Source organism: Haliotis cracherodii, unplaced genomic scaffold (genome assembly GCF_022045235.1).
Source record: "Haliotis cracherodii isolate W230 unplaced genomic scaffold, xgHalCrac1.p SCAF_2, whole genome shotgun sequence".
Taxonomy (NCBI): Eukaryota; Metazoa; Mollusca; class Gastropoda; order Lepetellida; family Haliotidae; genus Haliotis; species Haliotis cracherodii.
This window is the reverse complement of record NW_027266275.1, coordinates 67,476,300-67,620,478: the sequence shown is the minus strand read 5'-3', so window position 1 is coordinate 67,620,478 and position 144,179 is coordinate 67,476,300. Positions and strand designations below refer to the sequence as shown.

The 144,179-nt window shown below is 41.2% G+C and overlaps 2 protein-coding genes across 2 annotated transcripts; one reads left to right on the top strand and one right to left on the bottom strand.

Annotated features, from left to right (window-relative positions):
• The first annotated feature begins 31,929 nt into the window (after nucleotides 1-31,929).
• LOC139468402 (vitamin K-dependent gamma-carboxylase-like) lies at nucleotides 31,930-122,315 on the top strand. The gene is made up of 16 exons (XM_071250353.1): nucleotides 31,930-32,037; nucleotides 68,754-68,934; nucleotides 82,252-82,407; nucleotides 83,841-84,006; nucleotides 87,387-87,465; nucleotides 91,723-91,829; nucleotides 109,243-109,406; nucleotides 110,010-110,182; nucleotides 112,025-112,183; nucleotides 112,790-112,921; nucleotides 114,481-114,632; nucleotides 115,130-115,308; nucleotides 115,721-115,851; nucleotides 116,798-116,948; nucleotides 119,100-119,265; nucleotides 119,897-122,315. The coding sequence occupies exons 2-16, from the start codon at nucleotides 68,769-68,771 to the stop codon at nucleotides 120,024-120,026; spliced, it is 2,211 nt and encodes a 736-aa protein (XP_071106454.1). The 5' UTR covers nucleotides 31,930-32,037; nucleotides 68,754-68,768; the 3' UTR covers nucleotides 120,027-122,315.
• A 5,345-nt stretch (nucleotides 122,316-127,660) lies between these two features.
• On the bottom strand, nucleotides 127,661-142,146 carry LOC139469476 (leucine-rich repeat protein lrrA-like). The gene is made up of 7 exons (XM_071251658.1): nucleotides 140,868-142,146; nucleotides 138,427-138,575; nucleotides 137,695-137,826; nucleotides 134,609-134,749; nucleotides 129,142-129,454; nucleotides 128,474-128,629; nucleotides 127,661-127,827 (listed from the first exon to the last, which is right to left on the bottom strand). Exons 1-7 carry the CDS (start codon nucleotides 142,093-142,095, stop codon nucleotides 127,661-127,663), a joined length of 2,286 nt encoding a protein of 761 aa, XP_071107759.1. The 5' UTR covers nucleotides 142,096-142,146.
• Between the last annotated feature and the right edge of the window lie 2,033 nt (nucleotides 142,147-144,179).

The window sequence follows — 144,179 nt, the reverse complement described above, 5'->3', positions numbered from 1 at the left end:
TAGGGAAATCAGGATCGCTGACATGGTTTGATGCATGTCATCGATCCCAACTGATCGATGTTCATGATGTCAATCACTGGATTGTCTGGTCCAGACTCGATTATTCACAGACCGCCGTCATATAGCTGGAATTAGGCTGAGTGTGGCGCTAAACAGTTACTAACAAACAAACACTAAGCGTCCTTTTGCTGATTCGGTAGGCATTTCCCAGGAGAACGTACATTCCATTACCACAGACACCTTAGCAATGAAGGAAGTGCCAGCTGGGTTCCAAAGCTCCTGACATCTGATAAACAATGCACCAACATGACATATCTTGTGATATATCTAGATCTGTTTTGAGATCCAGAAAGGATTCTTGTAACGGTTTGTGACTTCGGGTGAAACCTTGGTTCACAACATCCAGTCCAAACTACAGCGGAAGCATTTGACATCACCACCAGAAGTTAAAGACTGCCCTATCAATTGGAAAGGGTTATGGCCTCCATGTACGGGGATGCCGAAGTTGACATCATGGTGGAGTATATGCTAATAAACGGGACATGTTATGCCGCACTTTTGAGGCAATTCCGGGATGAAATTAAGACCTAAAGACGCGTGATGCTGAGTAAATGTGTGTTCTCCCACCAGGACAAGGAACCAGGGCACAAATCAGTCATTGTCATGGCTACAATCCACAAATGTGGCGTCGAACTCTATCCGTACCAACATTATTCTCCTGATCTGGCTTCGTCAGATTTCCATCCTTTCCCAATCATGAAGGAAATCTATTTGGAACTAATTTCCACTCGAACGATGATGTCAAAACAGCTATGGAGAACATTCTGGACAGCCAAAAGAACCTCTATAAAAAAAACTGGCTTAAAATCCCTTCAACTTCGTTGGCAAGAATGTGTCGATGTGGTTGGGGATTATCTTAAAAAAAAATATTTTAATGGTTTTAGGTCAAATGTTTTTGTGACACAATATCAGTAGCTGTACAAAAAGGAATACTTTTTATCCACGAAGTTACTTTTTGAAATAGGTTTATTTTGGGGAGAGTATACTCCTTACACATAGACGTGTTAAGTGATAGGGGATGGTGTGTGAGTTTACATGCTTATTGCTGACTTCGTACTTGAAGTAACATGCACTCTCTTGATGACGTCAAAAGTCTCTATGGTGACAAAGTAAAATATTTTCTGCTCTTATTTGCGTATTTTTCTGATAAGTTTCCGGACGTTTTTGCTGCAATCTTCATTAGGTATCAAGACTCGTTTGTTCTCATAGCTCTTGTACAGGTTCTGTCGTAAATAAACCTCTACATCCACCTTAGAAAGGTAAGGGAACACACACTGTGAGTAGTGGTATACAACAATCACCTTTCTCTTTGATGTAACGTTGTTTAGAATACAGTTAAAACTAATTGTTCACGCGTGTGTTGTTTTTACTTATCCTTTCTTCTTAATAAACCTATCGCCAGGGAGGGTACACAGACAGACAGACAGACAGACAATTTTCAAGCAGTATAATGACTCAAGTCAACTTACACCAAATCTAGTTAATCAACTCAATACAAATGTCAGATGGTCGTTATGCATTATATATCATATGTTACAGACAGTGCTATCTTTTTAAAGTTATTGTCATCGTCTCAACATTCCCAGATTCGATTTCTATAGACATATACAATAATTCTCATTTACGACTGATGGATCAAAAACAAAAACGCCAATAAAACGTATTTCCGTACATAACAAAATGCAAGGTGGTATCAAGTAATAACAAATTACTTGATACCAATGTCAAATAATATGGAACACAGTTTGTGACATTTAGGATCTGATCAACCTATTTAGTGTCGTCGTTTTTTTCTGTGGGGTAACCACCGAGGAATAAGTCCAAAGTGACCTTTTTGTAGTTTGAGTGAGTGAGAGAGTTGGGTTTAACGCCGTTTTTAACAGTATTCCAGTTGTATCGTGGTGTGTCAGCTTAATGTGGGAGGAAAACCCGAATCGATGTAGGTCTCAGACGTTTACCACCCGTGCATCCGACTCTTTTGTAAAACCTACAAGGATAGGCATGTTGTAAGAGGATGGAGCAACGATTGAACTGTGGACAACTTTACAGGTGCAATTGCAGAGGTTGCATGACAACATTATGAGAAATGTCATTTCTGTATTTTGGGACTCAGGGCGGTAGCCCAGTGGTTAAAGCGTTCGCTCGTCGCGCCGAAGGCCCAGGTTTGATTCCTCACATGGGTGCAATGTGTGAAACCCATTTCTAGTGTCCCCCGCCGCATTATTGCTGGAATAAGCCTAACTCACTCACTCACTATTTGGGACTCGTACATTTGATGTTAAAAAAACATGTGATAGTCATTTGTTTGCATTACTTTTGCGTTGGGGTGCAAACATGTTTTTTTATACACATCTTTTGCAATTTTACTTTTAAAGTGGTAAAGTTTCTTTTGGCCGCCAGTTAATAAAAACGATGACGGCACATACTCACAGTTAAGAACAAATCCGAAAAGATGTTTGGATATACAATCAATTACGTTAACATTTCCTATTTCCTAACATATTTTACAAAATAATAATAAAACATATTTATTCCGATTTCTAATAGGTCCCCAGCAAATCCTGCTTGCACGAGGCCATTCGGTCGTTCGTGTTGTTAGGTTCGGTGACTTGGTCGATTGCATGTTATCACACTCTGGGATGTTGCTCTTAACATCAATCACTAATTTGTTTGGCCCAGCTGTAAATCTCAAATTAAATAAATTGCAAATCCATATTGAAGTAAAACTTTGTATTGCAACAATAAAGGTAAAGGCAAATTCCTGCAGTGTTGAATATAAAACGTCAATTCGTCCATCCCGTCGAGTATAACCCGTCTCGGCCATCCACTAAAACAGATTCCACAAAATAGCGGTGAAAATGGACCACTAAAAATCAGTTATGACACCGGATGTCAACGGTATGTATGATAATGCCTTTTACACAAATTAGGTATAAAAAAAAGATAAAGTTGTCTCACAAGGTCTCAAACAGGAATTTGGGAATAGGACAAGAAGTAGGCATCCCCATTTGCACCAATTCTGCTCCTTTCTCTCCTTATCTGTTTCTGGGTGCACGGTGAGAGGGGGGGGGCGGGGGGGGTCACAGTCGCCTAAGGCGCCGCGTTTCGCTGTGCAGAAACGTATGACTGTGGGTTCGAATCCCGGTTCGCCTCGGTTATGTTTCTACGTTTGTCAGCACCATACCCGTGCTCGTGGGTTTCACCGAAGTGATAAACGTCTAAGACCTGCATCACTTCGGGCTTTCCTCCCACATTACGCTGACACGCCGCGATATAACTGGAATACTGTTAAAAGCGGCGTTAAACCCAACTCATTCACTTATCTGTTTCTTTTTGCATACGAGTCAGAATGTCTGCAAATTCAAGGCAAGGGAATTTAAAGACAAATTCTTTTTAACCCTTTATGTATATCGCTATCTGATATCGTTCAGTAATGGTGAAATAGCCTATTCCCTGCTACTGATTGACCCACCTCAACCTGAAATAAAGGAGACCAGTGAGACCGCCTCATCTACTCACCGTCTAGATCTATCCATAAATATTTAAAGTAACAAAAAACTCTCCACAAGGATGTATGACAAGAGGGATGACTTCAACTTTCCAATAATCAACATTCCCTTCATGTCGAGCAATAATCCAGCAGCTCCAGGCTATGGTGTCTACACTTGCACAGATTTTGAGGGACATTCTAGCATGTTCTTCCGTTTGGAGATTTCGAAGAGTATCATACACCTCTTGCTTCTAAGTTTTTTTTATAGGTATTACAACATTTATGGACTTAGAGCATCAGTGACCAAAATGAGGTCCGAAGCAATTCTCTATCTTAACTTGCTCCATGTGTTCCGTTTTGGTTCAGGTCAACACTTTGCATGTATTTGTGACGTGTGGCTCCGGCGCGGCAGGACACGCCAACCTTTTAGCGAACACCTGGTGTCATCACTATTGATAGTGTTTTATAAACAATAAACTCTGCTTTTGGGAGATATTAATTATGATTACGGGGATGGTTTTGTTGCATATATTTTGGAGTAAAATTATTTTGTTCTCGAACATTTAGAGACGTTATCCAGTCACGTCCGAACATCTCGTGACAGTACTGCAGACAGACGCCATGACGGATAACCTATGTATGACGTTAACTGCCCTGGCTGGAATCCAACATGGTATGAAAGAGTTGCATAATCTGTTTGGATTTTGTAAGGGGACGAGATATATGTTCAGCTACAGCTACAAAACCAAAATTGCTTATTACAACTATTAAATATGGTTGGGTTCTTTATTTTTGTGGCAGACAATTCCTATTTTTTATTAACGATGTGAAGTATTTTTTTTTATTTCATAATATCATTATTACCAAGGCGACTATGCTTGTGAGGGGCGACTAACGGGATCAGGGGTCAGACTCGCTGACTTGGTTTGATGCATGTCATTGTATCCCAATTGCGTGGATCGACGCTCCAGATGTCAATCACTGGATTGTCTGGTCCAGATTCGATTGTTTACAGACCGCCGTCATATAGCTGCAATAATGTTGGGTGCGGCGTTAAAAAAATAAACAAACAAACAAACAAACATAATTACCAATTCCTTCTTGGTTGCATTTGTCAAGCCTAACACTTCCGCCATTTACTAGCCTCCGTAGGCTGCTTGAGTAGACGTAAGGGAGTCTGGATAGGTAACCGGCTATTTTTCATGTAGATATATTTTAGACGATTGAAATTAACATAGATAGAACCCTTTATTGTGAAGTATCTTAAATTCACAAACAATTCATGTAAAAACACAAGTTCAAACTAAATCAATGCAAAACACATCGTCCAAACACAACAAAGCTCAAAGCAGAATGTGAAACACGTTTTTTTGTGCCAAATGCCAAAAAATGAGAAACAGGTGCCGAAACTGTATGTGCAATAATTGTATTTATATTATCAGACACTGACACTGATAAAAAACAAAACAATGAAATGACACGAATGACACCCGAACAACACGAGCGGGCCCTGGGTATGATACATATGGGAGCCACCCATGCCCACATTGCTAGAACTGTTGAACTTTTGTGTTGCTGTAACTAACTTGAATCAATATTACACACAGACCGGGCAGACATCAGACAGGCCACGAACGGGCACACCCAGGGTAACTACGCCCAATGAAGACCGGTAAATGCGTACTTTGCATTTCCGGAATTGCTTCCTGACAGTGACGTCATCTACGACGAATGCTTTAGGGCATATGGTTAGTCGACAGACTTTGTTGCCAGGCGACTCATGGCCAAAGAAATGAGGACTTACAGACCTAACAGACTTTATAGAGGACAGTTATTGACAGGGGAACATCGTCGTCATAGATTGAGATAGGTCCGGAGTGTACGTCGGCAAGGACGTGGCTGGAAGAGGATCGTTTTCACTGATGAAAGCCGGTGTGGTCGGTTCAGAGCTGATGGAAGACAGCGTGTTTACCGCCGAAGGGGAGAACGAACGGCGGCATGTTGTGTCCAGGAGGTCGTGCCGTTTGGTGGAGGGGGTGTTATGGTGTTGGGGGGAATTTGTCGATAGGAGGGAACACCGCTGGTGCTCTATAAAAACTTTGACAGCTCTGCGTTACATGGCTGACATTCTTTGTCCGACTGTCCTACTATTTCGATAACAGCTGTCACGTGGAGTCCTTTATCAGCATGACAACGCCAGACTCCCATATAGCCCGAATCGTACAGAACCTCATTGCAACCGACAACGTCAATGTGTAACTGTGGCCTGCACGCTCCCCAGAACACCTCTGGGATGGCATGGATCGTCGTGTCCGACAGCGACCACATCCTCCCACAAACCGGCAAGAACTAATCCAGGCCAACCAAGAAAGGAAACGTATCCCACGTGACGTCATCAGATGATTCACTTTCTCTGTGGGTGGGAGAGTTTTTCAGTGTCTCGTAGAAGGTCATATACGCTATTAATGTGACGTGTGATTGAACTCGAGCAATTGTAGATGTGTGTGCCCTTTATCCATTACGTCGAAAGCTTGTGTTTGCTATCCCACCTCAATTCGGGAAACTGTCATTCCAATATCCGATGATGTATGACTGTCACTATAAATGTTGATTTGGTTGAGATTTTGATCTTTTCAATACATTTTACTTCATACATTTATCTTTTGTGGTTTTTAATAGCTTCCTATGGCCGTCAATTTAAAATGACATGCGAACTATCTCAAACTTCAAGTTTACTCAATTAATTTTCATCGTAGCAATCGAAGGCTCTCTGTACACATTTGCATTGTACACAGTGCAATTTAGCTAAGTTTCTTGATACTATTCTGCTGATGGAATTCAGCTCACACTGATCAGTATTTGTTGAATTTATCGCTCGGGAACCAGGCATATGCAATTCTCTAGCCATTTTCTTGAAACCTATGACTTCTCCATATTGTTATTTATTGAACTTGACCTAACTTTACATCGGACATATTTGCAAGTCAAATTCATCAATAGAGAACTGTCGTTAAGGTAGTCAGTCGTAAAGTCAAATGTAACTCTGTGTAAAGGCACCTCTCACCTCATACATATTGACTATTCCCACAATCGAGGGTGACCAGTCTTAAATGAAATTTAGTTTTATCACATTGGGTAGAATGTGAATTGTCAGCGGTATCGTTTAGTGAGAGTGACTATATCATTCCAGACATTGATTCTTTTACGTTAAACTCCAGGCCTCATGTTGCATTCGTATATTTTTTAAACTCAAATCTTCCGTAATCAAAATACCGCCCCTCGTTTAAACCAAACAAAGCTCATCGCATCCTCAAAACTTGCATCTATTAAATGTCAATTTGAGTATGAAAGAGGACTGAGAGAAACATCAGTAATAAAGTTCCAGTCGCTGAAGAACTATTTCAGTTATAGTGAAGAGGTTTTTCTAGTTTTTATTTGTATCTTCTTTTCAGACATAGGGGAGTTCCTTGTAACACAGTGGTTGACGCGTTCCCTTGTCGATTGTCAGTTCTCCACATGGGTAGCCGTGATATTGGACTATTGCCAAAAGCATTGGAAAGCCCTAGTCCTTTCAAACAGTAAATGTATTTGTGTAAGTGTTCAGGTTGTATATTTGACCATTTTATAACAACACACATTAGCTTGATTGCCTTGGCTCATCACAAGGCACATGGTTCCATGTGTTTGCTTTGTTCTGTGTCCTTTATATCGTGGCGCAGTGCGTCTGTCTGTCTGTCTGTCTGTCCGTCCGTCTGTCCGTCTGTCTGTCTGTCCGTCCCACAGAGGGTACTAAGCTTGTGAAACCAACTCCTTCTACAGTTTACAGAGAATATCCCTGAAACTCTACACACAAGATGTCGACATGTTGATGATACGCATATCGCAGTCCCGTTTCATTTCGACTAATTTTGACAGAGTTACTGCCCCTGTTTTACAGAGCGTCATTTGCCTAATTGTGAGAGAGGGTACTAAGCTTGTGAAATCAACTCCTCCTACAGTTAAAATGTGCACATGTTTAATATATCCATATCACAGTCACGTTTCGTTTCTTTTCATGTTGAGAGAGTTACTGCCCTTGGTTTATGAAGCTCGATTTGAACAACTGTGAGAGAGGGTACTGTTTGTGTACATTTTTCAGGGAATACCCCTGACGCTCTAAACACATGCCGCTCTACACACAACATGTGTTATTGATACACATATCGCAGTCGTTATAAATTTGATTTATTTTAACAGAGTTACTACCCTGGTTTATGATCCTCATTTTTGTCAACTGAAAGATTCTGTGAAATCCAGATAGTTTTTTCGAAACAATACATTTGATGCATGTATGTTGTTAATAAACATATGACAATGATATTCCATTGCTATCAGTTTCAAAAGAGTCATATTGCATCTGATTGTTTATGTTCCAAAAAACATTGTGCCTGTTATTGCCATTACTGTAGATGCTATATGATATTTTCATTTCAATCTAATTCCTTTCAACATTGTCAAATATTCAAATTGATGTTAGATATTCAATTGTGATCTAATGTAAATATTTTGATATTTGCTAATTGGTAATGCTTGGTTTGATGCCTCCTCTGTGTATAATGGAGGTAATGATTGATGCTGTAATGTGTTGGTGTAACAATGGTGTCCATTGTTACCTACTTCCAAGCAGTGAACACCGGTAACATGGGAGTTCACAACATATCAACAACACAATGCTTATGTGTGGGAGATTTCAACATTGACATTAGTGACAACACACTGAGTTCTGATGCTAAACATTTAGACCAGCATCTGTCACAGTACGGTTTTCAACAGCTCATAAAACTGATTATGTACGTACAATAGACCATGTCTATACTAGAGGAACTCTTCAGGTTGAAGCAGGAACTCTTGAATGTTTCTTCTCAGATCACAAGCCCTTGGTTGCCAGAGTAGTGTAGAACAACTTTGCATCAGGTAACAACCATTATAAAACAATTTCATTTAGTCTCTGTTGTGAAAATGTCACAATATCTAACTATCGTTAGTTTCCTTGTATGGGTGAGCTACATCCTTATGGCATTAGCATTCAGACTGGATTACTCCCCAACAAAATGTTCTGCACAATTTGTTTAAAAAATGCAGTGCCATATACTGTTGTTATTTCATAAAATACAAAGAAAATATAAACTCGTTAAAAAAATTCATGCGGGGTATGTTGTGCTCTCAGAGCACTCTTGTCTTTGAATGGAAGTGTTTTTCTGTACCTTGTAAATCTCTAAGAAGTGACCAAGGGGGTCAAACCCAGGACCCTCTCCTCTGTGGTTTAATATTCTTGCTCATTGAGTGAATTTGGTAAACCAGATGTTTGGTAAACCGACGTAAAGTGATTTGAACGAGAGCTTATTCATAAGGACCAAGCCTCACACAGAAGGAATAGCGTAATACTGAAAACCTGTATTGTGGATGATGTCATGGAGATGTACCCACCACCTCTTGAGTCAACTGAGAAAATTGTTTCTCTGTGACAAGTCAGTAAAAAAAACAGGGATATGTCGCTTTTGGAAAACGTTCGAACTTGAAGAACGAAACACTTTGTGCAATTGACTCAAGTTTTTTGTGGATATATCTCTTTGACCACATCACAAGATTTCAGAATTACGCCATTCCTTCTTTGTGAGGTTTAGGATTTATCAATCAACAAACCCAGCTGGTACTGTCAAATGAGGGCCTCACTCTCCACGGATGTCTCGTGCTGCAGTTAAGGTAGTCGGTGTTGTCTTTTCTTCTCCAAGAGTATGGGTCTTTTAGTAATACGTTCACACCATTATAATAGCCGTGTACTTTGAATACAGCCACTGCTTCTAATCACCTTCCGCTTGAAGGGGAGTTTTTGTCCTGCCTCAACAATGGCGACCGGATGTCGTCTGCTGCATACATAATCCTTCTTTTGCCATAGGGAAGCGCGTTCATCACTTTGTGCATCAACGATGATGCTTGAAAACATGTTCCTGAAATAGAACTCTCCTGATCGATATCAGCGGGATAAATGACAAGGTTTAGATTTGATAGACTGAAACAATGCAAGTAGCCAAAATACACACACACACACACACACACACACACACACACACACACACACACACACACACACACACACACACACACACACACACACACACACCTTTGATTTTGTTAACTTTCGGACTTGGGTATAGTATAACATGATTATATGATTTTATGGACAATATCGTCACTAATGTTCCTCAGTGTCCATAACAAGCCATTTGACAAAACAGACTGTTTTATCTCGATGCCGTTTAAAGATACTGGTGTCAGAAAAAGGTCACTCCCTACATATTCTTTCCATTTTACCTTTGAAACATATATACTGCCGGTCAAAGGAAATTGTATTTGATCAGAAAAATACAAACGTTTGTCAGAACGTTACTAGGCCGAAACACTGCAAATTTAAAGTTCAAAACACAAGCATGATACATCACCAACGAATGACCATTTCTTGTTTGTTTCATTTGTAGCCACCATCAAATATATGTGTACACTTTCTTTTGCCCGGCTGTTTATAGTGAGTAAAGATAATAGCATGTGATGTCAACAGTACTAATAAAATTGAAAGAAAAATATGAATTTGAAATTTTATCATTTTTGGCAGATGGCTATTGAGATATCTTTAGTCTATTGAACAAGTACTCTATAAACTTCAAAGAACGAGAGGTTTGTTCAGTTATTTGGTTCATAAATATCACAATATGATAAATGAGAGCGTTTCTATTGTATATTTATAGGACAAGAATCCCTTTCTGAAACTGTTCTGTCACTTCCGGTGACCGTCTAAGAGGTGTAAACATAGCACACAGAATCCCAAATCAAGTCTGATGTCAGTTCCACTGAGAATACATACTGATTAATTCAACGGTTATCCTGAGTGAGTCTCATGCCCCTCTTGTGGTTTGGTACACTGAGTGTGGAACCTTTGATAATTCCCCACCATATACCTTAATGGAAAGGCATATTCGGCTGTCGAGGCAAACTGCTCAATCTAGATTTTGTTCCTTTGAGATGAAAGCGAAGAAAGCAATATGAATAAAAGATCGACTTGGGTTACCAGTTTAGCATTTTAACGTAGAAATATAGGAGATATCCTATTTAGGAGAGTGTTTCATTGGACGTAGACTGTCAAGATTATAGGATTTTGTTGGGGCAGATGACAAATAAATGCCTTCTTGGGAAGTTACATTAAATGCTAGCATTTGATTACCTTGCAGTGTGTTCCGGGGTCAAGATCCCCCATGTTAAGTAAACGCCTCTGTGAGGTATGAGTACCGGGTCAATATTGGATCTCAAAACACGTTTTATTGCCACTACTGTCGGTATTTACTAGCCATCGTATTCGTGGACACGGCACACACAGATGTGGCTAAATATCTCTTTTGAACTACTTGTTTCAATCTGTTTCGTTGTTTGTTGATTGTTGCATTAATCTAGAGGTTATTGTTTTATCAAATGTATTGTAGGACATTATTTTCAGCTGAGTGGACTGAATACGCGTAAATATAAAACGTCAAGGCCAAAGCATAACCAGTCTCGATTATCTGACGAAACTTATTCCAACTAGAGCAAAAGGTAAACACTGGTGAAAATTAAATGAATGGATCACTGAAAAATCAGTGACAGAGTGAGTTATAATTTAACGTTGCATCGGTATTATTTGTAGCCATATAGCGATGAGAACAGATTTATATATACACGAGTGAGTCATGAATCAAAAAGAATATTTTGATTTATGAGGGTTTTTGTCATATGGGAAATCTTATTCATAATGTGTAACCCTTCACTGTGTAAAGATCGGATGTTGAAGCCAAGGGCTATTAATCCATTAGAATAGAACTCCACACATCGCAAAACTGATCTAGTGGCTAGAGCCTCTGCCCAGTGAGCGGAAGACCTTACAATATGGTACTTGTTGTTAACCTGCCTGGCGCTCGGCATTAAGAGAATAAAACAAGGACTCGTCGGCTCGAAGTCAGTATACTGTGTCTGAGTAGTTGCGGCATGGTATCTCAGTGGGCTGGAAATATAAAGCCGGCATTTTTCCGGACTACAAGTACAAGCATACATGCATGCACGTCGCTATACATACGTGCGATATCTTAAACGCGAAGCCCAACCCCCTTTCCCCTTTCCTCACTCGGTGACTGACATCGAGAAATGACACGTCAACATATTTATCTCCGTCGAGGCTACTGAGTGGCACAACTGGTATGAGATTAGTTCATTTAAGAAGTATTCACCTTCTAAACTGCTTGTACTGGCTACAAGAGCTATAACGGAAATGAAGATTCTAAACAAACATCTATGATACTAGCTTCAGCATGACTGAGCTTTAACTATGAGTTGTTCCACCTGTATGAGTTTACCTACCTGTATGAGCTGAAGCTGAGCCACCTGTATGAGTTGTCCTACCTGTATGAGCTGAAACTGAGCCACCTGTATGAGCTGAAGTTTAGCCACCTGTATGAGCTGACCACCTGTATGAGCTGAAACTGAGCCACTTGTATGAGCTGAAGTTTAGCCACCTGTATGAGCTGAGCCACCTGTATGAGTTTACCTTCCTGTATGAGCTGAAGCCGAGCCACCTGTATGAGCTGAAGTTGAGCCATAGGTATGAGCTTTCCTATCTGTATGAGTTGACCTACCCGTATGAACTGAAGTTGAGCAACCTGTATGAGCTGACACAACTGTATGAGTTTCCTTCATGTATGAGCTGAAGCCTAGCCACCTGTATGAGCTGAAGCTGAGCCACCTGTATGAGCTGCCCCACCTGTATGAGCTGCCCCACCTGTATGAGTTGTCCCACCTGTATGAGCTGCCCCACCTGTATGAGGTGCAGCTGACCACCTGTATGAGCTGAAGCCGAGCCACCTGTATGAGCTGAGCCACCTGTATGAGTTGACCCACCTGTATGAGCTGAAGTTGAGCCACCTGTATGAGCTGAAGCTGACCTCCTGTATGAACTGACCCGCCTGTATGAGCTGAAGCTGACCTCCTGTATGGGTTTGTGAACTACATTTACTACAATGTTAAATATACGAGTATGGAATACTGCAAGGGACATTCTCGCGATCTCGCATTCTCGCGATCTCGACCTTTGGAAACGAGGTAAATATGCCAAAAACACGAGAATGCGAGATCGCGAGAACGCGAGATTTGGCCAAAATCTCGCGTTCTCGCGATCTCGCATTCTCGTGTTTTTGGTACATAGCCATTTTTGTCAAAAGTCGACAACGCGAGAATGCGACATTTCAACATGATGCAAAATCTCGCAATCTCGCAATCTCGACTTGTCAAATTAGGCCACAAAAACACGAAATCGCGAGAACGCGAGAATGCGACATTTCATTTTCTCGCGATCTCGCGTTCTCGTGTTCTCGCGTTTTAGACGCTTTCCGTGCGCATGCGTAATATCATAAGGTCAAACGCATGCGCACGTTAGTAGTCCTATGGTCATGCTTCTTTCATGCTCTTCATTCTCCAAGTAGCATTTCGCAAACTTATGACTTGAGCTTGGAAATGCGGGGTGCGTGTGTGCGTGCGTGTGTGTGTGTGGGGGGGGGGGGGAGGTATAATGTACGTATGGTGTGTGTGTGTGTGCGTGTGTATGGTATAATGTAATTTACATACACAAAGTCTGAGTCATTTCCCGTTGTTACAGTTTCCTTTGTACTTTATAATAAAACCCTCAACATGCTCAATATATTTTACAAAAGAAATTGTGTGCATGAATGTCCAATGATGGTGAAAATATTAATGTGTCTGAAAGCTGGAAAAAAACTATTACCGTCAGTGAGTGAGTAATGTTGCTTAAAGTCGCATCAGCAGTTCTACAGTTACAGAAATAATCACAGGCCAGTGAGTTTCTCCATGAAGCAATTTTATACACGGCTAGCATATTCATGAAAGGCAAAATTCTCATGGACCAATTTGTAATACAAAATTAACTTTCATATTTTCATAGTGTAACCGGGGATTGTGATGGAAAATACAATTTCAAACATAGACTACGGGTGTGAGTGTTTATTGCCCGAGTAGATAATGACATCCTTTAATGTACGAAACAATAACATTATAAAGACAATACTGCATAGGTTTCATTCATTCGTTTCATATAAGCATACGTCTATATTCTGTACATGAACATGAACTTACTAATCAATGATATACAAAATCATTATATTAACCCTATAATAAACAAACAATTCATCAAGGGCGATAACTCGATCCCGACATCACTCATAAGATACAATATAAACCTGGTCCATGTTGTAAAACACACTTAACATTATAAATACAATTACCATTTTCTTGAAACTGCTGTATTTATTCAGTAACTCACATATATTTGGCACGATACACTATTTACAATTCATATTTCGAGACACGACAAACATGTAAATTACCCATACCCAGTGGGTGACACTGGGATGTTTATCGTCTTCACGCAACCGCCTTCCCACGACCATCTGAATCTAAATAGAGCAACCTGTCCATCACTTCCCTCTCATATTTAACCTCAGCAAACACTCTGCGATATTATATTACATGACCCCTATCGAATCATCAGAAATGAGGTCATGATTATTCGTATAATACACCCCGCTTCGTTCTTCAATAACTTTAGCGATTAAACGTGTAGTCATCTATAGAGTAGGTGAGAGAGTTGGGTTTAACACCGCTTTAAACAGTATTCCAGTTACATCACAACGTGTCAGCTTAATATGAGAGGAAAGCCCGAAGTGATGCAGGTCTCAGACGTTTACCTCTTCGATGAAGCCCACGAGAACGGCGAACCGGGATTCGAAACCACAAACATAGGTTCCGGGCGTGCCCAACTGACGCAACTCTGCACAGAGAATCGCGGCGCCTCAGACGACTGGGCCACCCTAACGAGTGTTGATATATTTGATGTCAGACCGCCGTCATATAGCTGGAATATTGCTGAGTGCGGCGTTAACAACAAACAAACAAACAAAATCTTTCTGAAAAATACCTTTAGGCATCCATGTTGGTTATTTGACTGTTAGTTGTTAGACAATATTTGTCAAATTCAGTCAGTTCACAGGCAAGAAACGGAGAGCGTTCTTGACTTTATTATGTTACCAGTCTACATAAAATTTCTGTATAATCAAAAGACTTGGAACATTTGCATTCTGACATTGTCAAAAGTCACGTGATTTTGAGCAGCAATTTTGAAATAAACTTCATTAATTTGCAAAGCAGAAATTTCTATGAACGTTGTGGTTCATCCCGTCGTTTTGATGTTAAAAGACACGAGCGTGAGATTTTATTCATCATCCAACATCATTCTTCCAACTTTTTCAGTTTGCAGACATTAATAAGATGTTGGATACAATGGTTCGTGCGCACCTCAGTTCACGCCGCTGCACGCGAGTTTACCGTGAGTGAGTGAGTTTGGTTTTACGCCGCTTTTAGCAATATTCCACCAATATCACGGCGGGGGACACTAGAAATGGGCTTTAACCACTCGGCTACCCGACCGCCCCGAGTTTACCGTGACGAATTACCTTACAAAATAGTTACATTTAACTGTATAGACAATTAGCACAAAAACACGAGAACGCGAGATCGCGACACTTGACCAATGTCGCAATCTCGCGTTCTCGCGTTCTCGTGTTTTTGTGCTAATTGCCTATACAGTTATATGTAACTTTTTTCAAAAACACGAGAACGCGAGAACGCGAGATCGCGACACTTGACCAATGTCGCAATCTCGTGTTCTCGCGTTCTCGTGTTTTTGTGCTAAATGCCTATAAAGGTATATGTAACTTTTTTCAAAAACACGAGAACGCGAGATCGCGACACTTGACCAATGTCGCAATCTCGCGTTCTCGCGTTCTCGTGTTTTTTTTGTGCTAATTGCCTATACAGTTATATGTAACTATTTTCAAAAACACGAGAACGCGAGAACGCAAGATTGCGACATTGGTCAAGTGTCGCGATCTCGCGTTCTCGTGTTTTTGTTCCTGTTTGCCTGTACAGTCATCTTGTGGCTCAGTCGTCTGAGTTGTCGCAATTCGTTGTGTAGAGTTGCGTCCCTTGGATGTGCCAGAAACCTACAATGGTAGGGGCATTGCCTAAAAGACGGGCCGGGCCGGGCCAAGGCGGGCCAAAGTGTTCCTGGCTAATTACTTCATTATCGGCGATCATACCTACATATAATTGATGCAACATACAGACATGACGTTAATGAACAATCACCAAACAAAAAAGTGCACCATAAATAAGTATTTCGGAGTAAATCACTTGAAAACCAGAAAGTGGAGCTGCGTGTAAGCGTCGCTGATCTTGGTAACATGTAAAAGAGCAATCGTTAAACGAAATAAGATTTGAAACGTATCAAATACTTCTAGCTATCGTGATACAAATTTCCATCTGTGAGCATAGCGTTTATATTTATAAGAACGTACTATATATAAGTAAATACCACTTTATGATGTCACTGATCGTCGTATTTAAAGCAGACACGTTGGTTAAAGTAGACCTCTTCTCCCTATACTCTCAACAGTCACACAAGTGTTCGGTCCGACTTGGCCCGGGCTGTCAAAATCAACTTAAAACTCACAGATGTATCTTCAAATGTGTTTACATCTATAGACTAGTGTTATATCTAAGTGAAGCCCTTTTCCCTCTACATTCTCAACATAGTCTCTATCAGAAGTGTTTTGCTTGTGTTGGGTCCGACTTGGCCCGGATAATAGAAGCATTAAGCAGGGTTGAGGGAGAGGTTTATCCTGAAATCCAAAGTGTCTCACCTTACCTTCTCCAAGCGTTACCCTGTAAGTATGATCCTTGAAAAAAACACGACGGAATAGGTAAAAGCAAGGGATTTTCCGACCAGACACAAACCATAAAAAAGGGCTTCACTTTAACGAGTATACTTCACTCCAACACATTTGGTGATACATCTGTGAGGTTTAAGATGAATTTGACAGCCCGGGCTAAGTCGGGACAAGGACATGTGACAGAGATTTTCTTGAGATGATACAGTGAAAGTGCTCGACTTTAACAGACCAGTTTTCTTTGAGTTATCGTGCGACATTATTAAGTGTTATATAGGTAGATATAATACTAGTCATGTTGAGAATGTAGAGGAAAAAGGGCTTCATTTTGAGCCCCTTGTTTTCTTTAAATGCGAAAAACTGTGACGTTATAATGTGGTATGTAGGTAGATATAACACTAATCTATAGATGTAAACACACTTGAAGATACATCTGTGTGTTTAAAGTTTGATTTTGACCGCCCGGGCCAAGTCGGATCCAACACAAGCCAAACACTTCTGATAGAGATAATGTAGAGGGAAAAGGGCTTCACTTTTGAGCACCTTGTTTGCTAGTGCAATATGAGACACTAAAGTGTAATATAGGTAGATATAATATTAGTCTATAGATGTTAAGTATGTGTTGTAACTTTAGAAGCGCTTTGACGGTTATTAACACGTGTCGTGACAGTCCTATGACATTCGCGAATATCCACTTGCAGAAAACATCCTGTGTTGGTTTAACACGAATTAGTGCCAAACACGTTGATTAATGAAAGAAGAGTAGTCAAAACACTGTCATTTCGAATTCCTGCCCAGGACATCACACCCCTGCACGCTAAGGTCGGTGAGAAACCTTCTCATCAAAGTAAAGACACAGTCAAGACACTGACTTTTCGGTATGTAGCTATAATTATCATTTTATTACATTGCTGAAGATGCATTTTGATACAAACTCAATTAAATGAGCAAAACTATACGTTTCTGGACATTTGAGATCTGCCTAGATATGCACGTTTCGTTTTATTATTCTGCAATCCATTTTTAGTATTACCCGCTGGCTCGGCCCTCCCCGACTATTCTTGGCCCGACTTTTAGGCAATCCCAATGGTAGGTTTCCTCCCATTTTAAAGGGGCACTGATCTACAGCAGTGCCCCGAGACTGGTTGTTGTCTTTGTTATTGTTTTCCCCCGTCAGTATCCGGATGATAAAGCAGATATCAAGACTAATTCGCGACCTGTGCTGCGCCATTCGTAAGCGCATGTATCGCTTTTATTAATAGTATTTCATTGTGGGTATATTGTTTAGACAAAATGTATAAAGTTTCACGAAGGCAATTTTTGCAACGCCTAAATATTCAGTTATTTTACAAATTGACTGAAAATCGGTCAATTTATGTTATTGTTATTACGAATTCCAAACATTTTTATGTTTTAATTTCATCACCCAGTGACTGAAAATGATAGGATTAAATTAAAGAAAACGAAATTCAAAGTATGTTTCTATAGTTTTGGCTTCTAATACTAGCGGGGCGGTCGGGTAGCCTAGTGGTTATTGCTGAAATAGTGCTAAAAGCGGGGTAAAATCAAACACACTCACTCACTCTAATACTAGGATAAATAGTCTATTTTTAAGCCCTTTTGAACATCTTAAAAGTTGTTAGTCAATCTGGACTTGGATTCAGTCAATTTCTATATTACTGATATATTTAGACATTTTATAAATTGCCTGAGTGAATCACATTTTACACACTGAGTGTAACATACATGTATACACACCTACAGGTACAAGAGGAACACAAATGATTTTGTCCAATGCAACAGCAAATGAATGAAAACAAAATGCAAATATCATAATAACGACCCACCGAAGTTTTATGTATACATTTGGACAGCTTCCTTGTTCGAGGAATGTATCCGTGAACATTCACAAATAGGAACAATATCCCATACGTCTGCAGCTGTGCAAATAAATTTATTCGACTTCACATGGCTCTGTTACATTCAGATGTTTTAAAATATATACATATAGCGTTTCTGGATATTATAACCCGTGTTCGTTTCTCAACTGATCACTAAGTTTGTTTCAGATGTTTCACAAAGGTGTCTAGTCTCATCGGTCAGCTGAGATAGCACGTGTGACAATTATGTTCATGATGTCCATGGTGCTTTATAAATATCCATGGAGTTAGAAAGCAATGAACAATCAATAAACGTATTATCGGCTAGTCCTTTGAACCAAGTATGTTGTTTTTACATTGGCACTTCACGCCATGATATGAGTGTATTCCGTCTGCTTTAGTAAACCTACACATGTAAACACTTACAAATCCACTGTGCAAGATAACAGTGATTAATCAATGAACTTATTTTCTGTGGAACTTTTGATGGCGAGGAATGATCCGTTTACAAAAAAGTAAATGAACTGATCACTCCTCTTGCTGGGCTGCGACGTGAATATTACATAACATACATTTCACCTCACTTCAAACCTGGATTCAGATGAAATAATTACCCCAGACACAAGACACAACAGCCAAATGGGAACCGTTGTCAGGTAATCTGAGTAGTGCTACCACTAACTATACCTGTAATAGGTTCATTAACTGAGCAAAGACACAGGTGTAGGGTTATGCCAGAAAACGTGGATAACAACAAGAGGTAGCAATCGTATTATCCGCGCAATCCAAAATCCGAAAATGCTTTCACTGCTGGGATACCATTTTTTAAACTATAAAAATAAACTGACGGCCAAAAGAAACGTTACCAACGATATTTCTATGATAAAATATGACCAACACAAATTGAAGCAGCAATAACAATTAACACGTCCCATTTTAATTCTGGAAACCCTAAAGGCCACAAACTCTACGGTCTTTTCCCAGTGTCGGTCAAAGGTATTTACAAAAATAAGCATGCTGTTTTCATGGGAACATACTAAGGAAGAAAAAATGAAAAAGAAAGAGTTCAAAAAGTCAATATTTACACCATCTCGCCCATGGGCCAATTATTGTATTGTAGAAATTCATCATTCAGAACCGTAAAATTGCTAATTCAACAACAAAGTCCTTGACCTCCAACAGGGACATTTCTTGACAAGGGGTCATTCGTCCAGTATTCGATCAACAACATTGGTTACAACTTTAAGGTGACGACGGTCCAGGAAGTTCAAAACGGGATATGACCTCCATGAGCGGCAATGCATCTTCGAATGCGGCGTCGAACTGAGTAGACAAGCGTCCTCACATCGACAGCAGGTATCCGATTCCATTCCTCACGGAGGGCAACGATCAACGCTTGTCTCGTGAAGGGAGGATGTTGACGTTTCCGAAGACGACGCCCCAGCTGGTCCGAGATGTTCTGTGGGTGACAGATCTGGTGATCGAGCTGGCCACGGTAGGACAGTCACGCTGTTGGCGTTGAGGAAGTCAATAGTAATACGGGCTTTATGGGGTGTGGCGTTATCTTGTTGGAACTCCGTCCGTTGTTGACGCTGGATGAAAGGAAGAACCACTGGCCGTACGATATTGTCAATGTAGCGTTGTGCTGTCAGATTGCCTTCGATGATGAGAAGTTCCGTCTTCTCGTCCCCGCAAACGCCGCCCCAGACCATCACACTTCCGGCCCCGTAAGGTTCAACCTCCTGGACGCAACAAGGAGCCGTACGTTCACCACGTCGTCGATAAACTCGCGTCCGCCCATCAGGTTTGAAGAGTTGGAACCTGCTCTCGTCACTTAACAGCACCCGCCGCCAATCCCTTTGTTGCCATCGCTGAGTTTGCCTGCACCACGTCAATCTGGCACGTCGATGTTGACGGGTCAAGGTCATGCCCTTGAAAGGGCGATAAGCCCGGAGACCATAATGTCGTAGTCGTCTGGTCACTGTTTGTCTGCTGACCGGATGTCCTTAGCTGTTGGCAGCTGATGACGTCACAGTAAGAAATCTGTTCCTCGGATGAAGTACCCGTAAAAAGCGGTCATCCTGCGGGGTCTTGACCTTTGGTCTGCCACTCCGTGGTCTATCTGCGGTTCTGCCAGTCTGTCGGAGACGTGCGACCAGTCTGGAGCAGTTCATGTTAATGGCAACCGCTCTCTGTGTCGCTCCAGCATACATATGGCTCTCACCCTCTGGACAGCGGTGGGGCGGTGGGTAGCCTAGTGGTTGAAGCGTTCGCTCGTCACGCTGAAGACCCGGGTTCGATTCCCGACATGGGTACAATGTGTGAAGCCCATTTCTGGTGTCCCCCGCCGTGATATTGCTGGAATATTGCTAAAAGCGGCGTAAAACCGTACACACTCACTCACTCACTCTGGACAGCGGTCAGTCTTGGCATGTTCGTTGGTGTTAATCATCGCAACCATTGATAGGGAACAGATCCGTGCGTAATTTATACCCGGGATTGCACGATAATTTGGGAAAGAATGTTTTATAAAAATGCTGAAAAACACCAATATTTCCCAAAATCCGTAAAGCACGTGTAAAGAACGACAGAGAACATGAAGGCTGTATTCGTGAAATGTGTTCTTTACTGTTTTTGAACAGGTTGGCATCTTTGTTTCAAAGTGACAAATCAGTTAATGTTGGCAACGTTTCATTTGGCCCTCAGTTTATTACCATCTGGGGTATTTCCAAATAACGACATCCGATGAGCTTCCATCGTTGTTTTTGTCCGTTTGTTTAGGCTGACGAAATTAATTAACATGCGCCCTGTGTCTGAAATTCAGAGATTACAGGTAACCAATCAGTGTTCTTGAACACAGTAGTCCAGTCTCTTGTCACACTCAGTTGCGTCAGCGAGCAAATCGGCAGACAGTGAACCCCAGCTGGCAGTGTTAGACAGCCGAGAAGAAGATTAGTGCCCCTTTAAACCTACAAGCCGGGATATAACTGAAATATAAATACTGTTCAAAGCAGTGTTAAGCCAAACTCACTCACTTATTCAGAGCCATGCCGGTCACCCAGGCTTGATATTGGGGGTACTTTTCCAATATAAGCATGTCTGTCATTTGGATGTTAAGGCCGCAATAAATTAATAGTTACAGTTTGATTGATTTTTTAAAAACATGGGAGACAGGAGACATTTAAATTTAACGTTTTATTTTGTTCTTATCGACCTACTTTAGGCATATGTGTACAATTGCTGTCGACGGATGCGATTCACATGCATCATGTGTGTTCAGTAGGGCTACGTGTACGGAGTATTGTATCAGGTAAAGAAAGTAGAAACACTCATATTAACGATACTTCTATTTCTAGGAATATGAGAGCATTAAAATAATGTAAGGCAGGATGTTTTGTTGTCAGGCGGGAGCGGATGAACATCAATTTATTAAAGTAGCGAATATGGTATCGTATAAAAACAAAACAAAAAAAACATCGGACAATATCATTTTATCCGAATGCTACAAATTGGTCTGTGAGAATTTTCTTATAATGAATATTCTAGCCGTGTATAAAATTGCCTCATTGAGAAACTCACTGGCTTGTGATTATTTCTGTAACTCACAGTGTAGCCGCGAATAGCTGCAATACTGCTGATGCGGCTTTAAGCAATATTACTCACTCACTCACTGACGGTGATAGTTAATGTTTTCACCATCATTGGAGATTCATGCACACAATTTCTTTTGTAAATTATATTGAGCATGTTGAGGGTTTTATTATAAAGTACATAGGAAACGGGAGATGACTCAGACTTTGTGTATGTAAATTACATAGCATTCCCAAGCTCAAGTCATAAGTTTGCTAAATGCTACTTGGAGAATGAAGAGCATGAAAGAAGCATGACCAAAGGATTACTAACGTGCGCATGGGCCTTGACCTTATGATATTACGCATGCGCACGGACAGTGTCTAAAACGCGAGAACACGAGAACGCGAGATCGCGAGAAAATGAAATGTCGCATTCTCGCGTTCTCGCGATTTCGTGTTTTTGTGGCCTAATTTGACAAGTCGAGATTGCGAGATTGCGAGATTTTTCATCATGTCTAAATGTCGCATTCTCGCGTTGTCGACTTTTGACAAAAATGGCTATGTACCAAAAACACGAGAATGCGAGATCGCGAGAACGCGAGATTTTGGCCAAATCTCGCGTTCTCGCGATCTCGCATTCTCGTGTTTTTGGCATATTTACCTCGTTTCCAAAGTTCGAGATCGCGAGAATGCGAGATCGCGAGAATGTCCCTTACAGTATTCCATATACGAGGCAGGTCCATTAAATTGGGCATATTTCTGGCGTTAATGTTGAAAAGGTTGAAGATGCGTTCGTGTTAATATATACATAAATTGAATAGAAATAGTTTTATTATTAAAATGCATTATTGTTTGTCTTAGAAATCCCTATTAAATGGTGGTTCGATTAACAGTGTATACACCATCTAAAGATTGTATGTGCATAATCAATACCCAAACTAGTCTAGAGTCACTCTTTCCAGCACGTAAAAAATGCAAGAGGCTGGTGCTGCTGGTGTCTATATGCAAAACAAAGACAGAAAACCTCTGGCTCCTTTCTTTTAAGGAACTTTTTCATATTGTTTCATTTCACTTCGTTTTGGCTTGTTTTGTTTTTTTCAATAGGTGATTGGATGTTGCGTCAACAGTACGTCAGCCTCTAGTGATTTGGTAATAGACTTTTTTAACGATTCTGTGTTTCACAAATGTTGTTTCCATACTCAAGGCGTGGTTCAGCCTTGTGATTAAAATGTTTGTTCTTCACACCGATGACACGGGGTTGATCCAAAGTCTGTGTTTATGACTACCCATCATAATGTGCCATGTTTAGTAAAACAACGTCCGCCCCAAACCATTTCACTCGTGTTTCGTGGCACTACTGGTAACACTGTCTCAGAGGATATGCATGTGTGTTCAACTGACAGCCTAGGCAAAAAAACATTCAAAATTGTCCTAATTGCGATGTTGCCGCGTTATCAAAAGACAACATTGTGCCGTTACTCCTGTAACGTTTTACTGCTCTGCAGATCGTCATTGTGTCAGCTTCCTGTAACATTGTTACAGCATAGCAAGACGTGATTGTACCAGTTCTTGTAACATTGTAACAGCGTATCGAGACGTCGTTGTATCAGGTTCCTGTAACATTGTTACACCGTAGCAAGACGTCATTGTGTCAGTTCCTGTAACATTGTTACAGCGTAGCAAGACATCATTGTATCAGCTTCCTGTAACATTGTTACACCGTAGCAGGACGTCACTGTATCAGTTTCTGTAACATTGTTACACCGTAGCAAGACGTCATTGTATCAGTTCCTGTAACATTGTTTCGGCATGAGGACGTCATTGTATCAGTTCCTGTAACATTGTTACACCGTAGCAGGACGTCATTGTATCAGTTCCTGTAACATTGTAACAGCGTAGCAAGACGTCATTGTATCAGTTCCTGTAACATTGTAACAGCGTAGCAAGACGTCATTGTATCAGTTCCTGTAACATTGTTACAGTGAAGCAAGACGTCATTGGTCCTGTAACATTGTTATAGTGTAGCAGGACGTCGGTGGCCCTGTCACATTAATACAGTGTAGCAGGACGTCATTGTATCAGTTCCTGTAACATTGTTACAGTGTAGCAGGACGTCATTGTATCAGTTCCTGTAACATTAATACAGTGTAGCAGGACGTCATTGTATCAGTTCCTGTAACATTGTTACAGTGTAGCAGGACGTCATTGTATCAGTTCCTGTAACATTAATACAGTGTAGCAGGACGTCATTGTATCAGTTCCTGTAACATTGTAACAGCGTCGCAGGACGTCGGTGGTCCTGTAACATTAATACAGTGTAGCAGGACGTCGGTGGCCCTGTAACATTGTTATAGTGTAGCATGACGTCTGTGGTCCTGTAACATTGAAACAGTGTAGAAAGACGTCATTTTTACAGTGTTGCTGTAGCATTGTTTCAACATTGCAAGGCGTTACTGTTCAGTGTACAGGGTTCCTGCAAGACAGCATTGTGTCGATGTTCCTATAACGTGTTATACAGCAATGCAAGACGTCATTGTGTCAGTCTCACGCTAATTCTGTTACAGTGTTTCAAGACACTTTTCTAATTGTAACGCTAGCCATCGTTTCATAGTGTTACAAGCCCAAGGGACTGTGTGCACTGCAGCCGTTTCAAGGATAGGTCATATCCCCACACAATCTATAACATAGTTACCTCCGTTCTCCCCGAGCCTGATTGCTTAGATCATATAAATACGTTGGTCCTTGCTTGTCAGATCGTCTTTATTGCCTAATGTGCCGAGATGATTGTATGTAATGCTTAATGTGATGTTATAATGGTATTTTGGTCCTAGAGCGAGAGAGCGCTAACCGATGTCTGACCTGTGACTGTAGCAGGCTTGCAACGTCTACGCAAACAATTTGCTGACCATCTAGGCATCTTAAAAGATTCAGGGCGACAATATGAGGCCGGTATTGGTCTCTAATGTTATTTATTTCCTCGTGGGGTCATGTTCAGTCCTTCTAATTTGGACACATTAGTGGCGGGGCTCAGTGTGAGGGTCTGAAGTCGCAGACAATCACCAATATCTTTATTCCACCACTTTGGTCCTTATGCGTGTTTGTCGTCAGTCGGACGATGGCGAGCGTTGTGATAAAAACGTTCGCGCAACACAGGAAAATTCTATTTTTTAAGACCCGGGTTTTATTACCCACATTTACGAATCTTAAGTTATTTAAGAATTCGATGTGCTATAGATGGAATATAACATGAAACAGACTTAAAATAATACTCACTTACCATTGCATGACCTTTGAGACAGGACCGCCTTCGTGGTCTAGTGTTAGAGCGTCCACCTGGAGAGCGGAAGGTCCTGGGTTCGATCCCCGGCCACGTCATTCCTAAAGACGTTGAAATATGGTACTTAGTATAACCCCGTCTGGCGCTCGGCACTAAGGGTCTAAAACAAGGACTGGTCGGCTCGGAGTCAGTATGCTGTGTCTGAGTGGGGCATTCATGTTAAACTCCGGCATGGTATCTCAGTGTGCTAGCACTATAAATCAGCATTAGTCCGGACTAGTATAAGCAGCCACACACACACGTGCATACACGTCACTATGTAAGTGCAATCATCCTTGACGCGACGTTAAACCCCATTTCACCGCACCTCATCCCTTCTCTGAGACAGAGTGTTCCTTGGCATGGGTTGGTTGGTTTGTTGTTTAACGCCGCACTCATCAATATTCCAGCTATATGACGGCGGTCTGTAAATAATCGAGTCTGGACCAGACAATCCAGTGATTGATATCATGAGCATCGATCCACGCAATTGGGATCGATGACATGTATCAACCAAGTCAGCGAGCCTGACCACCCGATCCTGTTAGTCGCCTTTTACGACAAGCATAGTCGCCTTTTACGACAAGTATGGGTTGCTGAAGACCTATTCTATCTTCACGGGTCCCTTGACATGGGGAATGAATACTGCCACATTTGTTGGTAACTGTACAAATATACTGTGTGTTGTGGTATGGTTCAAATTTCTATGTTGCTTCATTAGTTCATTCAGTTATCGACTCGTGAACAGGTCTTCAGCAACCCATGCTTGCTTTAAAAAGCGACCATGCTTGCCGTAAGAGGCTTGCTGACTCGGTTGATGCATGTCCAGGTATCCCAATTGCGTGGATCGATGATCATGGTGTCAATCACTGGATTGTCTGGTCCAGACACGATTATTTACAGAATATTGCTGAGTGTGGCTTTAAACAACAAACAAAACATTCAGTTATCAGACTGTTACACCAGTTCGAGTGACGTACAATCGTGAGAAGAATCTTAAGATATTTTCTGTACAATCTTGGAATATTCTCAATTTTTTCTCATTCTATATGTGCTTTTGTAACTGTCTGATAGTCCTGGCTAACTCGTTATTGCCTTGTTTATTGTATTTCTTAACCAGAATACTGCTTCATGGCAGGGGATGGACGGGTTTCTAGTGTTGACATGAATTGTTGTTTTCAGTCGGGTATTGCCGGGTGTATGTATACCCATGCCGGGATACTGCTGCAGTGCGGCGTAAAATCGTACACACAAGCAATAGCATGATGCTGGGGTGGTATCACCAATAAAACACTTCTTACCTAAAAAGGGGTGGTCGGGTAGCCTGACCAACTCAGCAGAATAATAATTGGTCAGCTGACGCACTTATATAAGCAGCCTAATTGCTGACATAGCAAATGTCAAGTACTTACATAAACAGTATAATTGCTGACATCGCGACTGTCAAGTTAATTCGAGCTGACTAGCTCAGCAGAATAATGATCGGTCAGCTGCCTTTAGAAGCAGGCAGGTTGTGTTAACAAGGGAGAACCGGCAAACCATTGGAGAAGCGCAGTCACAGTATTAGAGAGGAAAACCAGGGACAAGGAGAGACGAGAACTGACCAGCCAGTCCAGCCCTCAGCTGCCTAAGTGTCAACGGGACTTCGTCGTCTTCCTATGTTCGACTCTGTAACTATTGATCGCCCGGTTCTGTAGTTCTACTGAGTTAATAAAGAAACCATTCTTTGCCACACCACGGCTTGTTGTTGGAAGTTCACAGAGGTGTTACAGTCAGCAGAGAGAGAGAGGGAGAGAGAGAGAGAGAGAGAGAGAGAGAGGGGGAGAGAGAGAGGGAGGGAGAGAGAGAGAGGGGGGGGGGAGAGAGAGAGACACACACACACACAGAGACTTGAGGAATTGAGATTATTAATCGATATCAACACGATCAAGAACAGTTACTATTATGAGGAGTTTCAGCATCACTTTCAGGATACGTCAAGACCGAGCACTCCGCGACATCCACGTCCAACTGAGGAAATTACATTCCAAACAAGTCCCCATTAACCTTCGTTCTACACAAACGTTTTAATGACCAACAGACGACACCTGGGTGTATCTCTCCCTGCCGTCGGTGCAGTACGGTGGATTCACACTATCGTCTGGAGACAAGTGCTTATCTTCGACTCCATCAAGTCCAACTGGGACTTGTACGGAAGTGCCTCCAGGTATACCCGCCGACTTCCTCTCAGCATGTTTATGCTTTAACTCACGTGGCTGATCATCTGGGATATGTAATGGCTGTTTTGATTGATCTATTAGCTGGTTGAACATATCTCATATGAGCCATTTGGCTAATACTTATCTGGTTTGGGAGTGGGTATGTTGCCTAGCAACAAGGTATGAAATCCGATGAGATTTTTAGAGGCGCAACTCAAGAATCGATGGCATGACGTCCGGTGCAGTTGGGTTCTTAAAGGGGCTTGCGACTCAGAAAATACGGCGTGCCTTACACTTCCATGGCTTTTTGTAGCAATCTAGGTATGTCTCCATGGCGCAATAAAAAAATCTATAGGGACCCATCTATACGGTTGTTACAGGAGGCGATTAAAATGGGCATTTGGTGGACAAAATGACTTGACATAAAGATGTGTGTGTGTTCGTTGTTCAACGCCGCGCTCAGCAGTAGATGGATAACATGCGTATGGAAGAACAACTGTCATCTGTTTGATTAATGCCAGTGAAATTATCAATGTTCATATTATCAACCATTGGTTTGGCTGCTTTAGACCCGTATTTCGTGTGTAGGCTTGGTATAGGTATAATGCTGACTGAGCGGGTCGGTAGCCTGCAGGTTTAAACGCCATCTAGACACGTCGAATGCAGGGTTCGATTCCCCACATGGGTACAATGTGCAGAGCCCTTTTATGGTGTCCCTTGCCGTGATATTTTTAATAGACGATTACATAAAGCGACATGAAATATATCTCACTCACTCACCATAATGCTGTTTTGGGGCACGGGTATCCCAGTCATAAAAGGTGCCGTATTTCGCTGTTAAATGTTGCGTTTTTTATTGTACCATAAACCCATCGTGGGTTCGAATCCTACATTCTCCCTGAATTTGTTTGAGGCTTTGTCAGCACCATACCCGTGGGTTTCATCAAAGTGGTAAACTTCAGGCTTTCCTCCCACATAAAGCTGACATATGACATATATGACTGACATAATGTTCAAATCGGCGTTAAACCAAACGGAATCACCCACTGTAATATAGTCTGGCATCAAGACCCTGAAAGAAATATATCATACAGCCCCTAGCACGTCCATTATAGTGGCCAAGTCTAGATTCCTGCAGTTTCAGGCTGAAATGAAGAGAGTCTCTGGGCTCCTTTTTGTTTTATTTATTGAGAAACTTAAGTGTTTTTTTCTGTAAAATATGTTCATTTCACAGACTAGATGTTAGTCTAAATGTGGTACTGACTACTCCATAACGCCAGTCAGCTTCATGAGCATCAGACAGTCCGGTAATAACCCCTTCAGTCGCGTGTTTGTCTGATATGCCTGTGACCACATGCACCATCAACTGCCAACATCACAACAGTGGACGTCAAGTCTAGCGTGTCTTGGCATACTTCATAACGACAGTAATGCATTCCCCATTAGCTTAGATTACGGTGCTGTCAGGCAAGTAATTATTATCAAACATGTGTTCATGAATAATGAATACGTAAATCCACTCGTCGCAATCTCCTAGAAACGCATATGACTGCCGTGATGACAGAGTGGCCCCTGTCAGTACTCACACTAAGTATAAGTGTTGGCCGCCGTGTGACAGATATCACGGACACCAGACAGATAGATTGCAGAGCACGAACCATCCTCTAAATAAAAGCGCGACGCTTGGACAATTCCCGTTTATTGCGATGATAATAGAATGAGATAAATTAACAACTTTTGTGGTAAGGTGAGGTGAAATGGGGTTCAACGTCGCGTCCAAGATTATTGCACTTATACATGTACGTGTGTGTGTGTTTGTGTGGCTGCTTGTACTAGTCCGGACTGATGCTGATTTATAGTGCTAGCTCACTGAGATACCATGCCGCAGTTTAACATGAATACCCCAATCAGACACAGTATACTGACTCCGAGTGATCAGTCCTTGTTTTAGCCCCTTAATGCCGAGCGCCAGACAGGGTAACAACAAGTACCATCTTTTACCGTCTTTGGTATGACGCGGCCGGGGATCGAACCCCGGACCTTCCGCTCTCCGGGCGGACGCTCTACCACTAGACCACAGAGGCGGTCAACAACTTTTGTAGTAAGGTGAGGTGAAATGGGGTTCAACGTCGCGTCCAAGATTATTGCACTTATACAGTGACGTGCATGTACGTGGGTGTGGATGCTTGTACTAGTCCGGATTAATGCCGATTAAAAGCGCTAGCCCACTGAAATACCATGTCGGAATTTAACATGAATACCCCACTCCGACACAGTATACTGACTCCGAGCCGACCAGTCCTTCTTCAAGACCTTTCATAACAAGTACCATATTTCAACGTCTTTGGGTATGACGCGGCCGGGGATCGAACCCCGGACCTTTCGCTCACCGGGCGGACGCTCTACGACAAGACCAAGCGGTCAGCAACTTTTGTAAACTTGATGGGGAAAAGTACTAAACGATCAACTGTGTGGGTTACGGTATTTAGTGGTCGGAACCGCTGTACCTAGAGGGTGTGTCCACGAAGTCATTGTGACCTGAGCTATTCTTTGAAAGATCGGTGAGCCTGTCTTCTAAGTCGTGGCAATTCAGGGTGCAGAGTTGTATCCCTTAGGTGTGCCAGGAACCCATGATCGTCGGTTCGATTGCCTGTTCTCCTTGATTTTATTTCTTGGTTAGTCAGCTACATATCGGTGCTCTTGTTTTTTTATCATAGTGGTAAACGTCTCAGACCTGCATCCCTTTTAGGGGTGTCCTATATTACCTGACACACTGTTCTATAGCTGATTCTAATACTGTTCAAAGCGGCGTTTAACAAAATACACTCACTCATCTGAATTGATACAAAAAGCTTAAGAACAGCTTTGGTAATCCGAACAACGATTCTCAAGTTCTGAATTCTGCTAACTCAAGTTTTATCGTCTTTTGTGACATAACTCAATCCTCTAATCAAATAACAAAGAGGGCTCTCTCGTACAGTCTAGACAAAAGAAGACCCACAGTTGCTGCTCGGATCTGGCTACATCTTCAAGACACTAAGGCGAGCATACAGAGAGATAGACCAGTCCCAAGAGCATACAGGAAGTGGCATCTGTAGGCGCCCCATCCTTCTCCTTAGCTCTTATATGTAGTCCTGTTTCACCCTGTCCATACGTAAGTGGAATACACGAGCATAGACGGCGGTGTGAAGGATTAACCTCGATAGGGACGTGTAATGTAGAATGCTGTTTCCATTGAGAAACATTTATAGTACTGGGTTTGGTTTAACTCCGTTGTGAGCAGTACTTCCAGTTTTAGTGTTGGAGAAATTCCAAAGTGGTGTTGGTCTTAGACGTTTACATCTTTGGTGAGGTGACACAAACGAGAAGAAACCAAAGAATAATTATGGCGCTTCTGAGATTCGAATCATGTGATTGTGACACGACATTGCAGCGACATTTATTTATGGTAAACATGTAAAATAACACCATTATCAGTGGTCACTACTTAAAATACAATATACCCATGCTCTTATATACCCCTATTCTACCCCGGGTCTTCGCGGGTCGACCTGCCTGTGTTTTAAACACATTAAATGGAGGTGATGGTGGAAAGAGTTGTCAACCAGTAACAAATGGTTTTTGTTCGTCATAAGTGGCTGTCCATTTCTCTTGCATAATAATAATAATAATAATAATAATAATAATAATAATAATAATAATAATAATAATTTACAACCTTTTCAGGAATTTTATATACATGACAGATCATGACAATATAATATTATCCAAACAACACATTATTATCAATGGTGGCTAGGTTTCCAAATGTATCATTCATTTGCGATCGTTGATTGTCGAGAAAAGAAGTCTTCAAAAGTTTAGTCTTTATTTGATGTCTGAATCTCTAACTTACCCTGTTGATCTTTTATTTACCTTTTTAATGGTTGTCCGGTGTATCCAGAGATAACAGTCCATGCAATACGGTGGAAAACTGTTGCATAAACAAATTGTCCTTGGTGAGAGATTGAAAAGAAACGGCCAAACTATCACATCAAATAGCCTTTCTCCGTGTTTATTCCGTTACTGCCTCCCCGAGATTTCATGTTCGCGGTGCCATCTAAATATACCTTGAGGCACGAGACCCAAGAACACAACATGACGCCAAAATTCAATAATTCCACAATGAGCCTAAATGCCACGGCAGAATATAATCCAAAGCTCGGGGGTACCATTTCTTCTTTTCATCTGCCCCATGCAACACAATCTGTCTTTGTGTTAATTACTAAGCCACTAGGTGATACCAAACTCTCGTACGCTATCAATCATATCATTTTCCATTCCAGCTAATGGCACCAACATTAAAACCAAACACTGTATCCGAATTACATCAGAGTATGTCCTGGGGGTCACGCAGAAACAATCAATACTCACGTTCTATGTAAATATTTAAACATAGCATGTAAAACAACAATTATCCTCTACAGTAGTGAGCGTGAAAGCACCTCGACGCGTTACCACTCCTTGGTGCCACACGCCAGAAACTACCGCGCATGCGCACTGTTCAACAAAACCAATAACACAGATCGCGTGGTCAGTTTTGAGTAGCAAGTTCTAGAGAAGAGACATCCGAACGCGGGGGATACTCAACTTATTCAGCGTGTCACACAATCACTACAAGTTTTAAGGTGAGTAGATATGTTTCCAACTAAATAGGGATATCGAACGGAGTATGCAGGAATCCTCGTGACTAGACCGTAAGCAGTGTGGTTTTCCAACTAGGCCACTGTGGACGGAGTCGCGCCTTGTCACAGAGTTGCACGTTTGTTTACAACTTTAGTGTCGACAGTGTATTCAATGTGGCGGGGCAGGCTGTTATGGGATTTATCCCACAGCGATGCCAGTTAGGATTTCCGACGGACGTTAGGGTAATGAATTGATGTCATCGATTATCTGTAGCCAGACAGTGTGAGATTGATTACTATTGATACGAACTTGCTTGTCGGTCAGTTGGGAAGTTTTCTTCAGAGGGGTGACTTTATAGCCCGTGGCTAATGGCGATAGTTGAACATAACAGGATTATTTTGATCTTATATGTTTACAGAGTAGAGGCAACAGTCTTCAGCTATCACATAAAATGATATTTAAGATGCAGTGTAAGATAAAATACAATTATCAAATGTGCAGTCAATTATTATTGTTGTGGTAACGATATTGCTGAAGTACTGTCAATCTGACTTTAAACTTCCTCTCATACATTCACATACAGTATTGTATTTGTTTATTCTTTTCAAATTACTTTTTGGCAAGTATAGCACCACACTAGAAATTGGTGTTACAATCTAAATTTCACCTTGTACAACTGTGCTCAAGAAATGCCTAAATATCAGTATTTTAAGTTTTTTAAACAGTAAACATTAGAATCACCCACTTGCAAGTTTCCCCAAATTGTGCCCTGTAATTACATTTTGGTTGAAGGTACTTGACTATGGAGATATATCCAAACTATGTACCAGTTGAAGTTTGTCTAGCATTCTGAATTATGGAGATTGCTGGTGAATGTTATGTCAGTAAGAGGATGTGTAGAAAAGTGTTTCAACTGTGAAAGAAATACATGAGTATTGCCCCATCTGCAAGGGAGGCCACTGGTACCTCAGATGCATTCGTTTCACACAGGACCTATCCACACCCAAGCCATCAGTCAACCCAACTATCTAAGTATGACGAAATCTGATAACAGTATAAGTTAATTCATCAATCAAGAAATATGTTTTCCAAATCCAGCTGCTTGAAATGGGAGTCATTTCAAAAATGACATTATGTTCGTTTACCACCTGGAGAAGGAAGAAAACCTGCTCTTGTCAGCAGGTATCCATGGCAAGGAGCCCAGGTGATCTGTTTATTGGACTGTCAGTCGGCAACCTTGATGAGGTCGCACTTCAGTGATCAGCTGGTGTAACTTGTGCAAGCCTAATTGGTTTATCTATCTGTGACACTATGATCTGATAATTAACTACGGACAGCATGATATGATTTGAGTTGTTGTTAAACATTCAACCAGGTTTGAAACACATTGTTAATTCCGATGTTTTGATAAGTGTGGGTATTTTGGTTCAGCAAGGTTGGACTGCAGATGGTACTTCACCATTAGATGTCTGGTTTAACCAGGTTTAACTGTAAATCATAGCCTTCCATGTAGATGTCTAGTTAAACCAGGTTTGACTGTAGATGGTGTCCTGCCAGGTTGATGTCTGGTTTAACAAGGTTTGACTGTATAAAGTACCGTGCTATGTAGATGTCTGGTTTTGCAAGGTTTAACTGTAGGTAGTACATTACCATTTAGATGTCTGGTTTTGAAAGGTTTGTATATGGTAAATTACCATATAGATATCCAGTTTAACAAGGTTTGATTGTAGATGGTAAATTACCATGTAGATGTCTGGTTAAGCAAGGTTTGACTGTAGATGGTACCCTACCTAGACTAACATATAGTCTCTGAAATGAACATATCATACAGAAAATAAAAATCTAATAAAAAGGGAGCCCAGTGATTCTCTTCATTTTACTGCAGTAATCTAGACTTGCCAAACATTATAGACTTGCATGGGCTGTAGTTGATATAAATGTATCAGGGTCTGTAAGACAGACTAGTACCCTACCATGTAGATATCCAGTTTAACAAGGTTTGACTGTAGATTTTGGTTCAGTAGCAGTTGAATGAATTTTATACTCTGTGTGGAAGATTTAGACATGACCTCATTCAGGATTATTAATGACACATAGTAAAGATGATAATGGACAAACAAGAGTTCATTAGTTCTCCTTTGAACAGCTTTGTCAGTTGAAGTTGTAAAAAGTAGGAAAAATACCTAATAAATTTCAAGATTTATTTCAAGTAAGGCTAACAAGCTCAAGATAATACCTGCTTTTTCCAAGACATGCAGCAGAGAAAAGCTATGGTAATTAATGTATCGTGGCACTATGGCAGATGAAGGTCGAACAAATGATTGAAGAAAGGAGATATCTGATCAGCATATAGAAGATTGGATTAGGACAGAACAACAGCCCTGTGGAGTTGAATCTCATTGTGATGTAATTCAATAGGGCCTGCCACCTGCTGCAAGCATCATAATGGCAATTTGTACCCAAATTATCTTTAATTGTCTCCTCTCCAAATATGCTCATAATTTGCTGTCATTTCTAATTGTGATGTGAGTGTTAACGGCTTTAGGTTATTGACTGGGGGGGGTCTTAATCCTTCGTTTGTAGTGAGTGTTTTCTGCTCTGATTCCTCTGCATGATGAGAAGTGATAACGGTAGTTTACATGGCTGTTTCAAAATGTCTGCGTTACTAGAAGGTAATTCCTGGATTAAGAGTTGATCAGACGTGTGGTATGTCACTGGTTTATTCCCAGTGTGACCCCTGTGTTTTAATTGTTTACGGTGAATACTGTAAAGAGGGAATTTTTTGCGACCATTTTATTTTTGCGAGTTTTGCGAACGAGACTCAATCGCAAAAATTAAAAACGCAAAAATAAGTATAAATAATACATACATACTTTATTCATTGCAACACGTCATCAAATGTTGAAATCATCAACCAGAACCACAAGTTACTCTATAAGTTAAAAACACAAATGAATGCAGAATGGTCACACAATACATCACAAATGACAGTGTAAACAGACCAATTCCTCACAGTAATCCTGCCTTCTTCCAACCTCGCTTGATTGCGTCAGTGTCCTTTGCAATTTTGTCCACACAGGAAACAAGCCATCTTGCGTGAATCGGTTTCATGACACTGGTCAACTTTCCGGCCAACTCAGATTAACTAGCTTCTGAGAGAAGCTGTCTATTGTTTGGTAATCGAGGGGTCATCTCAACACGGCAACTCACAAAAATATCTCGTCGCAGTATTGTCTTTGGTGTGGTATTCGCAATATTTTAACGGCGCAGAAATAAAGCTGTTTACAGTATTCCCACTGTAAGCACTCTTCATTAATTGGGATCTTTAACTAAAAAAAAGAGCAGAGTAGATTAAAAATGCTTTTAAAACATCTCTGGTCAGGACAGAATTTTTCTTTATCAGTACAGACTTAGTTTCTAATCCCTCCTTACCATGCTTACTCAATTACTTAGTTAATTCCGATCAGTTGTCCCAGTGTGGACACTGTGACTTCATCCAATTCCCAGTGTGGACACTGTTGAGTGAGGTGGAGGCAGGTCGGTGGCCACACTGGGAGGTTACTGTGTTGCTACAGGAACCAGAATTAAGTCCTTGTTGAACTTGGTAACAGGATTACCAACAATGTTTTCTGTCATATTTCAATTAAATGGTTATTCAAGAAGCGTGTTTCTCCCATTATATTACGTTTATCTCCGAGTCTGTGTGTAATTAATTTAATGTTATGGAGATTGTGTTTCTTATATCCAATGTTCTCATAATTTTATTATGAAGTATGTTATATCTTTAAGTTAAAATTTCAGATTTACATCTGTCACATTAATATGTGGGTGATCTTAAACCATAGAGGGAAGAAATTAATGAAAGACCTGTCAAATAGGAATATTCACACATATAGCATTTTTACCCGCCAGACCAAATATATTGCCAGTATTTGTTCCATGTTTAAAATTCATGTAACCTCTCTTTCTCCCCCCAACCCAACCCCCAAATAACCAATCCCCATTTTTTAAGTTAGCCCCATCACAATATCCCTCTTTTAGACACTTCACAGTTTCACAAGGTAAAACATATGTGTGTGGAAGTTCCTGTATGATCGGAACAAATTTCAGTAAACGTTCTGCCTAAGTTGCTTGTAATCGTTACTTTAAATTATCAAAATGCGTCATTGCAATAAACCGTCCATATTTGCCAATGTTTCAGAATGTACATACCTCTATATCACAGTGAAATGTTAACTTTTACAAAAGCTCTGTTCTTGGGGGAATGGTGAAGCCCAGTGTTTAAAGGCACCACATTTTAATGTGCAGAGTTGCATCCCTCAGTCATGCCAGGATCGGATATTTGTTGGTGTGAATCTGTTGTTCTCAAGAATAACACCTACCTTGACATGATCCATACCCACTCCAAATATTACAGGAAAGCGTAATGGCAAACCTGTCCATCTGCTTGCCTCAACTCCTCAAATTATGGCAAGTAAATGTCAGATCATGAATCGCTGGGGTCGTCCACCAGTGCCATTATAACGAGGTCGTCAAAATAACCCCAGTAAACCATGCTCCCTTCCAGTCGTCAATTTCAAGTCTATTAACATCGTAACTATCAGCCTGGTCACCAGGAATAGAAATAATTACATTGAACTCAGAGCGAGTCGGGATTCCATTTGGAACACACGAAATACTGTTATTTTCTTATCAACAGTAATGACCTTACTGCAAAATTGATCATTGATTGTTGTCCTGACTTTTAGCTTTCACCAGTAACAGGTCATATGATATTGATCCACAGCAATTTTTGTCATATTTAGATATACTACATTGATTTCTTGTAACGGCGGGTCCTGAGGTTGGAGCATGAGGGTCACCAGCAAGTGCCCAGGTACTCCAACGTGTAGATTACTCGCAGCGCAAACTGGTTCGAAGGGATGGAAGTCGTGGTACTCACAGATTATTGTTTTCCGTTTAGAGGGACTACCTTTCCTGTTGCTGGGCAACACAACGATATGTCATTGTTTGTGTAAAATATCTGCATCATTTCTGTTCAGACATCATAAGTCAGGAGAGGCAAGATGTCGGCTACAGTTGGTGGAAGCCAGTAGCTCTTAAAGCGATCTGGTCATGTCATGGTCAGGATATGGGTTTCTATTTCCGGAGATCATAGAAAGATATGTGAAGAATTACTGGTTATTTGTTGTGGGTAAATTGAGTTTATAAGTCCATTGCAGTTGCAAGGGATTAACATTAATTCACAGAACTGGGATTGTACCGCACTGAGTTACAAGTAGGTACCCTTCGAAATTCACTTTCGTTTGCTGGCCTGAGACTACAAAATTGTACTGAGACAAGTAAACATCCAATGATGGTAGTCCTCATTTGACTTGATGCATTTGAGGGCTATTATTCTGAACCATTTCTCAGTGCTTCGATTTTGTTACAAATTGGAACTGAAAAATAACTGAAAATGTAAACACAGGAATTTTTTTTGTCTCATCCAAGCAGAATCCAAATAAGGTTTCCTCTTGTCCTCTCGACTAGTTTTTAAAAAAAGCAATTCTAAGGCTGACTGGTTCAGAGCATTGCTTGTCTTTGACAGAATGGATCGGGTGGTGGGACTTGTCATTTGGTTGATGGTGGGTCAACGTACCCCTTTAACATGGATTGTTGCTCTTATTATCAACCACTGGTTTGGTTCATCCAGACTCAGTTATTTACAGCCCATCATTACATGGCTGCAATATGCTGCATGTGGCATTAACAACAACCAACCATAAAACAAAGGTTCTTTGTGTCCAGTGAAAAGATCATCTTTAAATTTTATCAACAATGCAGTGTGGGGATGTCACTAAGAGTTGCTTAGCAAAGAATAAAAAAGATAGGTAGGTCTGAATGATCATGCCTGTATTTGTGAAGCCAAAATTATTTGTCTCGGTGGAAATAATTGCTAAAATGTAACCAATATATATTTCCCTATTGGAAATATGATCCTGTTCACATTGTTTCTGTTTACCGGTAATTGTTGGTAATTTACCGTTATGATAGGCCTAATTTAAAACCTATTCGTCCAAAATATTGAATGTACCAGTATTTTTAAGTGTTGCCAGTATAGTGAACCGTTCAGGTTATAGCTAAGTGGAAGCACTGGTTAATACGTCCAGGGGCCTATTCCATAAAGCTTTCTTTATAATAAGTGCCATGATTGGTGTAAATATGTGCTTCCGGGTTGGCATTAGTCCCCAGCACCCTATGCTTGTCATAAAAGGCGACTTAATGGATATGGTGTTCAGGCCAGTGGCTTGTTTGGTGACACGTCATCATACCCCGATGGCGTTAATCATTGCTCACAATATCAAACACTGGATTCTCATCAATGTTTGCTGTTGTTTTATTTCTAAAGTTTGCTGTATAAATGGTAATGTTTCATAAATTTTTTTATGAAATCTTGATGCATTTTTTTCAAAAAAGTGCTTCAAAATTAAATTTAATATCTGAAAACCATAAGCAGCAGTGTCTTACTCGTGTTATACTGCCATGTGGGGATTTCATGTGCAGTCCTTGATGTAAGGAGTAGGAAATAGGAGATTGAGAATCGGTGTAAGAATCAACATTGAAAGGTTGCTTAAAAGCAATTAACCATAAAGTTGTAAGTTTTCTTATATACTCACCACCTCCTAGAATGCCAATCAACCAGTTTGGTGTGATTGTTCTGCTTGATTGTGTAGTTGTGATGGATGTATATTTGCCTTGCTGTGCTGGTAACATCATAATAAGTCCTACGGGATACGACACAAGTCCAGTCCAATGTGTGGCCTTGAGTCATGATTCTGCTGATTGGTCTGATTGGTGACTGTTTTTTCTTTCCATCAAACTAATCAGTGATTGAGAATACTCCCATCATTAGTTCTACCAGTTTTTTCCCAAAAACACAGCTGTGTAGAAGAGGGTGCACATCATACACGCAGTAATGAGTTTTGGTGTTTTTTCCCCCCAACGGAAAGACATTGAGCATGTAACACCGGAAATACCATTTCAACAAATCCATACTGAAGTACGCAAATTAATCATGTAATTACACTGTCTGGCTCTAAAAAGTGTTCATTGTATATCTGGACTTATGTTTGTAACTTATTTCATTAATTTTATTCAAAATTCCTTTTAATGATGTTTTAATTAATTTCGTATGTGAAGTGATCTGAAGATCGCATAACTCACCGTTATACACAGCAACCACGGTCAGATTACCGCTATTTACACCTTGAAACGAACAGTGAATGGACACATATATCATAAATGCCATACTTTGACTCGTTAAAAGTCATATTTGTTATAGTTTGATGATTCTATGTCAACGTGTAGTTCTCTCGATCATGTGGGCGAGAGCCTCATCGGTGACTGGTCTAATATGTCCATGTGAAAAAAAATAACCGGCAATAACGATCAGCTGCTACGCTTAGGGTTATTATTATTTTAAATATATTTAGTAAAAGCTGCAACTAATCATGCTAATATAACAAGATATTGGAATATATTATTCCTGATAAGAAAATAGTTTCAGATACAATTTTTGCCGATCCTTGCATTAAAATCCTGTAAAGTTATATCATTGGGCGTGTCTTGACCGAATCATCGGTAGATTCCAATAAAACGTGTACAGCTGATTGCTGTTTTCCGGCTTAGTTTACGAGAAAACACACACGGTAATCTTAATCCCTGGATGTAAAACAATGCCTAGCAGAACAAAAAATACAATTTAAACAGTAAATCAATGTGTCTGGTGATTTTTTATCTTAAATTTGTACTGACCAAGTGTCTTATTACCCGTTGGTTTATCGGAATTCGCTGAACATGCTGAAGGGGTGTGGTGTAATTTTTTTCTGCGCATAATATCCATAAAAAAATTCTTCTCCAAAATACTGAATAGGCTAGAAGGGGGTGCGCATTATACTTGGCTGTGCACTATACTCAAGAAAATACGGTATAACTAATTTGTGTCTCAGTAGTCTGATAACGAGAAGGTTCCATTTCTATAAATGTGCTTATGTCCTGAGCATGGTGAGTGCAGTAAAGCATTTAATTTCTTTTTCTTTATCTGTATGATCAAACAAGACTTTAATGTAAGAGTTTTCTGCTCCCATTAATCATGTTTAGTCACTACCAATAATTATGATCATCAATGTAGAAATAGTAACCAATTTGGATTTTGCAACGCAGCGATCTTACCGCTAAGGCGATCATAACTTAGTCGTAGCGCTAAGATCGCTTTGTGGAATAGGTGTTGAGTCCCGTTCTGGAAACTGATGTTCGCGCTGCGACTATGATGACATAAATCATAGTGTATGGGAAAGTCATAGGTATGAAATCACTTTGGTCTGCTTGCTGACTGTTATTTTGTCCCTCTTGCCATACTTGGAGCACTCCTGCTTGGCCCTTCATGGCTACAGGACTGTGTGTGATGTAAGATCCCAGACATCTGCGTTCACCTCAGTGATCACACAGGGAGTTTTATTGTGTGTGGTTTGGTCTGGCTGGTGATGAAATGATAAAAGAGCAACTGCCATGATCATGTCACAGACTAATGGTAGTGAGTCTAATGTAAGGACAAAATGGGCCGGGACGAGTCCAAATTGACTACCCGGGTACCCACACCGCTATTACCCGACCCCACCCGGGTACCCGCTACAGGGCTCAAGAGTTTGGTACAAAATGTCCGACTGGAAAAAGTTTGAGCATGGCCTTGGTAAAATGTATTTAAATATATGTATAAAACGATCTGGTCATGCATACACTGAAGTTGACTGAAGTGTTATTTTTATTCAAACCTTTATAAAGGTCAGAAGCAATGGTGCTTAGGCTGAAAGAAATGCGAACATTAGTGACTTGTAGTGTAACCATAGAGATCTAGATATTTTTTATGATTAAACAAAATATCACGTAACTAACCACGGGTCTGGATAGTCCTGTGGGTACCTGGGTCCTACTCGTACCCACCCGACCCAAGTACCCGAGTTACCTGTCCCAGCCCTAAATGGCACCAAGTGTTGTCCCCATGCACTAATTCAAGCTTGATATAATAATAAATAAATAAAAAAAATTATCATATTGCTCTGACTTTCGAGTTAAACTGCTCACAGGTGCTTTACATTATTATTACCCCAGTCAGTGGATCAGTGTAAACTTGATTTTCATTCTCACCTCCCTGGGGAGTATACTACCTAAGCTGCCTGTGAGGCATTGGAAGGTTAGCAGTCACATTACCATCACAACCGATTGGGTCCCCAATCATGGCTAGGTGACCAGAGGCATAGTTTGAACAAAGTCCCCAAGGAAACACCACATATGTCACATCACTGCACATGTGCTTCATTGTGGAGCAGGACCGAAGCCCAAGAAGCTCTTAATTTGTTTAACTTCATCTGATTTGTGACCTGTATGCTGTACACAGGACCACATGTCATTACATGTGACGACAAAAACTGTGACTGCTAAGACTGGTCCAGCATCACCATGCTAATTCACTGCATGTACTACCTGAAGACTGGTAGCAGTACACAGAAATCTCTTCAGCAGCCATGTTCTCCCCTCAAGGGGGAAGTAAGTCACAGCCAGCACTGCCTGAATACGTGGATCCGTCCTTGATAACAAGCAGTGACAGTCCCCACCTCCAGAGTCCCGAGAACATGGAACTCCTCTTCAAGAGATGCTTTGGCGAGACATGCTGTCAGCTGTACCAGATGATCCATGGGGCATATAACTTTATTGCATCCATCCCTGTGGGCCATGGGTGATTCATTGCCTTTCTGGAGGGACGCGCTGCATGTTTAATTCAGCATTCCCTTCGGGGTTCTACAGTGCTGAATGTCAGGTACGGAGAGCAAGAATTGAACAGACATGGGGAAACATGCAGGTCCCTCCTTAACCTGAACCGAGCTTGTCCCTAGCGTGTTAATTCTTCAATTACACGAACAAGGTCACTTTAACCTGAAAAAGTCATGCGTCAACAGCGTGAATGGTAAAAACATGGCTGTTAATATACAGGAACTTGCATGTCTAAATAGGATGTCGGCTGTAGAGGATGTGTGGGCTAATACCTGGGGCAACAGATAAAATGTGATTAGCAGTTTAAGTGTAAGTTGGAGATTTGGTGCGTTTGAAGTGTAAATATAAAAAATGGAAAAAAACAAACCAGCTCTCACTGGTCACATTCTTATGTTTGGTTTTGGTGCAACTCACAAGTAAGGTAGACAGAAATTTATTGATTTTAGTTTTAGGGTGAAGGGGGGGGGTGCGCGTAATGACTTTATGTTAGGATCTCAAATCTTGCCTGGTAAGCAGTGAGGCAAAGTTCTAGACAAAATAAGAAAGAGCTTCACTTCAACCTGCCTCATCCAGAGATTCATTGCTTTCATCTTTAAGATTCTCAAATGTCTATATTACAAATACTTAACATGCTTTAATATGCAAGTCGTTACCAAAGTTATCCCAATACTACTTTATGAGGATCAGTTGGGCATAATGGCTGTTGATTATGAATACTTGTTGTAAAGATGACCTCTCCCTATCTTATTGCATGGACCTTTGCTCTCATTATCCACCCCTGATTGGTCTAATCCATGCCACTATTAGATAGCTATAATATTCCTGATGCAAAAGATAAACACTACTGAGGCATTCAGTCAATCCTCTGGAGACATTGGGGACAGAGTCTTAGGTTCCACAATATACTGTGCTGAGTTGTGTTCCTTGGGCACGCCAGAAACCTATGATCATGGGTTCAAAACCTGGTTCACCCTGATTTTGTTTCTAGGTTTGTCAGCGCCATACTCTTGCTCATGGGTTTCACCGAAGTGGTAGATTCCGGGGTAGACTAGGTCTTCAGCAACCCATGCTTGCCGTAAAAGGTGACTATGCTTGTCGTAAAAGGCGACTAACAGGATCGGGTGGTCAGGCTTGCTGACTTGGTTGATGCATGTCATCGATTCCAATTGCATGGATCGATGCTCATGATATTAATCACTGGATTGTCTGGTCCAGACTCGATTATTTACAGACCGCCATCATATAGCTGGAATATTGCTGAGTGCGGCGTTTAACAACAAACCAACCAACCAAAGTGGTAAACGTCTGACACCTGCCACACTTTGGGCACTTCTCATGCATCAAGCTAATATGCTGTGATATGACTGGAATCTGTTCAAAACAGCATTAAGCCGAACTCACTCAGTTTCTGCCATTAGATAGCTGTAATACTGATGCCTACCATGATAAACACCACTTACTCTTTGTCTCTAAATAGCTGAAATACGAAGGTAATAAGCATTTAGCATGTTTAGGGACTCTGTCAGAACTCAAACAGTTTCAACAGTACTGCCAAGCCCAGTGTCAATGTATCTTTATAAATAGTGGTTGAACATGATGACCTGACTATTTTGGGATGTTTGGTTTTTTTCTTGCGCCTGTTGAAATGAAACGTCAAACAATCCCTTCAGCAGTAGACTTTCAAAACAGACCATTGCTCTTTGCCCGTACAATCAACTAAGTAAATTAACTGTGGCCATGCTGTTTTTGTTGATTGCGGAGCATGTTCCTTTGAAATAGAAAGAAATCAATTATTTAAGCTATTTCCCAGACAATATCTGTTTGGCGTAATGCAGAGTGCCGACCCAATGATACCTATCACGCTTGTGTGATGTTTACGTGATAGCTGGGCCAGATGATGTCAAATAATTGATTTTAACTCATTTTTTAGAGCCAGGAGTGACTTGTTTGTGATGCTTTATCTGTTAAGGTTTTTGTCAGAAAAAGGTCGTCTGTGAATTGGCCTCGTCATGGAATATTTGTTTCAAGGAAAATAGTTTACGATTCAGTGGAACAAGTAGAATGTGTGTAATTTGTATTTTGATGTTTTTCTCTTGCTTTACTCATGACAGAACATTTTCAATGTGTTGGAAATGATGTGTAGACATGACATGATTGATGTGTAGCAGGGCGTGGAGATGACACTGTTACCATGTCAACAAGCTGACAGGGTTAACCTCTTTGGTCATGTGGTCAAGGCATCCGACTATGGTTCGAATCAATGGGTCGAATCAGACTGCCTCCGTGGTCTAATGGTAGAGCATCCGCCTGGAGAGCGGAAGGCCCGGGGTTCGATCCCCAGTGGCGTCATACCAAAAGACGTTAAAAGATAGTACTTGGTGTTACCCTGTCTGGCGCAAGGCATAAGGGGCTAAATCAAGGACTGGTCGGCTCGGCTCAGATCACAGGACTCAAGTCATTTTTTGGGCGCTACGGATATACGTATGCTGTGATATTATTCCTGATCAGCCTTAACATTAATTGTTAAGTGACTCAACTGGAGAAGCATCTGTGTCTTCTTGTTCCTTTATTCCTTGTACATATATATGTAGGGTACTGAACTTAGAAATACGTAGAAATAAAAACAGTTCTAGATTCGTCAATTTGGCTTCTGTAAAGGAATCTAATCTGGCATTAGTGTTTGACGTGTCAAGTAAAAAAAACCACTTGTTACGGTAAACGAGATAAAAACATCTCCCAACATGTAAGCCAGATGTAAGAAGTAAAGGCTGTAACTACATTAAACATTAGGCGACTCTCCTGGCATTTTCTGAACTGAATCCTGCCATTTCCCAAGCAGTCTGTTTTTCTACACATGCCAAAACGTACCAGTTTTCAATTTCATTTGTCAAGAAAAAAGTATTACATTGCAGCTCCCTGAATGCTATAACTAAATAACAGTGTCAGTTGTTTTTCTCCGATTGTGAAACGAATAACATCACTGCGATGGTTGTGCTAGTATTAAGTTTATTAGTGTCACCGAGTTCTGTGTTTGGAGATAGTGGAGAGTTGTGACCTTCTGTAGTGCCAGAGAGGTTGTTTCTTAGGCATGCTGTAAGAATGTAGTTATATACATAATACACTCGAATCTATTGATTCTGGGCTCATTGATCCTACTTCTTGAATCAACAGATTCGAGTGACTTAAGTGAGTGAGTTTGGTTTTACCCCACTTTTAGCAATATCACAGCAGGGTCAACCAGAAATGTCTCGGGCACATGACGATCCAGGGTAGAATAGGTCTTAGCAACCCTTGCTTGCTGTAAAAGGAGACTAGCCTTGTTGTAAGAGGCGAGTAACGGGATCGGGTGGTCACACTTGCTGACTTGGTTTATGCATGTTATCATATCCCAATTGCGTGGATCGATGGCCCTGATGTCAATCACTGGATTGTCTGGTCCAGACTTGATTATTTATAGCCTGCCGTCATATAGCTGAAATACTGTTGAGTGTGATGTTAAACAACAAACAAACAAACAGAAATGTTTTGGGCTTAAACCATGTTATGGTTACTCATTTTCTCTATGATTTTGAATTATCACCTATAGTTGCGTCAGTTTTACTAGTTTAAATTTTGTTCAGAATGGCCAGTGAATTCCACGCTCAGCATCAACTGCAATTACAATAGCGTGATGTCATCAAAGTGATTTAAACTACGACTTTGCATCATTCTTCTTGGAACATGAACACAAAAAGATGCACTCACCGCCAGATCAGATAATATTTGATGTTTTATTTGTAGAAAGTGGTTGCTGGAATTATGATGAAGCTTTGACATACTTGCACTAATCATGCTAATATCTTGGGTGAGCTCTCTTATTTTCCAGAATGGTTTGTTGAAATATGACTACCATTGATATTACCTTGATTAGTCTTTTGTCATGTCTACCATAACCTTCCTCTGGTACACGTGGTACATGGCGCTTCATCCGTGTCATCGTGTCCCAATTACCTAGATTGATGCTCATGATGTCGGTCACTGGATTGTCTGGTCCAGACTCGATTATTTTGCTGGAATATTGGTGAGTGCAATGTTAAACAACAAACAAACAAACAAACAAACACATGGCACATGCCCTGTACTCCTGCAGTAGGGATGCTACGAGTTTGCGTGAGGGAATTAAACAAACAACGTTAAACAAATGTGAACATTTAATAATTTGTGTATTGTGGTCTTATGGAGTTTTGTACTTGTTTGTTAAATAGGTGACATACAATGTTACTGTAACTGATTACCTGCTTTTCTGATCTACCTGTAATTCTCTGCTTTCCTGATTTACCTGTAATTCTCTGCTTTCCTGATCTACTTGTAATTCTCTGCTTTCCTGATCTACCTGTAATTCTCTGCTTTTCTGATCTACCTGTAATTTTCTGCTTTTCTGATCTACCTGTAATTCTCTGCTTTCCTGATCTACCTGTAATTCTCTGCTTTTCTGATCTACCTGTAATTATTTGCCCTTCTGATCTACCTGTGTTTCCAGACCAAATACGCTTTGTTGACTGGTATTTCCAGTGTTATGTGATCATGGTGATCAGCTGATAATGTTTTTTTAGATGGGGAAAACATTGTGTCATTGGAAAACATCAGTTTAGTAAAAATGTAAGTGAATTTGGCAGCCATTTTTTACCGCATGCTAAAACCATAATGCATAACCTTTGATTTTCATTCTTTTTGTTCACCAGTCTTCAGCAGTGTGCACAAGGAACACTCAATCTGATTGGCTGTTGTAAAAGAATTGGCCAATGGCAATAAGGCTTTCATATCAATTACAGCAGTGAATTGAACACAGAGTAGCCTCGTGTACCTGAAATAACAAAAACATGGGGTGAAAAAAACATGGGGTGAATGGTATTTGTATGTTTCCAGCGGGTACAAACATTTTGTTTTTTAACAATTTGGAAACAAAACTTGACTGTCAGGTCCGTTAAGTAGTACCAGCAAAGTAAATGTGTAAATGAAACATGTCGTTATTGCAATTATATAACCTATTTTTAGGTGCCCTCAATAACATGAAAATGTCTGTACTATTGGTAAAAGTAATTGTCGTACTGCAGTTACCAGAAAGCCCTAATTTTAAGAGAGATGCAGTCAGAACAGTGACATTTTGTCCTTCTCAGCCTGATTGTGATGTGAATAATTAAATGGACGATGAGACTACCCCAGCCAAACATTAGGAACTGAAATTGTCAAAATCTGTAGCATACTAATGTATTTGCAGCGTGAAATACAAATATAATTTATTGAATCGTTTAAGCAAGATAGATTTCAATTGAAACAAAATTTACACATTCCATCATGTGTGCCGAAAGCCTGGTGATAAAATGTTCAATTTTGTAGCATCATTGGCCATGTTGAAGAAATAGCTTGTAAAAAGTGCAAATGGTCCTGTTTAAAGTCTTCGTTCAAGCTGAACTCGCTATCTGGAAAATACATGCACTAAAACCACTCAAGAAAGAGGATGTAAAAAGTAACGGGGGTTCCTGAAAATTCAAGTGAAAACACTTAAAGGTGTAGGTATTGAACTGCCTGATTTCCTCGAGACTCGATTGTGAAAGGATTCGCTCAGGCCGAAGACTGGCATTCATTTTCACTTCGATCTTCCATTGCTTGGACTGAATTGATTTGACCTGAAGTCATATTGCATACCTTTTGCCGCCGCAATTCCAGGAACATTCCAGATTTGGTCAATAAGGGTCCCATTAATCTATTTTTTAATGTTTTCTTAAATATTCATTTATTCTGATAAAATGATACTTTGCACAAATACATGCAATTTTTTTCTTAATGATTATCAATGACTACTATTGAGCCATAAAGAGTATTTACTTTTTGTTTAATCTTGTTCAATAACAATGGTTTCAACTTAATTGCTGTTTGGGAACCGAATGATATTGGATTTTATTCCAACCATGTAATATAAGAAATCACTTTCCTCAACAATGGTTTCCGGTCAGCTAATACATTCATCGTTGACTAGTGATCAAGGGCATGATTATTGCCGACATTAAGCATGTTTATGCGGCATTGCTTGCAATGATAGAAATTACTCACGGTTTAAACATGAACGATAATATTTTCGAACTGATACATCAAAGAATTCTACTGCAGGTCATTAATTCTTAATCAGATTCCTGTGGCAATGGCTGCGCGAACATTAAGAAGATTAGTGATATGGATGTTATTAATTCTTCAGTATAAATCCCATATTTAGTGTGATGCCCAGACAGTATTTTGGGTACATAGATGCTATCAATATCCATGATTGACTGTGTAAACATGCTTCCAACCTTTTGACATATTACAGACTGAATTGTGACTGAAGAATTGTCACAGCATCAGAGGTACTATATTTGGAGCAGGATTTGGATTCAAAGAACCGGGCGATAAAATGGTGGTAGGCAGGCATGTATAGATCACACAGTGGCAAGATTTTTGATTGAGAATACTTACCCATGTGGCCTGAAGCTGAGTGGGAAATGGCTTTCATTCACAACTTCAAAGAGTTCCATGAGATACAGGGGAAATTGACTGGTAAATCTATATGAGAATGACCTTGTGTGGAATCTGCTTTTTAGGGTCGTTGAATAACATCTATAGGACCCTTTCCTGAAAGCGATCCAGTAATACAAGCCTTGTAGCTCTCTCCCAGATTAACACAGTGCGAAGTATGGCAGTTGTCACAGATTAACAGACCTATGACAGACAGTTGTAGTGTGAAGGATGGCTGTTGTCACAGATTAACAGACCTATGACAGACAGTTGTAGGGGGAAGGATGGCTGTTGTCACAGATTTACAGAACTATGACAGAGAGTTGTAGTGGGAAGGATAGCTGTTGTCACAGATTAACAGATCTATGACAGAGAGTTGTAGTGTGAAGGATGGCTGTTGTCACAGATTAACAGATCTATGACAGAGAGTTGTAGTGTGAAGGATGGCTGTTGTCACAGATTAACAGACCTATGACAGACAGTTGTAGTGGGAAGGATGGCTGTTGTCACAGATTAACAGACCTATGACAGACAGTTGTAGTGGGAAGGATGGCTGTTGTCACAGATTAACAGACCTATGACAGACAGTTGTAGTGTGAAGGATGGCTGTTGTCACAGATTAACAGAACTATGACAGAGAGTTGTAGTGTGAAGGATGGCTGTTGTCACAGATTAACAGACCTATGACAGACAGTTGTAGTGTGAAGGATGGCTGTTGTCACAGATTAACAGATCTATGACAGAGAGTTGTAGTGTGAAGGATGGCTGTTGTCACAGATTAACAGACCTATGACAGACAGTTGTAGTGTGAAGGATGGCTGTTGTCACAGATTAACAGACCTATGACAGACAGTTGTAGTGGGAAGGATGGCTGTTGTCACAGATTAACAGACCTATGACAGAGAGTTGTAGTGGGAAGGATGGCTGTTGTCACAGATTAACAGACCTATGACAGACAGTTGTAGTGGGAAGGATGGCTGTTGTCACAGATTAACAGATCTATGACAGACAGTTGTAGGGGGAAGGATGGCTGTTGTCACAGATTTACAGAACTATTACAGAGAGTTGTAGTGGGAAGGATGGCTGTTGTCACAGATTAACAGAACTATGACAGAGAGTTGTAGTGTGAAGGATGGCTGTTGTCACAGATTAACAGACCTATGACAGAGAGTTGTAGTGTGAAGGATGGCTGTTGTCACAGATTAACAGACCTATGACAGAGAGTTGTAGTGGGAAGGATGGCTGTTGTCACAGATTAACAGACCTATGACAGAGAGTTGTAGTGGGAAGGATGACTGTTGTCACAGATTAACAGACCTATGACAGAGAGTTGTAGTGGGAAGGATGGCTGTTGTCACAGATTAACAGATCTATGGTGAGATCATTCGTAGTGGGGAGGATGGCTGTTGTCACAACAATCACATATTCAAGAAGGACAGAGTTCGTGTAGGATTACTGTTACAAAGTAGGCCCAGAGTCAGGAACAGGTGCAGAATGGTCAATATCACCAGTCACCTGACGAATTTGTGATAATTTCTTTATTTCAAGGGAAAAAAACAGGGCAACATATGAGGCAGTTATCTTCCTCTGTTGGAACTTGGACAATAAAGTGATGAATGATGGGTTATTTGGTATTAAGCAGTTAGGTAAGAAAATCTAAAAACTCAGTTATTATAGCCTTAATAAGCTACTGTTAAGGTATGGGAGTTGTGATGATCTTTGCACTACGACTGTCGTAAGCATATGTTAAGCTATGGGAGTTGTGATCATCTGAGCACTACGACTGTTGTAAGCTTATGTTAAGGTATGGGAGTTGCGATGATCTTTGCACTACGACTGTTGTAAGCTTATGTTAAGGTATGGGAGTTGTGATGATCTTTGCTCTACGACTGTCGTAAGCATATGTTAAGGTATGGGAGTTGTGATGAGCTTTGCTCTACGACTGTTGTAAGCTTATGTTAAGGTATGGGAGTTGTGATGATCTTTGCACTACGACTGTCGTAAGCTTATTTTAAGGTATGGGAGTTGTAATGATCTTTGCGCTACGACTGTCAGACGTTTATGTTAAAGTATGGGGGTTGTGATCATCTTTGCGCTACGACTGTCATAAGCCCATGTGAAAGTATGGGAGCTACATTCATCTTTGCGCTAGCATCACTTTGTGGAAGAGGGCACAGAACTCAACATGGCAGGAGTTGATACCTCGTGTGAGGTCATTGTGATCGGATTATTATTCCCTGACAGCAAATTGTACAAAGGAAGCCAAAAGAGTACAAAAGAAAGTTTACGCCCATTTTTTCTAAAAATTAAAAAAAAAATGGTTATTCAATGGTGGTGTATTTGATAGGATATCATAGTTAGATTTTTCGATGTTTCAACAACTGTTTTCAGCCCAGTATTTGTAATTTTTTTGTCAAATCAAATTTTAAAGTTTAGTATGTTGCATGTTTTGAATTTACTTCCTGCAAACTCATATTGCAGCTATTCCCTTAAAACTTGTTTGATGTGGGAAGTTATTTTGGTTGCCAAGCAACCATTTTCTTCTGAAACAATGACTTGTGATATATTGGTGCAAGAAGACATCATAATGTTCATATTTAGTGCCAATGAATAAGGTGACCGAAGTTTCAGATTTTATCTCCCAGCAGAAATAAGACACTTTCATGTGGGACTGATTTATAAACAAAGTTCTCAAGAAACAAGATTATTTTTTACATAGTGCCAGGCTGAAGTGAGCATTGTACACATGTTGTAAATGGGAGAAATTGAAGTTGAAGCTAGGAGAAAATGGGGGTCTGGTCACTCAGTTCAGTGTTGAAACTCTGTTGTGTCATCGCTTGGTCAAGAACTGGAGAATAGGTCGCCAAGAGATGGCCGTCGGCTGTAACTATTACTGGACGTGCTGTACATGCTACTTAAAATCTAGGGTTTAAGTTTCTACAAACTGGGTGGTAGGGTAGCCGAGTGGCTGTTGTGTTGCCTGTCACAGCAAAGTCCACGGTTCTATTCCCTACATGGGTACAATGTGTGAAGTCCTCTTCTCGTGTCCCGCACCATACCATGATATTGCTAGAATATTGCTAAAAGCTGCGTAAGATCCCACTCACTCACGAACGCATGAACGAATTACACCGCACCCCTCCAGCGAATTCCGGTAAACAAACGGGTGATAAGAAACTTGGTGAGTACAAATTTGAAATTTGAGATAAAAAATCACCAGACATGTTGATTTACCGTTTATTGTATATTTTGTTCTGCCAGGCATTGTTTTACATCCAGGAATTAAGATTACCTTGTGTATTTTCTCGTAAACTTAACTGGAAACAGCAATCAGCATTTTCTTGGAATCTACCGGTAATTTGTTTTCTTGGAATCTACCGGTAATTCGGTTAAAACTTACCCAATGATATAATTTTACAGGATTTTGATGCAAGGATTGGGAAAAAAATTATCTGAAGCTTTTTTTTTTTTCAGGAATAATATATTCCAATATCTTGTTATTTTAGTTGCAGCTTTTACTAAATATATTTAAAAAAATATTAAGCCTAAGCATAGCACTTCGGTGCAGCTGATCACTATTGCCGTTTATTTTTTTTCACAAAAACAATTTGACCAGTCACCAATGTCACTGTCGAGGCTCCTGCGCACGTGATCGCATGAACAACATGTTGACATAGAATCGTCAAACTACAACAAATATGACTTTTAACGAGTCAAAGTATGGCATTTATGATATATGTATCAGTTCTCTGTCAATTAAAGTTCGTTTCAAGGCATCAATAGCGGTAATCTGACCATGGTTGCTGTTAATAACTGTGAGTTGTGCGATCTTCCGATTGCTTCACACTTGATTTCACTGGAATTAATTAAAACAATATCAAACAAAATTTTGAATAAAATTAATGAAATAAGCTACAAACATAAGTCCAGATATACAATGAACACTTTTTATAGCCTGACAGTGAAATTACATATTAATTTCAGTACTTCAGTATGGATTTGTTGACATAGTATTTCCGGTGTTACGTGTTCACGGTAATGTCTTTGCATTGGGGGAATAAACATCAAAACTAATTTTGGCGTTTTTAATGCGCACCCCCTTCTACACAGCTGTGTTTTTTGGGAAAAAAGTGTGCACTATACTCAAGAAAATGTGGTACACCAAGGCTGGTAGGTAAAGGTGTCTCGTCATGTCACGCCAAAGACTGAGGTTCCATCCCTCCGATAGTATCGCGTGAAGACAATGCCTGGTGTACACAGCTGGAATGACAGGAATATTACACAGAAAGATCGACTGCCTCATTACAGCTACTTCAATTACAGTATCATGCAAAATGCCACTGAATATTACGTAACCTATGATCCATGCTGACACTACTCAAGGGGTAATGAACACGATGCATGACTTGGTTTGTGTCTTAATGTAGCTGGTGTTAACGTGCTCTCACGGCGGTGGTGCATCAAGACTGTCGATGACCTCTCTATCACATTGTCTTTGATCACCAGCTGAATGTCAGAATTGACAAACTGGCCCAACATCATTATCACCCGATTCAGTGTCGATGTGTTTGTCAGTCAATACCCAGTGTCATCTGACCCAAGAAAGAGGATATTGAGCCAGGATATGAACCGTTATTGACCAGTCGTTACATCACACAAGATCACAGGACTGGTATTAGAGGCTACTTTGTCGCCAAGTTTGATGAGAATTATTTGTGGTAATGTAGATTTAGCCTTGTAATTAGAGCAGCTTTGTTGTAAAAGCTAATGTAATTTGTATGCGATATGGACAGAATTGCTTGTTGAGAATCTGAATTGCTGGTTTTCTCATGTTGTTTGGAAAGTAGCCCCGAAATCAGGCGACAGCCATCAAGTGAATGTATGGTTAGGATGGATTAACGTCTGCTAGGTCACACATGCTCTGTATTTTCTGTGTGTCTTTGCCAAACAGGAGGGAAAGAGTTGTTGTTACGCTCCGTTTGATTCCATCTGAGACCGATGAATTGCTCACTAACTCAGAATCTAATAATTGCAACAAAACCAAAATGTGCACAGCGACATGAATTGGACAGACCAACTCTGATGGTTTGTCTCATAAATTTGGACATCCGAATAAAAAGATTGTTTAACAAACGATCATCATATTGTTGACATTTTTCGCCATCCCATACCAGGGAGGACTTGTCGCTCATGGAATAGCCAGGTAATGAACAAGCATGTGCACCGTATATGGGGGGCATCTCAAAACCTATTTTGGGTGTTCAATCGGAGTCACTGTTGCAGGTTTCTGAAGCCGTGACAGTGCATTCGGAATTGGTGTCGCTGTTGTCCGAATCGCTATCGCCGCTGTCCGAGTCTACCCTGATGATCACTGGCTTGATTGTGGCATGGTCCAATCCACTATGCTCCCAATAATGTCTCTCTATTTCATTCTCAACTTTCTCAACACACTTTTGCCACGTTTCCTGCGTGATGGTGTCTATTGATTGTTGAACCAGTTTCTGTACATCCCGCAGTTTGAATGTTGTATTTTGCCTGGCAACATCTGATTTAATGATACCCCAAATTAGTTCTATTGGGTTTAAATCGCAATGATATGGGGGCAGTCGCAAAACTGAATGGCCATGTTCTTTAAGATACTCGTCAACTTTAAAGACAGGTGTGGTTTTATTAGACTTTATAATATCATACAGAACAGGTTTCGTTGCTTTTTGTGGATACGGTATTGCTTTGTGTGTCAACCATTCTATCATATCGCCCTTCCTACTGTTAGACATTGGGGCTTTTGTGTTAGATACCTGAACGCCATGATATGGAGCATTGTCCATGACAACCAGACTCTTGGGGGGCAATACCGGTACCAGTTGAGTTTTAACCCATTCTAGGAATACCGCTCCGTTCATTTCGGTATGATAGTCTCGGTTGTCCTTGGATTTTGCCTTGAAGACTAGCGAACAGCCTGGTAGGATCCCTGACTCTTGCAGCCAGCATGGAGCACAATAGGCCGCTCACCCTTGCCAAGTGGCAATTTCCTCGCACAGAAATCAGAAGAGGAGCTAGGGAACCATTGTGTTCCTGTGGTATAGGAAGCGTTTACCCATGTTTCGTCCAAGTATACGGGCTCATAACCCTCGTAAGGTTTTTTTCGTATTGTGTGTAAGAAATGGTTCCAAAGTTGAACAATATTAGACCTCTCGCATAATGCATGTCTTTTTTCGGAGCCTACTTTATTGTAACGGAAACCAAATTGGTGTAGCAATTTCCATAACTGATCTTTTGAAATGGTCAAAGAATGATTTGTCTCCATATATTTTTTTAGAGTACGGAGAGAGACATAGATATTTTGTTTATACAGAGTCTTAATGGCGTTTCTAACCATCTCTTGTTGAAATGAATCAACTTTAAAACATCGCTTGGGTTTTGAGATGGTCCCCTCAGATGTGTCACTGCAGGTTGAATCAGTACACTTTTTTAACATAGTTTTTAACTTCCCTTCTGTTATCCAAACTGCACGTTCAGTTCGTAAACGATACTTTTTTAAAGCATATTGTCGTCTACCTCTTTCACATTCTTTTTAATAAAAATTGAAGACGTTGTTAATAATTGACTTCGCATTGAGTGAAGTTCTCATTGTTTCAGGTATAGCAATCACGCATCTATGGTTTGCTCAGCAAGCCTTACGTCACTTTCGCACATGAAACTCGCCCACCTGGCTGTTCTATGAGCGACTGCTCCTCCCTGGTATGGGATGGCGAAAAATGTCAACAATATGATGATCGTTTGTTAAACAATTTTTTTATTCGGGTGTCCAAAATTATGAAACAAACCATCAGAGTTGGTCTGTCCAATTCATGTCGCTGTGCACATTTTGGTTTTGTTGCAATTATTAGATTTTGAGTTAGTGAGCAATTTATCGGTCTCAAGATGGAATCAAACGGACTGTAGATAATGGGTAAAATTATCTGCTAGACATACATTTTACTGAGCAGATATAAAGGCATAGGATCCAAGTTACATTTTTTTTCTCTGCCCGTCTTTTTTTGTGTGCACATTTTGATATTTCATTTGCATGCTCTGTGTTTTACAGATTTGTTTACATGCACGAAGTATGTTTAATTCAAAACAGAACTACCCTTATTAACACCTACCCCTATTAACTCTAACACAACTTCCATGAATTTTTTACACCTACCTGCTACCCCTATTAAATATAAACACATGTCCCATATTTCGTTCTTAAACTCATCCTCCCACATTAACTCAAAACACATCTCTATCACCATGGGATTCCATGTTTGCTTGACCCTCTTGTCTTGTCTCATGAGGTGAAGTAATAGAGTGAGTGAGTGAGTTGGGTTTAACATCGCTTTTAACAGTATTCCAGTTATATCATGACGTGTCAGCTTAATGTGGGAGGAAAGCCTGAAGTGATACAGGTCTTAGAGGTTTACCACTTTGGTGAAACCCACGACCACGGGTATGGTGCTGACAAACCTAGAAACATTATCAGGGTGAACCCACAATCATAGGTTTCTGGTGTGTTCAAGGGACGCCACTCTGCACAGCGAATTGCGGCGCCTTAGACAACTGGGCCACCTGTGCCCCCGAGGTAATGGATAGTGAGGTCAGGTTCTGTGACTTGGTTGATTCCATGGTCTAGTACCTCAATGCCATGGAATGTTCATAATATCAATCACTTGTTTGTCTGGTCCAGGTCGATTATTTACAAGCCACCATACTCCTACCATGAGATGACACATAGTAGTTCTTTACTTGTTCAGTAAACTATATATTTAAGAATTGACTATAATAATGTTTTTGCATTTATAACTCACATACACAAAAGTAAATGAAATAATTTATTATAAATAGATATGTCAACAGTAACAATAACCTCACAGACTTATAAATTAATTATTAGCACAAACAAACCTGTAGATGAAATATGAAAAAAATCAGAAATTTCATTTTTTTGGTTTATGGAGACATGGACGTTGTAATAATTGCTTGTTTAGCCTATCAAATATGTTCACTTGGGATTTAGACCCGTGAAAATTCCGGGTTAGAATAGGTCTTCAGCAACCCATGCTTGCCATAAAAGGTGACTATGCTTGTCGTAAAAGGCGACTAACGGGATCGGGTGGTCAGGTTCGCTTACTTGGTTGATGGATGTCATCGATCCCAATTGCGTAGATCGATGCTCATGATATTAATCGCTGGATTGTCTGGTCCAGACTCGATTACTTACAGACCGCCGTCATATAGCTGGAATATTGCTGAGTGAGGCGTTAAACAACAAACAAACAAACCAACTTGGGATTTATATAAGATGTAGCATCCTGAAAGTTTTTAGTGGTATGACCGTTTGTGTAAGATGGCTGCCTTGTAGGAAGAACTTATTAGGGGAGTGATACTCATTACAATAAATAATTATGGTTGTGTGTTGATAATAAAACTGATGAAGGACTGCATGACAGCCTCGGAGCACTAAATGCCACACTGCTTTTATGTTGGAAATGTTCCTGTTGACAAGACAAAACAGTCAATCAAAAATAGGACTAATGAATTGGAGAAAACATGATGATCAGTCTGAAAATAATTGCATCTCTTTGTTATCTGTATCGCTATCAAGATTATACTGCATATCAGATTTTTTGGCTTAAGTGAGAAAATGGTGATTGTCACAAGTGTTCCAGAAGATTTTCACTCGTAAAATGTAGTTCTCATTAATCAAGCCTCCAAAATAAACATCCTTGATCGAGCCAATCATGATGATACTAACATTCGAGTGTGTAAATGTTGTGATCATAGAACTAGTTGTCGCAAGGTTTCTTGTCTATCATATGGATCACTGAATGTTTGCCATCCTCTGATGAAAGACGTCTCCTAAATATTTTCGTAAGGGAACCATTTACACAGTAAATATTGCTGTAAGTCTGGAAGGAATGGGAAGACTGAACTTGTTCTAATGTAAGATTGATCCTTGGATCGTTATGACAGGATTATGATGACCTGAACACATAGGTTAATAATTTTCAATTAGGACTCCATAGAAGTCGCCATTCATTCAATGCAAGGATGAACACTATAACGCGGTATCACATTGTGTAAGAAAGTATGAGGGAATACTCATCAACAAGACTCATAAATTAGAAATAGGTTGTGTATCCTTCAGAACTCGGCAAATTGCGATTAGACTCGGCTTGGAGAATCCTTATTATACTGGTCATGTTTTAGACAGGATATTATGAAGCTTTCGAAAAATTTCTCGTTGTTATGATTGAGAGGTTGGGGAAGTCCCAAGATGAAAGGCTTAAAGATTTTTTTCCTGGGGATTACAAGATGGTCTCCTTGTCGGACATTGTTTGCAGAGCGTTAGATATTGTGAAGTAGGTTTCGGCAAGGGGTTCGGAGTAATAGTGTGTGATGGAGAGGCATTAGCCAGACGACTGGAACACTTTCAAGGTACTTGCTCCCATTTTCTTATTTTGGTGAAATGGCATGCCGATCTCTACTCTTAATGGGTTCTTGTTACTTGTCAGTTGTAAGTGGCTGAATTTATGATGTTTAAATGTTACAAATCAGTTAAGGTATATGGATATTTTTCATTGAAATCCGGATTTTTGCCTCATGCTGCTGCTATGATTTGATTGGTCATGAAACTAGAGAATGGGTGGATTAGTACTGTGTAAACTCAATAATCAGGAAGCAATTGCTGTTTCTACATGTACATGGATCATGAAATACCGATTCCAGTGTCTGGTTGTCATAACTACAGTTATGTTTGGAAGGAGGAATAGAAATGAAGACTAAGGATAACTATGTTCTCCAAACATAACTCATTGATTGCCTTCTGTTAATGTGTGACGCTTGGAATATAACATCCTGTCATTAGTATACAGGGGTTATAATGTGAGAGGGTTTGGAATGGTATATATTACCTACAAGGGCCAACATATCGGGGTTCATAAAAAACATATGTGCCTTGGGGTCATATCACGTCAAGAGGCAAGCGTGTAATATTTCCGTCATCCCGACGGCTTTGTCGACATCTTGTTGTGCTGTGAGGTTGGAATGACGTCATACTAGAAACAACGTCATAGCTGAAGATTGTTGACAAATTCGACAAATTGTGGTTCCGCTGCTGTTGCAACTTGCTGGCCTTATAGGTAAACACTAAAATTTGTCTCTGTATATCGACATCTTCTTCAGTAATTAATAGAATATTATATTCGTGTTCATTTCATACTATGTTTGTGACTCACTAAATAAATATCCTCTATATATTCTGTATTAGGCATAAGCTATGTGTTTAGATCATGGTATTGGTAATTTCATTCTTAAATGAAACTGTTTTTCATTGGGAAATGACGATCCCAAGTGGCAGAGGTTGACAAGCATAGATATGGAAACTGATCCCATTAGTTTCCTCGCTAAATTGTTTCGCAATATTTTTATCCTAAACTTGTAACATGCCTTCACTATGTCACTGTTAATCACTGATTTTCAGAATCTTAGACTATTATTTTGACGATAACAATTATCCCAGTAATTTGGTCACATCCCTGATGCTTAGTACTGACTTGATCAGACAAGAAAAACACTGCCCTTTTTTTTTAAACACTGAAAGTTTCACCCAACTGACCTTTTATGTTTGCATATTTATCTGCATATGACCCCAACGGATGCTGGCTTTATCCGCTAGGTTTATCTTGCCGAGAATCTTGACCATAATACGACAAACATTTTTATGTATATTATGTGTAGCATTTTCTTCAAAGATCTGTGTCCTAAGGGTTCTAGTGTCCCCTTTTTTTAAACAGGGCCCCATTTCGCAAAGTGATTGTAAACAATCGTAACTCCCATTTTTTAACAGAGCCTTACAACAATCGTAGAGCTAAAGACAGTCGTAACTCCAATACTTTAACAGAGCTTTACAACAATCGTAGAGCTAAGACAGTCGTAACTCCCAAACTTGAACAGAGCTTTACAACAACAGTAGCACTAAGACAGTCGTAACTCCCATACTTTAACAGAGCCTTAAGACAGTCACAACTCCCATACTTTAACAGACCTTTACAACAACAGTAGCACTAAGACAGTCGTAACTCCCATACTTTAACAGACCTTTACAACAATCGTAGCACTAAGCATGCTAAGACAGTCGTAACTCCAATACTTTAACAGAGCCTTAAAACAATCATGGGACTGAGATTGCTTTGTGGAATGGGGCCAAGGATACAACACAGCAAGAGTGTTTGGTTGACAATCTAGACTTTGGGTTTCTACAAGAGACTTTTCTCTATTTTAACCTACCCATAATATATATGCCTTCTTTCAAACAGAATAACACAGCAAGAATACTGGGTTGTCCATTTTTATTAACAATTTATATGTTCTTACCTCTAGCTTTCATCAAGTGACATTTCTCTGTCAGAATTATCTAGCCTCCTCAAAAACAAAAAATACATAAATAATTGTGAATTAGTTTGGAATAGGCTAATTATTGAAAAAGATGTGGTTGATAAGACTTGCTATTCATCAAGGCCGTAGTTAACTTCTTTTTTTTACGGGGGGGGGGGGGGGGGGAAGGGGGCAAATATTTGTACAAGTACCACTTGTCCCCAACTTGTATTTTCATGATTCAGATAAAACTGTTTTCTATGAAAAAAAATCCGAGTGGGCAACTGACTCCCACCCCCCACCCCACCCCCACCCAACCCCCACCAGGCTGGCTACTGCACTGATCATACATGTTACATGACGGGGTTTGTCCAGTGGACTGCCATGTATCATCTCTGGAGGATTACTGGTTTATATATTGTATATGTGAGCATTAATAGGTTGTAAATTTGTTCTTGTGAAAGTGATATACCTGGAGTTCTGTTCTTGTGGAACAATATAAGAAAAAAATTCCCCGGGAACAAAACTGGTATGATCGATTCCACCAGAACAATTTTTCAGGGACAACATATTTACGCTCACATATATACACTGTTGGACAATACAGGAGTAGAGATACTACAGACCCTATTGCCTTGTTCATGGCTCCAGATAATGTTTTTATTTATTGTGTATTTTACTCATATTTTATCATTCGCATATTGATGGTTTCCTTTGGATACTCAATATGTTCTCATTCTTTGGAGTCCTGGCTGTTGGGCTTGTAAACCGATTAGTGGACTATTTCAAGAATATTTCCGTTTCTTTGCTGTTTCAAGTTACTTTTAATTATTAGCCTATATTTATGTGCTGCCCCAAGCTAGTCATGACCCAAAGCTATAGATAACCTTTCAGATATTTGGGTACTTTTACCCAGGGGGGGTTCATTTTGATTGGGTATCCACAAGTTTTAGCGGGTATTCAAGTTATTTTACCCACCTGCTTCTTTTCATTTGGGGGGGCTCGGGTGGACCAGTCGTCTAAGGCGCCGCGATTCGCTGTGCAGAGTTGCGTCCCTTGGGCACGCCAGAAACCTATGATTATGGGTTCGAATCCCGGTTCGCCCCGATTATGTTTCTAGGTTTGTCAGCACCATACCCGTGCTCGTGGGTTTCACCGAAGTGGTAAACGTCTGAGACCTGCATCACTTCGGGCTTTCCTCCCACATTAAGCTGACACGCCGCGATATAACTGGAATACTGTTAAAAGCGGCGTTAAACCAAACTCACTCACTCACTTGACATTTGGGTATTTTACCTGTTTTGTTACAATCCCTGTAAATCATTTAGAAGTATATGAATAGTAGTGTACCCGTCTGCGTCTGCTTGCGGCTCCCTCTCTGGGAAGCCATTTTTGTTTACAAAACCTAGCATTGTTAGAAAGGTGTGACTAATTAAGATACAACATGTACGTTGACTAGGCACGATGTGCTTTTCAACTGGCATCTATCAGTATGTTTGTTGCAGAAGCTTTCTAGATGTAAATTTCGGTAAGTGAATTTGGCAATCGGCTGATACACAATCATTTTACAGTTTAACAGTATTACAGTTGTAATATACGCAATCGGTTTATCTAATAGTTGCATTAATCTTATTTCAATAGCCTATTTTTAGTTTTTGTTGCATATTTGATATGCTAGGATTTGATATGTCTGCGTATTTCAGTTTATTTAATGCATATTTTAAGCAAATACGCAGCTAATGTCAAGCTCTGATGACTCATAATGGTGATTCAAGTTGCAGTAAGCGAGATACTGCAGTATTCACCGAAGTAGAGATCTTCTGCTTGTAATGCCTGCATTCAATCAGTGACGAGATCTGTAAATACATACACCGACAAGGATAATCAAATTTCTTCATGTGTATTTGTGCACAATCATGGGAACATTAATTGGGTTATGTTAATATGGAGATTATTTGCAGATGTGTTAATTAAATTAATCAATTTTGTAATTTTATTGGATGAAAGGAAGAGAATCTTCAAATTCTATAGAAATAAAATATCATTAGTTAAATGGAAACAGTGACACATCCCGGATCACAGGGCAGACACGACCTTAGCAAAGAGTAATGAATTTCTTTCCAGTTAATTCAGTTGCCACTGTCTCTGGCTTGAAGGCTGAGGTTGCACAGGGTGAGCTAAACGATGTCACATCGGGTCTTTATCCTTCATCTTGACTAGCCTCCACTAATCAATACCTGCTGTGTCTCCACAAGAGCAGATTGATCAGTGATAGCCGATTCATCAGATCTGTTGATCCAAGGAAATTTGAGCAAGTCCTGCTCATGCTGTGTGAAATTGAATCCACCGTTTGGGGTGTCCATTGTATGCCAACAACGGCATGTACGTCGTTTGCTGTCAAATTATACATACATCTGATGCAAGGCATTGGACATGACCGTCTGCTTAATGGCTGTTATTTCGAGTCGGGCAATATTAGGGTCCATTTCTGGATACTGAGAGACGTATTAGCTGATGTCCTGGTCACCTCGTCAGTCTGTGTTGACACTGACCTGTCAGAAGATATGGAGAGGGTTTACATCCAATAGGTTTCTGAGGGGATCCTCAGAGTCGGTTGTTTATGGCCTCTCTTCCTTTACATGATCGACTCATTAGAGATGCCCAAGAGGCAACAGGAAATTGTGCCGCAGAAAATAAGCCTGTGGTGAACATGTTTGACACCGGTGTTATTGAAAGCATGCTGATCAAATTTGGAAGACCAAAATAAACTTAGTGTATTGAACAGCAGTATGGCTTGAAAAGTAGACTGACACTTAGCCTCGGAAACTATGTAAGTTTTGATAGAAACAAATAACTCCATTCGGATTGAAATGGCGCCCCAGTGAGATGGGAGATTCAGAACCTGAGGAACATCTAGACTTGCTTCATTTAGGGCTTTAGTTTTACAGAAAGGGCTGGATGGAAGGGAAAATAAAATGGTTCAGGGACTGTGAGACAGACTTGTTGTAAAGTTAACTTAGAAAGTCTACAAACAGCTCCCTCGTGGGCTGAACAGCAGAAGCGTGGCAAGTTCAGTTAAAAAAAAAGAAGTATTTTACTGAGATACCGCAATCATGTTAAAAGTACATGCCCTTTTTCAGATGCTTCCACTAACAGTTCTATTAACAACTTTCCAATCCAATACTTTAACACATCGCATTTCTTTTCATACCCTCTGAACTTTGCAAGTATTTTTTAAAAAAATATGTGTAAAAAACTTATCAACCAACCTGTTTCGTGTATGTTTCCAAATCTATGTCTCTTGAACCAGTGTTTACCTTTTGACATAATCAGTAATACAGAAGTAATAGTTTTCTGTCTGAGCGTGCAGGTAGCTATTAATGGCTATCAATGGCTATTAATGGCAGTCTTAATGACATACAACTCATCAGTCAACCCTTCAGTGTAATACAATAACCTGGACATAAAAAATCATCTGATCAATATATTTCTGCAGACTGCATCCCCGTAACGGCATGTTGTGAGTAGATGCTGTCAATATACTGGATCTCTGCCTGCTTGGCGCCAGGCCAGCTTGTGTGCAGAGGTTTTATGTATTGCTCTCAAATATATGAATACATTTTGCGCTTGTATAAATATTGAATTTAATCCCTAATGATAAAAATGAGGAAAACACATGTTAAGGCATGTTCCATCCTTGCCTTTGCATTTTTAAAAGAAATCAGTTTTAATTTTCCTAGTGCCTTGTGTGGAATGAACAAATCTTATCTTGGAGTGATACGTAAACTCAATCCTTTCTATCCTTTACATGTTTAATTAGCTAAGTGGATCCTTCCCATTTTTGTTAACTTCGAAAAATAAGACCTTCAACCTGCCATATTGATAGCATCTAAGTTAATTCCGTTTTCTCGGCAGTCTGCTCCAGCAATATATTAATGGTTCAACCTCCTCATGATCCACGGACTCATAGATATTCTAGGTTAAACCATGTTAGCTGATGCGAGCCATCATGGGTTCAGCTAATCAATGGTAATGGTAGAGATCCTCCTTGGGTTGACGAATGATGGGCACTCTTGCCGTGAAGCTGTAGCAATCGACATTTTCCTGTGTCGGTGAACATCACCACCTATGTCATCTTGATGATTAGGCTGATACTAGTGCTGGAACATAGTGTTAAGTACACGCTTGTTGACGACACTTTGACCACAGTGTGAGTTTCTTTATCGACTGCTTTTTTCTGTTGTACATATTTGTTTTTCTCTCAGCATGTTCTCAATTGGTAGGGTGTGATTAATCATGTGGTTAATATGGGTTCCGACTTCGAATTGATTGGGCAATGGAGCATCCTAAGATAGGGTGATGGAGCATGGTGTCCTAAAATTAGGTGATGGTGCATCATGTCCTAAGATAAATCAATGGGGCATCATGTCCTGAGATTGGTCGATGAAGCATGGTGTCCTAAGATTGGGCGATGGAGCATGGTGTCCTAAGATTGGGCGATGGAGCATCGTGTCCTAATTATTAGGTGATGGAGCATCATGTCCTAAGATAAGTCAATGGGGCATCATGTCCTAAGATTGCCTGAACAGTTTCAATACATGTTTCATCAATGTGTCAAAATTCTACCTTTTACATCTATGCATTTACCATGCATGTAGCTACCATGTATCAAAACCTCTTGATGGTGACAGTTATTCAGATATCCTAACTGTGGACCTACCAGGAGCCAGTGTTGCTCATGCTATTGTACAGGCTGGGAAATGATCCGGGGTAGAACAGATCTTCATCAACCCATGCTCGCCGTAAAAGGCGATTATACTTGTCTTAAGAGGCGACTAACGGGATCGGGTGGTCAGACTAGCTGACTTGGTTAATGTGTGTCATTGTATCCCAATTGCCTAGATCGATGCTCAGGATGTCAATCACTGGATTGTCTGGTCCAGATTCGATTATTTACAGACCACCATCGTGTAGCAGTAATATTGCTGAGTGCGGCGTTAAACAACAAACCAAGCCAAAACTGACTTCGGCTTGGTTGATGCATGTCATCGATTCCAATTTCGTGGATCGATGCTCATGATGTCAATCACTGGATTGTCTGGTCCAGATTCGATTATTTACAGACCGCGATCATGTAGCAGTAATATTGCTGAGTGCACTGTTAAACAACAAACAAACAAAGATTTACACTCTAGCTCTATTGTTAGTCACAGGTGTTCATATCCATGAATCACCTGTATTTAATGGAAGTTGCCCGTTCCAAGGTATTCATTTGGATGTGCATCGGTGTTATTAACATGGAAGTTCAATCTTCACTACCAATGTGTGAAGCATTCACTAACTTGACCTTCTGGCTCAAGTTAGTTGAACACTTAAGTACTTGCATTGCGCGGCTTTGGCATACATTTTTGCACGTACTTGAGTTTCATCAAACTTGGACCTCAAGGTCAGGATTACAGACCACTTTTGAAAGGGCTATTAAACAGATTCTAATATGTAGGTGTATGATTAAATAGAATGACATATCTGATTACCCCTGTTGAAGTTGAGTGGTATGTGACAAGATCAAAACAAGACATCAAGAAACATTTTGGAAAGAAATGAAAGTGTCACATATTATAAAGACACGATTCTGTCTCTTAGCAAGGCTTAGGAAGTCTCCACGACACGATTCTGTTTCTTACCAAGACTGATGAATCCTCTAACTGCATTACATCGTGTGATGTTATCTGGTGAATCTAACACTCCACTCAGGGCAGAAAGCTCCTCAAAAGGCTAACCACAATTAACCTACAACAAAGTCAAAGACATTTCAGATCTCAATCACCAGACATCACTGAGGCAAAAAGGTGTCCCATTTCATTGAAGTATTCATCAATATCTGCCAGTTTCGCACTTTTTGACTAATCAGAAAATATTGAAACAGTCTGCAAGTTTTGTTCTCAGAAGATGCTGTATGAAAACACAATGGTGAACCAGTCTGAGAGTCAGATCCTGCAAATACTCAGCCGGATTTAGAACCAGTGTCTGCACCACACATTGATCGTAAACTGACAAATTTCATTAAATGACAGTTTATGAATGGAAATGCACAAAGGTTACAGTTGTGGTGTGTCTGCATTTCAGAAAACTAGATGAGATTTGTTTGTGCGAGAATTGGTGGAATTGGCTGTATTTAGATTGTGTATGAACATGTGACAGTGATTGAAGGAGGTCTGAGTCTGTCTTCTCACGTTCATTATAAAATGTATGAATACATTTTGCCTGGTTCAGACTGATCGAAATTGTGTTCTCCAAATTAAAAATGGTGGCAATAAGATTCAGTTATTTCAAAAGAAATGTAATATGTTGAGTGCGCTCGCTCGCTCACTCACTCACTCAATCACTCACTCACTCACTCACTCAATAAAACCAGGTTACAGCAATATAACATCTTTAATAACAGTATGTTCTGTTTGATACGGGCACGGGTGACCCAGTCGTCTAAGGCGCCGTGATTCGCTGTGCAAAGTTGTGTCCCTTGAACACCCTTGAACAGAACTTATGATTGTGGGTTCGAATCCTGATTCGCCCCGATTATGTTTCTCAGTGACCTAGCACTATAAATCGGCATCAGTCCGGTATAGTACAAGCAGCCACACACACACACGCACGTGCATGCACGTCACTATATAAGGACGTGACGTTAAACCCAATTTCACCTCACCTATTACATTCCTGGCCTTAGTAGAGCTTTCCAAACCTATTATGGTAGACATGTGGAGGACATTTCCAAAGTTGATGCATCACCCACCAAATGATGTCCGATGCAGTTGACTTACCATTTGTAACAGGTCCCTGTGGTTTTTCAGGTGAACAATTGACTTGCCTGTGCATGTATTTGTGAAGGGTGCCACCTTGTGGTAACAGGATATGGTCACCTTCTTGAGAACACCTGGTACCATTCTTCACCAGATGCTCGTGTTATGGTCTGAATTGTGCAATGGATTCTGCTGCTAGCAGAGATTGCTGATGAATATGGATAGGGTGTTGTTGCTTATATTTACAAACCAAACCTCAAGATAAAAATTGTTCAAAATCACATAGGCCCTGCTAAAAAATATCATATGGACTGCTGTCACTGCACCCTGACTAAATATCCTAGCCCCATGCTGTCCAAGAACAAACTAAATATCCTAGCCCCATGCTCACCTAGAACAAACTAAATACCCTAGCCCCATGCTCTCTAGAACAAACTAAATACCCTAGCCCCATGCTCTCTTAGAACAAGGTAAATACCCTAGCCCCTTTCTCACCTAGAACAAACTAAATATCCTAGCCCCATGCTCACCTAGAACAAACTAAATATCCTAGCCCCATGCTCTCTAGAACAAACTAAATACCCTAGCCCCATGCTCTCCTAGAGAAATACTATAATCCCATGCTCTCCTAGAAAAATACTATAGTCCCATGCCACCCCAGAACAAACTAAATACACCCTAGCCCCATGCTCTCCTAGAACAAACTAAATACCCTAGCCCCATGCTCTCCTAGAACAAACTAAATACCCTAGCCCCATGCTCTCTAGAACAAACTAAATACCCTAGCCCAATGCTCTCCTAGAACAAACTAAATACCCTAGTCCATGCTCTCCTAGAACAAACTAAATACTCTAGCCCCATGCTCTCCTAGAACAAACTAAATACCCTAGCCCATGCTCTCCTAGAACAAACTAAATACCCTAGCCCCATGCTCTTTAGAACAAACTTAATACCCTGGCCCCATGCTCTCTAGAACAAACTAAATACCCTGGCCCCATGCTCTTTAGAACAAACTAAATACCCTAGCCCCATGCTCTCCTGATCAATGAAGCAGGATGAACTTTTTGCTCAAGTGCAGCAGTTGATGCGACAGTTTTACAAAAATAACAACACAGACATCAAGTAGGTGGACACTTAGTACAAGTGCATTGTTTTGATTGATTTCTTCATAGTATGGGTTTCATGATCAAATAACAATGAAATAATGTCACACGACGTTTAGTGAATAGATTAGGGCTGTGTGAGCAACTGATAATAGACACTACAGGAGGACAGGAAGTGTTGGGCTGTAGTGAAAGAAATAGTGCATCCAGCAGAGCAATTACTCAAATTAAAATAAATGTTTTCCAGTAAGTCCTGCTTGTCTGTGGCTGGCGTCCTAGTGGGAATAGTATGCAAGCTCGCTTCTTTTGGATTTATGGTCGTCTCATAGAAGACTTTTTATCGCTTTTTTTGTGACTTTGAATGTTATAAAGGGTTTTTAGTTAACATGTTTAGTACTGCGGGTTGTGTGTAAATAGGAATTTGGGAGGTAAAGCAGAAATTTTTTCTGAGTTATTTTGTTACGATAGTTCTTTGACAGATGCTTGGGCATAATGGCTGTCTGTGAATCGTTTTGTTTTTCATTATTGGTGTAGAAATATTGTTCACTGAAGAGGTGGGATATGTATTAAGCAACCTTTTTTTGAGTAGTGGCTTTTTGCTCCTTCATGAACTGGAGTTCTTCCCTGTTATATTTACCAGTTTTGTTCATTTACTTGTTTATTCATTCATTGTTTAATGCCACACTCAGCAATATTCCAGCTATATGACAGCGGTCCGTTAATAATCGAGTTTGGACCAGACAATCCAGTGACATGAACACAATTGTATCTGGGATATGATGACTTGCATCAACCAAGTCAGCAAACCTGACCACCTGGTCCCAACCACCTGTATTGCAATACTTTGTCAGTGGGTACTACAGTATGTTCAACCATATTTGCTAACGTCAGGTTGATAACAATCAACATTGCTGTTGAAAATATATTTTGCACTTTGGAAACAACATCAATGTGTCGGACAATGTTACCTTTCAGCAAGAATCTTCAAGAACCTTCATGAAAACAAAACAGGTCTACAATAAAATAAACACCTTAAATTAATGTCTGTAATTGTCACACATTTCTCTCTTCCAGAACCCTCCACCAACAATGGCCAAGAAGAAGTCGCAGCCACAGCCTGTGGCCAAGACAAAAGACTGTTTCCATGAAGTGTTTGGCTTTTCACTGGCAGACCTGTCTTCCCCGTCTGCTGTAGTCCGTCTGCTGTGTCGCCCATCTGATCCAGCCTGTCTCGGGGTTACTCGCTTCCTGTTTGGTAAGTATTGACAAGGATCCTGATGGATGTAATTAGATTAGATTGAGGACAATAATCTGAACAAAGACCAAACCCAGTGAGTCCATCGGGAACTGTCAAATAGGACGGTATGTGTGTAGTTAACACTGCAATGACTTGGCATATGGCTGATCCATTGAAATAAGGTTGTTAGACATGTAAGATGGGATTTGTGGGTATCGGGAAGCAGGTAAGCTGATTTCTCGCTTCACGGAAATAAAAAGGTCTTCAAGACAAATATGGTTGTGTGCTGAAATGCCCTTTACTTAGACCAGTGGGAGCAGTTGTCCAAGTTAACATCAAAGTCAGGGTTTGATTTCTCACAAGGACACATTGTGTGAATGTGGTAACAGGGTCCCTCCTGAAACCACCAGGTTGTGAACTCCATATTATTTCTGAATGAATACTGCTTTTGAGCTATTCAAGGCGGGGGCATGGGTAGCCCAGTCGTCTAAAGCGCTGCGATTTGCAGTGCAGAGTTGCATCCCTTAGGCATGCCAGAAATCTATGATTGTGAGTTCGAATCCCGGTTCGCCCCGATTATGTTTCTAGGTTTGTCAGCACCATACCCGTGCTTGTGGGTTTCACCGAAGTGGTAAACATCTGGGACCTGCATCACTTCAGGCTTTCCTCCCACATAAAGCTTACACGCCATGGTATAACTGGAATACTGTTAAAAGCAGCGTTAAACCCAACTCACTCACTCACTGACTATTCAAGGCTTTGAGGGATGCATGAAGCTTTTCTGGTAGTTCTTACTATCACTGCTGAATTGGAGTTGTAGGCAACATTGAATGAATGTGTCATCTTTAAGAACTAAAAGAATGTGTCTTCAGAATCTTCATTGTTGGAGGGCTATATATGTGCCTATGTAGGTCACAGTAATTATGAAATTTATTAACAGCGAGGATAAATAACCGATTTCTCTTACATTACGAGAATGTTGAGTAAGATATAATCCAGGGTGAATGTGTCCCAAGAATTTTCCAATGATAAATACATATAACATCACCCAGTCAGGCTACACCCAGGACCCAACATCAGAAGTTTCACATGCTCTGGCACAAACAGTTTGAAAATCAATATCAACTTTTATATTCCAGATGTACAAAAAACTTTTCAATTTGGATCAGAATTTGATCAGTTCATCTGATTTATCTGCGTCCTGTTTCTTCCAACGTGTTTATCAGCTGATGTCCCGAAGTCTTGAAATAGACGTGTGTCTCTCAACAATAGCCTTGTATGGGCAGTCAAGCAACATCTTTCATCACAAGCTTCGCCGATTTAATCTCATGTCCAACATATTCAGATTTTGCAGTGGATAAGGTTGATGGTTTTTGTCCATGCAGCCACATTCTAGTTACCATGCCGATTTGATGCAATGCATGGCAAGAACTGTATTCAGTGTGGGTTGTGATCACAAGTAGAGCAAATATTCCCCTGATTACATACTATCAATGCAAGATGCAGATGAATACTACTGGGGCAGACAACATCAGCAGGATTCTGTCTTCGATACATGGTATTAGATGAAATATTAATCTTCTTTTGATGTTACCCTGTTGACAATTATCCAAGCCTTTCAGCTCACTTGTACCCAATTCATCTTCAAAGTACATATTGACTGTAATAAGGCTCATTATATGTCATTGGAAGTTACGTTGTGATTTTCCTAATGACCTTCAATGCTGACTCAACTTTGCATGATGGCCTTTGCTGTGTTTTTAGAGGGGACTGCTGTAGTTATCTGAAAATTTTCCTGTTGACCTTCACAGAGCTCAACATTGCATATCTTAATATGGACATACCAAATTCCCTCTATTAGACGCCAAGGCGTCTATTAATTTCATGCAAGCTGTTGACCCGGCATCTATTCAGTTTAATGCTGTTGATAGTGGGCACTCATCCTAAAAAAATCAAAATTCAACAGATACAAAGGGTACATTTGCAGAAAATTATCATTATAAGTTACCAACATGTGCCAGTATTAGAGACCCGGCATCTGTTTTTTGACAATGTATGACCCAGCATCTAATAAAGGAAGTATGGTAGTCTTAGGCATTATTCTCTGTGTTCTGTATGTGATTGAAGGAAGCAGTGGGATGCAGGTTAAAATAAATTCCACTGTATTGCAATAGGGGACTAGAACTGGATTGGGGGATAGGCTTGGTGATTTGGATGATTGAGTGTCATCATATCCCAACAGCATGGGACTCTGTATCCACCACTGGTGTGTCTGCCTCGGACTTGATGATTTACCAACCACTATGATACACCTGAACTATTGCTGACTGCAGTGCAACACTGCAAACAAACAACACATCCAGATACTCACTGCTCAAGAGCACTCAGTCATATGCTCTTTTGAAGAAGATGGCCTTCTAATAAGAGGGAGCCATTTTCAGCGAATTCTCTTTAAAGGAATCTAGGAACAGTCACAGCAAATGAGTCCATAAGTTTGGTTTTACACCGCTTTTGGCAATATTCCTGTAATATCATGGTAGGGGACACCAAAAATGGGCTTCACATATTGTATCCTTGTGATCTTGTGATGAATCGAACTGGGACTTCAGTGTGATGATCGAACACTTTAACCACCAGGATTAGTAAACAATCCCCACCCCAGGTTTGAAGACCCAGGTTTGACCCAGGTTTGATTCCCCAAAAGGGTACAATGTGTGAAACCCATTTCTGGTGTCCCCGCTGTGATATTGCTGGAATATTGCTTTAAAAAAGCAGCGTAAAACCATACTGACTCACTCACTCTTGGTTAATCCTCTTTAACAACCATCTATTTTTCATGTTATAAAAAATGTTCCATATGTATATCGTTGGTCATGGAAGAATGAGAATCTGGAAATTAGAAAAATGTTTTATGGTAGACACGTGGAGAACTTTTCCAAATTTGATGCATCAGTGACAAAAATTATGTCCGATGCAGGAGGCTATTTTTACTTGTACGCTATGTTCCTGGGTTTTTTAGGTGAACAATTGACTTGCCTTTGTATGTGTTTGTGACAGGTCCGCGAGGTTACCCTTTTGACAAACACTTGGTGTCGTCACTATTTGATAGTGATACATACAGTTAGAATTGTGCAATGGACTCTGCTATCGTCATAGATTTCTTAGGATTGTGGAATGAATTTTGTCACTTTTATTTAACTGTTTTCTGTAGGACACAGAAAAGCCTCTACATTCAGTGGTATGGTCTCTGTAGATTACATATAAGTACCTTATTTAGGCTGTTTTCCAGATTTGAAGAATGCAAGCAACATGAGCAAAACTGTTGCAGTGAGTGTTTTGAGATGGAGTAAGCAGTATAGGTCTGACAATTGCACTGGAAACGTCTAGGAATGTACAGTTTATTATTGCTTTTATGACGATATAAAACCCTATGGTACAACACTGAATCAACTTAAGAGAAATGATAGGCCATCTTTCAAAACTTTTTATTTCTTTTAACGTCATACTGTCATAAGTTGAACTGTTATATTTTGAAAAGTTGGACAGAGAATATGTATGATTCATCTGAAACTGGGAATATGGCAGATATTCAATGACTTTTGTGGCATCCTTAGAAACAGTGAAGATAGTGTTGAATTATTCGATTTTAGCTTCTTTATGTGTTACTGTGACAGTTGGTGCAGTTTTTGTTTGTTTGTTTGTTGTTTAACGCCGAACTCAGCAATATTCCAGCTATATGACGGGGGTCTGTAAATAATCGAGTCTGGACCAGACAATCCAGTGATTGACATCATGAGCATCAATCCACACAAATGGGATACAATGACATCTATCCACCAAGTCAACGAGTCTGACCACCTGATCCCGTTAGTCTCCTCTTACGACAAGCATAGTCGCCTTTTACGGCAAGCATGGGTTGCTGAAGACCCATTCTACCCCATATGTTCACAGGTCAGTTGGTACAGATGCTAGTTGTCAGTTGCTTGATGTACATGACAAGGGCACTAGCATCTGGACTGAAACGTCACATTAAACAATAATGTTGAAATGCATCCGTCCCACTTTCCATATTGATAGTACATGTACTATACTAAAGCATCTGTAATGTCAGTCATACACAATCAAAAGAAGTTAAGGACTACCCAATTCTTTCCTGGCATGACAAATTAACTAAGTAATATGAAAGAATCGAGTGGTCCTTAACCTGGTCCTTTTGAGTAGTATATTAACCCTATGCCTGACTACGGCCAATTAAGTAAGGGTACTGTTAGGAGCAGCAGGAAGGCCTGTAACTTGACGTGTTAAGATTGATATTGAACTATAATGGTTGAAATGAGCTGTCACAGATTTGGTTCCTACATTTCAGTCATTCATCACATACCAACACAGAGAATTTCTTTCTCCAAATTGGCAACCTCTCAGCAAGATATGTTTACAATGACTCTCTGATCCTGCTGTGTATTTTTAGTACACTTGTGCCAGTGGTTCGTGAGAATTAGGTTATACCGGGGTCTGTCATCCAGCAAAAAGGCTTACAGTTTATCCATCTCCTCCCAAACGCCTTGATCTCGGGTCCCCCAGCACTCGTGTTCTTGATTATTGAACTCCTAATTCACTTTACCCATTACTTATACATTGAAGCTGTTTGATTTATCATTTTGTATGGAGATTATGGCTGGTAAAAAATTACTTTTGTGTCTTTGGGATGAAAAAGGAGTTTGCTTTGTCATTAATTTGTTATTAAGAATATGTAGTAATTATGTACATGATTTATGGTAAAGCAGTCAGGGTTTTTGAAAGAGTTTGTTACAACCATTAGCACAGTATCTCCATGTTTGTTATTACCATGTTCTGCACTATATGGTTGGTAGGTTTCACTGCGCCAGTAGACCCGTGAAGAACTGGGTTAGAATAGGTCTTCAGCAACCCATGCTTGCCATCAAAGGCGACTATGCTTGTCGAAAGAGTCGACTAACGGGATTGGGTGGTCAGGCTCGCTGACTTATTTGATGCATGTCATCATATCCCAATTGCATGGATTGATGCTCATGATTGTCTGGCTCAGACTGGATTATTTACAGAATGCTGTCATATAGCTGGAATATTGCCGATTGTGGCGTTAAACAACAAACAAACTAAATAACACTGTAGAGGCCTGTTATGATATTATCAGTTGTGAAGGTAATCCTATCTGCATCGTTTCTGGACACCATCTTGTATCTTCCTGCCGTGCTTAATGTTGAACGTGACATTAAACATCATTTCACAAAGCTTCTGTGGCACAAGGATAGTCAAGAACCAGTCACTAAATGTGTCACTTTATGTCACTAAATAAGGTTGGTGTCTCACCCTGGTGCTGTCTTTATCTTAGCTAACCTGAACCAAAGTACTTATGAGCCATAAAGAGTGGGTTTGCTGCATACTATACATGCATGTATGTAGCTTTCTTTAAGCAAGTTAAGTAGCAGGTGCTTGTCAATGTATGTGACTGCACACTTATTTGAATTCGTGACGGATTGATAACATGATCATTTTCAGTATGCAGAAGAATATTTGGCAGTTTTGCTTGATGTTTTGAATGGTTGAAGTAAATATATTATGATCTGAAACAAGGTGAGCTACAGTGCTGTTTTTATAATTCAACTGATGTAACATTTTGAAATAATTGGCCTTGATGCATTATTCTTTGTTTTCCAAGCAAAAGTGTCATTGAAATGACACCATTCATTTGGATGTCATGATGAAGATGGCAATGAGTGAGTGAGTATGGTTTTACGCCGCTTTTAGCAATATTCCAGCAATATCACGTCGGGGGACACCAGAAATGGGCTTCACACATTGTACCCATGTCAGGAATCGAACTTAGGTCTTCGGCGTGACTAGCGAACGCTTTAATCACATGGCTAGCCCACCCCCTGGAAATGGAACATTAGGTTGCTAAAATGGATATTTTGATTTATTAGGGTATCCTCTATGGGAAATCCTGTCCGAAGTTTGAGTGTTGTGAACTTGGGACATTAAAATCAAGGGCCATTCATCCCGTGGAACTATTGCCTCCACACATCAGACTGCCTCAATGGTCTAGTGGATAGAGCATCTGCCTTGACAGTGGAGTGTTGGTTTAATCTCTGGTGGCATTATACCAAAATACATACTTGTTGTTGTCCTGGCTGGTGCTGTTTGGTGCTTGGTATTAAGGGGATAAAACAAGGACTGATCAGCTCAGAGTCAGTATAGTGTCTCAGTGTGGTTTTCATGTTAAAACAGGTACCTGAGGGGGCAACACTAAAAAACAGCCTTAGTCCAGACTATTAGAAGAAGATGCACAGAGACGTGCATACGCATAAATATGAAAGTGCTAATGGTGAACGTGACATTAAACCTCATTTCACAAAGCTTCTGCTGTACAAGGATAATCAAGAACCAGTCTCCATGAGAAGCCTGTTCGGAAATCATTATGTCACTGAATAAGGCATTATGAGAAGGGCATATTTAGCAGTCAAATATTTTTGTGTTTTAAGAAGTATATATTTTTAACCTTTAAGAATTGAGTGGGTAATCATAGCACAAATGATGGAAAAATATTTACCATTTCAAGTTCTCTCTACTCTTACATTACATCTTCCGTATCAGCATCAGTAGTGTATTGTATTGACTGATCTTTCCCCTGAGATGGGTACACCTAAATACTCATCATTAACACTGGCATTTAGATAATTATGCAAATCAATTATTGAAAAAATGAAAAGCATGTAATAGAATGAAAATCTCAGAATAATCACTGGACATTGTACAGATTTTCTATTGCAGCATATCAGATTCTAATGATCTGCCAATCTGCCACTGCACACTGACAGGTAGGCGGCCATCTTGGAAATATGTCAAAAACAATTTGCATCAGTAACTTGAGTTGTCCCAGAAATGTAACCGACAACAGTGTTTAAAAAATTAACTTCATTTCAGTTGTCATCATGATAAAATGTCTTCAACATTAAATGTATTTTAGTGGCATTCTCAGCGGAGGCAAAAGGACTGATTATGCTTTAAATTATGGAAGAAACAAACTCACAGGGGGATTCCAATGTTAAATGTCAGAAAATTTAGTTCATTTAAACTCCATGCAAATCTTTGTAAAAACACTGACATGTTTAACAGTATGATGTCTAAATGCTCTAGACACTAATTCTGCCATGATGTATGGTAATCTTTGCCTCCAAGGAATGGAGGAACCTCAGAATGTCCGTGAGCTTTTTCCATTGAATCTTCAAATCATATTGAAAGTGTCTTAATTTCTGGCGTGTATTTTGCTTTATGTGATATGATTTGAAAACTTTCTAACATGTCACTAAATGTCACAGGGAGAGAGATGTTTTTGTTAAATAAAGATAAACATCCTTCAACTCAAGTGTCATTACATTTTAGAAACCAGACAGAATTCTGAGCTTGTTTTCCTTCAAATGTGACTTTGTGAGAACTGTTAAGCAATTATACTGAGCATTTAATAACATCATTGAATATAGTCTGTTGAGGTTAATTTAGCATATATTTGATGGTTTGGAAAGTTTGTACAATTGACAATTGCAGAGGTTAGATAATAATCTTTGAATGGCATTTAGAAGTGATGCACATAAGGAAGTGAATTTATGGATGTCAACTTCTCTCCTTTGAGGAAACACAACGTTTCGGAGTAGATGCTTCCTCCTTCAGGTGAATGTAAATTAATAATGTTTGTTGTGTGGTTATCACTCAATATTCCAGCTATATGTGTAATTGTAACATCTCTTTTTTTTTGATTTGTCACTGTGTAAGAAATGTTAAACTGAACATTTAATAACATCATCTGCTATTGAGGATAATATGGCATATATATGATAGTTTGCAAAGTTCATACCCATAACATATGCAAAGTTCAAAATAGTTTTGTTTGTTTCTTGTGTAATACCGCTGTCAGCAACATCCATCTTTACGACAGTGACCGACGATTGAGTCTGGACTAGACAATCCAGTGATCGAAATTGTGAGCAATGATGACACGCCATCAACCAAATCACCTTGCCTGACAACTTGATTGCCTCTTACAACCAGTATGGGTTCCTGGGGAGTAACTATCCCCCGCCATGAAGTGGAAGTGGGATATAGGAATGGGTGCCGTCCGGCCGTCCTTCCATCCATCCGTCACATTTCGTTTCCGGAGCAGATCTTGAAAACTGTACCATATTTCTTCACCAAACTTGGCACATAGATAGATCTAGTGGTGAACTGGTGCCTTTTGATAGTTTTGGATTTTAAAAAAAGTTATTTTTCGAGTTTCCATGGCAACAACTTTGATTTAGACTGAAAATTGCGGTAGTCCTCATTTCCGGAGCAGATCTTGAAAACCGTACCATATTACTTCACCAAACTTGGCACATAGATAGATCTAGTGGTGAACTGGAGCCTTTGGATAGTTTGGGATTTTAAAAAAAGTTAATTTTCGAGTTTCCATGGCAACGACTTTGATTTAGACTGAAAATGGCGGTAGTCCTCGTTTCCAGAGCAGATCTTGAAAACCGTTCCATATTTCTTCACCAAACTTGACACATAGATAGATCTAGTGGTGAACTGGTGCCTTTGGATAGTTTTGGATTTTTTTTTAAAGTTATTTTTCGAGTTTCCATGGCAACGACTTTGATTTAGACTGAAAATGGTGGTAGTCCTCGTTTCCAGAGCTTGTTTCATGCTTGTTCAAAATGGTTGTGGTTGTGTCAAAATGTTTCTGTTCAAGTTGTAGAAACCTGTCATAACTAACTGCCAAAACCCATGTTTCAGTATTAACCTGGTGTATTAGGTACACATAGGAAGCAGTGTGGTAGCCTGGGAGTAAGGTGGGGAAGCCTGGTGTTGAGGTGGGGTAGCCTGGTGTTGAGGTGGGGTACCCTGGTGTTGAGGTGTGGTAGACTGGTGTTGAGGTCGGGTAGCCTGGTGTCAAGGTGGGGTAGCTTGGTGTTAAGGTGGGGAAGTCTTGTGTTGAGGTCGGGTAGCCTGGTGTTAAGGTGGGGTAGCCTGGTGTTAAGGTGGGGTAGCCTGGTGTTGAGGTCGGGTAGCCTGGTGTTAAGGTCAGGTAGCCTGGTGTTAAGATGGGATAGCCTGGTGTTAAGGTCAGGTAGCCTGGTGTTAAGGTCAGGTAGCCTGGTGTTAAGGTGAGGAAGCCTGGTGTTAAGGTTGGGTAGCCTGGTGTTAAGGTGGGGTAGCCTGGTGTTAAGGTCAGCTAGCCTGGTGTTAAGGTGAGGAAGCCTGGTGTTAAGGTCAGGTAGCCTGGTGTTAAGGTGGGGTAGCCTGGTGTTAAGGTGGGGTAGCCTGGTGTTAAGGTCAGGAAGCCTGGTGTTAAGGTGGGGTAGCCTGGTGTTAAGATGGGGTAGCCTGGGGTTAAGGTCGGGTAGCCTGGTGTTAAGGTCAGGAAGCCTGGTGTTAAGGTCAGAAAGCCTGGTGTTAAGGTGGGGTAGCCTGGTGTTAAGGTCAGGAAGCCTGGTGTTAAGGTGGGGTAGCCTGGTGTTAAGGTGGGGTAGCCTGGTGTTAAGATGGGGTAGCCTGGTGTTAAGGTGGGGTAGCCTGGTGTTAAGGTGAGGAAGCCTGGTGTTAAGGTGGGGTAGCCTGGTGTTAAGGTGGGGTAGCCTGGTGTTAAGGTGGGGTAGCCTGGTGGTAAATGTGCTCTTCATCACACCGAAGGCTCGGGTTCGATTCCCTACATGGGTGCTATGTGTGGAGCCATATCTGGTCCCCCAACAGGCTGCCATGATATTGCTGGAACATAGCAATAAATTTGCTCAATCACTGTAATTCTGGTATCCCCAAGCATTCCCACAATTCAGTATGATCGTTCATCTTTTGCTTCACTATCCTTAGGAAATTAGTCATCAAAGGAACCTATATCTTTGCCAGATCAAAACAGAAGCTAGAAACTCAAAGAGAATTGACAAATGGTAATACGTGTGCAACATGGTAACTGTTTCCATTGTAATGTGTCTGCTCTGTATGTAGAAAGATACCATCAAACCATGTTTAGTGCTCCCATCAAACCGGCAGATCCTTCAGGCAGTTAGTGGAAAGGATTACTTTTATTAGATAATTGTCTAATGTTTTCGGACAGACGTAACTTTCTCCTCCGTAATCTACTGACCCAAGATTAATTGGGAGATACTGTGCTACAAGCAACCAAATTAGTTGTGCTTGGAACACTGATTGCACAACAAGCCCCTCACATCCGTAACCCTGCTGTCCAAGCTTATTACAGTGTTTGTACACTCCACGGAAATGGTCCTACACTCAATCAGCATGGCTCCACGAAATGCATTCTTCCGCTGTAGCCTGAAATGTTTTGTCTTTTGAGCAAAGGAGTCACGCAAGGTTAAGAGGCAAAACGGACTAATCCGTGAATGTAATTGTCTGATGTACAGTGTTATTGTTGAGTGTAACTTTGATTGTATTACTGTTGATGTCCGCATCAAAGGAACAGCGCCAGCATGATATTTCACCCTATCCTCCAGTACACAACTAATGGGCCTCATTTCAGGGACTGTTTTCTTTTGAAGCAATTATAAATGTTTGAGGATTCGGTCTTATAAGCCTGTTTATGATGTAAAGAAAAATCTTAAGAATGTTAGTTAAATTGATTTTCTTATAAGGATGAATAATTTGCTCTGCTAAATTCAATATTTGCCTGTTAGTCATGTTTAGATAATTTTGTAAACTTCAAGTAATTTCTCTGAAGAAGTAGTTTTGTCGGCTGGAAGGACTTGAGTAAATAGGTTCTGCCTGTGTTGATGGTCAGATACAGTGGGGAGTAGTTGCACAAATACCTCCAACTACCAGCCTTTCTTGACATTCTTCTCACATTCTGTGCTTGAAACGTACTTGGAGTAGCAATTCAATTATTTCAGTTAATACATGCATAAAGGGACCTGTGAAGATCAGGGTTACAAAAGGTCTTCAGCAACCCATGCTTGCTGTAAAAGGCGACTATGCTTGTCGTAAGAGGCGACTAACGAGATCGGGTGGTCAGGCTTGTTGACATGGTGGATGCTTGACATCGTATCCCAATTGCATGGATCGATGTTCATGATATCAATCACTGGCTTGTCTTGTCCAGACTTGATTATTTACAGACCGCCGTCATATACGTAGCTTGAATATTGCTGAGTGTGGCGTTGAACAAGAAACCAACCAACCAACCTTGCATGAAAGGATGTGTCTGTGTGTTGGTATGTGTGTCCAGTGACTGATATTGTGAGCAACAATCTACACTAACAGGGTACAATGACAAGCAGCATAGGTTGCTGGGGACCAACTCTAACCCAGGGCATGGGAAAGTTCACTGAGATGATTGTACACATTACCAGCCATTTAGCAAGCTAGGGAAGCAGCTACAACAATGTCCTGTAATGGACAGATGCACAATTTAATACTTGTAATTCAAGTAGGCTTGGGAAGTCTGAGCCAGTTTAATCCAGGCCGTCCGAACAACCTGTAGTTGTCGACTTGCTTATTTAGCATTCTGTATATCAATTTAGTAGCTAATGACTTCATTAATTACATAGACTTGACTAATTACACACACTTCACTTATTACTCAGACTTCACTAATAACACTCAGACTTCACTAATTACAGACACTTCACTAATTACTCAGACTTCACTAATTAGACAGAGATTTCACTTATGCTTATTAGACACAGACTTCACTAATTACTTATACATCACTAATTACACAGACTTCACTAATTACACAGAGACTTCACTAGTTACACACACTTCACTAATTACTCAGACTTCACTAATTACACACACTTCACTAATTACTCAGACTTCACAAATATAGAAGCAAACAAACAAACATTGTTAATACTGACAACATTATTAATATAATACCACTGTAGCTTAAGCATTCCTCCATTTAGTATCCATAAACAATCTGAGCAGATCAGTGTGTAATTTCTCCATAACAACATGGTGGAAACGAGTATTTAATTATGGTCACATGGTTATGCTCATGCTAAATGAGCAGCCTGGCAAAAGTGCTTCAAGTTATATGACACACATTGTAGAACATTATATCGTTTGTCGTCTTATTTTTCTTCTTTGGTATAGAAGTGGAAAAAGACAATAAAAGAAATATTGAATTATCATGAAAGTTGCTGTCCTTAATGTATAACTGTCCCCGTTTCAGGTCTGTTGATGATGTCTGACATCCCCCAGGAGAGAGGGATTGATACATCCAGTGTCTGTCCCTGTTTCAGGTCTGTTGATGATGTCTGACATCCCCAAGGAGAGAGGGATTGATACATCCTGTGTCTGTCCTGACTGTATATCTGTCCCTGTTTCAGGTCTGTTGATGATGTTCGACATCCCCTAGGAGAGAGGGATTGATACATCCTGTGTCTGTCCTGACTGTATATCTGTCCCTGTTTCAGGTCTGTTGATGATGTTCGACATCCCCCAGGAGAGAGGGATTGATACATCCAGTGTCTGTCCCTGTTTCAGGTCTGTTGATGATGTCTGACATCCCCAAGGAGAGAGGGATTGATACATCCTGTGTCTGTCCTGACTGTATATCTGTCCCTGTTTCAGGTCTGTTGATGATGTTCGACATCCCCTAGGAGAGAGGGATTGATACATCCTGTGTCTGTCCTGACTGTATATCTGTCCCTGTTTCAGGTCTGTTGATGATGTTCGACATCCCCCAGGAGAGAGGGATTGATACATCCAGTGTCTGTCCCTGTTTCAGGTCTGTTGATGATGTTCGACATCCCCCAGGAAAGAGGGATTGATACATCCTGTGTCTGTCCTGACTGTATATCTGTCCCTGTTTCAGGTCTGTTGATGATGTTCGACATCCCCCAGGAGAGAGGGATTGATACATCATGTGTCTGTCCCTGTTTCAGGTCTGTTGATGATGTTCGACATCCCCCAGGAAAGAGGGATTGATACATCCTGTGTCTGTCCTGACTGTATATCTGTCCCTGTTTCAGGTCTGTTGATGATGTTCGACATCCCCCAGGAGAGAGGGATTGATTCATCCTGTGTCTGTCCTGACTGTATATCTGTCCCTGTTTCAGGTCTGTTGATGATGTCCGACATCTCCCAGGAGAGAGGGATTGATACATCCAGTGTCTGTCCCTGTTTCAGGTCTGTTGATGATGTTCGACATCCCCCAGGAAAGAGGGATTGATACATCCTGTGTCTGTCCTGACTGTATATCTGTCCCTGTTTCAGGTCTGTTGATGATGTCCCACATCCCCCAGGAGAGAGGGATTGATTCATCCTGTGTCTGTCCTGACTGTATATCTGTCCCTGTTTCAGGTCTGTTGATGATGTTCGACATCCCCCAGGAGAGAGGTCTGGGGATGGCGGATGTACGCTGGGGTAATGCAGATGAGTGTCGGTTCCCCCTCTTCAACTTCCTCCAGCCGCTTCCCCTTGTGTGGATGTACATTGTGTACCTCATCATGCTTCTAGGTTGGTGCTCCCAATCCGGCCAGTAGTGCATTCCGCCTGCCCAGAATAAAAATATACCAGAATGGGTACATGCAGTTCTCCAGATTAATATTTACCTTTAGCGAGTGAGTGATTTAAAATCTTAAGTCATGTCAGCAAAATTTCAGAGCCATATTGAGACTACACAAAGTAATGTCGTCTGACAGTAAAATAACTAGTAACTAGGGCTGGGACGAGTCCACATTTACTACCTGGATACCCGACAGCCTATTACCCCACCCTACCCAGGTACCCACTCTAGGCACAAGGGATGGGTAGAAAATGTCTGAATGGGAATTGTTTTACCGCAGCCCTGGCAAAACCAATTTATATACACGTATCAAAAGACCTGATCATGCCTACACTGAAGTTGATAGATACCTTATACTGACTTGAACATATGAAAGTCAGAACGAATGCTTTCATAGTCAGAAAGAAATGTGAGCATTAGCTATGCTTGTAGTATAACCACTGATTTTTATTGTTAACCATGGGTCCAGGTAGTCGTGTGGGTACCCGGGTCCTACTCAGGACCCACCTGACCCGAGTTACCCATCTCAGCCCTACTGGTAACAACATAGATTTGTGTTTAGAACTAGTTTGAAAAGAATACTTGTGATGCTGTGATTAAAAAGTGGCAGCCATAAAAATACTTTGAATGACATTGTCTTCCATGCACTCTCAGATTTTCCTCATTAGTTTTTACTCAGATGTAATCTTTCTCATTGGGTATTTTAATTTTCTTCTCGCTTTCAATATAATTGTTACTCTTTCAGGTATCTTTAGACATTGAGAAGATATTGTTTTCAAATACTGTGTGCTGCACATCTATGTGATGACTGCATTCATTCAGTTAATACAGGCCAGTAAGGAGAAACTTGAAAAGCTGCATATTGTAATTACATGCAATTAACTCGAAATCATTGCGACCATTTGATGATTGTCTATAACTTGAATGGATGGGCTAATGGTCTAAGCTGCTGCCGTTCTTTGTTCAGAATTGCATCCCTTAGCTGTGCCTGGATCTGCTTCTCAATGTTTGAATCCAAGTTTACACCCTGGTCATGATCCTTTGCCTGTCAGTGCAATACCAGAACTCTTAGGTTTCCCCATAGAGTTAAGCATCTGCAACCTGCATCACATCTGTCTTTCCTCTTGTTGGCAAGCCTTTTAACTGAAATATTTGTCAAAGCACTATTAAACCAAGCTCACCATTAACTTGAACAACTGATGCTAATGTTGATGAAATCAAGGAATATTTCCTTGCACTATGTTTTTCATGTAATATCTGGTACATATAGACATAAACATATTGAAAATAAAATAGATTGTTAAATCTCTTTGTGTCAGGCAGCAGCTTCGATAACTTGTGACTTCTCCAAACACCCACATGACCTTTCACCTTCTATATGCAGGTGCAGCAGGTATCATGCTGGGCTTCATGTTTCGATGGAGTTGTCTGTCCTTCCTCCTCACCTACTGGTACGTCTTCCTGCTGGACAAGACATCCTGGAACAACCACTCCTACTTGTACGGTGTCCTGACCTTCGTTCTGCTGTTCTCTGATGCCAACAGATACTGGTAAGTGTCACAGTCTAGGAACAACCACTCCTACCTGTACGGTGTCCTGACCTTCGTTCTGCTGTTCTCTGATGCCAACAGATACTGGTAAGTGTCAGTCCTGGAACAACCACTGCTACCTGTACGGTGTCCTGACCTTCGTTCTGCTGTTCCCTGATGCCAACAGATACTGGTAAGTGTCACAGTCTAGGAACAACCACTCCTACTTGTACGGTGTCCTGGCCTCTGTTCTGCTGTTCTCTGATGCCAACAGATACTGGTAAGTGTCACAGTCTAGGAACAACCACTGCTACCTGTACGGTGTCCTGACCTTCGTTCTGCTGTTCCCTGATGCCAACAGATACTGGTAAGTGTCAGTCCTGGAACAACCACTGCTACCTGTACGGTGTCCTGACCTTCGTTCTGCTGTTCTCTGATGCCAACAGATACTGGTAAGTGTCACAGTCTAGGAACAACCACTCCTACCTGTACGGTGTCCTGACCTTCATTCTGCTGTTCTCTGATGCCAACAGATACTGGTAAGTGTCACAGTCTAGGAACAACCACTGCTACCTGTACGGTGTCCTGACCTTCGTTCTGCTGTTCTCTGATGCCAACAGATACTGGTAAGTGTCAGTCCTGGAACAACCACTGCTACCTGTACGGTGTCCTGCCCTTCGTTCTGCTGTTCTCTGATGCCAACAGATACTGGTAAGTGTCACAGTCTAGGAACAACAACTCCTACCTGTACGGTGTCCTGCCCTTCGTTCTGCTGTTCTCTGATGCCAACAGATACTGGTAAGTGTCAGTCTAGGAACAACAACTCCTACCTGTACGGTGTCCTGACCTTCGTTCTGCTGTTCTCTGATGCCAACAGATACTGGTAAGTGTCAGTCCTGGAACAACCACTGCTACCTGTACGGTGTCCTGACCTTCGTTCTGCTGTTCTCTGATGCCAACAGATACTGGTAAGTGTCAGTCTAGGAACAACCACTCCTACCTGTACGGTGTCCTGACCTTCGTTCTGCTGTTCTCTGATGCCAACAGATACTGGTAAGCGTCACAGTCTAGGAACAATCACTCCTACCTGTACGGTGTCCTGACCTTCGTTCTGCTGTTCTCTGATGCCAACAGATACTGGTAAGTGTTAGTCCTGGAACAACCACTCCTACCTGTACGGTGTCCTGACCTTCGTTCTGCTGTTCTCTGATGCCAACAGATACTGGTAAGTGTTAGTCCTGGAACAACCACTCCTACCTGTACGGTGTCCTGATCTTCGTTCTGATCTTCTGATGCCAACAGATTCTGGTAAGTGTCACAGTCTAGGAACAACCACTCCTACCTGTACGGTGTCCTGACCTTCGTTCTGCTGTTCTTTGATGCCAACAGATACTGGTAAGTGTTACAGTCTAGGAACAATCACTCCTACCTGTACGGTGTCCTGGCCTTCGTTCTGATCTTCTGATGCCAACAGATTCTGGTAAGTGTCTCAGTCAAGAGATGTGTTTTAACTCTTTCAACACCGTAGGCCGGTAAACCGGCCAAGAAGCATCGAGTCCCCAGGCACCGTAGGCCGGTTAACCAGCCAAACCTTAGTCCCGTCAAAATAGTATATATTTTTAAGCACCTACCTGTCATACCATTCATTTATTAAATCTATCACATCTCACAATGTCTGAAATACGTACTCTATTTCAATTCATCATTTTTTATCGATTAAAAAGTAATTCACTTTTTCCCGCAATGTTATTGAAATATAATTCTCGGACACACACTTCGACAACGCGTGCACATCGAACATGTCAAAGATCAAAACAAAGACGTTTCAAGCAAAACTTTAAATATATTATACAAAGTGGTAAATAAAATCAACAAAAATATATCTAAAAGTGGTCAAACTTACAGCTAAGTTATTATTTCCATCTTTTCGTGCGATCGCGTGTAATGTTAGTCAAATGACATCTCGGCTTTCGTCGCATCGAATTCTCGGCTCGGACACAATGTTCAATGGCAAAATATATGCATGAAAAATCTTTGTCACAGCTTGTAACCTAGCATGATACATCCACGAAGCTCCATATTTTGAATATTGATCGTGATTTCCTGCTTAAAACGTTCAGAATAACACGATTTAACCAAAATATTTCGTAAAAATCTGAAATTCATCGTACATGAGGATTTGTAATTCAATGCCTGCCTCAGGTCACATGCTGAAATTTGACCAATCATGAACCTTGTAGCAGATTTCGGCAAGAAAGCGTCATTATGAACCATTTTTTTTCAAATGAAATCTTATGTTATAGCTACGAAAAGACTCCAGGCAATGTTACGAGCATGTAGATGAAAAAACAAGCTTTCAATCGATGTGTCACATGTCAGTCTTCGACGAACGTGTTATTCATACGAAGCTTTTGAAAACGGAGGTATTTCTTCATGTTACTGAGCGGACAGCCGCTGTTAACTGGAAATGAGTGAAAACAGATACTATTCATAATTCTTTTAAAAATAATTTTCCAATTACGTAAACAATGAAAATAAAAAAGAAATAAGTAGATCTTTTGAAATCTTATATTTGCGCCAAATCGTCAAATTTTCGCTTCCTTGGTCAGACGTTATGAATGTGTTAGCTTACATTTTTTTTATTTACAACGAACTTAATATAAGTTGTCAATGCATTATTTAAATAATGTGATAAACATAACTTTCATATTTATAAACACTAGGATTAGATCTAGACCTTTCAAATGGTGTATAACATGGCTGTTGCTATAATTGTTTTTTTTGCCTTTATACATGAAAATGGCAAATCATTAGTTACTGGACACTGGTACATTTAGTATTTACTCCTAGAATCTAACATCTAGTCACAACACACAAATATGTAGGACTGTTACTTTTGTGTTAGCTAGCCATTACATGGAAATGGCAGATGATTCATTAAGTTAAAATACTCATTACAGTATATATTTTATGACTCATGAACAGTATGTAAGTAAGTATCGAGATACGATACGTATCGTATCGTCACCTAGGTGTAACCTTGCAGCCCTATGAGGGACAATCACTCCTACCTGTACAGTGTCCTGACCTTCATTCCTACTGTATAGTAAAGCCTCCATTATCCTGTTGTTCTGTGATGTCAGTGGATAATGACAAGACACTTTCTTGTTTCTTTAGGACCTTTGTGAACACACTGCTTGTTTGTTGTACAACCACTGGGGAACAAAGAGAAATAAAAAATAGGGACCTGTACAGTTGCAACATGATATTTGAGGATGAAAGGATAGAGAAACTGTTCATGGATATGAATTTGGATTTTGAGACAATAAGGCACACATTTGTCCTTCACCTTGACCCTGATGGTGGGACTGCATCGTATTGACGTACATGTTGTGTTTCAGGTCTCTGGATGGCTTGTTATTCCCGAAGATCCGAAATGCTCATGTTCCACTGTGGAATTACACTCTGCTGAGAACCTTGGTAGGTATGATTGCTGTGTATGTTACATCTGGTGTCTATTAATCATCATGGAATTGGATTTAATGTCTCAGCAGCAGGTGTCCATCGGAATGCTAGGGCAGAATAGGTCGCCAATACCCCATGGTCATCCAGAGCTGACCAATGAGCATCTAGTGGTTACACTGTGCATGTGATCTGGATGTTTGTTCGTCATCATACCCCAAATGTGTGGATTGTCATCAACCACTGGTCTCCAAGACCCAGACTTGATTATTACTAGCCTTGTGAAACAGGACTGCTTTACGGTTTGGTTTGGTTTGGTTTGGGGAATAGATTTGGCACATTTCATGAAAACGTCAAAGGTCAAGTGTTTGTGGTTAACGTTTCTCAAAGGTATTGATACATTTGTGTTTCTCAACGGTCAACGTCACTTCATGAGTACTTATGATTATTGTCATTAGTGGATATCCTACAATGGATTTATTTCACATACACCTAGGGAATTCTATTGTCACATGATATGAAATGGTCATAGATTAAGGTCACGAGATGGGAAAATGTCACTAAAACGTTTGTGGTTACACTTTCTCAGAAAAGTATGTGTGCATTTATGATAAGCTTATATATTCCTTCTTTAGGATAGGGTGCTGGTTTGGAAAGCATTTGGTCAAAATATATCAAAGGTGAGATGATGTGAAATGGGGTTTAGCATTGCGTCCAAGATTATTACACTTATATAGCAATGTGTGTGTGTGTTTGTGTGGCTGCTTGTATTTGACTGGACTGATGCTGATTTTATAGTGCTAGCCAACTAAAATACAATGTCGCAGTTTAACATAAAAAACCTACTCAGACACAATATACCATATTTCTTGAGTATAGTGCGCATTATACACGATATAATGAGTTTTGATGTTTTGATGAAACCCCTGGGAATTCCCTAGATACGAAAACATATGTAAGCGTTCTTTCTGATCATTTAGGACCTTTATTCTTGGTCTCAGCATTTCAGTATACATTGAGAAATGTCATAGAGCGTGACTGCATGATTGTTCATGAATATCCTCCCTGCGGCCTATCCTAATGAGTAAACGAAGAAATGCACATCTCAACTATCGTAGTATCGACTCAATCCGTGTCTAGGCTGACATTGACCGTCTCCAGCAATCTATGAATTTACCTAAGTGTCTGTTTGACACATCTTTATTCACCTTTCAATGATCGGCCAGTTGATCAATGATGACTAACACATGAAACCGCCACAGGTTCATTAACAACTTCGGAAATCTCTCCCGTCACGTTTATCGTGTCGGCCATTTTGACATCTTGTACTTGATGTAAATGTATTACGGCGCGCTGTCATTGTGTCTGACCTAATGAGGTAGTTCTTTACAGACCTTTCTCATCTAATGAGGATATGATTTGAACACATGTGCTGCGTAAGATGTTTCTGAAGAGCAAGTTGTGCATCCATACGCCCATGTCACCTCTCTTTTTGAGGAACTATTTTACTCTGCGATATAGTTGGTTGTCAGTGTAAACATGAAGTCACACGTACTAAAGAAAATTGTGTTTAGATCTTGGCCTACATCCTTTGAGGTAAGAAATTGTGATAAAATTGTGAGGGAGGGCCAAACATTGTATGAACGTCGTCGCAAGGTCCGACGTTCATACAGTTTGGGCCTCACTCTATGAAGGTTCATACTCCAATGAACTCACACAAAGTGAAGGTCAATTCTAAAGTGATTTGCATGTAAGAAATAACGCCAGAAGAGCATATTTCTTCCTTTTCGACAGTTATTTTAGTTATTCTAAGCCTGGAAATAACATTTGGCACAACAATGTATCAAACTGACTTTTATGACTTGTCTCAATCCTTTGCCTTAACCAGCCTTTTAAGTTAAATTAAAACAGGCAGTGGGTAGGTAGCCTGTGTTTGCTTATCACTCAGAAGGCCTGGGTTTTATTCTGGGCATGGGTCAATGCTGGAAACAGAGCAACATCAGATCCATTGATTCCTTTCAGGAAAGCCAGGAGATTAGACTTTGATGATGATTGAACTATGTTTTTCCTCGGTAATCAGGGTGTGTTTGATTGAATAAATTCAAAGAGCTTTGTGTCGTATTTTCTCCCCCAAAACATTCGTGATGCATCTTTGAGTGGGCCATTGTTTTGATGATAAGAGGCTGGAGAATTGATTGAAGGACTGAAGCTGTTGCACACGCTTCCAATTATAGTCTTTGAATCACCAGGACAGAAACAATGTTGACAAATTAATTGAAATGCTGGAGTCAAGGTTTTCAATCACGTGAGAAGTGGTTTTTTTATTTGGCTAGCCATTAATGGTATGAATTTGATGAAATTTAGATTTAGATATGGATTTCTTTTCTAGAACAATATCAACAGTGAAACTGAAAAGTTTAATTAAGTGAAATTGTAGATATTATCTCTGAACGGGAACATCCAATTTGATTTGGCAGCTCAGTTGTTGTATGATGAATCGAGTTCAATAAGAGATTCCCTGCCTTTGTAGAAAAATTGCCAGTTTTAAAACAACATTGGAAGAAAGTGGTTTATAAGGCTGACAAAAATTGCACTGTTTTACAGTGGTGTTGAGTATGAAGAATATGAACAAATAGTATATGTGAAGCCCATTTCTGGTGTTCTTGGTCAAGATATACCGTATTTTCTTGAGTATAGTGCGCACCCATGTATAATGCGCACCCCCCTCTAGCGGGTTCAATATTTTGGAAAAAAAGAAATTTGTATATTATGCGCAGAAAAAATTTACACCGTACCCTTTCAGCGAAGTCCGGCAAACGAACGGGTGCTGAGAAACTTCGTCAGTACAAATTCGAAATTTGAGATAAAAAATCACCAGACATGTTTATTTACCGTTTAAATAGTATTTATTGTTCTGCTAGGCATTGTTTTATATCTAGGGATTTAGATTACCTTGTGTATTTTCTCGTAAACTAAGCCGGAAACAGCAATCAGCTGTACACACGTTTTCTTGGAATCGACCGGTGATTCGGTCAAGACACACCCAGTGATATAACTTTATAGGATTTTTAATGCAAGGATCGGCAACAATTGTATCTGAAACTATTTTATTTATCAGGAATAATATATTCCATTATTTTCTTAATTATATGCAGCCTTTACTAAACATATTTAAAATAATAATAACCCTAAGCGAAGCAGCTGATCGCTATTCCCGGGTATTATTTTTTACATGGAACATGTCTGACCAGTCACCGTCAAGGCTCACGCGCACGTGAGCACGTGAGCGCGAGAATTTCATGTTGACATAGAATCGTCAAACAAAAACAAATATGACTTTTAACGAGTCAAAGTATGTCATTTATGATATATGTATCCATTCTCTGTCAACTAAAGTTCGTTTCAAGGCGTCAATAGCGGTATTCTGACCGTGGTTGCTGTTAATAACGGTGAGTTGTGCGATCTTCCGATCGCTTCACACACGATTTCGCCGAAATTAATAAAAACAATATTATAAGGAATTTTGAATAAAATTAATGAAGTAAGTTACAAACATAAGTCCAGAAATACAAAGAACACTTTTTATAGACAGACAGTGTAATTACATAATTATTTTGCGTACTTCAGTATGGATTTGTTGACATGGTATTGCCGGTGTTTCGTGCTCACGGTACGTAATGTCTTTCCATGGGAGGAAAAAACATCCAAACTCATAATTCGTGTATAATGCGCACCCCCTTCTACACAGCTGTGTTTTTCCGAAAAAAAGTGCGCACTATACTCAAGAAAATACGGTAGCTGGAATAAAGCTAAAAGCAGCTCAAAACAAGCTTAAAACCATGCTCATTTACTCCCTATCCCTTCCCCAGGCTCCAGGTGTACAGTACATTCTCTGTAGCAGGCTCCTTGTGTACAGTACATTCTCTGTAGCAGGCCCCATGTGTACAGTACATTCTCTGTAGCAGGCCCCATGTGTACAGTATATTCTCTGTAGCAGGCTCCATGTGTACAGTACATTCTCTGTAGCAGGCCCCATGTGTACAGTACATTCTCTGTAGCCCGCTCCATGTTTACAGTACATTCTCTGACCACCATGTTTCAGTAGACTTGATGAGTGGCCATCTTTCAGTAGACCTTATGAGTTGACTGCCATGTTTCAGTAGCCTCATGACCTGCCATGTTTCAATAGACCTGATAAGCTGACTACCATGTTTCAGTGGAAGTTATGAGCGGCCATGTTTCAGTTGACCTGATAAGCTGACTGCCATGTTCCAGGTGTTCCTGGTGTACTTCATCGCTGGCCTGAAGAAGCTGGACCTGGACTGGGTGCATGGCTACTCGATGCAGGAACTCTCCAAACACTGGGTGTTTGACCCCTTCAAGTAAGTCCTTACCCATTCAGATTGTTGTTGGAGCCACTCATTGGCCAAGTCCCCTTTGCCCCAAGCTTATCATAAGAGCCACCCATAGGCCAAGCCTCCAAGAAACACCCGTAGGCCATGTCCCCTGCACCCCAAGCTTGTTTTAAGAGCCTCCCACAGGACAAGTCCTCTGCGTCCCAAGCTTGTTTTAAGAGCCTCCCACAGGACAAGTCCTCTGCGCCCAGAACTTCTTATAAGAGCCACCCATAGGCCAAGCCACCTGTGTCCCAAGCTTGTTATTAAAACCACCCACAGGCCAAGCCTCCTGCATCCCAAGCTTGTTTTAAGAGCCACCCACAGGACAAGACCTCTGCGTCCCAAGCATGTTATAAGAGCCACCCACAGGCCAAGCCCCCTGCGTCTGAAGCATGTTATAAGAGCCAGCCACAGGCCAAGCCTCCTGCGTCCCAAGCTTGTTTTAAGAGCCACCCACAGGCCAAGACCTCTGCGTCCCAAGCATGTTATAAGAGCCACCCAGAGGCCAAGCCCCCTGCGTCTGAAGCATGTTATAAGAGCCACCCACAGGCCAAGCCTCCTGCCCCCCAAGCTTGTTTTAAGAGCCACCCACAGGCCAAGCCTCCTGCCCCCCAAGCATGTTATAAGAGCCACCCACAGGCCAAGCCTCCTGCGTCCCAAGCTTGTTTTAAGAGCCACCCACAGGCCAAGACCTCTGCGTCCCAAGCATGTTATAAGAGCCACCCAGAGGCCAAGCCACCTGTGTCCCAAGCTTGTTATTAAAACCACCCACAGGCCAAGCCTCCTGCAACCCAAGCTTGTTTTAAGAGCCACCCAGAGGCCAAGCCCCCTGCGTCTGAAGCATGTTATAAGAGCCACCCACAGGCCAAGCCTCCTGCGTCCCAAGCTTGTTTTAAGAGCCACCCACAGGCCAAGACCTCTGCGTCCCAAGCATGTTATAAGAGCCACCCACAGGCCAAGCCCCCTACGTTCCAAGCATGTTATAAGAGCCACCCACAGGCCAAGCCCCCTGCGTTCCAAGCATGTTATAAGAGCCACCCACAGGCCAAGACCTCTGCGTCCCAAGCATGTTATAAGAGCCACCCACAGGCCAAGACCTCTGTGTTCCAAGCTTGTTATAAGAGCCACCCACAGGCCAAGACCCCTGCGTTCCAAGCATGTTATAAGAGCCACCCACAGGCCAAGACCTCTGCGTCCCAAGCATGTTATAAGAGCCACCCAGAGGTCAAGCCCCCTGCGTTCCAAGCATGTTATAAGAGCCACCCACAGGCCAAGACCTCTGCGTCCCAAGCATGTTATAAGAGCCACCCACAGGCCAAGCCTCCTGCACCCCATAACTTAGTGTCCATTGTATATGTAGGTACCCAAGTGGAAGTGGAACTGCCATCTTAAACCTGTCATGCAGCATGTTATTGTATAAGAATCACTCATCTGGTATACATGCACTGTAGGGGTACCTTGTCATGTGAGACCAGTAACAGGATTGCTTGTTCTGGTTTGGAGACTTGGTTGAATGCTCATTGATCACTGGTTTGACTGGTCCTGACCTGATTATTTACAGGCAGTTGCAATACATCAAGAACGTTGCACAAAGCAACATGAAATGACAAACAAACAAATCATCACGACAAGACTAGAACATGCATATATATAACTTTAGGTTATCTTGTGTCCTACAGTTGAGTGATTACCGGTGGCTTCAGTACATGTAACATGCATCTTCATCCATTCTTCAGTCGATGTACCTGATGGGATGGTCAGTTTTGAAAAGTTGCACACCCGATGGTTGGGGGTTAAAGTTACTGAGTTGACAATCCAGCGGCTTCTTGTTATTTTCTATTGTTAGCTATTATTGAACAGTACTATTCTTATATTTACCCTTTTGTTAATTTTGTTTGTTGGTCCAGAAACTTCTGAACTAGCATCATTTTATCCTGTCCAGTAACTTTGCAATGTTGCCAGTTGGTTGTCTGACTGAAATTTGGGGAGTGTTATACACTGCTTCATCTGCTGCTGCTGTGCATTGGTCTCTCAGACCAAACGTTTTGAGACTCGTGAAAATCTCCTTGTCGTAAAAGGAGACTAACAGGATCGGGTGGTCAGGCTTGCTGTCTTTGTTGATGCATGTCATTGTATCCCAATGTATAGACTCGACTATTTACAGATTGCCGTCATATAGCTAGAATATTGCTGAGTGCAGCGTTAAACAACAAACAAACAAAGTTTTGAATAATGGCAAAGTGCACATTATGATTATCCTACCGTGTATATAATGTCACATGCACCTCATGCACATGCATGCATGTGTACAGACAGGCCGATGCAATATCATTCTTCAATGAGCAAGATTAATGAACCGTGTTCACATTTGCAGTCACAATGCAGACAGGTACAAACTATTCAGGAGAGTGACACCTGTGAATGTGTTTCTTACATGCCTGTGACTTGTTGTTACTCTGTCTGGCTCGGCATTAAAGTGCTAAAACAAGGACTGGTTGGCTCGGAGTCAGTATGCTGTGTCTGAGTGGGGTATTCATGTTAATCTCAGTGGGCTAGTACTATAAACTCGGTACACTCAGGCAGACAGACAGACAGTAAAAGCAGACGCACACACACACATACACACACACTACACACACACACACACACACACACACACACACACACACACACACACACACACACACACACACACACACACACACAAGTGTGCTCACACAGACACACACACAAATGGACACATAGACGTGCTCACTCACTCGCATGCACACTCACAGAGACATGCATGCAGACGCACACACACACACACACACACACACACACACACACACACGGATGTGCTCAATGTTTGCAGGCACATGCTTCAGTGTTAAAGAACAGTGTTCAAGTCTGTAGTCATGGTGCAAGCTGTTCGTGAGAATAACATCCGTGTTTCTTCCTTATTTCACCATCAGGTTGAATTTAATCTTAATGTTGTTACAACTGGAAGATGCATGTGGTTTTAAGGATTGGCAAGGGTATCAGTAACAGTGTGTGGGGCTCCTGCCTTGCTTCCACATCTCAGTCAGCCTTATCTATAAACTTTAAATGTCATTTGTAAGAGTTATCTGCCGTGGGTCATAAACTTTTTCATATCTGGCCTGGAAGAGGTAAATGATACATTATGGCAGACATAACAGCAATTACTGGCTGGGATTGTTTACCGTCGGCCCAGGCCACAGTGTGAGTTGAAGAAGCAAAGCAGGAAGACAGCCTGGAGTGTGACCTGCTCCGTGCTGAACTGATGTATGGCGATCATATTTTTTTAACCAATGATTACTGTAGAGATTGTTGGATCTGATGTTGTCTGATGGAGGACATAGTTGGCCTTCCTTTGTTGCACCATACTCTAGAGACGTGAGATGATCCTGTTGATAGACCACTTGGTAGATATGATCAATAGAGCGAGCTCGGCTGTTGATCTGCTGTGTTGGGCTGGAGACAGAGTGACCTGCCACAAGATGAGGTAGGGAGACACGGCAGCCCTTCTTGGGATGATGGAGAGAGACACAGCAGCCCTTCGTGGGATGATGGAGGGAGGCACAGCAGCCCTTCTTGGGATGATGGAGAGAGACATGGCAGCCCTTCTTGGGATAATGGAGAGAGACATGGCAGGCCTTCTTGGGATGATGGAGAGAGACATGGCAGCCCTTCTTGGGATGATGGAGAGAGACTCAGCAGCCCTTCATGGGATGATGGAGGGAGACACGGCAGCCCTTCTTGGGATGATGGAGGGAGACACGGCAGCCCTTTTTGGGATGATGGAGGGAGACACAGCAGCCCTTCATGGGATGATGGAGGGAGACACGGCAGCCCTTCATGGGATGATGGAGACAGAGCGGCCCTTCTTGGGATGATGGAGAGAGACATGGCAGCCCTTCTTGGGATGATGGAGAGAGACACAGCAGCCCTTCTTGGGATAATGGAGAGAGACACAGCAGCCCTTCTTGGGATGATGGAGGGAGACACAGCAGCCCTTCTTGTGATGAAGGAGGGAGACACAGCAGCGCTTCTTGTGATGATGGAGAGAGACACAGCAGCGCTTCTTGTGATGATGGAGGGAGACACAGCAGCGCTTCTTGTGATGATGGAGAGAGACACAGCAGCCCTTCTTGGGATGATGGAGAGAGACACAGCAGCGCTTCTTGTGATGATGGAGAGAGACACAGCAGCGCTTCTTGGGATGATGGGAGGGAGACACAGCAGCCCTTCTTGTGATGAAGGAGGGAGACACAGCAGCGCTTCTTGGGATGATGGAGAGAGACACAGCAGCCCTTCTTGGGTTGAAGGAGGGAGACACGGCAGCCCTTCTTGGGATGATGGAGAGAGACACAGCAGCCCTTCTTGGGTTGAAGGAGGGAGACACGGCAGCCCTTCTTGGGATGATGGAGGGAGACACAGCAGCCCTTCTTGGGTTGAAGGAGGGAGACATGGCAGCCCTTCTTGGGATGATGGAGAGAGACACAGCAGCCCTTCTTGGGATGATGGAGAGAGACACAGCAGCCCTTCTTGGGATGATGGAGAGAGACACAGCAGCCCTTCATGGGATGATGGCAGCCCTTCTTGGGATGATGGAGAGAGACACTGCGGCCATTCTTGGGATAATGGAGAGAGACACAGCAGCCCTTCTTGGGATGATGGCAGGAGACACAGCAGCCCTTCTTGGGGTGAAGGAGGGAGACACAGCAGCGCTTCTTGGGATGATGGAGGGAGACACAGCAGCCCTTCATGGGATGATGGAGAGAGACATGGCAGCCCTTTTTGGGATGATGGAGAGAGACACAGCAGCCCTTCATAGGATGATGGAGAGAGACACAGCAGCCCTTCTTGGGATGATGGAGAGAGACACAGCAGCCCTTCTTGGGATGATGGAGAGAGACACAGCAGCCCTTCATGGGATGATGGAGGGAGACACAGCAGCCCTTCTTGGGATGATGGAGAGAGACACAGCAGCCCTTCTTGGGAATAAGGAGAGAGACACAGCAGCCCTTCTTGGGATGATGGAGGGAGACACAGCAGCCCTTCTTGGGATGATGGAGGGAGACACAGCAGCCCTTCTTGTGATGATGGAGGGAGACACAGCAGCCCTTCTTGTGATGATGGGAGAGAGACACAGCAGCCCTTTTTGGGATGATGGAGGAACACACAACATCTACCACCACTCCAACATCTACCACAACATCTACCACTACTAGTACTGCATCTAACACCACTACCATAACATCCACCACTACTACCACAACATCTACCTTTGTCACTACTACTATATCCCTACCACCACCGCTGCTGCTACCACTGGCCCTATTCCTCAGCCCATCGCTCCCCATGCTTCCCTCTCCACAGCCCTCCCCTGAGCCTGAGCCTGAGCCTGAGCCTGAGAGTGAGTGACTTCATGTGGGAGGCCAGCTGGTGTGCATCATGCCACCTCACCACACAACCTCCCAATGCCATCAGTTCTGTGTCCCATCTTACAGCTCCAAGTCCCCCATGAGGGACCCTGTGCAGCGCTGCTGGCACTGGGAGCTGTGGAGGGACATTCATTCCGACCGCATGTGTCAGCTCTCTGCAGGGTCCAGCTATGACAGGTGGGATAACCAACGGCTTGTGGGTCCCCAAGATGTATAGATTTGTGAAATTGTGAAAAGTGGTTTCAATGAGAAGTGGAAAGAGTTCAGGCACGAGAGGGTTGTATTCTGAAATGTACAACAATGGTTGCAAGTAAAATGAAGGCTGTCTTACCAGGGATACCTTTGAGTATCAATTGCTTTAATGTTCCCTGCAGGCAATTTGATGTTGTTGAAGTATAAATGCCAAAATTTCCAACAACGAGATGGAAGGGTGCTTTTTAAACAGAAGCCTAAATCTACTTAAACACAGACTGCTGACATGGATGTCACAATTATACTTGGTTAAATTGTCATGAATATTGCAGAGTGCAGTGTTAAACAACAAACAAAAACATGCACACTTTCACAGCTGAAGGTTGACTGCAATAGAAAGTTGTACATCTCAAGACTGTTTCATAGAATAGGACAAACTTCTCAAACAATTTCTTAAAGTTATTCATGACCTTTTTCAGCAACAATCATTCAGTAATATGATATTTCTCAACTTAATTGCACCATTTTATTTTAAGGATAGATCATTCAGATATGAGTGAATGAGTTTGGTTTTTCGCCGCTTTTAGCAATATTCCAGCAATATCATGGCGAGGGACACCAGAAATGGGCTTCAGACATTGTACCAATGTTGGGAATCTATGGATTTCATTTTGAATATCATAGTATTTATGCTGATGGTAAGTGACAGATGATGATCAATATACATCAGCCACCAGGTGAGCTCAGGGGATCTATATATATCCTCCGGTCTCCAGGTAATCTCTCTGTATCCATCAGTCTCCGGGTCATCTATCTGTATCCATCAGTCTCCGGGTCATCTATCTGTATCCATCAGTCTCCAGGTCATCTATCTGTATCCATCAGTCTCCGGGTCATCTATCTGTATCCATCAGTCTCCGGGTCATCTATCTGTATCCATCAGTCTCCGGGTCATCTATCTGTATCCATCAGTCTCCGGGTCATCTATCTGTATCCATCAGTCTCCAGGCTATCTATCTGTATCCATCAGTCTCCAGGTCATCTATCTGTATCCATTAGTCTCCAGGTCATCTATATATATCCACCAGTCTCCAGGTCATCTATCCATATCCATCAGTCTCTAGGTGATCTATCCATATCCATTAGTCTCCAGGTCATCTATCTAGACCCATGAAGATCCGGGGTAGAATAGGTCTTCAGCAACCCATTGTTGCTGTAATAGGCGACTATGCTTGTCGTAGAAGGCGACTGATGGGATCGGGTGGTCAGGCTCGCTGACTTGGTTGATGCATGTTATTGATCCCAATTGCGTGGATCGATGCACATGATGTCAATCACTGGATTGTCTGGTCCAGACTCGATTATATACAGACCGCTGTCATATAGCTGGAATATTACTGAGTGCGTCATTAAACAACAAACCAAACCATATCCATCAGTATCCAGGTGATCTATTCACATACATCAGTCTCCAGGTGAGCTACAGAACCTATTTCTATTTTTAAAAGAAATATGAGAAGTGATAGACGGGGCTCAAAAGCTAATCAAATATCATGTCCCAAAAGAGACATCATTCATTTTAGTGCTTGCAAAATGTTTCTGTATCACAGAGTAATTCTAATGTGTTTTAAATTGTTTCTCGACTTGACACATGTTATTTGATAACGATGGGATGTCGCAGTCACAGACTGGATGAAGGCCTAATGTTGACATATCTCAAACATGAAATATGCTTTTAGTGTTGTTGTCAAACTCAATAATCAGCTATCAGACTGTTACTATCGAGTGAATTTGTTGCATCCTAGTCAATAAAAGCCATGCTGTGCGGTCTCAGGAAAATGGCTTTCGTAAACTGTTGACATTTCCTAGGCTTTCAGTTTACTGTGGGGGGATGTAAATAGCTATTACTCCTTCATCTGGTCCTTCCCAGGACATACCATGGGGCAGAATGCATTCATGAAGGTGGAACGTAAGAGAATGCAAGTTTATGGATAATTGTTCTGTTTTTCTTATTGATTTATAGTTAATCTATAGGACAATAAATGTTTGGACTCTTCTTGGTTCTCAGTTGTAAATCAGAATCAAACACAATTTCAGGATTATTCTTGACTTTTGATGTTCTGAAAGGTTAGAATAAAGCATTGATTTTGTTCCATAGCAAATGAAAATATTTTTGTTAAAAGGATGGAAATGTTTGTCAAACTGCTATTTCCTTTTGAAGGTGAGTCCATGGTATGAATTGTAAATCCCCGATGTGGGATAATATGAAGTGAAGACATTCAAAATGTTGGATTTTAGGATGGCTTTTGTCAGTTAAGATATTTGTCAGTAATTATTTGTTGGAAAAGGTATTTGGTAGTAAAGATATTTAGAAGTCAAGATTTTGTGAAAAATGGTATTTTTTTTAGTTAATGACATTTTGCACTAAAGAATTTTGTTAGTAATGGTATGATATTTGGATGGCATCTCATTGTGCCTACAGTCTAAATATAGCTGTGGACAGAGTGACAACATAATGGTCATACCTATTTTAATAACGGAAATAGGCCATGTTACATTAGGATGACTAGGTGCAAAGAAAACCAGTAGGGTATTCTGTTTAGAATACTGGTAGCTCACCAGCAACTTGTGCAGGGCCCCTTTGACAGTCGTAAGTCTATATTCAAGTATGGGAGTTACGATAACCTTAGCGCCATGATAGCTTTGTGGAACAGACGCCTGGTCATAAGAAACGACTTAATAGATCACGTGGTCGGGCTCGGTGACTTGGTTGATTGTGTGACATCATGATCCAGCATGGATCATAAACCAGCCCCCTGAAAAGATAAACACATGCTTATGATATAGTCAGAATCATACAATGGACTCTGCTTTTAGTAGAGATTACATATTATTATGGAAATGTTTTTTGCTGCTTTTATTTGTGAAGGTACTGTTAGAGCAGAAGATACAGGCAAATATCTCTGTGACAGAGCCAGTGACAAATGGCAGAAGCTTTAAGAAAACGAATCTCAAATTACATGCCTCTCAGATACCCAACCTTCTATTAAGCAGTCTGCAACAGCAGCATCTCAGACTTGTAATAGCAGCCATCAGCAGACTCCTAGACCCCCGGTTTACTCACTAATCATTAGGTCATGTCGTGCATTAACAAGTTCCCATTCAAATACAATGAAAAAACCCTGAATACCATTAGTGCTAGACATGTCTGCAAAAAGTATGTTTCTAATTCTATTTTCAAATTCTGCATGGTAATAGGCCCCCAGAAAACCAGCAGTGATGTACATGGTGTAGTCCAAATCATATCTGAATCCCTGGGTATCAACCAAGAAATCAATTAGTGTAACAAAATCAATATGATGGTTATTTGTGTGAGTTTGTATCCGTTCATATAGCGCTCTGGTTAATGTTATTTAACTTTCAGCTGCATTGCTGGGTCTCAAGGGATTCTTATCTTGTCAATTGTGCCGTGCGTATGTAGGTTCTTATCTGATGATGTCAGTTGTCAGGAAATGTGATTATTCTACCTTGCCTCTTTAGCTAGCAAAGTGGAAATATCGGTGTTGTGATGAACATTGATCCTACAATGAAAAAAATCCTGTTTGATTGTAATTTAAGTAAATTATTTGATATTTGGGAACAAAATAAAGATTTTATGTATCGATTGACGTCAGATAGATTTCATGTTGATGGTAATGGGAAGTGATTTGTGCAGTTACCAATATAGACTCAGCATGCGAGTTTGTACATGAATTCAGAGCTTGTACAGCTGTACGTGGGAATGTGTTGAGAGATTGTCCAGAAGGTATACTGCGGAGTCACAGGCAGCTGAACTTACTTACAAAAGCAACATCAGACAGTTGACATTGATAACAGCTTGGTCACAGCTGCACTCCTCCCTTTCTTCCTCTTCCTCTTCCTCTTCAATGACAGTCGTCTGAGGCGCCTCAGTTTGCTGTGCAGAGTTACATCCCTTGGGCTCAACAGAAACCTATGACTGTGGGTTCGAATCCTGGCCCAAGTTATGTTTCTAGGTTTATCAGCACCACACCTGTGCTTGTGAGTTTGCATCACTTTGGACTTTTGTCCAACATTATGCTGACTCTCTGGGATAAAACTGGAATACTGTGCAGAGTTACATCCCTTGGGCTCAACAGAAACCTATGACTGTGGGTTCGAATCCTGGCCCAAGTTATGTTTCTAGGTTTATCAGCACCACACCTGTGCTTGTGAGTTTGCATCACTTTGGACTTTTGTCCAACATTAAGCTGACTCTCCGGGATAAAACTGGAATACTGTTCAAAGCTGCGTTAGCCCCCAAAGACAATTTCACGGTATGAACTCCAATGTTTCAGAACTGACACATGTCATGAGTTGTTAAAATTTCGTGAAATGTCGGATTAATTCATGAGAAATCTAAGTATTTTCCAGTCACTTATGATTGACTCTCAATATATCAAGGGACATGGGTGGCCCAGTCGTCTCAGGCGCCGAAATTCGCTGTGCATAGTTGCGTCCCTTGGGGATGCCAGAAACCTATGATTGTGGGTTCGAATCCATGTTCGCCCCGATTATGTTTCTAGGTTTGTCAGCACCATACCCCACCGGAGTGGTAAGCATCTGAGACCTGCATCACTTCGGGCTTTCCTCCCACATTAAGCTAGCACGTCGCGATATAAGTGTAATACTGTTAAAAGCGGCGTTAAACCCAACTGACTCACTCACTCAATATATCATGGCTTCATCATGTGTCAAGGTCAGTTTGAAGGTCATTCACTCATGTGAATTCAGGAAGCATTGGCAGTTTGATATGGAGACTTTATATTTGTAACACAATGATGTATGATTAAATTTGACCAAACTTTATGAACATGTTTTCTAGTCAGTTCATGGCTGAGATTCAAGGTCAGGGACTTTCTGTATCAAAGTTGTTCTGCATTGGGCATGTATTTTCCCAAACGCAGAAGTGATTTTATTAAACCAAAAGCACTCATAACTTTGTTATAAAGGTAGCTAGGGGCATGGGACCCATGAAGATTCAGGGTAGAATTGGTCATCACCCCATGCTTGCTGTAAAAAGTGACTATGCTTGTCGTAAGAGGCGACAAACGGAATCAGGTAGTCAGACTCGCTGACTTGGTTGATGCATGACATGGTATCTCAATTGGATAGCTCGATGCTCATGATGTCAATCACTGGATTGTCTGGTCCAGACCACCATCACATAGCTCAAATGCTGCCGAGTCCAGCATTAAACAACACACAAAACAATAAAAGCTAGAGGCATGGTACTTTCTGTTTCAGAGCTGTAATGCACTGGCTATGTGTTTATCAAAACAAGTAGTGATGTCATTAAACTGAAAATCAAAATGGTTTATTATACATGTTTATGGTGGGTAGGTTTGGGGGGTATTCAGGAAATGGGGGGGACAGGGCTACTTCTGGTTTTGCATATAATGCAAACACCTTTCTAGTTGCTCATAAAAGACTTGATTATTTATAGGCCACTATCACATAGCTGGAAACAAGCAAACAAGCAAAACTCAATCAAGCATTGCTGTATTTTTGTTCTTGGAAAAGCGTCAGACGTTGTATTGTGAATTAGAAAGAAAGGGATTCAAATCTGGAAATAAAAAGAGACAGGTTGTTGCTTTCAGTGAACTTGAGATAGACATCTACTTCTTCTCATCTCCACCAAGTTAAAAGCAGTTCAGAATGAAGATTTTTACAATCTGATTATATGCCAATTCACTTGACTTCATCAGACAATCTTTATGATCAACTCCGGTATAAATTCAATTTTCAAACAGTTAAAGTAAGGGTTCGATTGAAATCTAAGTTGATAGTGTTCAATGTGTTTCACTGCGGGGAAAAGAAGATGTCATTGTCGACAGGTTTTATCCCCAGGTGACAAGCCCTGTAGAGGATCATTGTATCATCGTGTGGATGTTATTGGCGTAGTAATCTAAATGCTATTCCCCTCTGTACACAGAACTTTTCACCCTCCTCTGTCCAAGTACACAACCTGTGTTACACATCTTTTATAGCAGTTTTTCATGGCAAGGAATTTACTCCAACCTGCTCAATTATCTCCATTTTTCCTACGGATGCTAGTTCAAATTCAATTTGAGTAAATAAATTCAAGAAGAGACCCATGCAAATTGACACAGCAAATACACTTGAGGGGTCTTTCTTATGAAGGGAGTTTTTATCTGTTCATTTCAATGAAATGTTGCTGTTCCTCAGGCGAATCCAGTGTGTTCAGAACTCTGGGGTTGCTGTGGTGGGATTAGATTGTGCGAATAAGGCCAGCGGAGTGTCAGCAATGTTACATTAGCTAACTCAATTTCCAGTTCTGCTCGACAGAGCCGAAGAAGGTCAAGATGATGTGAAGGATCCAGGATGCTCACAACTTTGATTTCTGCCAATCTTTGTGCAGGGGCTGCTGATTAAAGAAAGTAAAATATGATTTGGGGAAATTTGAAGTCAGGGTGTTAATGGATTTTGACCCAGGACTATTTGTCGTGGGATAGCTTTGTTCAATCAGGAGGAGCAGAAATTATCTGATGTGAGATATAATTACTGAGAAGTGTTGTGTTTGGGTGAGAGAGATGAGGCACACCACATGCAACTGTGTGCAGGGAATCTATCGCTAGGATACAGTACAGTTATCAATCAGCAAAGGTGATGTGGCCTTTACATGTCGTATTGACTTGAGGAGTTTCTGATCTTCATAAAATGTTTCAGAAAGTTTTGATTTCAAATTGTGTGCAGCAGCAGATCATGTTGACTTTGCTGTGATGTTTTTCTCTGTTATTATGGAGATTCAATACCGTATTGATTGACATTGCTCTCATATTTGAAATGAAGTATTTCAGAAAAGGTTTGATGAATGATGTAATTGTTATCTAATGATTTTGTTTGGGACGTACAAGGGAACTGTTCAAATAAACAATAGATTGCATGTATTGGCATCCAATTAGATTGAAACAGGCTATTCTTGGTGTTTCTTGTCACATAGATTTTTGTGTTGGTTTAGGTCCATTTGCCAGATTATTCTTGCTGAGTTGATGCAAGAAAAGTTCAGACACTTTGATAGATGGAGTGTTATTGTGTAATAGATTCTAATTCCCAGAGTTGTAATTTACACTAATGTACATGCAAATCACACATTAACGGGTATTGCTGTTATGTCCGCACACACTTCAATATTCAACGGTGTCACCACATCCAACACAGTTCCTGGTTGCGGTTGCAAATTTGAAGAAATTGAGTCTGGCATCCCTTCATCAGGAAGAACAAGGCCGCTTCTGTTGTAGGTAATCTACAAGTTAGGAGGCGCCTGCACAGCAGATGATAACATCAAGGACAATATGGGAGATTCTCTACTAAAACTTCACATTATTCTTCACAAATTGGCATTCATTGAAGCCATTATTCACTGATGACCAAATTTGCACAAAAAATGTATTGAATTTTATTTTCGCACTGAATCGTGCCATGATGATCAATATTTGTTACCAGTTTCTCTGAGATGTGCTTGTATTACAATAGCTTTTTTGCTCAAGCTTGTCCTAATTATTTCCACTCTCAAGCAACATTAAATACCAATATAGCACTTTGTATTCCTAGTCACTGTCGTCGCTTAGCTTTTTCATTCCCTGAAAGCATTTTATTTTTCCTCAATGCTCGTTAATCCTAAAGCATTACCTCTTGCATCGTAACTCCATTTGTGATATCAAACAGTGTTGAATGATCATTGATGTGTCTGTATGGCAGGGAATCACCATGAAATTGTTATATTGGGAATCCTAAGAAAACAGATTCAATATGGAAAAGGTGTGAAATAGATTTTCCGCGCGAAAATTTCATGGTGCTGAATAGAAAAGTAGAAATAAAATAGCTTCATTATTTTTATATCTCTGGAAGTGTTTATTGAAGTTTTATGGAGTGGTTAGAGAGGCGGTCTTGTTTGTTCTTCGTAATGAAAGTGATGGATTGCCTGGTGGCCTTGTTTGTTTGAAGTAACTGTTGTAGTTTGCCCAGGCCTTATTGATCAAACAGACCATTGATGAATGTTGCATGCGTTATTTCCTGTTGAAATTAGATTAAAAAGATTTACAATATCTTTTTGATAGTTGATACTGAGGTGAAGGGACTAATACCATTCATTTGTATATATTTTGTATACCATTCATATGTCATAGTTGTGTGATTAGAACTTAGATACCACTGGCCTCCATACAATGGAACTCATAGAATTGTCTTGTGTGACTGGGACTTAGGTACCACTTGGCACCTCACAATGGAACTCATAGAATTGTCTTGTGTGACTGGGACTTAGGTACCACTTGGCACCTCACAATGGATCTCATAGAATTGTCTTGTGTGACTGGGACTTAGGTACCACTTGGCACCTCACAGTGGATCTCATAGAATTGTCTTGTGTGACTGGGACTTAGCTACCACTGGCCTCCATACAATGGAACTCATAGAATTGTCTTGTGTGACTGGGACTTAGGTACCACTTGGCACCTCACAGTGGATCTCATAGAATTGTCTTGTGTGACTGGGACTTAGGTACCACTTGGCACCTCACAATGGATCTCATAGAATTGTCTTGTGTGACTGGGACTTAGGTACCACTTGGCACCTCACAATGGAACTCATAGACTTGTCTTGTGTGACTGGGACTTAGGTACCACTTGGCACCTCACAATGGAACTCATAGAATTGTCTTGCATGACTAGGACTTGGTTGCTCTTGTCCATCATACAATGGAGCTAAATATAATTGTCTTATGTGGAATATTGTTAAGCTTTGTTAACTCAATCGCCATCAACTCAATTCTTTGTTTGAGACAATGTAACCTTATAGTACCAATGTTTAGGAATCAGGGTAGAATAGTGGACGTGACTGATTTTACATCATCGAACCTTAAATGTATACATTGTTGATCTTGCTTCCAGTCACCGGTTTTACTGGACAGTATTATGTGTTTACTAAAGGTGTGCTGTATTACCTATATATCAGTAAATTGAGGTGAATTCTTTCCATGAGACAATATCATGTGATATCGGGTGATTTCAAATAACAATTTTTATTATTTGTTTAATGTTATACACTTGCCAAATACATGTACCTTCGAAGTGTTTCCGTAATTCCAAGATGCAAGTTGGCATTCTTCTGTGGCAGTGGTGTTACAAAAAGTCATAACTGTCCCTGAGCATGCATCCTTGCGTATTTATTGAATGAGTAAACATTATGCTGTTCCAGCATCTTGTTTTGTTCCATTTATGAACAATTCCTGCATTGATGTTTCAAATTGCTTCTGAATTCAAAAATTTTGAATTATTCAATATATTGTGATACATATTGCAATACGGCCCTGTTCATTGTAAAATATAGCGATAAACTTGAAACATCCAATACCCATCTCCAATTTCACATTATCATTGACTTTTCATTGTCTTACTACCAATCATAACCTGAGACGCTCAGTAAAGCAGTGCACATGTACTGGGAACTGACTGCATGCTATATTGGAACATGTTATGGTCTTGTGCATTGTAAAATATTATGATACACTTTTGACGTCCACTAGCCAGCCCTATTATTTACAGGCTGCCACGATGTATCTGGAATATTTAAGTCTGGCATAACACATGCACCCACTTGCTCAAAATACAGATAACACAATATATTGTTTGTGGTTCTGACATCTTCCAGTTCTCCTTTCGTACTAAGGCAACTGGCTTTCACAAATTGTACCTGCTTATTTCACAAACCTGTTTGCTCAACACATTCACACAAAATTACAGTGGGTCAAAAACACAAATGTGACTGGGTGATTAGCAAGCATCTATTACGACTTGGGCATTGAAAGGCTGTCTGAAGCAAACATTTTGATAAGAGAAGCTTGATAAGGCGGGAAAATGTTGGCTTGCCAGACCAGCTCACTGTACTGACATCCTAGTAGACTGTCACACTGGTGAAGATAACGAAAGTGGAATTATTGAAAAACCAATTGTGCTGAACTGTAATTATCCGGGCTGTGATATTAGAGAAAAGAGACAAAGACCATGCACATTCCACTGCAGGCATGAAGATAAAGGCTGGCGAGGCTCCATGGTGCTCATTCCTGGCCCATGTCTGCACAAAGTAGGCAGGCCACAACTGCTGATTTGTCCTCACAATCTCCCATCTCAGTGGCATAAAAAAGGCCCTTTCATCAGGATTGTAGTGTCACAAGCAGGCTGAGATTTCTGGGACATAATAAGTCCACAATATTCCATGCTAATCTGCAGAGTGAATGAGTATGGAATGAAACAGCTTTTAGTAGATATTCCAGCAATATCATGGCAGGGTTTCACGCATTGTACCCATGTAGGGAATCGAACCTGGGTCCTCGTGTGACAAGTATACACTTAAACCACTAGGCTACCCCGCGCCCCACTAGACTTTTACCACTAGGCTACCCATGCACCCCACTAGACTTTTACCACTAGGCTACCCATGCACCCCACTAAACTTTTACCACTAGGCTACCTAGCGCCTCACTAGACTTTTACCACTAGGCTATTCCAGTGCCCCACTAGACTTTTACCACTAGGCTACCCCAGTGCCCCACTAGACTTTTACCACTAGGCTACCCCAGCGCCCCACTAGACTTTTACCACTAGGCTACCCCAGCGCCCCACTAGACTTTTACCACTAGGCTACCCCAGTGCCCCACTAGTCTGAAGAGGTGACTATGATGAATGCCAGGTCTTAACATTGTATGACCTGGCTCAATGTTTGTTACCATTGTTTATACGCAACTTCACGATCCACGAACTCCTCCCATTTGACCTCTAATAACATCCTAGAAACTATCAGTAGCTGGTTGCAGGAGTAGTCCTGTGCATAACAGTGAAACATGCTCTTGTTGGGTTGAAATGGTATGTATGGCAGGACCAATGACTGAATGTCCTGATTCAAACCTTTCTGAGTGTTGTGACTCTTCAAAGGGTGACTAATCAGAGACTTATTGGCAGTCCTTGCAAGGTTGAGTTCATTCATACAACAGTGTCTGTCATCAACTCATGTTTATGATCTAGAAATAATTCCTTAAAATTGTCAAGGCACCAATGTCTAAACAGAAAATGGTAAATTGAGCTATGCAGTTCTTGATCTGAATTGCCCCACTCTTGATGATTCACATTCCTCCAGACAGTGGTATGTTCACCAGACTCGGGAGCCAAGCACCTGTTTGAGTTGGTCTTTTCTTGATGTTTAAGATTCCCCAACAGAGGCATGACCACCAGATTATGGGGCCAAGCTCCTCTTTGGGTTCCCGTTCTAGATATTTCAGATTCCCCTGACAAAGGCGTGACCACCAGACTATGGGGCCAAGCACCTCTTTAGGTTCCCGTTCTAGATATTTCAGATTCCCCTGACAGAGGCGAGCCCACCAGATTATGGGGCCAAGCACCTCTTAAGGTTCCCGTTCTAGAGTTTTCAGATCCCAAGCCCCACCCCACCCCCACCCCAACCCCCAACAGAGGCTTGATCACCAGACTATGGGGCCAAGCTCCTCTTTGGGTTCCCTGTTCTAGATATTTCAGATTCCCCTGACAGAGGCATGACCACCAGACTATAGGGCCAAGCACCTCTTTGGGTTCCCTGTTCTAGATATTTCAGATTCCCCTGACAGAGGCGTGACCACCAGACTCTGAAGCGAAGCACCTGTTTGAGTTGGTCTTTTCTGGATGTTTCAGGTTCCTCCTGACAGAAGACCAGATAGACATTTTTATTGTGCACCTGGGTGGGCTGACCCTTGACATGTTTGTCGGCTTCCTTCTGTTCTTCGACAAGACACGAGCCCTGGGAATGTTCTTCTGTTCCGGCTTCCATCTCATGAACTCCCAGATGTTCCATATTGGTAAGATTTACTGTTCATCTTCATATATTCTTTTTTCATCTTATTCATATTTTAGGATTACACAAAGTAATATCTGAAATTTCATGGATTTTCTGAATATTCAGTAAAAAATAATAGTAATGATGGACTCGAGAGCTCCCTAAGCAACTGTTTGTTGTTGTAAAATACTGTGTAACAATGTACTATTACTGTAAAAAATCATTCTTGTCGAGCATCAAATTTGATCAGTATCCATGGCATGTCTAAAGCGTCCACATCAAGGTCACCAAGTGTTTGAAATTTGATCCTTAAGTTTTTCTTCTATCATATCTCAGTTGCCAAGAGGGCGGTGGGGTAGGATAGTGGTTGAAGCATTCGCCCATCACACCAAAGCCTCAGGTTTGACAGTACAATGTGTGAAGCCTATTTCTGGTATCTCCTGCTATGATATTGCTGGAATATTGCTAAAAGCTGCATAGAATCCAACCCACTCACTCAGTTCTCATGATTGGCTACATATTGCTTGAAAGTTGTCTCGCATCACCCACCCCGATGATGGAAACCTCCACCCATAAAGTATATTATGTTATCATGGACAATAACCCCCTTTCCTGTTGTGTTAAGGTATGTTCTCATGGATGATGCTTGCCACACAGCAAGTTTTCTGTTACGCTGACTGGCCGAGACGGATGTTCAGGAAGGTGCCTCCATCACTGAGAGTAGTCTCCCCTGATGACGAAGACATTCAAACCAGCAGCCACTGTCTCTACAACAAGGAAGATGTCAAACCAGAGAGGGTGAGTGTGATCCACATATAGTATCACTGTCCATATATGGAGAATCTTTAATGACTTAAACCCTCTATGGTTCCAGTATAGTAAGTGAGGAGCTAATATTTAACGTGACGTTGTCAACATTGAGCAGCCCGTGGAACATGACTGCTTTCAGGTTTAGTCCACACCGCCAGTGACTATAGAAATGACTACCTCACAAAGGTTATTTACATTAATGATTATTCCTCAATGGATTTCATCCAAATGGCCCTAGCGATTTATTTTTGGGCACTGAAAAGGTCAACGGTAAAGGTCATAAGAGAAGAAACTCACAGAAGTGTTTGTGGTTACACTTTTACAAAAAGTCTTCATGGTACATTCTTTCTTCAGCATGGGGCCCTGCTTTGACAAGGTTTTTAGTCAAAATAAGTCAAAGGTCAAGGTCTGTGTTCAAATTGTAACATATTGTTATGTCAATGTCAGTTTCGTCGGCATGGTTACCTAAAAAGCTGTATAACTTTGCATGTGTTCATCTGATGATGGTGCTAAGTCGATCAAAGGTGAATGTCAGTTCTGAGGTTGTTGTCAAACATGGTCGTATCAGTTACTGTTGCCTTTTTACTAGTGTATTCCTGAGATTTGGTCGTGGTTAGATCTTAAGAAGTCATATTGATCAAGTTTGGAAGTAATGTTTTGGGGCTTGAAGTACATGGTTGTGTTTTAAGACTTTAGAAACTTTGAGGAAATGGCGCTGCTTCTGTTTTGTGCAAGTTCAGCCACGTGGCTACGAATCATACATTTATTATCCGCATGCACAGTGGGTATCTGTTACAGATTCAGTATAAAACAATCTACATCCGGTATGGAATAGGTTCCTGTTTACAATTGAGTCGGGGGGCACGGGTGGCCCAGTTGTCTAAGGCGCAGCAATTCGCTGTGCAGAGTTGCGTCCCTTGGGCATGCCAGAAACCAATGATTGTGGGTTCGAATCTCGGTTCGCCCCGATTATGTTTCTAGGTTTGTCAGCACCATACCCGTGCTCGTGGGTTTCACCGAAGTGGTAAACATCTGAGACCTGCATCACTTCGGGCTTTCCTCCCACATTAAGCTGGCACGCCGTGATATAACTGGAATACTGTTAAAAGAGGCATTAAACCCAACTCACTCACTCACAATTGAGTCGAGTGGTGATTGGGTGGACACAATGGCTGTTGAGTAGGAATGTTGGGAAGAATGCATTATAACGGACACCTTCGGCCATTTTGTTGAACAAGCTCATTCCTTAGTAACGGTTGTTGCCTCACACAGGGGGTTTATGGCACTTGCACTCTCTCTTCAATCACATTAAACCATACAAATGCAAGCGTCCTTTTTTTCAAAAAGTGATGCTGTCGTATGAGGCTTTATTAGCAGCATCAAACATGGCAGATAGGTGTCTGGTATAATGCATGTGTAACGGAATAGTTACTGAAAAGTTTACTGCCAAGAGAGAGCGTCTCTTAGCTATAACCTGACTGATGCTGAGCAGTTGTACTATGCTGACTAGGGTCCATGGCCCCTCTTTGCAGGTCCTAAGAGGAGACCAACATGATCGGATTCTCAAACTCAACTGATTGTCAACATACCCCAATGTTTTGGATCAATTCTCTGAATATCAATCACTGGATTATTTACAGGCTGCTGTCATAGCTGCAATATGGCTGGTGCAGCAGTAAACAACAAAATATACAAATTGTTGACCACTGGTTTGCCTCGTCCAATAGTATTGCTGACTTCAATTCAATATATTCACTTAGATCTAATTTTGTGTAATGCAGTGTGAATTATGCCTTCACATTGGTAGTCTTCACTTACATTGCTGTACAGGAGTCTGGTGTGGGTTCAAGGAAGTCGCCCTCGAGTGTGTTTGTGCTTGGAGCTGCCTCGCCAACCAGACCGTCCGTGTACCACAAGATCTCCTCCATCTTCACTGTCTGCATCGTCCTCAGCCAGTTCTTCCTGCCGTACTCCCACAGTCTCACCAAGGTAGGTGGTCCACTACAGTCTCGCCAAGGTAGGTGGTCCACTACAGTCTCACCAAGTTAGGTGGTCCACTACAGTCTCACCAAGGTAGGTGGCCCACTACAGTCTCACCAAGGTAGGTGGCCCACTACAGTCTCACCAAGGTAGGTGGTCCACTACAGTCTCACCAAGGTAGGTGGTCCACTACAGTCTCACAAAGGTAGGTGGCCCACTACAGTCTCACAAAGGTAGGTGGTCCACTACAGTCTCACAAAGGTAGGTGGTCCACTACAGTCTCACCAAGGTAGGTGGCCCACTACAGTCTCACCAAGGTAGGTGGTCCACTACAGTCTCACCAAGGTAGGTGGTCCTCTACTCAGCCTCAACAAGGTAGATGGTCCACTACCTTCTCACCAAACAATCAGTCTTACAAAAACAGTTCTTTAGATTGGTTTAGATTCACAAAGAAACATATTGTAAACTTATTATTTCCTATATTCCATCCTGTGTAACAGGACATCTTGACATCAGATGACCCCTCACAACAGGTTATTTTTCCTTAAGGAGACACTGTTGTATGGTATGATATGATATTGTATTACTTGTTCACAAGATGGATGTCTGTCACAGGGCTACAACAACTGGACGAACGGTCTGTATGGCTACTCCTGGGACATGATGATCCACTCTTGGTCCGTGCAGCACGTCCGCATCACCTACATCAACAAAGACACTGGGGAACAAGGCTACCTCAACCCTAATGTGAGTCTACAGAAGTGTATGGTGGGGTGTAAGGCTACCTCAACCCTAATGTGAGTCTACAGAAGTGTATGATGGGGAGTAGGTCTACCTCAACCCGAATGTAATGTGAGTCTACAGAAGTGTATGGTGGGGAACTGGGCTACCTCAACCCTAATGTGAGTCTACAGAAGTGTCTGGTGGGGAGTAGGGCTACCTCAACCCTAATGTGAGTCTACAGAAGTGTATTGTAGGGAGTAGGGCTACCTCAACCCTAATGTGAGTCTACAGAAGTGTATGGTGGGGAGTAGGGCTACCTCAACCCTAATGTGAGTCTAGAGAAGTGTCTGGTGGGGAACAGGGCTACCTCAACCCTAATGTGAGTCTACAGAAGTGTCTGGTGGGGAGTAGGGCTACCTCAACCCTAATGTGAGTCTACAGAAGTGTCTGGTGGGGAGTAGGGCTACCTCAACCCTAATGTGAGTCTACAGAAGTGTCCGGTTGGGAGCAGTGCTACCTCAACCATAATGTGAGTCTACAGAAGTGTATGGTGGGGAGTAGGGCTACCTCAACCCTAATGTGAGTCTACAGAAGTGTATGATGGGGAGTAGGGCTACCTCAACCCTAATGTGAGTCTACAGAAGTGTCCGGTTGGGAGCAGTGCTACCTCAACCCTAATGTGAGTCTACAGAAGTGTCTGGTGGGGAACAGGGCTACCTCAACCCTAATGTGAGTCTACCTTAACCCTAATGTGAGTCTACCTCAACCCTAATGTGAGCCTACATAAGTGTATGGTGGGAAGAAGGGTTACCTCAACCCTAATGTGAGTCTACCTTAACCCTAATGTGAGTCTACCTCAACCCTAATGTGAGTCTACCTCAACCCTAATGTGAGTCTACTGAAGTGTATGGTGGGGAGTAGGTCTACCTCAACCCTGATGTGAGTCTACCTCAACCCTAATGTGAGTCTTCCTTAACCCGAATGTGAGTCTATAGAAGTGTATGGTTGAGAGTAGGGCTACCTCAACCCTAATGTGAGTCTTCCTTAACCCTAATGTGAGTCTTCCTTAACCCTAATGTGAGTCTACCTCAACCCTAATGTGAGTCTTCCTTAACCCTAATGTGAGTCTACAGAAGTGTATGGTGGGGAGTAGGGCTACCTCAACCCTAATGTGAGTCTACAGAAGTCTATGGTGGGGAATAGGGCTACCTCAACCCTAATGTGAGTCTACAGAAGTGTATGATGGGGAATAGGGCTACCTCAACCCTAATGTGAGTCTACCGCAACCCTAATGTGAGTCTACAGAAGTGTCTGGTGGGGAGTAGGGCTACCTCAACCCTAATGTGAGTCTACCTCAACCCGAATGTGAGTCTACCTCAACCCTAATGTGAGTCTACAGAAGTGTACGGTGGGGAGTAGGGCTACCGCAACCCTAATGTGAGTCTACAGGTCTACAGAATACGATGGTGGTTATGTCAGGCTACAGCACATATGACAGTGATTGTATGTCATTGTATCTTGTAATCCATTTAAGAAGTACTTGGTCGATGAACTGTGGAAATGTTGCTTGTTACTATGTTCAGGCATTTTCTGGGTCTCGACGCTGGAGTTCTCATGCAGACATGTTGAAGCAGTACTCCCAGTGTATCGCCAGTCACCTGCAGCGCTACAACATCACCAACGTCGCCCTGCACTTCGACATCTGGAAGTCCATCAATGACCGATTTCAGCAGCGGTGAGAAACATGGGGTTTAACGTCGCATTCAAGATTATTCCACTTATGTGGTGATGTGCATGCACTAGCCTAGACACATGCTTGTTTGTACTGCTCGCCCACTTAGATACCATGATATAGTTGACATGGATAGAAACAGTACACTGACACCGAGCTGACAACTCCTTGTTTTATCCCTCAATGCTGAGCACCTAGCAGCATAACATGTACCATCTTTTGGTACAATACGGTCGAGGATCGAACCACTGACCGTCCAGTCTCCGGGCAAACACTCTACCCGCTAGACCATGGAGGCAGGCAGATGTCTGTTGAGTACAGTGGACAGAACTGTTAAGAACCATTTGATGATGTATAGTATATATGTACAATGTCCAGATACACCCTTATCATAGAGGGTATCCCTTTGTCCACTTGACCTATTTCATCTGGAGCATTAATTACATTAATTACGGCATTTTAGCCTGTCAGTAATATCAAGTGATGCTGTTTGCTGTCAGAATGTTTGACCCCCGGGAGGACATCCTGGCAGCCAACTGGAATCCCTTCAAGGCCACGGCGTGGACGATGCCGCTGTTGATAGACCTGTCTGACTGGCGGGGGAAGCTGGCAGAGATACAGTCGTCGCTACACAACTCCACCAACCACACCGATGTTGTGTTTGTCGCAGACTTCCCAGGTACACAGGGCAATTGTGGAGATGATTTAATGGGTTTTGTGGATTAATCAAATCATAAAAATACAGAATATATGATGTTTTTTTATGTAACCACATTTAATCTGTTTGAAAAAGGACTTTGAAAACTGTCTGTTCCAATTAAGACATCCTTCTTATCAGTTGTTTGAATTGAATGCATACACATTGTGACTGGAGATCGCTGTGATGCCAGTTGATAGTTACATGTGAGTGAGTGAGTGAGTGAGTTTTATTCCACTGTGTGTGTGTGTGTGTGTGTGTGTGTGTGTGTGTGTTTTTGTGTATGTTTGTATGTGTGAGTTCTTTTCAACCTAGAAGCATGATCAGGACTAATCTTGCATGATGACCTCAGATTGTGACAGTGTTTAACTGATGTGTGTGTGTGTGTGTTCAGGTCTGTTCCTGGAGAACTATGTGCAGGAGGATCTGGGGAACACGTCCATCACGGTGCTGAAGGGCAGGGTTGTAGTGGAGTTGGTGGAGGACCGAGTCAACCATACACTCCTGGAGGGGGAGACCATGCAGGCGAGTACAGGAGTCAGGGCTCCATCATGCAGACTCACCCTTGATAAACTTTGTGTTACCATAGCAACATCAGATATTCATGTCAGGCAGGGTTCCATCGTACAGACTCACCCTTGAGAAACTTTTTGTTACCATAGCAACATCAGATACTCATGTCAGGCAGGGCTCCATTATGCAGACTCACCCTTGAGGAATTTTGTGTTACCATAGCAACATCAGATACTCATGTCAGGCAGGGCTCCATCATGCAGACTCACCATTGAGAAACTTTGTGTTACCATAGCAACATCAGATACTCATGTCAGGCAGGGCTCCATCATGCAGACTCACCGTTGAGAAACTTTGTGTTACCATAGCAACATCAGATACTCATGTCAGGCAGGGTTCCATCATGCTGACTCACCCTTGATAAACTTTGTGTTACCATAGCAACATCAGATTCTCATGTCAGACAAGTCAATAATTTACTAAATCATTAGATATCTATAAATAGATTGTCAACATTTGTATGCAGTGTTAAAATACCCCTGAATTTAAAATATAAAGTCCAACAACAGTTTTTAACAAATCTTATTTCTTTACAAAACGCCTACAGAGGGCTCGTTTAGAATTGTATATACAAATGCCTAGTTGCACTACCAGAATATGAGCTGCCAGTATTGAAGTCTGTGACAGTTGTACACTCGTAGCTCATCAGTGGCCAAAACGGAGAGGATTTAAGATATAGCCAGCGCCTGTAGTTGCCATGGTTATGGCTAAACCATCACATTCATCTTTCAGAAAAAGCAACCCGGTGATAGCACAATTATCTGAATAGATGGACTGTAGTATATGTATGTCCAGTCAATTAGCTAGCATTGAAAGACACATGCACCAGTTTTGATTGACAGGTTGGATTGGTGTAGTAAGAGATGGGTGAATATCGGTTAACTATGTGATGCTGCAGGTTCCTCCCGGGGAGTTCCACAATGTGTACACGGTCTCCACAACATCCTCCTGCTACATGTACATCTACGTGAACACCACAGAGGTGGAGTTCCTGGAGAACCTCACCAAGTATGAGAAGGCCATCACCAGCACAGAGCACAATGACTCAGGTAGGTGGCCCACTCCATCACAAGCAGTGTGACTGAAATGTTTTCAGGTCCTAACATCATGGTCAGGAAATTCCACAGGAAGTGTGCCACCTTCCTGAATTATAATTGTGTAATTGTCATTGGCCTAATCAAGAAGTCAGTCAGTGTCCAACATGAGTTCATCTGTGATCTGATATTGCTACTTCCCTGAATTCATCTGTGATTAATACTGCAGCAGCAACCTCCCCATGTCCCCAAGGCCTGTATGACTCTGTTGTGCTTGCAACCTCCCCATGTCCCCAAGGCATGTATGACTCTGTTGTGCTTGCAACCTCCCCATGTCCCCAAGGCATGTATGACTCTGTTGTGCTTGCAACCTCCCCATGTCCCCAAGGCATGTATGACTCTGTTGTGCTTGCAACCTCCCCATGTTCCCAAGGCATGTATGACTGTTGTGCTTGCAACCTCCCCATGTCCCCAAGGCATGTATGACTGTTGTGCTTGCAACCTCCCCATGTCCCCAAGGCATGTATGACTGTTGTGCTTGCAACCTCCCCATGTCCCCAAGGCATGTATGAATGTTGTGCTTGCAACCTCCCCATGTCCCCAAGGCATGTATGACTGTTGTGCTTGCAACCTTCCCATACCCCCAGGCCTGTGTGATTGTTGTGCTTGCTACCTCCCCATGTCCCCAGGGCCTGTGTGACTGTTGTGCTTGCTACCTCCCCATACCCCCAGGCCTGTATGACTGTTGTGCTTGCTACCTTCCCATGTCCCCAGGGCCTGTATGACTGTCGTGCTTGCTACCTCCCTATACCCCCAGGGCCTGTATGAATGTTGTGCTTGCAACCTTCCCATGTCCCCAGGGCATGTATGACTGTTGTGCTTGCAACCTTCCCATACCCCCAGGGCCTGTATGACTGTTGTGCTTGCAACCTCCCCATGTCCCCAGGGCCTGTATGACTCTTGTGCTTGCAACCTCCCCATGTCCCCAGGGCCTGTATGACTGTTGTGCTTGCAACCTTCCCATGTCCCCAGGGTCTGTATGACTGTGTTGTGCTTGCAACCTCCCCATGTCCCCGGGGCCTGTATGACACTGTTGTCCTTGCAACCCCCCCATGTCCCGGGGCCTGTATGACTCTGTTGTGCTTGCAACCTCCCCATGTCCCCAGAGCCTGTATGACCTTGTTGTGCTTGCAACCTCCCCATGTCCCCAGGTCCTGTATATCTCTGTTGTGCTTGCAACCTTCCCATGTCCCCAGGGCCTGTATATCTCTGTTGTGCTTGCAACCTTCCCATGTCCCCAGGGCCTGTATATCTCTGTTTTGCTTGCAACCTTCCCATGTCCCCAGGGCCTGTATATCTCTGTTGTGCTTGCAACCTCCACATGTCCCCGGGGCCTGTATATCTCTGTTGTGCTTGCAACCTCCCCATGACCCCAGGGCCTGTATGACTCTGTTGTGCTTGCAACCTCCCCATGTCCCCGGGGCATGTATGACTGTTGTGCTTGCAACCTCCCCCATGTCCCCAGGGCCTGTATGACTCTGTTGTGCTTGCAACCTGCCCATGTCCCCGGGGCATGTATGACTGTTGTGCTTGCAACCTCCCCATGTCCCCGGGGCCTGTATGACTCTGTTGTGCTTGCAACCTTCCCATGTCCCCAGGGCCTGTATGACTCTGTTGTGCTTGCAACCTCCCCATGTCATCAGGGTCTGTATGACTGTTGTACTTGCAACCTCCCCATGTCCCTGGGTCTGTATGACTGTTGTGCTTGCAACCTCCCCATGTCATCAGGGTCTGTATGACTGTTGTGCTTGCAACCTCCCCAGGGCCTGTATGACTGTGTTGTGCTTGCAACCTCCCCATGTCCCCGGGGCATGTATGACTCTGTTGTGCTTGCAATCTCCCCATGTCCCCAAGGCATGTATGACTCTGTTGTGCTTGCAACCTCCCCATGTCCCCTTGGTCTTTATGACTCTGTTGTGCTTGCAACCTCCCCATATCCCCAGGGCCTGTATGACACTGTTGTGCTTGCAACCTCCCCATGTCCCCTTGGTCTTTATGACTCTGTTGTGCTTGCAACCTCCCCATATCCCCAGGGCCTGTATGACACTGTTGTGCTTGCAACCTCCCCATGTCCCCTTGGTCTTTATGACTCTGTTGTGCTTGCAGACAGCCAGGCCAACATGACACTGACCAGGTTCCAGCAAGACCCCATGCTAGACCAGTACAAGGAGGCTCTCGCAGCCAAGAAAGCAGAGGAATCGAGGAAAAAGAGGTCATCCATAGACAGAATAAAGCAGTTTCTGATGAAAAAATATAATCTTTTTATGAGGAGGTAAGACCACAATTTACACTAATAATCCTTGAATGTACTGACACCATTTCAGGAGGGATTTTCATTAATGACATCTGATACTATATTTGATACTTTTCCCAGACTTGAAACACTATTTAAGTGTGTAATTTGAAGAGGATTATATTTTGATAATAATGTGTTCTGTGTTAAGATGACGTCAAGGGCTTAATTCCATTGAATCTTAACTATATGAGTGTCAAAATCCCATACTTAGACATACTATACCTTGGCAGTCATGATGCTCAGATGCCTTTTTGAAACATGGCCAAGGACAAACTGAAACTACTCAGAATATGAGTGGGTGAATGAATGTTGTTTAATTCCGCAGTCAGCAATATGCCAGCTGAATCACAGTGGGATCAGCAGGCCATTTACTGAAATCATAAAAAACAATTAATACCTTTGGCAAGGCGATAACGTGCCTGACTATAAAAAAAATATGATTTTGATCAGCATGAGATACAGAGGCTTATTCTGACCTGGAATTTCTCATCACAGAAAGAGCCTCAATAAAGCTTGATGTCCTATATTTATTTTAAGCACAAGTAATAAACTGAGTTTTTTCATTATAATACAAATGAACTAATGCCTATGTCCTACTCTGTTGCAGTTTTAGATTCACATGGGGAGCAGTGAAAAGTATTGTCACGAACAAATCTTTTGATGAATTTCTTAATGAAACATATGTTTGGGAGACGGAAAATTTAATCAATGCTTCCGAGCTGGATCTGTCACCATGACAACAGGGCCCAAGTTTCCATGAGCTGATTGTGATAACGTGTGAGAATGTGTGGACAGATGTCGTGTGGCTTTTGTCTGGGAACTCATAACAGCTATTTTATTAAGACTGTCATCAGAGGAGGGTCTGTCCCTGAAATAAGCCTAGGAGGCCTCATATCAGGAATTGCTGTTGAGAACAAATGTGAGCTAATGATCTTCAAGAAACTGTAGCAAACACTCTTGCTGTGGTTGGCACAAGTTTACATGGAACTTTGGATCAGTTCTGTAAGATCTTTGATAGTTATGACAAAAGGATGTGTATAATAAGACTAAGGAAGGTATTGGCTCCCTGGCACCATCACATCAGCTGAAAAATCCTCTTGATAAGGATTTGTTGATATAAAATGGGACGCAGCACATTTCCTCATTCTCGCCAAAACAAAGACACCTCCCTGCATCAAAGACAAGAATGGAGTGAGTTGTTTTACCTCAGTCTTCAAAACAAGATACAACATGAACTACTGAGACCCGAGAAGTTGGGGAGATTTTGGAAGATGTTTCTTCTCCATTACAAGACGTGTCAGAATCATAATTCCAAGATGACTGCTCCATAAAAAGGGAGAGTGAAATGCTCAAGCATTCACACCATTTACATGTGAAAGTGGTCATTGAACAATATTACACTGTTTTATCAGCCAAGCAAAGGTCATTGAACAATATAACACTGCTTTATCAGCCAATCAATGGTCATTGAACAATATTACACTGCTTTATCAGCCAAGCAAAGGTCATTGAACAATATTACACTGTTTTATCAGCCAATCAATGGTCATTGAACAATATTACACTGTTTTATCAGCCAAGCAATGGTTATTGAGGAATCTTGCTCTGTGTAATCAGCTAATCAATGGTCATTGAACAATATTGCATTTTTTTATCAGCCAATCAATGGTCATTGAACAATATTACACTGTTTTATCAGCCAATCAAACTTATAATCACCTTGTGCTGGTTGGAGAGCATTTAATCAAAGTTATGACTTGACTGTTGATATGTAGAAGTTCCCAGACATAGAATGTGTTGTTTTTGAGTAAGAATCACCATAGTGATTTTTTTTTTTTGAGAAATAAAACCTTAAGCACTTAGTGACCTAGGTGATGAAATCATGTTTAAACATGTACACATCTTGTCTACCATCTCCATAAGTCATTGCAGAATGTTTACATCAGTGTGAAGTGTCACAAAGAGGCTAAGATGGATTTATCAACCAATTCGAAGATAAGGGAAAATGTGAGATTTTTTTTAACATTTTGTTATTTTCTTGTTGGAGGACATTGTAATATTTGTGTCTCCAATTTTTACGAATTTCCAAACAAGATTCCATACACTACAGTTTGTTTTTTGAAAGTCATTCCAAGAGAGCTGTTCTGCTATCTATTGACCCTAAAATGTTACTGTCCAAGGTTTGTTATTTGTCAATCCTTATACTGTGTTGCAGACAACTTGGTGCCCTTTGTATGATGAAAGGTTTTCTTTTTCTTTGAATTTGTTTGAATTGGATTGCTAAGGTGATTACAAATAGAAAATTACTACATATCTTCGAACAAATTTCTGTTTTTAATAATGGTCCGTTAATTATCCCATGGATTAATCTTTTTGTTAAATTAATCTTTCCTAACGGCAGTATAAACAAAACCCTTTTTCTTTTCTGAATTTTCAATTTTGAAGGTATTTGGATCTGTAATCTGTACACCAAGCAAAAATATATGTAAGACCTTCTAACAAATACACCTTACAGTAACATACCAAATGAGAAATCGGCCAAAGTATAATACACACGACTTCCATTCTAAGACTCATTTTGCTCAAAGTTTTACCCTGAATTAAAGAGTTTTGATAATTGTTAAATCATTCATTCCATTAAGTACAAAATATTACATTAATTTGCTCATTTTTAAAGAAAATTGTATACATAGAAACTAAATGTTTAGTTTTACGTTATTGAAATGTGCTTGAGTTTGTATTTTGGTACCAGAGGAGAGGCACCTACGTTCATCATTATGCACCATATGCATACATGGAAAGTTGGTAAATTGCAAGATTCTTTCCAGACAGCACTTTTGGGGCAACTTGTATTGAGTAACCGGAAGGTATGCATATGTTTCATTTTGTAAGTGTGGTGTCCTGTACTAAGTCGAGGTGCTACACAACCACTATAGCCATGTATACATCGATGTTCATGTCATGGTAAGCTGAAATTGTCATGTTCAATATTTTGTATACAGCTGCAGGAAGAATGAAATAAAGGTTGTGAGAATTGTTTGTTTGTGTTGACTGTGCACTTATGATGGGGCAGAACAGCACCGACATGAGTTGGTTGGTTGGTTTGTTGTTTAACACCGGACTCGGAATTATTTCAGCTATATGACAGCTGTCTGTAAATAATCGAGTCTTGACCCGACAATCCAGTGATTAATATCATGAGCATCGATCCACGCATCAACCAAGTCAGCAAGCCTGACCACCCGATCCCGTTTGTCATCTCTTACGACAAGCTTAGTCCCCCTTTACGGCAAGCATGGGTTGCTGAAGACCTATTCTACCCCGGATATTCACGGGCATCGCAATGTTGTATTTATACATGTTCATAGAATTCTGATCTGAAGATAAACATGGCTACCATATCATAAATGATACTTTAAATTCAAATTCACTGTGTAGAGTTGTGTCCCATAGCTGTGCCAGAATCCTATGATCATGGGTTTGAATTCCAGAAAGCCCTGATTATGCTTTTTTCTTTGTCAGCAGCATTATACCCATGCCCATGGGTTTCACCAAATATGTAACATCAAAGATCACAATGGATGCCGACACGCCGATATCCATGAGATATTGTTTCCAAACAACGTTAAAAACCTCTCTCTAGGGTGCAGTGGCATCCTTGCAGAACCACAGTGGGTGACTGTGGAATAAATGGTACAAGACTTCAATCAAAAACATATTGCATGATAGACTGAACTATAAGGCTAAAATAAAGTCACAATTTAAAATTTATTCCATTTTAATGAAGCAAATAAAATCTTGTACAAATGACATTATTCATCAGTAGCTTCGCACGTTGTGATAGTCTCTTCGACTAGATACATGTATGTACACAAGGGCTGATTGATAAGTTTGGAGCCCCACACAGAAGGAATTGTGTAACAGTGAAATCATATTAAGGAGGGGTCTGTGATCTGGGAAACACTAACAAAGTGAAGTGATCAACTACATGCAGATATGGGGCTTTCCACCAAAAGCCATTCGTGAAGATATGAGTACAACCCCAGGGAAGGATGGCTCTTCCTATGCTTACTTAAAGGGATGGGCAGGAGAGTTTAAGACATGGAGGACCTTGAAGACCCCTGTCTGAGGTCATAACAACTGTGGGGAACTTTCGGTACAGCCAAGAGGACTTTTACGAAACTGGGACAAAATCCATCCCATATCGTAGTCAAAAGTTTTTCAGTGTGGAAGGGGATTATGTTGAAAAATAAAATTTTTAATGTTTTTTTTATAGTCTTTCTACGTGAGGCTCGGCACTTCTCAATCACCCCACCCACATGACTTCTATACATCATTCTATCATATATATGTATATTTATTCACATGTATAGAGCACCCATCAAAACAGTAGTTACAAACTAAATTTTGAAACTCATGGAACAGATAAGTATCTCTGTAACAAGTAGATGGACTGAGCATATATACTGATGGAGTTTAATAAGGGAACACTTGGCTTTAGACGCAGAAAAAAGATATGCCATCATGGATTCATAGCCTTGTCTATCAAATGTGTGTTGGAAACAATGCACACAAACACATCTCAACATTTGATTCTGATGTGTTGAATTTGTATGCACACTATTTCAAATGTACCGACAGTAAAGCTTATTTTCCTATATTTTTTCATTGTTCACTTACTCGTTTCCATCCGTATATGGCTTGGCTGAGTGATTTTTTGTTTTATGTGGCATGGATTTTCCAGATGTATCCTGGCAGCCAGGCAATAAAAGAGATGGCCAAGCCAGTTCTGAACAGCAAAACAAACATCCACTCTTGCATGGCACAACACAAGATTTGTGTGGGCTAAAACAATATTAAACTTTGAAATGCTGAGAGTAATGCTTTTTGTGACTAGAAATTGCCAAAGTAATTTGCTAACAAGAAAATCACATGATTTTCTGAAACATAATTGACTCGCCAAAAATTTTAATGAACATGACCATCCCCTGAATCACTAAGTCCCACTACAGACTTCTTAGTCCTTCACCATTACATGGTGGGATGAGTATTGTAAACACCAATAATCAAACAAAACAAATTCCTTGTGGGACATAAATAAAACCAAAGACCATATCTATCATACGGTCTCTGATAAAACAAAGTCTTGAAATAAATCATAAGTTCACAAATTTACAATTGAAGGGACATAAAAATTGATTTGTAGAAATAATTGAATGTATTTCAACTCCTAATTTTTATATCAACAAATTACTAAAAGAACATCAGGAATGAAATAATGTTACTTAAATAATTTACAAATTATAAGCATTATTTATAACTTGGTTCATTTACTGCTGTAAAACTGTTCTAGATAAATTTATTGATCAACACATATTTAATTGTTACTGCTCCAGCAGACTCAACAGGAAGGAATAACATGGACATTTTATACAGCCATCTGCTGTGACACATGGCTGCGAGACTGACCCCACAGCCCATGTGTGAGCACACTGGTGATCACAAGGGTCCGCTAGTTTTTTCATCAACATGAGTAAATGGTACAAGACCTGGACACAAGGAGACAAATCAAGGCCTATCAAGGCTAAGTAATTATCCAACTGGTTTCCATTTGTCATTGATAATTACCAATCAGGGCTAATTAACCCCAGCATTCCATCTGTCCATTGCTTGTTGCCAATCAGGGCTAATTTAACTCCCTGCTTCCATTTGTCCATTGCTACCACCCATCTGCGCTATATAACAGTTAGCTTCCCTTGATAAGTTTCCCACTTTTTATCTTACTTTTGTTGTTTTTACACGTACATATATATATATGCTCTTGGTATCCTAGCATTCATCACCTGATGAAGGAGTAAGCATATACTCTGAAACGTTGTGTTCCTCATAAACAAAAAGTTGACATTCATAAATTCTCTCTCTTATGTGTATCACTTAATGCCATTCAAAGACACGAAGAGACAAATTTATCTTATCTATGTTTGGAATCTTAAGACCTACCAATTATTTACTGACTGACCAAACCAACTTAAAGCAACTCACCCTTGCTTGTAAAATCTAGCAGACGAATGCATACTTTTATATGATCATGATGATGAAGTCTGTTTCCTGATCTGATAAAAACACTTTTCTTCGAATTGAGAGAATCATCTCACAAGCCATCCTCCACCACTACATTAAGTGTCACTTGGCACAAACAATATCAGAATGCAGCTATCTTTAGCACTTTAACTGACACTAAATATTACACTTCAAAATAAAATAAACCTGTTTGTTGACAATCAGTGGAGTCAAATGTAATTTTTACATAGAAAAACACAAGGATAACTTTTGCGTCTTCACCCCACAATTATAGCAAACAGTGACAATGACGATGGTTAACATCCACATTGGATTGAGTCCTCTAGCTGCTACATGTGGTAGTCATCTGATCATTCTAACAGGTACCTGTAATCTGTCTTGAAATACAGAATCTAAAGGGAGACACGACGAAGTGGGTAATCAGTCTAGGACTAGACGCTATAATAAGTGCCTAGTGAGAACTTGGCACATTGTCTCTGGGCAAGGAGAGGTTCATGTGCTGCTAGGAAGACTGACCTCATAAAATTGTGTTGTAAGACAAAGTGGTGTTTTAAAGACTTCATTCAATCCTGCTATGGCTGCAAATTGTCTCTAGCCTAGTCCCATGACCCTATCATGGACAAGAAACACTTACACCAATATTCAAAATAATAGTCTAACTTCAGAGTGAATGTCGTGCAACACACAAAGACCTGTTCACCACATTGATGAGCATTTATCATTAAAAAAACACATCAATAATGAAATGTTTGTTTGTTTGTTTGTTTATTTGTTGTTTAACGCCGCACTCAGCAACATTCCAGCTATATGACAGCGGTCTGTAAATAATCAAGTGATTGACATCATGAGCATCGATCTACGCAATTGAGATACGATGACATGCATCAACAAAGTCAGCGAGCCTGACCACCCAATCTCGGTAGTCGTCTCTTATGACAAGCATGGGTTTCTGTAGACCTGTTCTACCCCGGATCTGCATGGTCCCTTTGCACCAATGAACGTATATGATCTCTCCAAACATACAGTCATGACTAAAACATCTCATCTAAAATTTGTTGGATATTTAAATCTTACATGAAACGTTGAACATTGTATGGTTTCATAAAAAGTAACAAAATATATTTTGAAATGTAAAAAGCTTTTCCTCCTTCCAGCAGGAGATATCAAAAGTAATATGTTACTCTGAACAAATATATCAATATCCAAAATAAATAACTATTGTATGCTTAATAATAACAAATCGGCAAACATCTGTCCAAACCAAAATTGAAGCAACCCTGCATATATATAAACAAACTCCATTGCAAAAACATATTTCATACTGAGAACAATGTGTGAAAACCCGCACTCCCAAAATAGATAAAATAACCAGACGTAAAAACCTAACGTAAACTACCAGTATACCTGTAGATAGGAATGCAAAGTAAATCAAAGTAGACACAAGTTATGGAGAACAACTTCTTATTTTACTGTAATGGCGATCTTTTGGTATAGATCTTTATACCATTGTCAAGCATGATATCTATACCTAAACATCGCCATTACAGTAAAATAAAGAAGTTGTTATCTATAAATTGTGTCTACTTTGTCATCTGTCAACTTCTGAGGAATGCCTATCAAACAACGCAAAGTAAATCGCCAACTGATTCACACCACAGAACAATGGAATAACCTTTTGGAATTTATGCTCAACATACAGACATAAAAATTAGAAACCTGTAGAGTATCCAAAATCCCTGCTCAGATGTTGGTTTGTGTCCCAGTCACGTGACATGATATATACAAACACTGGACTTTGGATTCAGCAGTCAGGGTGGCCCCTGAAAATGTGGATTTAATTACAGCTGCAAACCCCAGCTCGTCACATGGAGTAAACTATGTTTATAACAAACTCAAAGGGACCACTACTGTTAGTTTGTTGTAACCGTAGTAATGCCTCTTATGTGACCTTTGATGTGTGCTTCATAGGAAACTATCAAAGTACCAACGGATTGGCGCTACAATCGAGCCTGGAAATTCCAGCCTAGTTCGGCAAGGATGGGAACTGGACTATTATAGTCAGTTAATGCCCTTGCCTCAGGAAGATGATCTGTGAAGTATTAACAACAAAGCTCTCCTGGGTGCTTGTAGTTGACCTTCATAGACCCATAATGTGTGACCCTCAGAATATCACTAATGTTCTCAATCAACAAAACAATTTAAGTTCTCCATACACTTTACAATAGTTGTAGCGCTAACATCATCTTCTGTAAGAAGCCCCAGCCATGGTGTTGAAGCAGTTTGCGGTTCATTAATCTGCATCGTCATACTGCCCCGGTTCTTCTGGGAAGGTGACAGCTGATGTGTTCCGAGGGATGGACGGTGTGTGGAGATCAAACGCAAAGAAGAGTGTTTGAAGGTCCTTGGTGGGCTGGTGAGCCTCTGTCCATGTTGGGTGATGAGACACAGGTGGGGGATCTGAGAGCAAGACAGTACTCTCAATAACCATGGTAACATATACATTACATTTGGAAGCGTGAGTGTGAGTGAGTGAGGTTTTATGCCGCTTTTAGCAATATTCCAACATTATCACAGCCGGTGATGCCAGAAATGGCTTCACACATTGTACCCATGTTGGGAATTGAACCCAGGGTCTTCAGGATGACGAGCAAACGCTTTAACCACATTACCTTCAGCAAGTCCAGAGACATATCAGCCTGGCAAATATTGTGTTAGTTGTTTAACTCCACATTCAGACATAATCCAGCTATATGAAGACAGCTCGGAAATAATCGAATCTGGACCAGACAAACCAGCCATTGATATTATGTGCAACATTCCATGCCATGTCGATGTCGCACCTGATCCATTAAGTAGCCTCTAACAACCAGAACAGGTTTCTAAGGACCAATTCTAACCTGGAGTACCTCAGCGGTAGAAATTGGCTCTAGTCCTATAGTCTAAATAGTGCCTAATAGTTGAGGTATCATAAGGACAAATAGCAATTTGCTCTTTTTAAGGGTTTTGCTACATGTTATAATTATAAGGACTAGTGGACTAAAACTGTTAGTTTCTACCACTGAGTACCCAAGGGGAGACCCACACAGTCACACACCATACTGACCTGTGTTGCTGGAGAACTGCTCCTCTATTTCCTCATCCCAGTTCTCACATTCTCCACCAATTTCATCTTCCCGGACTGTTTCGGTCTGGGTATCGGCAGGTGCTTGTGAGGGGAGATCCCAGTTGTCTTCCTCGCTCCCACTGGCCGACCCCGAGTCTGAGGAGACACAGAATCAATGAGGACACCCAACTTCAGAATTTTATACTCATACTAAAACTGAAGGTTCCCAATGTTCCAGATTCAAATCACTGACCTCCAATAACCCAATTCTAAAGACAGAGAGTATAAGGAAAATATCAATGAAATCACCATCTTGAGCATCATCCTCTGCTGGAAAGTGCTTTTTGTCATTTTTTCTCAGAAGGCAAAGGAGTTAATTTTAGCAAATACCATGTAACAAAGACAAGGGACATAGCTCTAGATTTATAATGGAAGGAGTTTTTCTTCGACTTGTCGACGGATCGTTTTGATGAAATATTAATGTCAAATTGAGCACCAAAAGTTTTAAAGATGATATTCATAAAACAATGAGAAGCTCAAAATAAATATGAGCGCATGACGCATGGCCAAAATAGAACAGTGTAAATTTGGATTGATAATTTATCCAATATTGAAGGAAATAGGGTCAGTGGATCCAACCTAAAAAAACCTATAATGGCCAGTCTTACCATTTTTCGAGTAGCTAATGCAACAGCCGTCATCATCATCATCTTCCTCTTCACCTTCATCCCCCTCGCTGCTCCAGGCACCCTCACTCTCAGCTTCGTCACTTGCCACATTTGCAAATGTCTTATTCCGTGAAAGCCAATTCCGGAAAGCACTCTCTCCCCTGACAAACTTCTCCCGCTGCGTGGGCCCATCGTGAGATCGCCAGATGGACATGTTTCTCCGTGCAGCTAGTTCCAGCTGCTGCTCGCTGTACTTCTCAGAGTCCTCTTCCTGCCGTTCTTCCACTCCAGTAAGAGGCCAAGCATCAATAACCTGAAATACCAGGACCATTCAGAAGCATCTACAGTGTACCATCATACTGACAACTACTGACGCAAGAGATGTAACTGGAAGTATATTGTCTGCTTGGCCAGTATTGGACTACCCGAGCAGAAAGTCATATCTGTCTGTCTCTTAAACAGAAGTCTTCTAAAAAAAAGCACTCTGCAGTTTTATCGGGCTCAACAGTAGTTTCTTTCAGTGGCATTTAGAAGTTTGTGTGATGAAGAAAGACAAGTTCTATGGATAAACAACTTCTTTATTGCAATTAGTGCGACGTTTCGGTACTTGATAAAGGTGTTAGGATCTACACCGAAACGTTGCACTAATTGTAATAAAGAAGTTGTTCATCCATAGAACTTGTCTTTCTTCATCAGCAGTAGGGGGCACGGGTGGCCCAGTCGTCTAAGGCGCCGCGATTCGCTGTGCAGAGTTGCGTCCCTTGGGCACGCCAGAAACCTATGATTGTGGGTTCGAATCCCGGTTCGCCCCGATTATGTTTCTAGATTTGTCAGCACCATACCCGTGCTCGTGGGTTTCACCGAAGTGGTAAATGTCTGAGACCTGCATCACTTCGGGCTTTCCTCCCACATTAAGCTGACATAACTGGCGATATAACTGGAATACTGTTAAAAGCGGCGTTAAACCCAACTCATTCACTCACTTATTCATCAGCAGTAGTTGTTGAGGAAGTCTACCTGAATACAAACCACAAACCCACCTGAACTCTTACATTAAACAGGGGCGGTGGGACAGGGGCGCTGGGGTAGCCTAGTGGTTTAAGCATTCGCTGGTCACGCTGAAGCCCCGGGTTTGATTCCCGACATGGGCACAATGTGTAACCCATTTCTTGTGTCCCCTGTCGTGATATTGCTGGAATATTTCCAAAAAGCAGTGTAACCCATACTCACTGCCTCACTCACTACATTAAACAGTCTCTAGTACCATCACATTAACATGTACTGATAACTGAAGCAAAATTTCAGGTTAACCCACTATAACTATTACAACACGGTCCAGTAAAATTAGGGGAGGAAACCTTTTATTTTCACAATATTCTGAATATTGGACACTGCTGACAATCACACAAATTGTCTTTATTTTAACCTCTATGTACCCTCACACCTAAGTTCACCCTGATTTACAGTGTAGGGATATGTGACTGTACATAATGGAATGGAGTTCCCAAATTGAAATAAATACTGGAAGTATCTTACTGCACAGCATAACAATTGCTTTGTAATAAACCATTCCACTTATGACAAGGGTCACTGCAATATTAATACGAGTTCTCAGACATTCATGAATTCCATGAAAATATCGTTGATTGGTGTGAGTTTCTGTTGGGTAGTCACTCAAAGCAAATTTGGAGAATATTGAATCTGACTGGTTGATTAACAAATGCCTATAGACCTACTTTCAGTGCTTGGGAGAATTTCTGGCGGGTGGGCGAGGGTGTGAGGATATATTTATTTCACAATTTGTCAATAAAAATAATAATAATAATAATAATAGCAATAATGTAGCACCATGAGGATGCCTTAGGTTGTGGTTAACTTTATTAAATCACAATATGGATTATGATATTTATTATATACATCCCTAACACTTGTATAATGTTATCTGTACTGCTGTCGTGCACATGGTTAATACCCTCAACTTAATGTGGGTTTGTGATGAAAAGGTAACCAAACTCATGAGAATTAAGAAACAATTGAAAAAAGGTTTCTCAATTGTTCTCAAAGATCAATATAAATCTAATCATTAAATTTGGAATAAACACTGGCTATTGTTGAAATGGATATATTGATACATTTGGTAAGCATATTGGCCATATACAGGCAACTGAATCTCAACCACCACCACTATTACTATCTGTGGTCAATGGGAGATAACTCTGTCTCACAAGTCTGACCTGAGCAATGACAAGTAAGCAGCTAGTTTCCACAGATAACATCCCACACTATCCAGTCCACCCTACTATTCTATAGGCTCACCTCAATGTGGTGTCAGTCCACCCTACTGTTCTATAGGCTCACCTCAATGTGGTGTCAGTTCACTATACTATTCTATAGGCTCACCTCAATGTGGTGTCAGTCCACCCTACTGTTCTATAGGCTCACCTCAATGTGGTGTCAGTTCACTATACTATTCTATAGGCTCACCTATGTGGTGTCAGTCCACCCTACTATTCTATAGGCTCACCTATGTGGTGCCAGTCCACCCTACTGTTCTATAGGCTCACCTATGTGGTGTCACTCCACCCTACTATTCTATAGGCTCACCTCAATGTGGTGTCAGTCCACCCTACTATTCTATAGGCTCACCTATGTGGTGTCACTCCACCCTACTATTCTATAGGCTCACCTCAATGTGGTGTCACTCCACCCTACTATTCTATAGGCTCACCTCAATGTGGTGTCAGTCCACCCTACTATTCTATAGGCTCACCTATGTGGTGTCAGTCCACCCTACTATTCTATAGGCTCACCTCAATGTGGTGTCAGTCCACCCTACTATTCTATAGGCTCACCTCAATGTGGTGTCAGTCCACCCTACTATTCTATAGGCTCACCTCAATGTGGTGTCAGTCCACCCTACTATTCTATAGGCTCACCTCAATGTGGTGTCAGTCCACCCTACTGTTCTATAGGCTCACCTATGTGGTGTCAGTCCACCCTACTATTCTATAGGCTCACCTCAATGTGGTGTCAGTCCACCCTACTATTCTATAGGCTCACCTCAATGTGGTGTCAGTCCACCCTACTATTCTATAGGCTCACCTATGTGGTGTCAGTCCACCCTACTATTCTATAGGCTCACCTCAATGTGGTGTCAGTCCACCCTACTATTCTATAGGCTCACCTCAATGTGGTGTCAGTCCACCCTACTATTCTATAGGCTCACCTCAATGTGGTGTCACTCCACCCTACTATTCTATAGGCTCACCTCAATGTGGTGTCAGTCCACCCTACTATTCTATAGGCTCACCTATGTGGTGTCAGTCCACCCTACTATTCTATAGGCTCACCTCAATGTGGTGTCAGTCCACCCTACTATTCTATAGGCTCACCTCAATGTGGTGTCACTCCACCCTACTATTCTATAGGCTCACCTCAATGTGGTGTCACTCCACCCTACTATTCTATAGGCTCACCTCAATGTGGTGCCAGTCCACCCTACTATTCTATAGGCTCACCTCAATGTGGTGTCAGTCCACCCTACTATTCTATAGGCTCACCTCAATGTGGTGTCAGTCCACCCAACTATTCTATAGGCTCACCTCAATGTGGTGTCAGTCCACCCTACTATTCTATAGGCTCACCTCAATGTGGTGTCAGTCCACCCTACTGTTCTATAGGCTCACCTATGTGGTGTCACTCCACCCTACTATTCTATAGGCTCACCTCAATGTGGTGTCAGTCCACCCTACTATTCTATAGGCTCACCTCAATGTGGTGTCAGTCCACCCTACTGTTCTATAGGCTCACCTCAATGTGGTGTCACTCCACCCTACTATTCTATAGGCTCACCTCAATGTCGTGCCCCCTACTGTTCTATAGGCTCACCTCAATGTGGTGTCAGTCCACCCTACTATTCTATAGGCTCACCTCAATGTGGTGTCAGTCCACCCTACCGTTCTATAGGCTCACCTCAATGTGGTGTCACTCCACCCTACTATTCTATAGGCTCACCTCAATGTGGTGCCAGTCCACCCAACTATTCTATAGGCTCACCTCAATGTGGTGCCAGTCCACCCTACTGTTCTATAGGCTCACCTCAATGTGGTGTCAGTCCACCCTACTATTCTATAGGCTCACCTCAATGTGGTGTCACTCCACCCTACTATTCTATAGGCTCACCTCAATGTGGTGTCAGTCCACCCTACTATTCTATAGGCTCACCTCAATGTGGTGTCAGTCCACCCTACTATTCTATAGGCTCACCTCAATGTGGTGTCAGTCCACCCTACTATTCTATAGGCTCACCTCAATGTGGTGTCAGTCCACCCTACTGTTCTATAGGCTCACCTATGTGGTGTCACTCCACCCTACTGTTCTATAGGCTCACCTCAATGTGGTGTCAGTCCACCCTACTATTCTATAGGCTCACCTCAATGTGGTGCCAGTCCACTATACTATTCTATAGGCTCACCTCAATGTGGTGTCAGTCCACCCTACTATTCTATAGGCTCACCTCAATGTGGTGTCAGTCCACCCTACTATTCTATAGGCTCACCTCAATGTGGTGTCAGTCCACCCTACTGTTCTATAGGCTCACCTATGTGGTGTCACTCCACCCTACTATTCTATAGGCTCACCTCAATGTGGTGTCAGTCCACCCTACTATTCTATAGGCTCACCTCAATGTGGTGTCAGTCCACCCTACTGTTCTATAGGCTCACCTCAATGTGGTGTCACTCCACCCTACTATTCTATAGGCTCACCTCAATGTCGTGCCCCCTACTGTTCTATAGGCTCACCTCAATGTGGTGTCAGTCCACCCTACTATTCTATAGGCTCACCTCAATGTGGTGTCAGTCCACCCTACCGTTCTATAGGCTCACCTCAATGTGGTGTCACTCCACCCTACTATTCTATAGGCTCACCTCAATGTGTTGCCAGTCCACCCAACTATTCTATAGGCTCACCTCAATGTGGTGCCAGTCCACCCTACTATTCTATAGGCTCACCTCAATGTGGTGTCAGTCCACCCTACTATTCTATAGGCTCACCTCAATGTGGTGCCAGTCCACCCTACTATTCTATAGGCTCACCTCAATGTGGTGTCACTCCACCCTACTATTCTATAGGCTCACCTCAATGTGGTGTCAGTCCACCCTACTATTCTATAGGCTCACCTATGTGGTGTCACTCCACCCTACTGTTCTATAGGCTCACCTCAATGTGGTGTCAGTCCACCCAACTATTCTATAGGCTCACCTGTGGTGCCAGTCCACCCTACTATTCTATAGGCTCACCTCAATGTGGTGCCAGTCCACCCTACTATTCTATAGGCTCACCTCAATGTGGTGTCAGTCCACCCTACTATTCTATAGGCTCACCTCTATGTGGTGTCAGTCCACCTACTATTCTATAGGCTCACCTCAATGTGGTGTCAGTCCACCCTACTATTCTATAGGCTCACCTGGATGATGGAGGATTCAAGGCCAGTTAGGTCCTGGCGAGGTCGGCCCCTCCAGTTGTCCTTCAAGGAGGGATCCCGTGGGGGGTACTTGGACTGCCGCACCACCATCGGAACCTCGTGACGGGGCATTCCAAGCTTGTTCTGTAACCATAGAAACAAAACAAAAACCTTTACCAATAAACAATACCCAGGATCTACAGTTTATACACAGGAAAAGGCAAACATATAAGATATAAGAATTATGACACAATTCAGACATGAATAATCTTGGCGACAGCACAAATATTTACAATTATTGACAAACACTTCATGGTTGTTTCTTAAACAACTATTATCAAATAACCAAAAAATACATTTTTTTAAAGAGAAAAATCGGCATAACGAGGGATCAGAATGTTCAATGTTTCATCAGAGTGGCCAGAATTAGCAAAGAAAATATTTTCACAAATTTTCAGATTGGTGTGAACATTAACGGGTGACCCAATACCTGTAAAAAAGATGGAAGTTTGAGAACTAAAAGGCCAAGGAACCAAGCCAATCTTGCTTACAACTTGCAGGTTCTTCCCAATAACCAAGCCTGTGGCAACCTGAAACGTTGGAGGTTTTTGGTTCTGACGGAGGATGAGATATAGTGAGAACAAGAAGATCCATGGCAGATTTGTGTTTAGGGTAAATCTTACTTAGTTCCTTATTGTGACAGATCATTCAGATATATGAAAATAGTGGTACTTTTCTGTACATGCTGAAAGGCCTTTAGTTCTCTTTGTTACAGATTCAGACATATTGGACTCATAACAGAATGTTCTTCAAGCTTTTCAAAAGATTCCATCAGGATGTTTTAAAAATTCGAACAGATATATTGAGATAATTTACTTGAGAGGGGGACTTGCTGGGACAATTCAAAGCATTACCGGTATCCATTTTCAAGCAGAATTTAAATTCATGACTTTTTCAAGATAGATTTACAAACTTGTAGCATTTGCAACCTGTGCAAACCCAGAGGAAGTTAAGAGTTTGTATAAATATCACCACCCAAGCTCGCCACCCAAACTCCTAATCTAAAACTCTGAAGATAGATTGCCCCAAGGTTTAAGACAGGAAATGGGATACACAAGACAGACCCACAAGAACAATCAACAGGAACAGCATCCCCTGATCAGTTGATGACGTTGGCTTTGTTATGACCTCATGTACATCATCCGAAGCATAGTGTCATGTGACAATGGGTGCCTAGGTGTCTAGGTGCTTCAACAATGTGCTACCATCATCTCACAATAGACTGGTGTACTTCTGACATGACCTAGCCACTTCAGCCCTGCACAGAATGACTCCAGGAGGACACCTACCTCGTCAATGTCCAGTCTGACTAGATGGTTTAGGTGTTGGAGACAGGACGGCACATGGGCTAACAAGTTGTTGAAGAGATCAACAACATGACACCAGGAGGGCACTTACCTCATCAATGTCCAGTCTGACTAGATGGTGAAGGGTTGGAGACAGGACGGCACATGGGCTAACAAGTTGTTGAAGAGATCCACAGAATGACACCAGGAGGGCACCTACCTCATCAATGTCCAGTCTGACTAGATGGTTAAGGGTTGGAGACAGGACAGCACATGGGCTAACAAGTTGTTGAAGAGATCCACAGAATGACACCAGGAGGGCACCTACCTCGTCAATGTCCAGTCTGACTAGATGGTTAAGGGTTGGAGACAGGACGGCACATGGGCTAACAAGTTGTTGAAGAGATCCACAGAATGACACCAGGAGGACACCTACCTCATCAATGTCCAATCTGACTAGATGGTTAAGGTGCTGGAGACAGGACAGTACATGAGCTAACAAGTTGTTGAAGAGATCCACAGAATGACACCAGGAGGACACCTACCTCATCAATGTCCAGTCTGACTAGATGGTTTAGGTGTTGGAGACAGGACAGTACATGAGCTAACAAGTTGTTGAAGAGATCCACAGAATGACACCAGGATGGCACCTACCTCATCAATGTCCAGCCTGACTAGATGGTTAAGGGTTGTAGACAGGACAGTACAGGAGCTAACAAGTTGTTGAAGAGATCCACAGAATGACACCAGGAGGACACCTACCTCGTCAATTTCCAGCCTGACTAGATGGTTAAGGTGTTGGAGACAGGACAGTACATCAGCTAACAAGTTGTTGAAGAGATCCACAGAATGACACCAGGAAGACACCTACCTCATCAATGTCCAATCTGACTAGATGGTTGAAGTGCTGGAGACAGGACGGCACATCAGCTAACAAGTTGTTGAAGAGATCCACAGAATGACACCAGGAGGGCACCTACCTCATCAATGTCCAGCCTGACTAGATGGTTTAGGTGCTGGAGACAGGACAGTACATCAGCTAACAAGTTGTTGAAGAGATCCACAGAATGACACCAGGAGGACACCTACCTCATCAATGTCCAGCCTGACTAGATGGTTAAGGTGTTGGAGACAGGACAGTACATGAGCTAACAAGTTGTTGAAGAGATCCACAGAATGACACCAGGAGGGCACCTACCTCATCAATGTCCAGCCTGACTAGATGGTTTAGGTGTTGGAGGCAGGACAGTACAGGAGCTAACAAGTTGTTGAAGAGATCCACAGAATGACACCAGGAGGACACCTACCTCATCAATGTCCAGCCTGACTAGATGGTTTAGGTGTTGGAGACAGGACAGTACAGGAGCTAACAAGTTGTTGAAGAGATCCACAGAATGACACCACCAAGACACCTACCTCATCAATGTCCAATCTGACTAGATGGTTGAAGTGCTGGAGACAGGACGGCACATCAGCTAACAAGTTGTTGAAGAGATCCACAGAATGACACCACCAAGACACCTACCTCATCAATGTCCAGCCTGACTAGATGGTTTAGGTGCTGGAGACAGGACAGTACAGGAGCTAACAAGTTGTTGAAGAGATCCACAGAATGACACCACCAAGACACCTACCTCATCAATGTCCAATCTGACTAGATGGTTGAAGTGCTGGAGACAGGACGGCACATCAGCTAACAAGTTGTTGAAGAGATCCACAGAATGACACCAGGAGGGCACCTACCTCATCAATGTCCAGTCTGACTAGATGGTTGAAGTGCTGGAGACAGGACGGCACATGGGCTAACAAGTTGTTGAAGAGATCCAACGTCTTCAGCTGAACAAGTTTCTCAAAGGATTCTGGCAACTCGGCAATCTAAAATATGAAGGTTATATATCTGCCTCATGATAATATCATCAATATTCCTCACTAGCTATTCTACATTTGACTTGGTGAAATGATTATGGCAGTAATAATGGATTGAGTTTGACCAAGCTTTATCGAAGTTAGTTATTTCTTCTCCTCGCTTTGCTTATGACGCAGGTTCAGTTGTCATGGAAGCATGTGACATCACAGCATTAGTACAAGGTCTATTAGTTGCCATGGAAACATATGACATCACAGCATTAGTACAACATCTGTAAGTTCCTATGGAAGCATATGACTTCACAGCTATAGTAGAAGGTCTGTGAGTTGCCATGGAAACATGACATCACAGCATTAGTATGTATGTGAGTTGTCATGGAAACATGTCACTGCTTTAGTACACAGTCTGTGAGTTGCCATGGAAACATGACATCACAGCATTAGCACAATGTCTGTGAGTTGCCATGGAAACATATGATGTCCCAGCATCAGTACAAGTACTGTGAGTTGTCATGGAAGCATATGACATCACAGCATTAGTACAAGGTCTGTGAGTTGTCATGGAAACATATAACATGACAGCATCAGTACAAGGCCCATGGTACATACCATGTTATTGTCCATCCTGAGATCTACTAGCGCTGTGAGCTGCCCGAAGTTGGATGGAAGCAGCTGGAGGTGGTTCTTGGACAGGAGGCAGATCCTCAGGGACCGCAGGTTCCCAAACGAGTCAGGCAACTCATGGAGCATGTTCTGGCCTTGTAGGGAGGAAGAAATGAACAAATAAAGATGGAGAGCAATTGAGCTTTAAAGAATCACTATTAAAGTATTAACATGATTAGTTTGAATAAATGCATTTATTCAATTTCAGGATTTTTGTAAGTGTATGACCTCGGGGATTATGTATCTTTTACATACCAAACCCTTTTTATTCTTATTTCATATACCGGAGACAGTACAAACTGTGGCTGAGTCTGATTAGCATTACCATAAATCGTGGAGATCAATTACCATAATTACCATGATTACAATGAGTATTATTATCATTATTACAATGCCCGTTGATTACCATGATTAATGACTGTATTATCTTTCTCCGATAAAACAAGAGTACCACAGGTACATAGATATAGTTTTATTTCCATAAATAACCACTCGCAGTGGTACATGGACATACATCATGTACATGCAAGAAAGTCATTTGATTAACAGGGACAGAGTATGAGAGTATACATTAGAATGTTTTAAGCATACAGGAGAACAAATCTGCTGAGGTTTCTTAGCACTGAGACTTAAGGAGTACTTTAGAGACTTTACTTTATGGTAATTAGGCTTGACATAATAGTACTTTTTAAGAAAGCGCAGATGATCAGTTTCCAAATGTGTACACTCAAACAAGTAGTGAAACTTGTCTTCGACAGTAATAATACAAAGTGTCAAATCCTATCAACATAGGGTAAATCTATCTACCGTCCCCTCTCAACAGGTAGAGAGTGATTGTTGGTTCTAAACTTAGTCAACAGCTGGTCAATGGTAACAAATTCATATTATTTTTTATAGATATAGGGTTCAAGGCCAAATTCTGGTTTGATACAAGAGTAAAACTTTCTTCTTGATGAAACACAGAAACTCTTCACAGTTATCACTGCTTGTTCGGAGAGCCGTCTCTCGTACGCGTAATGGCGCTGTGGGACGACTTGTTTACCAGTTGCGAGCAGTTTGAGGAAAGTAGATATGTTTCAACGCACTGGCACATAGGTGTGCGTTCGTGTGCCCGAAAAAGTAAATATATGTTGTTACACTACGACAAATAAGCTTTAAGAAAATACTGAAATGTTTCTGAAAAATATGCACATAGGAGAAAATCGCTGTCCAAAATCCCCAAATTTGACTGTTTTAATTTACTTTGCAATATTTTATGTCGTTCGATACCAAGCATTACTCATTATTTCACAGAAATACTTTGTTTTCCAACAATTTTACTTCCACCTAAAAATATATTACCCACTGCAAAATTGTTTTCCTGATACGTGATCAAAATACATTTCCTCCTTGTTCTAACCACGAAACTACGCGCTAAATAAATATCGTGTATATTATACGCATCATTCTGATTCAGACACATTTAGTGTAACAAGACGGATGTTCCGATTCAACATTTTAGTCAGGCATCGGTTACCTCCCTTTATCGGCTTGTCGACCAGTCACTTGTACGCGAGACGGTTCGCACAGTTTCGAAGAAAGTAAACATGTTTCAACGAGATGGAAAATGGGTGTGCGTTGGTGTGCGTGAAATAATTTATATATTTTGTAACTCTACGATGAATACGCTTTAAGAAAATACGTGTTAGTTTCTGAAAATATGTACATAGGAGTAAATCGCTGTCAAAAACACAACATTTTGCTCGATTTTTCTCCCAATTTGACCGTTTATTATTTTTCTTATGACATTTTTTTCATGTCATTCGATAACTAGTAGAATGATCAATAACTGTACTTAATTTTGTTTTATTATTTTCACAAATAACGCTTGTAGAGACATTTTTGTGCAACATGCAGAAATCCATGGTCCACTGACAGGCCGTCACGCATACGAGTGACCCCCTCTCAGGTGGTCACTTGTACGCGAGATGGGAGAGCCGTCTCGCATACACATTACGTCCTCTACTGGTTATTGTTAACAATGTGGACTATGTAAACTGCTCTCACTGGTATGTATTGTTTGGTTAATTCATTGTACAGAAGCTTGCCTTCATTCAGTTCTGGGATTCAGATTGGTTATTTTCTAGGATAATGAGAACATGATCATTATTAAAACATGCTTGTTGACTCCCAAACCATAAATCACTAATGTGATGGCACATAGCAACAACTATCCTAATCACAATCATGACAATAGGCATGATATAATAAACAATCACAGTTGTTTCCTCTTCTAACAACGTTAACAACATACTACTTACTAATCATCTTATTAAATAAATGCAAAATGACAACATCATTAGTTTGATACACATATTGTATCAGCAAGTCGGAAACCCCAAACATACCAAGATCTAGGAACTCCAGATTAACCAGATTTCCAAAGTCTTCAGGCAGTTCTTGTATTTGGTTCTCGTCAAGATGAAGTTCCTTGAGATTCACCATCTGACAAAAGGTGATCGGCAACTGCGATATCCAGTTACCATTCTGAAAGTTCCGTCGTTCCAGTTCATCAATAACACTTCCAAGATGCAAAGTCTCTAACTCTGTTAACTCTCCTATCGAGTTCGGTAATGAGGTCATGAAATTACCACTCATGTCTAACACCTTCAATCGATGGTTTGTTTGACCAAATGTTTCAGTGACAGCCTGGTGACTCAGCTTATTGTCTTTCACTGACACTTCTAAAGCCTGCGGTAGCTGGGACATCCAGTCAGGTAACTCTCCAATCAAGTTGCAGTCTGCATAAAACTTCCTCAGTGTCTGACTAGAGTTAAAATACTTTGGCAAGTGTTCGATTTGGTTTCCTGATACATCTAGAAATTCAATACTTTTCAATTCACCAAAATTGTCTGGAAGTCTTTCAATTTGGTTGTAGCTCAGATTAAGAATTTTCAAGTTTTTCAACTTTCCAAATCCTGATGGTAGGGATGTCAACTTGTTTGTATTACTTTCAAATGTTTGCAAATTTTCAAGAAGTCCAAATGTCTTTGGAAGGTGTGACAAACTGTTCTCATCAATGGTGAGTGATTGTAAGGCATTGATCTCACCCAAGTCATCAGGCAGCTTTTCAACACTATTTCCAGTCAGTCTTAATATTCTCAACCTCTTCAAACTACACACAGAATCTGGAATAAACTCCAGACAATTTTCATTCAGATGAATCTCCTCTAGACGTAGGAGAGATCCAATGCTATGTGGCAATGTCTTCAACTGATTACCATTCACAGACAGAATCCTCAAGTTTGGAGCACCCTGCCCAATACACTCGGGAAGAGATGTGAGATCATTGAAATCTAGAGTAAGTACAGCGAGTCTATCATTGAGGGCTGTGTCAGACAAGTGTTCAAGGCTTGTGGAAGACAGATCTGCCTCACCGTCAGCCTCCCCATCATCGTCAGCCTCCCCATGACCATCACAGACACCATTGGTAAGGTTAGCAAGGTCAGGTGTCTCCTTGCTCGGATCTACAAACTGTTTATGTTCTTTATGTTCTGGGGACACTGGTTGCCAGTCTTCAAACCTGTCTCTGTCTGGTGTCAGACTTTGTGAAGGTATATCTCTAGAGTTGTCCATGGCGGTGGAATGTTGAGGGTGAACCTGTTACTTTGGTTCACATGTTGCCATCCCCACAAGGGTCTCCAATCTCACAATGTCTTCTTTTATGTTCCTCCAAAGAAATCCAAACCCAAATCTGAAAATCAGGACAACAGGCTTTAGGAAATCATCATTTTAATTTTGTTTTTCTTTTCCCAATACAAAATAGTGTAATCAAGCATCATTATGCCAACTTCACACGAACTACAGGAACCAAGGGTATCCATCCAGAGCTCCAGATAAGCTTTTGGTGTTGTGGGTATTTTACCCATGCATTTTAAAATCATTGGGTATCAGTAATTCTATCTGGGTATTCAAATTTCTGTTACCCACTAGTTTTTACACATGTGGGTATTTAAATCAAATATTTAAAAACACTATTCATCTAGTCCCTGCAAACTGGTGTCATGTGGGTTCGAGAGCTTTATAGGACTAAAAAATACCATGATACTTCCCAACGAAAGTGATGGCAAATGATCATGATGTAACTCTGTCATCGTGGAGTTTGGCAAGGTTGACGGAATGCCCGTTTATAATTTCAAAATAAGTTGCTGATTTGCTAATCGAATACGCGGGGTTACTTCACAATATTTTGATGATACGCACAAGTTTTATTTTTGTAGCGTATCTGTTATGTTCGTTGCATATTTGATATGCTTGGATTATATTTTACTGCATTTCTGATGCGTATTTTACGCAGATACGCAGCTTATCTGGAGCTGTGTCCATCATTATGTCACAGGATTGTACACACAACTTTCCTCCATCAACCGTGGAGACACACAGGTGATTTTAAGTGTCATCATCATTTATAACCAACCAATCAACACACAGCCTGGTTCAAGTGAGAGGAAAATCCGCTCAGAATGAGGAGTACACCGGCAATATTGCTTTGTGGTCACCTAATATCAATCCTACACACTGCCTGAATATCAGTGAGTGAAGTGAGTTGTGTTTAACGCCGCTTTTAACAGTATTCCAGTCATATCACGGCATGTCAGCTAAATGTAGGAGGAAAGCCTGAAGTGATGCAGGTCAGGTTATATATGTTTACCACTTTGGTGAAACCCACAAGCACGGGTATGGTGCTGACAAAACTAGAAACATAATTGGGGCGAACCAGGATTCAAACCGACAATCATAGGTTTCTGGCATGCCTAAGAGACGCAACTTTTCACAACAAATTGCGGCACCTTAGACAACTGGGCCACCCCTGCCCCCCTTGAATATCTGGGTCTGCCAACCCCCTTTCTATCCAGTAGGTAGGATTTGGGAGATTCAGAGTGTGGCACTCGGGACGCAAATATAATTGTATTTGGAATGCAGAGTCAACATTTAAAAAAAGCACATGCAGTATGTAAACATTTTCTTTACATTTTATATTCATAATTTGATTAGAAGCCAGTGTTTATCAAAGTCTATATTACAAAATAAACATGCTTTGGTCATATTAAGCCAATTACTCTCCTTGCGGCCATCCGGGTACCTCCGCCCCTTGTCACATCTTACACAGTCCATTCATATATTTTTCAGCTGTTTCATTTTGGATGAATCTACACATTTAGATAAACATGTCAGGAAATGTTTAACCTTCTTTGAGAAAATAACCTAAAACATGAAAAACTATTTCCATTTGTGTAATTATTTTCCACATGCTGTCATTGAAGCCCACCAAATAGTTTTGATGTGAAAAGCTGTCTTTTCATGCACCTCACTGTCACAGTTGTAGTTATATACATATATAGTTATGCAAAACAATATGTAAAGTGAACCGAAAGGTTTGCGATAGACTCTTCTTTTATTTTAGAATATGTGCATTTGGTTACAAACAAGAGGAAATTCAGGTCACGTGATAAACCTACATCCGCGGTTTGGTCAATGAGCAGAAACTTTTCTCGCAGATTAAGGCAAGCAGAGCCAAGTAAGCTCAGAGGTAATCGGCTATTGTTTACAAACAATGCCACAGAATGGTCAATGTACTGTCCCTTTAAACAACAAACAAACTAATACATAGCTTTGATTCATGCCTTATTACATTCTACCACGGACTTGTTATATACAGT

Bases quoted from the DNA above. Each gene is read 5' to 3' on its own strand.
- LOC139468402 (XM_071250353.1), top strand. From the start codon at position 68,769: ATGGCCAAGAAGAAGTCGCAGCCACAGCCTGTGGCCAAGACAAAAGAC. The intron at 87,466-91,722 runs GTAGGTATGATT...GCCATGTTCCAG, and splicing joins ACACTCTGCTGAGAACCTTG to GTGTTCCTGGTGTACTTCAT. The intron at 115,852-116,797 runs GCGAGTACAGGA...GTGATGCTGCAG, and splicing joins TGGAGGGGGAGACCATGCAG to GTTCCTCCCGGGGAGTTCCA.
- LOC139469476 (XM_071251658.1), bottom strand. From the start codon at position 142,095: ATGGACAACTCTAGAGATATACCTTCACAAAGTCTGACACCAGACAGA. The intron at 138,576-140,867 runs GTATGTTTGGGG...CCTCCCTACAAG, and splicing joins TCTGGAGTTCCTAGATCTTG to GCCAGAACATGCTCCATGAG. The intron at 134,750-137,694 runs GTAGGTGCCCTC...CTATGGTTACAG, and splicing joins TCAGACTGGACATTGATGAG to AACAAGCTTGGAATGCCCCG.